We start from the raw sequence: 115,256 nt of genomic DNA, 5'->3' as shown, positions 1-115,256 counted from the left end.
TATATTTCCTTGTTCGTATTTACAAAATAAAAGAAGATTTTCTAATCAAACGGAACTAAAAGGAATTTAAAGAAATGGCAGCAATGTGAGTTTTGTTATTCGCTGAAATAATATTTTTAATTCTTGCCAAGTAATATTATGACAAACATGTTCGTAATAAATGGCTACGTTTGTGGTGGATTTTCAATTTCCACATCGGAAAACATTTATCGGCTAATACGTAGGGCTGTATAATTTTATTGGTTAATATTTTATGAAACAGATAACACAAATAATTTATTAGTATAGTATGTAGCATCTCTATTGAAATGAATTTATCAGATTTATCGAATATAAATAGGAAAGTAAATAAGCCTTTCGTCTCAATTTCCGACGTAGCGCAAGTGTCCTAAGAAACGCTGTAAATAGACTTGTGTTCTTTTTATTTTAAAAGTAACTAAAACAATACTTCTCTACTCATATCAGCACCTTTTACCATTGTTTCTCATTTCTTTCGCTTTAACTATTAGAGGTATTTAATTAATTTCTTATAGTAAATATTAAAAATTAAAGTAATATTTATATTAATTTTTACAAACATATTAACAATTAGATAATACAAATTATATTAAATGTAATTATCCTTACAAAACAATTTTCAATTAAGATTATCTAGGTGAGGCATCTCGCAGGCAGCATTCCCGTACAGATTGATTAATCACAGTACATAAATTACTAATATTTATATAATTCTAATACATATATTAGGTTTATTAAAAGTACTAATGTATTTTTAATAAACCTAAAGTTCTAAATATAATTTGTTTGTCACATGGGATTGAGAAATTGTTAGTGATAAATTAGGTAGGTCATAAAACATTTAAAGTTCTCTTGCAAATGCGTTAGAGACAGCCCTAGCTACAATTGGAGCCAGTGGCATGTGGGAAATTCGTTAATCAGAGCGAGCTGCCCAAATGCCAATCAGCTGGCGGCACCTTTCATTTGGACTAGGGGTATATTGTGTGCCCTGCCAATACCCTTTGTCCATATTGCCTAACACTAATTAAAATCAGACGAAACAATATATCCCTAATCACAAAATATATAACTAAGAATTTTTACAATTATTGATGTTAATTGTTTGTTTGTGCACACTATTGATGTTAAGCCATGGAATTTCAACCATTATGTACTTTTATAATAATTCTTGCAGCAGATTATTACGATAATTATAATTGACTAGCTTTTGCCCGCGGCTTCGAGCGCGTCAATTTCTCACGGGGACAGTTCAGAGATCAGATACCATTTCTTGCAATATTTCACGAATGTCGATTGAATAGAAGATTATCGACTTATGATATAACTGGATTTAACTCGAACACTTTTGCAATATTATGTAATAGGTCTGTCATAGACTAACAAGCTAGTGGCGGTTTCGGTGTCAATTTTAAATAGCAATTCTAGAACGAATCTGCTTCAGCCATCGATGACTGTTAATTCTTATTTAATTGTTTCATTGAGCAGGTAATAATCTGGACGAGTCTTTTGTTGTCTATTACTCGATCACATTCCAACGATTGAAATTGTATTTATTCTTTATTTCGATTTGTCAGCTTTTAGAATTAATAACGTTGATGATCAACCAATGGGTGAGGTTGGCAATGAGGAAGGTTTTGTTATAATCGCGGGCTAAAACTTGAATATTAATATATTGGTCGTAAACAGTAGATAACCGATAAAATGATTACAACTACAACTAAACCGGAGCACAACCACCAGCCATTAAAATTTGCGGAATATGGGTGGCAGCCGCAAACCGCACACGTCAGAAACAAAAGCAAAGCGCAAGCGTGAAAATAAGCGTCAAGTTTTTTTTTGCTTTTCTGACGACGACGCAACGACGACGTGACGACAAGACACGTTTTGTTTTGGATATTTGAAGCGTCCTATTTGTAACGTGGTGATATACATAGTAGATATTCTGAACTTTTTTTGCTTTTGGGCATACCTATATGAATACTTTTTATTCTGTTCAGTTTTTGTTTTTTGTTGGGAAATATATCATTTAAATATACATTTTCCCTATTACCTAGGTATAATATAGGTATTTATAAAACTAAAATTATGATGTAGAACCTTAACTTTTTTAATCTAATATGGTTACCTAAGATTTTTAATATATATATAAAGTAATAAGAAATTAGAACCTGACAACTCGAAATAAAAAATAATTTCATTCGTTGGAATGAGATCTATTAATTGACAAGCAAAGACTCAACCAGACTTTCATCTTTAACTTTTCACATTAATAGGATAAAACGAGAGAAGACTATAATAGAGATACATTATAAAGGAACGCATTCATAAACCCCAGATATTTTCAACCACAAGGACTTGTCCGACGATGCAAGAAGATCTATTGTGTTTCTTGCACGTCAACTAATAATAAATAGCACTCCGAGACTCCGTCTCCCATTAGTAGATTCCTTTTCAAGCACCACGCAAATTACATGCAATTTGCAAAACAGTTCCACCGGCATCAAAGTTCCGTACATTTGATATTTCTGTGTTCGCGTTTAAGGTATGTTACACATTAAAGCGCTATTACGATCGCGGATGCAGCGAACGAATGTGAAAAGAACTCTATTCATAGATAAGTTTTGTAATTCTTTCCATTTTACATAGGTTGGATGGATATATAGTGAGGAAAAGGAAAGCCAAGAAGGGCATTCCTAGATCAAATAAAAGATATGTAGTGTCGTGTAGGGAAAGTGAAATCGATGGCTGAGGACAGAATAAGATGGAAAATGCTCCACCGATTTAATAAACAGCACCATAATATGCCGTATTTATTTACTTGTAGCGTACAATAACTATTTTTTATCCGAACCAATACTTTTTATTTATAATATAGGATAATGTGTGATCATTTCCGCTATCGCGCCCGCTCCTAACATTAATCCTGCACTTTCGACATGCAAGAGCAGACGTACAAAGTTTTGTACGGTAATTTAAATTGTAGTGAAATGTCGCTCATTTGTCACTGGATGCTCTGTTTAGTCAGCATTGAAGACACATCGTGAGAACTTTGGAATTAATGTCTGTTTTGATTCGAGTAACAAAGGATACTTAAAAAGTTAGATAATCTTAAACTTAAGCAACTGAAATTATACGAGATGAAACATTATATTATTATCTTGTTTAGTTAGATCGAAACTATTCCCTTGATGGTAAATGATGGTATACAAAAATATGTTATTCAAGATAATGTAAAGAAGAACGTACTACGATTTTTCTGCGTTATTTTGTTAAAATAAAAGAAATGTACCAAAATTAGTGAGAATACGAACAAAGTCAGTAGTAAAATTGACAACAATAAAAATTGATCGAGCTTGTGTCGCAGACTAGACGCAAAAAATATCGCATTCCGGAAGGAACTCCATATCATGTTCCATACCATCAGACATATAGGTATATATATACCATCAGATATATAGATAGGTACATAACGAGATCGAATTGCAAAAAATCGAATATTTCTTTTTATATTCATGTTCCTGAATTTCAGATTCGATAATTTAATTTGTATTAAATTTTTATTAGGAAATCGAAGAACAAAGTTTTAAATTGGTATTAATTTTCAACGGTTCAATCTCGATTTGGTTTAGGTATAAGGAGCTTATATGTCGCGAATTCTGACAATAGACGAAGTCAGACGGAAAGCGTAGACTAAGTGTGCTTTTTGGTACTGAATTCTAAAACGGAACAATCATAACATAGCATGAAACGGAACGTACACAGTTAAGTTTTATGCAGCATTTTTACTCGGCAAATACAAAAGTTAGCGTTTCCATAGATAAGATCATCCAATCCATTATTCTCGTGCCATATCTCGGTAACAGACGTATTAACGCCGTCCATTAGACGACATTTACTGGTTTTGTTTTATCATGGCCCACAGATAATGTATTGAAAGTGGCTGCGAATGTGGGACGTCATTGCTCATTTTTGGTAATTCTAGTTATAGAGGGAATACATAAAGTTGGAATTGGATCGTAAATATTTTATTTCAGCTTCTTTAATACTCAATATTGGTTCCACATTTATAGACGTCGAATCGGCTTAAATAGGTCAGTAAATCATACGTCTGTGACATGAGGTTTTGGGAATTAGGGTTTTGTTTTTATTAAAAGTAGATGCGTCCCGGGGTCTCTAATCGGATTGGAGTAAAAAGTGCCACTCAGGAATGATGTGGATTTCTTCTCGTGAAAAAATGACTGTCTGTATGTATGAACGTGATAAACTCAAAAACTACCAGACATATTTTTGTACGAATTTTATTAATTTATTATGGTTTTACCCAAGTAGAATTAGCAGTGGATATAAAGTAGTAAAAATAATTGCAAGTTGTAGGTCTGTACAAGTTCTATAAAACCAAAATTACAATACTCTCGTCCCTTCAAAATGCGACAGAAATTCGTAATTAAAAAAAAAAAGCCGTTTTAACATTATAGAGCAACAACTCTGGAGTTGGAAACAATAAGGGGTATCATTGACTAGGCATCGTGACGGAATTCAAAGAGCTCATTAGTCCTAAAACAACATAAACTTCGTTGTTTAAACAAGCCCACGCGAAATCAGCGCCGAATTTGTATCAAACATTCCCGGAGTTCGGACGTGGGATTGAGTTTCGTGAAAGAGGTGACGTTTTAAAGTTTGCTTTGAGGATTTAAAGGATCGCTCATTTATTGATAATGCGGATCAGGGTCGGTGGGGCTGAATTAAAAATAAGCATCTTCACTCTCTTAGTATCGATGGTTCGTGGTTAAACTTGTGGTTGTACGCCCGATGTCCAGCCAGCAATTTGTATCAAAAGCTATGCCAGCGCATTTAAAGTACCTAAAAGGAAAGATAACAGAATCCTTGTACTTACTTTGAGATTGACTTGCAATTAAGTATTATGAATTAAGTAATTCATAATACCTCGGATCATAATCTCTCATCCGATCGTTTTCCCGGTTTCTTCTTCAGCCGTCGAGCGTCGGAGTCCAGGGATGGCTGTTCTACTTTTTCGTCTCCACTTTGCATATAATTGTGGGTATCCATAAGGGGGGTAAGAAGAAGTAATTTAATTGAAACGTTATATAAGTCTATGGTTGAAACTTTTCTAACTTAATCCACATGCCAAATATAATACCCACCTATATAAAACTAGGTAAGTAACAATTCTATTTCAACATTTCCGTAGTTTCCATTCGCCGTGTAAACGAAAACTCTAATAAAGATAGTCCAACGGCCAGGCATTTATTTCAAGAGATTTGTAAGTTGTTACGAGTACGTGCGAGACGTTGTGGCGTGCATTCTGGAAATGAACATTTTGTGGGCATTTGGTTCCGCGGTGAGAGGTGAAAAATAGTCTTACTTTTACCGACTTGACTCTAAGGTTGGTACTATGAAAAATTAGCACTTAGACACACCAATAGACTAGAGTGACCAGTATCGACACAATGATTCCGGTATTCGGCTGTTCAGAAAAAAAATGGTGAGGAGTTCCCTCGTCGGGAGTCGATTCTAGATACACCATCTAGTCATGCATTGTCATCCTTACTACAAGTGTATAAAAAAATTCAGATCAATCAGTTGAATATATCTGCTTCAAAATTATTGTAAGATTCCACCCCAACAAAAAAAAAACCTAAATATATAGTTTGCAACATTGCTAGCCTCGGCTTATGTCAAAAGGAAACAACACATTTATTCAATTTGTAAATCCATAGTTTTCAGTATCACAGTGATTAAATAGTACCTACTTACATTTACGATTATTGCATTCTAATAATATACAATTTATTAATTTTCCATATATAGATATAGAAAATTAATAAATGTTATATTATTAGAATGTCTAGTTGTTAGATAGATATATAAAAATATATTATTTTAGTTATTTATTTTTTTAAGTAAAAAAAATTTTTTTTTTATTAACCAATTTAATAACTTTATATTGGTTCGGCCGGGTCTTCATTACATTGATTGACACAAAGTTTTGGATGGGATTATAAAGGTCGAAACTGTCAATAAATTAGGGCAATGTTACATTCGGGTATTAGGGCTAGTTCATGTGTTTAAGTGACATAACTATGCAATATGCGCCCTTATACTTAAGTATTTTTATAACCTATATTTTGTGAGCAATCAATTGAAAATTATAAATTCAAATCAATTATGTGTACAATTTAATTAATTAATTAAATTGTATAATATGATTCTATAGAATATATTAAAAAAGTTCTAATTAAAGTTAAAAATAATTTTAATAAATTACAAAAACATAAAGGAGAGTTAATTAATTGTGTGATTGTTCTCTATTGACCTACATAAGCCTTCGCTTCTTGCCCCATTGTCCGATTTTTCAGTATTTTCTCTCTGAAAGAAAGAAATCACAGTTTAGGTTTTCGTAACAGAGCACCGACTTTCAGTGACTTCGATTAACTTTTTTTTATCGGACATTCGATACCTTACTTAATTGAAAAGTTCCAAAGAGACATTTAAAACTTCGGTCGGTGTTCTTTAGACACAGATAAAATTTCGGGTGAAATTTGTAGCAATATTTTTTAATAAATATTCGAATTTTCACGAACTTAATTAGATATTTATTAGATTAAGGGCCTGTTTTACCTCTTGCCGATAAATTTGAAGTCTATCTGTAACACCGACGGAAGGGTGGTGGTGTAATGGTTAAGACCCCCGCCTGAGGATCCAAAGGTCCCAGCTTCGAATCCTACTCGTGCCACATGAGTTTGTATACCAATCTGACTCATGTATAGTAGTTTTCATAGACCACCACTTGCTTCCGGTGAAGGAAAAACATCGTGAGGAAACCTGCACACTTGTTCATTATTAACTTGTGTGTGAAATGGAGATGGCAATGGCAAACCACTCCATTAATAATGCCAAGAAAGTTGTTACTTGTGTTTTATTTCATGTAATGACCACGACCCTCAGTCATGAGGAATACGACTATGAAGAAGAAGTAACACCGACTACTACACAGATAGCATGTCTAGTAACATGGCTGTGGGTCTTGTCATTTTCTAAACAGCCAGTGATAGTATAAAAATCTAGCAGGCGGCCTGCACTGATGTCTCGCTCAATACTTAAAATTTATGTGGAAAATAAAGAATCAGTTTGTATTTTAACCAATGCTAGCTCGTTTCACTTAGGTACACGGTTACCCAACAAATCAATGTTGTAAAACTTACGGATGCTTCTTCTCGTACACGCTGGGCACCAGAAAGCAATTGGACTCGCGATACATGATATCACGTTTCTTGTTACACGGCCAAGCCAGGCTCCAAGCGTCATTCTGGAAAAACAATTTATGATTTTTCTTTTCATCGAGGTGTTATTTACTAACACTTTTATCAAGATTCTATTCTAGTCAGCTTAAAGCACCTAACATGATTTTAACTAAGAATTAGTTGAAAAAAAAAATTGTTAACACACACACACACACGTGTACATTTCTAAAATGAAATCTCACAGTCTTGGCGCCCTTAAATTGACACTTTTTGGCAGCGGCCTCTAATTCTCTCAGTAGTCTTCGTTGCTCTTCTTCATCATCCTGCAATATGCAAACAATCACGCATCTATTTGTATTAAAAAGGACACTGACAGATTAATATATAAACAATGGGCTGAAATAGTTATACGTAAAATATTAAATTTTATCTTTATGTAAAATTTCATGTTTTTTCCTTTTAATGATTAATACTTATCAAATATTCTCTCTTGGTGTTTAAGCGTACATTGATAAAGAATAACAAAATTCCCGTACGTGGCAGTGTAGCAATATTTTAGTTCAGATTAAAAAGCAGCCATATATAAACTGCAGCTTGTTCACTTACAATTTCATCCTGGTATACATAATGTGTGGCTTCATCGACGTCCGGCCTGAAATGAAAATAATAATTAACACGATGAATTGTTGCTCCCACTAGCAAATAAATAACGTACAAACTTTATATTAGTTTTGCACATAAAAGTTGGGACAATGTATCATCCACCCAACACTTTTGTACGAAATTTTATCATGTTTTCAGCTTGTTTTTGAGATAGTACTACTTTATTTTTTATGAAGGTTGACTAGAATGCAAAAGATTTATATTCAGGTTTTGGTTCGTTTCCTATTTCAACTTCAGTCCTAATTTGGAACATCTGGTTCGTCGGAGTAAAAGCTCACTGACACTGTAAAAGTGACTGAACATAAATTTAATTCTATCGTAATAATATTATAAATGCGAATGTTTGTGAGTATGTATGTGTGTATGTTTGTTAAGCTTTCACGCAAAATCTACAGAATCGATTGTTATGAAATTTGGTTTACTGGTAAAATATAACCTGGAATAACACATAGCGTACTTTTTATCCCGAAATTCCCACGGGAACGAAGTCTCGGGGCGCAGCTAATATTAATACACTGGATATAATAGTATGAAGAATAAAGTATAAGTACTCTACCCACAAAACGAACTAAGCAGATTGTATGATACTTAAAGCGTAGTAAGCATGCAGTATTTATTTATTTTTAAACTTAATTAACGCAGAATCATTTGGAGATTCGACGTATATTGAAGCACGTCAATGTCAAAACCTATGGAAAACAACGTCGACGCAACGAAGCAACGGAGTCGGGTTCAAAGAGTTACGTAAAAAATAACTTACGCAGTAAATCCGAGCTTGATTTCGATGCCGGATTCCAGGATCATGTCGTGCGCCTCTTGTATCGTGAGGGTGGAAGTCTCTATGCCATTGATACTCTGCAGCGTGTCTCCTATCTGGATACCAGCTTTTTCCGCTCGGCTATCTGGCTTTATCTGTAAGAATGAAATCGTTAATTAAATATTATTAATAAAAAAAATATGAGACTACGTGTTCGTGTTTCGTTCATTCCAATAAAACGCCCTCAAAGTAGTACATGGGTGAATTAAAACGATTCGCTTGATTAAAATCGATGGCCAAGCACATCGTCTGAATGCATTATTTACGCTCATTCATTTAAAATGCAATAAGGGTCCACTTATTGAAATATCGATCGTTGGATGTCATCGGGACAATAGTGGTGTTCTAGTTTATGAAAGGAATGGGGTTGGCTCGATTGACTGCGGCTTTGGAATTTCAGCGAATGACGTTTATGAGTGCCGTATCCGCTTCCGTCCTAGTGATGTTGCGATTACGAGTATTCGATAGTATCGATTAGGAATTTTCGTTCCGATATTTGGGGTTTGAGTGTGTTTCGATTTGTAAAGTATGTTAATTTCATAATTTGGACGGATCCATGTTGATCCAAAACGATTGAACAATAAAGTTTCGATTCGGTTAATTTTACCCGTTTGGTTGGTTGCAGCAATCTGATAATTATAGCGAACGAGAAAATAGATAAATAGTGGAATAGATTAATCGAAGTTATTTAAGTATAATTTTATTTATCAATTAGTGTGCAGGCGGCAAACCAATACAGATAATTTTACATTGCAATTGGCGAGAGATATTGAATTTGATGGTATGTAAATTTTAAGACCTAATATCGATAGCGATTTATACATACCTAATTCCGAAGCACTACAACGTCGGTGTGATTTATAGCTTACGTCGGTTATTTACGTTTTCTAGTTTGTATTGTATATGGTAAATTCATATTTGTAATAAATGCATATATATATAATATATATTATAGCATATTTAATTGGAATCTAGATAATAAAGTAAACTTGGAAACGAGATTTAGAGAATAAATACAAAATATCTTATTTTTCTTTCATTAATACATAAGCGTTTCTATTGAATTAATATGTGTAAGTGATAAACTAATATTTTAATTTAAAAATCTACAAGGATGCAAAAGATGATGCCTTTGCCCAGTAGTGGTAAAAAGATAAAAATACAGTTTTTGTGAAACGACTGCATTTTTAATATATCTACCTATATGTTGATTGTACCACTTCATTCCAAAGTAAAATACGTGCAAAGCCGTTAAACTTGCTTAGTATTTGTTAAAAAGTGAAGTGTAAGTTGGAATAACTTTCTCTCACTATCATAAAGTTTACACACTATGTTACTCTACAGCTGATGCTCTCTCATGTAACTATAGGTCTATTCTTATTTTGCACATTATGAATCAGAACTATATAAAGTACCTATTTAAAAGCGAGATATACTGATTTTCTCTTGCGCTCTCATCAAATTTTTTTTTAATCACACAGATTGAGCAGCCAAAGTAAGTTCGAGACTTGTGTTATGAGATACTAACTCAACGATACTATATTTTTTAACAAATACATCCAAGACCCGGGCCAATCAGAAAAAGATCATTTTCCATCATGACCCGACCGGGGACCGAACCCGAGACCTCTCTGTTCAGTGGCTAGAACTTTACCACTGCGCCGAGGTCGTCATTCATAGTCATATTCTTCACATGTTATAAAATCTGAACAATGTTTTTTTAATTTTATTTCTCTATAAGGCTGTGTGTCATTATTTGGTAGGAGTAAGCTAACAGTAAAGTTAACTGTATTAACCGAAATGAGGCTGTAATAGAGGCGAGAATTTTAATTGAAATTGGGTAGTTTCGTATGTTTTTGTCTGTACGTAAAGCTCTAGTCACGAAGAAAAAAATAATATTATTCTCCTTTTAAATTTTTCTACGATTAATTTATCAAGTAACTTTTTACTGGCAGGATTTGTTTTTCATATATTTTGCTGGCATAAAAGAATATGAATATACAACTCACGTAAGTGATCCTCAAGGGTGTGTTATAGTAGGCTCCACCCGCCAAGTTGAAGCCCCAGATGGTGTCGTCAAAGTTGACGCGCTCGTGAATGCCCTCATTGTAAGATTTCCACGAAGGCTGTGAAGCGTTTCTATTCAACTCGTCTTCCAGCGATTTCGGAAGTCGCTTCTGAAAAAAAAAACATTTGAAAATCGTGTCATAAAAATATCGACTCATACAGTCGAAACCTTATTTTGTTGGAAATCGGTTCATGAAACCACATCATCCTTTTTGTTGGTCTTCGTCCTTCCATATCACGTTTTTTGTCAAAACTGGTAAATGTCAAGATCTTCGTCACAATTGTATAGTGGGGAAATGTCCAAGTCAGAACATGTCAAGTATTTTCTGTCGAGTTGCGGTATGGTCCTGCTAAGTACGCATATGATGTCGAGGGTCTAAATATGGCGAAATAATATAGAACACAATATTATTTGTAAATAATTTATATCTGTAAACTCTATTTGTTGATCCTGACAATGATATCCGTCTGTCGAAAATTTTTGAAACTTGTAAGTTTATAATTTTAATCGCCGGGCATTTAAATTTATTTTTATATGTATGCGTGTCTCTCGATTTCCACATTCTATACCCTGTCTGTGGTATTGTTCGTTTACAATTTGATTGTCAAAAATTAGTAGATATAATAATTTTCTACGGAAGAAAAAATAAGTTTTAGTTTATTTATCAAGTTAATTTTTTGCGTTTCCTTCAGAAATAGTAGTTTAAAATAAATATATGAAATGTTTAATTATAATTGGGTTACACGTGAACAAAAACCTTTGAACCGAGGTTTAATTTACTTTGAGTTAGAACCATATTAGAATCCTTTACTGTGGCCATCATTACATACTCGTAGGTAATTGGTTCAATTAACGTTATGTACATTCTGTGCTTTCGTACATTTGAAATTAGTTTTATTCTATGATCTATGAACATACAATATTTTATTACTTTCTATCATTATATAAATATTTTCATTATTTATGTACACAACATAACAATGTAAATATAAAACTTATAAATAGGAAACTAAGCACAAAGGTAATACTTGTTTTCTATAGAAATTTCTTATAGTAGATCCGCGAAAGAAAAAATAAATAGAGGCTTGGCGTGTACAAGAAAAAGAGATAAATATAATACGATAAACTTAAATATTAAACATAACGCATATTATTTAAAATATTGATATGAACTACAGAAATATAAATATATAAAACTATAACAAATAAACACAATAATATATAACATAAATGTAAATAAATATAGGATGAAATAGAGACTTCTTTAAGACCGACACTGTTCTTTGAATTGTTATAAATTTGTATTTATGTAAGATATTATTATTAACTAATTAAATGACCTCAAACAAATCCGTGCAAATAAACGCGAACTAAAGCCGCAAACTTACATTTTTAATTTTTTGGTCCATAATAGACTGAAGTTAGGAAAGTTGGCTTGACTTAGTTAGCGCCAAATTTCAGCGAACACACTTTTGCACAGTTGCTTGAGTAATGAGGACTGTCAGTTTTTTATTACCTTGATCACTGGCGAATAATCTCGGCCAAAACATTATATTAATAACGCAAAAAGAAGTGCAATTGTCATATTTAATCTTAATACTTAGTATCCTCCTAATACTAATATGATAAATGCGAAACTTTGGATGTCAGTGTGAGGTGTGAGAATGAGGATTTGTTATCTAATCACGATAATTTACTGGATGAATTTTGATGCAATTTAGTTAGCACATAGAGTACAATTTATCCTGAAATTCTTACTTACAGGATCGTAGCCACTACAAATATTTTTTAAAATTAAAATTAAAATATTATATTGAAATTGAAATTCTATGATTCAATGCAACTGATAGACGAACAAGAGAAATCTGAGAGCGACTTTAGTTAAATGGTCACCAAATAAAGCGCCTATAACACTTCTATTGTCTTTCAGAATTCTGTGCTGGCGCATAATTGCGGCCTTGTTAATTGGACATTATTAATAAACCCGCCGAATGAGAAGGTGCGAACAGATTGTCATTTGTTGTGAAATTGACGCTGCTTTCCCTTGGGATTTCGTGGGTGGATATCGGGTTGTTTTCCTAGGGATAAAACGGGTAAACGAATTTAGGAGTTTCATAAAAATATTTGCATATTTTATCCATTATTTTATGCACGCAATAAATGATTGAAGTGATTGTTGCTGAAAGCGACCACTTCTCTTTTCCTTTAAGGAAAATTGCAAATAGAGTACATATCTTTATGAGGTAGATAGGTCGAAGATAAAAAAAATAAAAATAAGTGTCGTGTATCTCGAAGACTACGCACCTAATAAGCTAGATAGAGCAAAGTGATTTATAGCCCTTCATCTATGAGAAGAATCTCTGACAATCTACGCTAGAAGAAACACATCTGGTACATTATAACTGGTACATTCTATGCTTTTCTTTCTGTCTCGGATCTTCCGCCCTGGGACTCTGTTTATGGGATATCGAGTTAGTCACTATATTCTCTTGGGATAACATTATAAATACGAAATATGGGGGTTTTTGAAAAGTTTTTGAGTTTTTTAACAAAATTTTATGTATGAAATTACTGATATAATTTCTATACTAGTCTTTATATTAGGTCCTTACATATGAAACTGGCGTTTTGTTGTACTGGCAACTTTAATCACAAATTTCTCCTCTTTGGTTAGGAATTCCAAATTCAAATTTATACAGCTATTTACACATGTACTTGTGTTTCATTAACCGTCATTAATTTGTTTTTTTTCGCGTAAAAATCGCGTTATTTACGAGTACGAGTTCCACCGTGGCACCAGTGCTGCCGAAACAGCTCGAAAGGTTAATGATGTGTATGGCGGTCATGTCGCAAAAGAAAACAGTGCGTTTTTGGTGCCAACGTTTTCGTTCTGGAATTTTAGACCTGCAGAACAAGCCCCGTGGACGGCCGAAGACCCTATTTGATAATGAAGAATTGAAGGCTATTGTGGAAGCGGATCCATCTGAAACCACGTCCAAATTAGCTTGGGGATTCGGTGTTAGTGATAAAACTATATTAATCCACTTGAAACAAATTGGGAAGATTAAGAAACTTGAAAGGTGGGTACCTCACGAATTGTGTGAAGCAAACCGGCAAACGCGTGTCGACTGCTGCATTACATTACTTAATCGGCACAAAAATGGAGGGTTTTTAAATCAAATTATTACCTGTGATGAAAAGTGGATTCTTTACGATAATAGGAAATGCTCATCGCAATGGCTGGACCCTGGCCAGTCAACCAGATCCTGCCCCAAGCGAAAATTGACCCAAAAAAGTTATTTGTTACAGTTTCTCAAATCTGGCCAGACGATTACGGCAGATGTCTGTTGTCAGCAATTGCAAACTATGACGGAAAAGCTAGCTGCTAAACAACCTAGGCTGGTCAATCGGTCCACGCCACTGCTGCTTCACGATAACGCTAGACCACACACTGCACAACTGCACAACTGTACAACTGCACAACAGACGGCTACCAAATGAGAGGAGCTTCAATTGGAATGTCTAAGACATCCACCGTACTCCCCGGACCTTGCTCCAACAGATTACCATTTTTTTCGAAATTTGGATAACTTCTTCCAAGGGAAAAAATTCAACTCCGATAGGGCAGTCCAAACCTTCAAAGATTTTATTGATTCCCGTCCGAATGGTTTTTTTAGTAAAGGGATCAATGAACTACCTATGAGATGGCAAAAATGCATAGATAATAATGGTTCTTACTTTGATTAAATAAATACATTATATTAAAAAATATTCGACTTTTTGTTCCTCCTATACCAAACGCCAATTTCATATGTAAGGACCTAATATTTGAAGCACATCACGCTAAATTTATCTAACACATATGGATGAAATTCTGCACAGAGATATACTATGTGACCTGGAATAGCATAAATGAGCTTCATGTCATCCTGAAATTCTGTCATGTGGGAAATTTACCCCAAGGGATAATGGGGTAAATTTCACACGAGATACGAAAATTTTTACAATTAAGTTTGTGATTAGACAAAATATTGCAAATAAGTAAAAATAATAAACATTTTTACTATTGATATCAATACAAATACAAGATTTCATTTCTAAGGACTTTAAATTAGGGGTGGAATTTCGAAAGGACTATATTGTGATTTTTGAAGTGAGATATAATTATTTTTCTTAGAAAAAAATTGAGGAAAGCGGCATTAGGACAAAAGAAGGGATATTCATGGAGCAAAGCCGCGGGCAAAAAATAGTTAAATGAATAAATATTTCAACATCATGATCTTGCCAAGTTATTGAAGAGCATTAGACATTTAAATGACCTCGTCTACGACTAGAATATAAGTGTCGACATAAATTATTTGTCAAGTTTGGTGATTGAGTTGTCGGTATGCGCACGCGGCGATCGGGAATTTGGGATGCGGCGGCGGCGCAGCGCGGCGGTCAGAATGCGTAGGGGCGGTCGGCGTGCGGAGGGGCGGTCGGCACGTCAGGAATTTGGCATCAGATCGGCAACAGTATATCGTGGTGCCACCTTTTTAGTCTTTTACAGTTCGACATGGGTTAATCGCAGACCGATTTATTTTAGTTTCGTACTGGAGTATACTGTAAGTGTGTAGTGTACTAAATTGATTTAAGTTATTTTACCATTGATTTATCGCTAGTTAGAGATAATTAATTAAAGCCAATTTATGTGTAACAACCATCAATGTTTCTTAGATTATATTACTAAGTTATTTTATTATAATTTTGAAATATACACATATGCATACAAAATAGTAGTACTTAAATATTAAGTGAATTAGTTATACTAAGAAAATATTTACAAGAACAACAAATTTATTAAAACCCTGGTAAGATATAAAAAAGGGAAATCAAATATATTATATTTGTAGTTTTCCTCCAGCAATCTTCAATTCTCAAAAAACATCAATGCCCGTACAAAAATAAGAATTGAATGTTATAGTTATTATGTTTCCATTCATTCTAACTAAAGCTTTATGCTTCCGAGTGATAAAAGGATTTTTATTTCCCACGTTATTTTGCATAAAACCAAAGTTATTGGAAAGCAACCTTTATTTCAATACGGTGAATCGGTACAAAAAATAAAATCGTTCGAATATGGTGGGACCATACAACATTTTAATGTTGTTTGAAATGTGTGTCTAAAGTATATAATATACAGAATAGTAAACTGAGCACACTGATTTTATCATTGTGCACAGGTTTCCTCATGATGATTTCTTTTATCGGAAGTAAGTGGTGATCTATGAAAACTGCATATACTTACAATACATGAGTAGAATTGTATCAAACTCATGTGGCACGCACGAGTAGGATTTGAACACGAGACCTTCCGATCACAGTGGAATCTAATTATAGAAATATCTAGGAAATCTAATTATTCAAATTTAAATCTTTAATTCAATCAAAATATAATTTTCCAACTAGTACTACTACAATTAACAACATACAACCGCAATTGCCATGAAATGGACATGCGGGCTTGTTAATGTGTCCGTCTGTGCAAATTCTTGTCAGACTTTAGGGATAATGACCGCAGCCCATTAGCAGTACATTATTGTGGCAATGTCAAGTCACAAATGTTGGAATAATGTGTTTCGGGGTGCCTTTGGGAGAGTGGGGTACTCTTACGAAATGAATTTATCTAAGTAAAGTCTGGCTGGAACACAATCAATGACGCCCTGTGCTATGCTAAGCGAATTTTGAATAACCAAAAGAAGTTATTCACACAGCACAGATGGCATTGGTGGTGGCCGAGTGTAGTTTATCAAGTTTGTATGCTGACTCGAACTAGGCACCGCTTGCTAAATGACATGGTCCTCGACTAGGTAATACTAGTCACGTCAGCTTATACAAACGATTGTATACGAGATCACAGCCGCGAATGAAACCGAGTTCCTACTCGTGAGGATGAAAGAGAGATATAGAGATTCATCTCGGCTACAATAAGACCAGTTATGGACAAGCCATATAACATAGATGTTCACATAATAGATATTATTAAAATCACCCTGTTTCTGTTATCTTTCAACAACCTGTTTGTGTAATATTATTACGTACTATCTCTCTGAATTCCTTCTGTCAATGGCCAATATCATAACGAAAGTTTGTGAGGACGTATGTGCAAAATCTACTGGGCGGATTGATATTGATAACCTGGAATAACACATTCCCATTCCCATAGGAGCGAAGCCCCGGGGCACTTCTAGTATATTATAGTGTTGCAAAAGTTTAGCCTAATTTATTTTCTTAAAAATATGAATGTATGTAACTAAATAGCCCATAGCTAGAGTACTGTATATTACGATTGATTGATTTTAAATCTAAAATGTGAGGCCATCGTAAAAAAGTTTTGATTGAAATGGAAAGTGAAAAACTGTTGACAATCTGTTTATATTGGGTTAAACAAAATATAGAAATTTTCAATTAAATTTTCAGCTTAGAAATAAAAATTAATACCTTATAATAAAATACCTTTGTTAAGACTCTTGATTTCCAAATAATAATAATATTCATAAAGACAAAATGAATAGTTGATCAGTTTTCAGGTCAGTCACGAGTACTTTTGTTCACAAGCTGATGGCAAATCTATATAGAATTTTATAAAATCCTTGAGGCCGCCCGTGACTTCATTCGCGGTAATCTATGTTACTTCTGTAAGTCTTGAAAATGTAATAAAAATCAGACAGTAAATAAATAAACAGACAAATCAAGTACAAATCCTTCCTCATCACAATATTAGTTTAAATATAGACTAGGAATGAAATTTTATTACACAGGTAACTGTGCTAGTAAATATGAGTTTGTGCATTTTATTACAAAGTAAGTCATAACTTATTAGTTTTAAAAGAAAACTATAAATCTAGAAATCTTCTACTCTTGCACTCAAGAAGCCATTTTTGGACATTTTTCTCTCCTGCCTTCAACGATGGCACGGTGGCAACGAATCTTGAATATTAAACGATAGGAAACCAGTTTGAGTCTCCGTAGTGCATTTTTATCTTCAATGCAGATGCGAGTGTATGTATGATTACACCAAAGAAAGAATTTCTATACTGTTTTTAAGACCACTAAATTCTTGCTTGACAAAAATCAATCTCGTTTCTGGAATTTAATTAAAGTCTATTCAATAGTCACGTGAAAAATGTACTAATAGAAATATTCATTCGACATTTACAGTTCTTCTTACAGGCACGACTGGGAAAAACATCCGAAACCAAACTTTAGAATGACTCAGGGTAATAAGCATTAGACATTCATCCCATCTGCTCATGTGGCATAAAAACAGGGAATTGTTCAGCTCCGGATCACCATGTCAATGTAAACAAGATCAGTGGAAATATTTTTCATGCGAGCGACGCAAATGGCAGTCGTTCCATCATCTCTCTCCATCTTCGTTTCCTTTGCTAACATTTATTTCATTTCATTGTTTTGTTATTTTACGGCACAAGAAATTCACGTTTGCGCTCACTTATTATTGCTATAAAAGGGAGCGTTTTTTCTTAACCGACTGACACAGTTCACCGTTGTAAATATAACGTTCAGACATATTCGTATACACGAATCTTATTATTATCTCACACGCGAAAATCTTTTTGTAATTTGAATTTTCGCTACTGTTTGTACACGTCCCAGTTATATCGAGCGTGAAAATGATGTTTTATGCCAAAATGTAGCCGGTTTAAAAGTCGACGGGAAACGCGAGGTTGTACCTGCAATTTTTTATAAATAATATTCAGGCTGCTATCAGATGGTGAGTTTTTTCCAAAAAGGCTGTCTAAAACTTAATAACATTTTTTCATGTCGGTACCTTTTTTTACTTACTGCGTTGTATTTTTACGAAGAAAGAGAGAAAAAGAACATTTTCAATAAAAACTTTTTTGTAAAAACGTACAAATCCAATTCTTTTTTTTTCTCATTTTGGGTTCTTAGTTATTAGAAATCAATTAAGACAGGAAAATACTGTTAAAGGAGTAAACCTTTTTATTAACAATAAATTAATTATAAATATCAAATAAGGAAATCTTCGTAACATCCATTTCAGATCTCAATTACGATTTTATTCGAACTTTATCAATTTATATTTCAGTAACAGTCTGTTACAGGCTGTAATTTTAATTACGTATCCAATTACAAAGCTAATTTCATCTGGGCCAATGAGCGTCTAATACCTATTTAATTGATTACAAAGCTTAATTAATGTGTCATCTACACGCCTTAATTGACTCGTTTTTAATTATGAAAGCGAATTTTTGACGCCTATTGGGGACGATAGTAATTCGGTGTTTACGTGTTCCCCCGCCAAGCCAAATTAGATCGACACTCGCCAACCCCAGGGGTGCGGAGTTCCACCAACCCTATTACGCTTATTTCCCTTTTTATTGACCATCGACGCACAATTCGGCAATTTTGCACATGAGTTTTCGCATTTGGATATCGGAAAACATGAAATAAACAGGAAAATTTCGTACCTACATCAATCGGTTAGGATTTTTGAACTACACTGTCATGGGCAAACTTTGAGATTAAAATGATATCATAATACAACAATATAATAATACATACAATGAAAATCAGGCAATTTATTGTAAGTTATTTGCAGTTATCTTTATAGTCACACAAGCTTGCCAAGCTTGTACAAGATTATTTTTTCAGAATATAACGTATTTGAGATTTTACATATAAAAAAAAAAACACTAGGAAATTGACAACAAGTTAGCCGCGTAACAAAATGGGAAGAATTTTACATGAACGAGATAAGAAGGAACGAACATTTAATTTACAGGCATAAAGATGCACGTTTTACAAGGTACTAAAAAGATAAACATGGTAAATATCCGGCCGTAAGCCGTTATTTGATGTATTTTGCGTGGGGTGTAAAGTATTATTAACTGTTTTTTGCGAAAGATGCATAACTATTAACCTCATTAATACGGCATCAATACATTTTTTATATTTTAAATAATTCTTTGGGGCTATAAAAAAATTCCCAATACTTATTTACTGGAGATAAATTCACCCTGTATTTTAATTTTACTATCACTGGTCGCCTCTCGAAGACTTTCCAAAACTAAAATATGTATATTTATAATTAAAAATAAAGTTAAAATTAAATTTCGTACAGCGAATCCTTAGTCGTAGCAAGCCTACTCCAGGAGGCAACATAAAGTACTAACATTATCACAACGTCGGCTCATTAACTCGCGAGGGAAAGCATCCAGCCAGTGGTTTTTTATGAGAACACCGCCTCGTTACGCGTTGATAACGATAAAAGTGCAGCGAGATCACCTACTATAAAATTTTTAGGTATTTCACAATATATAATTCGTCAATATTCCACCTTTCACCGCATCCACTGACTTCTTTTCGTTAAAGAGTTTTCGTTTTTGTTTTACATTCATAGACTACTTTGAAAATTTTCTATTTTTAATATCTGCAACTGCTGCAACTCCCGGTGATACCTACTTGATAAAAACTTACGTTTTTATGCGCCGTATGCGCCATTTAGTTTATAAAGCGCCATTGACTATAAAACATTTTGACCAAACCATGGCCATACCCTACGGTATTCGCGTAGTTTCTGAAAAAAGTACCCAATGTTTTAATCTAAGGTATCAGCTACCCGAATAATAAATTTCATAAAAATTGGCCCAACCGTTAGAGCGTGAAGAAGTAACAAACATACAAACTTTCGCTTTTTTATTATTAGTGGGATTTGTGTATAGTTGATCTTAGATTCACAATAATAATTAAATCGTCGTTTAGAATAACAAAAATCATGTTTGATCCCATAAATCTCTACTTTCATACGCAGACATTTCAGCAATTCGCTGTACAAATATGACATTTGGCCAACATCCAGCATTCCAACCAAGGCACTCTTTGTTACCCTGTATTACAGTTTTTACACGATTTGGTTTAAATTTATTGACGGGATAATTAATTCGCAAATAAATTTTGCATTTAACCAGATAAACATGCAAAATTGTAGGTACGTTATAAATATATTTTTAGCAGCTCCGACCGCTATATCTATTAACTATATCTATTCCAAATATCATTACAATCGGCCTAGCGGTTTAGCCGTGACAAACAAGCAGACAGAAACTTTGGCATTTACAATATTAGGTGGGAAACAAAAAAAATTATGTTTTCTAATATAGTTTATCTATATTAGAAAACAAACGCTACTTTGGGGCTAATTTGTATTCTTACCGTGAATGTACTTATGTACGTTGTATGTATTTATTTATCATTTTAGAAGTTGTACACATTATCGAATTACCTACGTTCCATTAATATTATTAATAATACATCAATCACTATAGATTCTTCACGAAATTGGTTCGGAAATTCCTTTGGTCGGGAATGTTGAGGAGTCACGATTTGTATTCATAATATGAGCCTTGCGAACTCAAAAAATATTACGTCTGCTTAAAATTCAAATGACACGAAACGAGTCTGGGGAAATTACGGCAAAGTCGCTCAATTTGACCTTAGACATATTCTTATTTGAGAAGCATATTAAAATTTTTAGATACTGCTTAGATTTAATAAATAATAATTTCTACATATTGGTAGCAAATTCGATTATTGGGAGGGTAAAAATTGATTATAAAAATTAAAAAAATAGACGATAGATATCGATGATTTATGTTCTTTGTTATGTGGTTTGTCATCAGATCTTTTACTATAGGTATCTATTGCAAATTTCATCACAATCGGCCCAGCAGTTTAGCTGTGGAAGTGTAAAACACAGACTTTTGCACTTGTGGCATATCACCACGTTCTCAAAAGTTCTGTCGACATGGCTAATGTAAACTGCCACATATTTTATGCTACCAAAATGCTACCTCTGATTGGTCTTTTGGTACTTCTGTTTGGTCTCATGTAGATAATGTCATATCGCGTTCAGTTTAATATTCGTAAGTACATATTTTCCTTGTAATCTTGTTCTATAAAGTTTTAAGTACATAAACCAGGCCCATGGCTAAAGCGTAGTGTTTCTAACAAAATAATATCAAATCAACGCAACATACCTATAGCACAAAAAACAAAAGTTATAGCTCGGGGCAAAGGTCGCGGCGATAAGGGCTCGGTTGAACCTGATGAATTCGCGTCTAGGATTAGCCCTTACAATATGAGGACATTTCACAGCGCAGGGGTCTTCGGTGACAAATGCTGGCGTGAATGTCGGGTCATTTGTCCGCGGTTCTCCGCTTCTTTGAGCGGGTTTTTGTCGCTTACAAAATTATAATGGAAATTAGCTGTTCGTACTTGCTTTTCAAATGTTTTATAAAATAACATTTATTTAATATATTGTTGTATTTGCTTGTGTTTTTTAAATTTTAATTGAACAATACTTGTACTGTATGAACAGTAAATGTAAAATAAGGCCCTTACCCACACAGCCCCTTACAGTCCTGTTGACTGTACTATGTGGGTAATGGCCTGAACATCAAGATACCCTGAACCTCTATAGCGTGGTAATAGCGGCGAGTTTGCAACGAATTTGGGTAGGATGATGTGCTGTTGACTGTACTACGAGAAGTTCAAAGGAATCTTGCACACGGCACGAGGCGATATTATGAGACAACGCGTCATCGAGTGCGTGTTCTTTTGTACATGAACGACTAATGTAAGTAGTACAACTACGCCTTCATTATTGACACAAATGAGTTCAGTTTCAGTTACTGCTTATTATTTTATACTGAGCATAACCAAAAAACAAGTAAAATACATGTTCATTTTGAATTACAGAACGTTGAAATTCGTATATCGTGAAGCCCTGGCTTCAGAAACACCGCAGCAAGCATATTTTCTAATAAAAATGCTAATGTTGGAATTCTTAATGAGGCGTTAGATACATCGAGTTAATAACTCATAAATGTGTATGTAATGTTCACGCTTATGCATTCGCTTGTCGCCCGGAGGCTTAATCAAATTAGGTTCGTTAACTCACTTCAAAGTGTTCTTTTTCTTAATGATATTGTACATAAAGTTACACAATATTTGCAATTTTATTGTAAATTAAAACATTTACTCGGTAAAATATACCAATCAAGTTTTTATCATGATTAAAATAAATTGAAATAAACAACTCGCAATATCAAATGTTTATTCTATTCCATAGCGTAAATGCGCTAGGTACGTGTAAATACTAATTAGGCTTTTCGTGACTGTCTTTCATCATAAATGAAATGGAATATCATTGACAGTCACCATTGAGATATTGAATAGTTTTGATTGATTGATGAATGGGATAAACATTGCGTCCATTACAATCGTTTAGAGTCTCGCCAAATATCAATTTTCCGACACATGATTAGGTCATTCGAATCATCGGATATCAATCAGCCGATCTTTAGTCAATATTGGTAGGACGAGTATATAAGGATTAATTTATGGATTCATTCGGAAGTATTATTGTATCTTTTTTTCTTACACGCCAATGCCTCTTCTTTATCCTTTTTTCTTTCGTGGGTCTACTTGAAGACTATAGAAATAAGTAGTACCTTTGTACTTAGTTTCCTATTTGTAAGTTTTATGTTTATATAGTTATGTTGTGTACATAAGTAAATAAATAAATAAATAAAACGTGTTGCACTCCGGGATTTCCGGCAGAAGTGAAAATTTGAATATTAACGTTGTGCACTTTTGACGTCTTACGAATTTTCGATCAGGGTCACGTGTCCTGACACGAGTTAAACATTTTTTACCCATCACAAAAAGGGCACAACGCCGCTAAAGAAGTTTTTACTTCTAAAATAAATAAAATAATTTCGAAATCATTAATAAAAAAAGCACGCACATTATTCTATAAATGCTTTCTCTTCAAAAATAAAACTTCGACTTTTGCTATTTCTGGATACTTGACTCCTGTCAACAAGTTAAAAACAACTCCTGAAACAGTTTACTGACATATAAATACTTAAGAGATATACCTATTACACTTTGAGAGATGGGTACGGATATTAATTCATAGTGTTGTACCTCACTGACCTACCAATACGCTGTCAGTTATACACATTTCTACTAACATATTTCGCTCGCAATACATTTCCAACGTGTCAATCTCATCTCTTATCTTCCCCTTAGCGTCCATGTTGCTGACGCGATCGAGAAACTTCCGAAAATAAGGGTGCATAGTAGGTATATTACTTTCACTATATAAGATATAAGTATATTTATATTTTTTCCACGTTATACTTATTTAAATCATATCATTTATTTCATGATCACAGGTACAACTTTACTAAATGTTATACATAAGGGTGAGCTTATGTACGTCCTGTCATAAGGCATATGAAAATATTTTTCAATCGACTTGTATAAGTTACGAAAGTATTATGTTATTAAATATATGTAGTAGGTACTACATTCATGTGGATGTTCCTTATATTATTCTGTTTGAATTCCTTTAAATGTATACAACGCAATTTTGTTCAGTGAGAACTAGTCAAAAACATTACTTTATATTATATATGTTTCAGAAACAAATATTAGTTAAGCAAACAAAAGTTTTACATGCAAATGAGCTGGCATGTTTTCATTATTTGCAATTGTAACTGACAAAGCGGGTTCAATTCAAAATGCTTTGTTATACAATGATATAGAGTTGAAAATTGTCTGACAACGTGCTAATTTATTTAATCGAAGAACAAGGAAATACATGTAACACAAACATTAAGGCCTTGTTGATATCAGAGTTTATTCTGCGTCAGTCAGTTTTCTAAAAATCATAATATCAACAGATATAAGCATCATCTTACCATGTTTTTGCATTAGTGTATAAAACAAGTATAAAACATTTTTGTTTGTTTGTTGTCTTTATTGCTAATTTTAAACACGTTTTGCGATGTTTTAACGTTCTGTGTTGAATTTTAAAAGCAGCGTATTGGACAGCAACTGGTCTGTCACGTCGAAAGCGTTTAAAAAACGCCAATCTCAAGAGATATTTTAACGCTTAACCGAACGATACCTTACAGTCGTACGAATGTTTCAGTCCAATGAAGTTACTCTGCCATTTATTCCGTGAGCGTACACTTTTATAGTACTTTAACAAATTATACGTGGCACTTAAAAACTTTTTCAGATGGATAATAAACTGGCCAGGATAAATTCTAGAGTTATTTCTTTGCAAAATGTCTTGAACAGTTAACAGTCTATTAAATGTTAATAGATTTAATTTTCGGAATTGAAAATTTTATTCTTGATTGCGAACATTTGATTTCATAGCATTTTTATGTCCGAAAATATACGTTTAACTTAACGAGGTATGAACCTAGGAAAAATAGAAAAAAAAAGAATTTTAGAAGATAAAATAACGGCATATTTTGCATCCCGGTTGGGCTTTGGGGCATCACAACCTAAACCGGAAATATGTGAGGATTAAGAGAGAAATACAAATAAAAGAAGATTTTTAAGAAAAAAAAAAATATTTAAATTGTAAAATTAACTAGTTTACATCATCACTTTTGATAAAAACTCATAAATGTTTACAGAGAACATGAAAACTGAAGGATAAATTTCGTCAAAAAGGAAAAATACGTGTACTTTCGTAACGAAGAGACTTTAAACGAATGGTAAGGTTCTAGAAAGCTCCTTCTGAGCTTACAGCCACCTAACTGGAACACGTACACATTTTGTTAAATTCTAGTTTACAACTAATGTCTTCTAACCATAAACGTTTAATTAAAAATATCAAGAACATCTAATGTTAAGGTCAACATCGTTTATGTTCATCAGTTATAACATCGTTCATTATAATTATGTATTAAATAATGCTTTTGTTTATGTAAATATTTTTAATAAATTTCTGAATCGTGTAACCGCTTATAAAAAAATGGGAAATACTTGTACCTATTTGTTATTTCTGGTTGTGGAACTTCCATCGTAATATTATAAGTTTTATACAACCGTAATTTATAGTTAAATTCCGTAAATCTCAATCTATCTTTGATCTCATTTTACCTTAATTTAGCTGAAGTCACCAGTCATTTGAGAAAATATAGTCTTGCAATGTAGGAATGTCAATCTACTAGTCATGCCGAGTCGCCATTTTTGGACATTCGTTCGCGAAGCCGGGTCAGCCTAAGGCAGTCAAAGTCCGAGGTACAAGGAAGGGGACGACCAGACCCGGCCATTAGCTGCCCACTAGCAACGCTGGGCAACGATCCGATAGCTGTCTCAGTGAGTCCTTTAGTGTAATATCTTTGGGGGAATTTACTTCGCCACTGGGAATATGTTGAGTTGCAACAAACTGAGGTTTTTCGTAAATGATTTAAGTAGCTTTCCTCAGGCTTCTCTGGCCAAAACTGCTTTAAAAATAAATTTTTAGTTACTTTTTTACCAGGAGATCTCAAACTAAAATTTTGATAATATATCAAGCAAAATTTTAACGCCGATCTCGTAGAGTAAATAACAATATTATTTGTTTAGGTACTTCCTTGTCTAACGTAAATCCTTCCAGGAAACATTTCGTTATTAAAATATATAGTATTGTTTGGACAGTTATTTTTGTAAAATGTCAATAAATATGATGAAAATAAACAGACGTTATTTAAGTCAGATTGGTGATGTTGATAGTTATAGTCAATTAGGGACCAACGTAAAGGATGTTACTAGACATCCTTGGTTTCCCATATTCAGTTTTACGAAATCCGCAAGACAAAATAAGTATACTATAATCAGAAACGGAAACTAGTGTGGATAAACCACATACATTCATTGATCGTATTATATCAGAATAAACTTGTCACGTCTCATAAGGAAGTACCAGGGAGTAAGAAAGACGAAGAGTGCAGCGCTCTGTCGGCCGACGACACGCGGCTTGTGGAGAGGACATTTATATCCATTTATTTGGAACATCTTTAAATGCGGCTGCTAGGAATATATTGTGCTGTCTGATTAGATTGCATTTGTTCATACGAATCAAACATGGAATGATTTCATGCGTTAATTTTCTTATTTCGATATCAAATTATATTAATATTTTCTTAGTTTGTAAATCAACGATAAAAAATGTCTTCTCAAGTGTTCAACTTATTGTTATACTGAACATTGTCATCTGAAATCTTATGTGACATGTAGAAATAGAAGTTTCTCTTTGATATATAATTACTATGATAACATGCCTCTGATGCTGCCCGGTCGACCCTTTCAGTGTTGCGGAACAAAATAAAAATGATACAGAACAATCAAAAGATCCGAATTTATGTCATTAAACACAAGCTTTTATTGTCGTCAAGGAGATTTTGTTTCATTCAATGCGTAAAAAAATCGTTGAGGAGTTCTTTCGTTGGGAGTACCAAGTCATGCGTATCATAATAGAGCAAAGTCATCAAACTAAACGGGTAAGTATACCCAAATATTGAAAAACTAACATAAATAATAACTACTAATAATATGCCATTAGATGTCGGGAGATATTCGTAAAAATCATGTCAGTTACCTTTAGGCGAATTTAATTTTTTGAATAAAATCTGTCGCCAGTGTTAGCAAAAACATATACACATAATAATAAAATAATTATAATGTATTATCTACTCCTCTGTACATTTTATTATTGGTTTTGCAGGACCCACTCCCGGAATCCGCCCACAAACCTTTGAGTTTGCTCCAGGTTTTAATGCCGTGCCCAAATCGACATTGAAAAACTTATCGAGATTCTGAGAGACGTGTTCGTAGAAGTTTCTGTTCAATACGATGCTGTGTCTAGCGAAGAAGGACTTCAGGTACTGATTAAGTAGATTTCAAGTAAATAAATAAATTTTTGCCTGCAACTCAACAAGAAGTATTTAGCATAACTATGAGCATAACATTAAATGAGTACCTAATTGAACAGTTCTGGTAATTATATAATCAAATGAAAATGTTGGCATGTTTAAATCATGTTCATTGTGTTTATTTAATATTTACTTAATAATACTCATGTTATAAGTTCTATATTAAACACCGCTTTATTTTTGCTTAGAAACAACATTGTGCAAGATACGCTTACAATTTCGTTCACTTTTCAGTCATTTCGTTTGCAATCGGCCAACCACTACCAATTCAGACTCCATACAATTATGAAATCTATTCTAAGAACCTTTTTCATCGTTTGATGGTTTGTTATCAATCATCCGCTCAATAATACATTTTTCTATTGCCTAATAGATATATGACAGATTACATAATATTCCCGAGAAAATGGAATGTTCGGGTAGTAGTCATAACTTATGATATACCTATGTACTTACGATGTATTTGCGCCACCCCAGATCTGTTTTTCCGTATGATTTTGGGATAAAAAGCACTCTACGTATTAAGGGTATTTTTATTTTGCTTCAGTAAAATTTGGCGTTAACTTTAATCTGCTTTTTTTTTGCTTAGGTTAAAGTTAATATCAAAGTTCACTGGTGCAAACCACTCTCAATATATTTAACTTACATTAGAAACAAAGGAGATTTTGTATGCTTGTAGAAGAAATAGTCACACTCGCGTAATTAATACTAATAAATTATGGAAATTTGTGTTTGCGATATTTGGGACTAGTATATTCTCTTTTCTGGCACCATCTATTACACCAACTACTTCTCCACCTTCTACTCTTGACAATGTTGGTAACAAAAAATCTAAGAAAGTCCAAGGAAAAATTATGTGCCCAACAAAGTAACATGTGGCTGAAAAGAAAAAAAAAACTTAGTTTCGTAAAACATATAAACTATCAGAAACTATCCACAAAGATCGCTCTTCTGCGATGCTTGTGTCTCGATATAACTTGTATTTTTCCTCATATTTCCCGACATGATACACGGTGGAAATTGAACGACTTTTAACCGCTTTCCAACTTTATCCCTCAGCTAACCGTCAAATTTAAGTCTCTGCACCTTCATCGGTTGGATCGTTAAAACTGCGGCTTACGAAATTCATACGAGTTTTAAAATTTTTGCTGGGGTATTAGGTTTAAAGATGTTTATTCTCATATGAAATTTATATTTCACATAAAATGTGATAACTATATACTAAATTACATGCAAATTAAATATTAAGCACAGGTTGCGATAAAGTAGGATCAAGGTGTCACAAGTTCTCAATTCATTTGGCAGTTTATTAACAGTAGTATTCCCAAAAAAATAATTGATTTTTTTTGCGTAATTATAGTCCGTGGTAAAATCAGGTCAAGTTTATTTTGAATTCGAAGATTTTTTGTATGTTTTTTTTGTACTGAAGTGAGATTTTGTAGTAATATTGATTGTAATCTTTTTGATCAGAATACATGTGTTGTACCGATATATTTGTGTTAGATGAAGTAATTTTGTTTTTTCTAATACTTGTTTTGTTGGTGTACGAAATTATAGTTTGACATCTTTACTACATCACTACATAGTTTAAAACAAAGTTACTTTCCGTTGTTTGTCTGTCCTTATGCATGCTTGATCTTTAAAACTATATTTTTTATACGGAATTTAATAGATAGAGTTATTCAGTAGTTTAGGTGGCTGATTTATTATTATTTTACCCAACCGAAGCCGGGGCGGGCGATAGTTAGAATATAAAGTAATTTTCAGATAAAAATCTCTCTCTTTCTAGCCTGTTTAAATTTTTGAGATTTGGCCCTCTTCATCATTCTTCTTCAGGTGGCTCTTATTTCTGTAGTTGTTATCTCATCAAGTAGGTTTATATTTGTCATCCATGTTTTGCCTCGCATGCCTTCATGAAGAAATATTATTTAAAATTATGTATTCTACTATCTAGCCTTGATTGATAGATTGAGCTCGCCCCAAAGTAAGTTCGAGACTTGTGTTATGGGATACTAACTCAACGATACTATATTTTATAACAAATACATATATAGATAAACAACCAAGACCCGGGGCAATCAGAAAAAGATTATTTTCCATCATGACCCGACCGGGAATCGAACCCGGGATCTCTCGGCTCAGTGCCAAGAACCTTACCACTGCGCCACCGAGGTCGTCATATTAAAATAATGAAACACACACAACAACTTTTTGGCACTATTAATGAAGTAGTTTGCCATTGCCTTCTCAATTTCACACACGTAATAATCAACCAGTATTTTTTCTTCACTTAAGGTGATGGTCTATTAAAACTATCTATACATGAGTCAGTTTGGTATTTAAGGTATTTAATGTGGCACGAGTAAGATTCGAACCTGGGATCTTGGGATCCACAGGCTATGACACTACCACCACTTCTTTTTCTTCTGCATATTATTACTAATGCTGCGCATAATTTTAATTGACCCAGAAAGGAACTTATTAACGAGATTTTCGAAAGTACAACTTTAATAACCGCATACAAATCCAAAATTTAAATTGTAAAATATTTACTTTTATAAATTTTGAAAACAACATTGAGGTTATAATATTTTAAATAAATGAGTATGTGTGCAAGGGTTGGTTATGTATTGTAAAATATAAAATTTTCGAATTCATTAAATTAATGGATCGGTTACAATAGAGTAGGTATATGAGTCTGATTATGGCTTCATTTTTAATTAACAAAATAGCTCGGGCTTCTAAGAAAATTGTCCGTAACTCGTTTGAAAGTAATTATACGGTTGAATTGAAAAAAAAAAATATATACCTACACAGTATACGGTTGTGTTTACACAGAAACAAACAGCAATGTATAAGACAGCCATAGTTTTGCTTCTAACATATCATTGTGTATATGTAAAGCAAATATCGGCTTTGTCTCCACAAATGCATTACGACTTACGGGAAGCGCCTCGTTATTACGACGAATACATTAAAGATTTCCACAAGACATTTAAAGATCAAAATGAGTATCGAAGGAGATATAAAAATTTTGTGGAAACCTTAAAGAAAATTAATACTTTGAACGCCCAACCTGGAGGTAATAAAGTAAAATTGAACAGTAACTCCGATCTTACTGATGCTGAGAGAAAACCTAGAAAAATCGATCCAGAATTAAAGAGCATTATGAGAATTGGCAGGCCAAGACTCAGTGATTTATTTGTCACAATATAAACTGGAGTACATAATATGTTAAAATATTCATTATAAGTAGTTTTATTTGATGATGTTTTGTGTACACTATCAGCTTCAGGCGATATCTTCCGTTGACTTTATGTATTCCTAGTAGTTTGTTTTCTGTATGACAAGCATGAGCAAGTAAGTATTCTATTATAATTAGTAATTGTACTTAGCGATTTATATTGTAATAGTTTTAATCTCGTCAAGATTCTAATTACTAAATTATTTATCAGCAAGTAAATCTGTATTTATGTATTTTTCGGGGAAACTACTGCAGCAAACATTCCGGACAAAAACTAAATGTCTTATTAGAATTTTGTTTTTATTTACACATTTAATATTGTATTGGATGAATGAATTTAATTGATTATATACTAATTAAAAAGTGCTTTTTGGAGTCGCAAGTTAATGAAATAACATATTAATCGAATAGGGTCATAATTTGGTTCAATATTCACCAAATAATTGAGATACTCTAGTGAAGAGATCCCCTGCGAACTTTATGTTCGCATTGAGAGGAAGTTGTCATAAATATCAGAACTGCTGTCGGCTTGTTTAGTACTGCTATTGGATCCGCATATTTTGACCTCATTGACTTCGGCCTTCGCCATCGAAACAAGTAGAGAAGAAGGAAAATATAACCTTTATTAAAAACCAGACCTCTCATCAATAATCTTCGCTTCGTTATCTTGACCCGTGTCAAAATAGCTAACCAAGCCGAGATAGGCTGAGTGCTATTATGTGGAATGTAACACATAACTATTACCTATTATCTGGCAATGTTAATGGATTGACTACCTTTTAAATGTTATGCACAATCTGATAAATTATCAATTAGGTTTCCTCACGATTTTTTCCTTCACCGGAAACAAGTGTAGAACTACATATAAGAGTCAGATTAGAGTAAATATTTTGGACGTTTCGGATCACGTCTCAACCACTGGCCTCACCACTGCTTCTATCTTCCATCTTACCTACTAGGGTCAAATCTTGAAGTTCCAAGCTAAATCGAAAAAAAGAGTTTTCATCATTGTAATAAGGTCGAATGGACCGTGTGAATAAAGTTCGAATAAGCATTTTTTTTTTACACTAGGGTCTTTATTTTCAGTTCAATGCGTACTAGACCCTCGGCCTGTCTAACTCAAATGAACTACATCAAACTGCTTTGTTGACGCCAGAGTTGGGAGTTCAATATCCTGTGCGGGAACAAACGATTATAAACTTTCAAATAATTGTTTACGACGTTATATCCGATAGACGTACAAATAAATAGAACTTTCATATTTATAATCGTATGAAGCCAAATATTAATAATGTGAAGGTGTGTTTGTTTGTCTCTCTTTCACTTCAAAAACAAACATCGGTTTTGGTAATTTTTAATATGAAGATACGTGTAGAGTGACCGGCTACTTTTTCTGAAAACGTAACTTCAGCAGCAATGAAATTAACGATTAAGAAAATTGATAAAATATTTTGTAATTGTACCAATTAGAGCCACAAGTTCCTAATTAACATACAGGATGCCTTTAATTTCGTCGTCCCCAATATCCTTGGGTATTAAAAGCTACCACCGCTATGACCTCATATCGCAAATGGATCATCGGTTATCGAATTTTCGTTCCCGGAAAGGCGTGACAACTTAGCTCCTCGTTGCAAAAATTTGCAATTTTTCCTCGAGAAAATCGTAAAATCTAGTCGCTTGAAAAATGCGTTGCGCGAGTTCGGGAAAAGTCACGTAGCTTGGACACCGTATCGACCGGTTATCTAGTGGATAGTTACAGCACAGGAGTAGAGAATCGCAACAAAGGCTAAGGTTCATACAACTACGTTTCCGTAGGTACACAACTACAAGCATGTAGCACATTTGTGCGTGTCTATTAGGTGCTTACTACTTAAAAGAATAAAATGTTTTATTTTACACATATCTCTTTTGCCAACCCTACTAAAATAGGTAACAATTTCGGACGCTCCTTGCATTACCTCTGTTCCGATTCCCTACTCATGTGGTTGCAGACTAGCCTGAGGTTGTTTAACGAAATCACAGGGTGGTAAATACATTCTTACTACCTTATATGCCACCTTATCGGAAATACTTTTTTGTATTTTCCTTCGGTGTAACTAATATTTTCCTACTGGCCAGAATGAAGTACTTGAGCCTTGATTTGTAGCAAATGTAATCTATTTATAAAAAAATATTTATTTATATCCAACTGATAATTTTATTGTACAGAAAGTAAGAGGCGAGCTGAGCCTAGAGCTTTTTTGAATCAACGTATTATTATAGGAAGATTAATTACTTACACCACGAATTAAAAAATGTTTCATAATCATAATCATAATATATATAAACGCTTTGCTGATTGCCGTACCGTGTAGTTACGTGATGAGAAATTCCGCTGCATGGCTGCAGGGACGCTGATAACCGATCGAGATTTCCAACATGACAGTATAACAAGGTCACAAGATATATATATATATATATATATATATATATATATATATATATATATATATATATCTATAATATAAAAGAAGGAGGTTCTTTCTATCGGTCGCGATTTTATTATTACCTAGTTATGCTTCACCAGAGGTTTCACTCAAGTAGGATTCGATCTCTCATCTGAGCGCATTCCCAGTTTCTTCCGCGGCCATAAAACGCCGGAGACAATTATCATTCGTCCGTTATCATAACCTTTCTTCTTGATATTTCATATAGTCTTTACTTTATGATATTTCTTTGTTATTGTATATTACTTGATATTTCTTTAGGACATGTCATGGATACAATAAAATATTATATGTAGGTAATATAATATTATATATTATGAATAGGTTCTGGTGCAATGCAAGATATCAACCAACTAGGTGGTCTGCTGATATCGTCAAAGTGTTTAATACACTTTGAATAGGTTCTGGTGCAGTGCAAGATATCAACCAACTAGGTGGTCTGCTGATATCGTCAAAGTGTTTAATACACTTTGAATAGGTTCTGGTGCAGTGCAAGATATCAACCAACTAGGTGGTCTGCTGATATCGTCAAAGTGTTTAATACACTTTGAATAGGTTCTGGTGCAGTGCAAGATATCAACCAACTAGGTGGTCTGCTGATATCGTCAAAGTGTTTAATACACTTTGAATAGGTTCTGGTGCAGTGCAAGATATCAACCAACTAGGTGGTCTGCTGATATCGTCAAAGTGTTTAATACACTTTGAATATGTTCTGGTGCAGTGCAAGATATCAACCAACTAGGTGGTCTGCTGATATCATCAAAGTGTTTAATACACTTTGAATAGGTTCTGGTGCAGTGCAAGATATCAACCAACTAGGTGGTCTGCTGATATCATCAAAGTGTTTAATACACTTTGAATAGGTTCTGGTGCAGTGCAAGATATCAACCAACTAGGTGGTCTGCTGATATCATCAAAGTGTTTAATACACTTTGAATAGGTTCTGGTGCAGTGCAAGATATCAACCAACTAGGTGGTCTGCTGATATCGTCAAAGTGTTTAATACACTTTGAATAGGTTCTGGTGCAATGCAAGATATCAACCAACTAGGTGGTCTGCTGATATCATCAAAGTGTTTAATACACTTTGAATAGGTTCTGGTGCAGTGCAAGATATCAACCAACTAGGTGGTCTGCTGATATCATCAAAGTGTTTAATACTCTTTGATGGCTATTCGAATCGGTCTATGCCAAAGTCTATGGAATAGTATGCGTTATATAATTAAAACGGGATAAATAAAATAATTTTGTTTCTCCTGAAAATTGTTTGTCGAATTAAAATAATAATAACTTTATTCACCAAAGAAAAAAGTACAATAATTGACGTAATCATTTTAGTAGTTACATTTACAATTTATAAGTTGGACTGTGGACTCTGTACTAAGCGATGCTTGTGTCGTAGCGTCCAGAACGTTTTACAATTTACATTACGATTTTTACATGTTCATCGTATCGAAATAAACACATTTTGAAGTAACAGAAGAAATACACTAGTCAGCGACGCGTTTAGCACTAAAAGCTATACTTAATACAATATTAATTACAATATTGCTTTAAAAATGATGTTGTAGTGGAGAAATATACAATGATACATTTTATTAGAAAACACGACCAGTTATACGTTTGAGAAAATACTAAACTAATTAGTGAAACAAGAGAAAAATATTATGACTTTTCTAGTCAATAATATAAGCGGTAATTAATATATATTTATTTATTTAACATTGATTGTACAAAACACAATAGGTGTGATTTGCATTGTGCAAATCAAATTCATTCCAGAAATCCGATAATGACTGTTGTTAAAGCTGTTTTAACTCTCAATTTATTTGGGTAAGTAAAGGTGAATATTGTATGAATGGGCTATATGAGTATATAAAGTGCTCTGAGAGAGAAATTCCTGCCGTTTCGCATTAGCAGCGGTTTCCTGCAGCGTCGAATAAATGTGGGCAATTTGCGAGAGCGTTTATCACCTAAAGAAAAGTTCAGGCGACGTTTGAACGGTTGTAATTTAGCCGAGTTCCCGTTACACCCACTGATTGGGACTTAGGAGTCCGCTGGATGAGAAATCATACGATCGATAACCAGCTAAATGGTTGCGATCGCGATGAAAATTCGTGATTATCAAAACTTACAATCGTAAAATTAAAATTGCGTACAAAGATTTTAATATAAGGTACTTCTCACTTCTGTGATATGTACCTAGCGAGTTATTTTTTAATAACTGCTACAATGTTCTAATATTGATCTTTAGCAAAACAAATGGCTGATTAGTTTAGTTTCTTTCAAAGTTTGGTTAACCTGGCCCTGACAGCTGAAATAACAACCCGAAGCTATCGATAAAAATCAAATTACAACGGACTGAACAACGGGGTTTTACTAAAATTCAAAATTAATTTTGTAATAAATTATTTCTTGTGATACTTAGCCTCTTTTAAAATAGAATATATTATAAGGTACCTATTAAAACGTTGTTATATTTTATACTAAGTAAATGGCAGTTTTAAATGAACTTATCTATTTTGATGAAAATTCTATATAAGGTCACAAGGCACCTACCTTTTCCCCAGTGAATATCCAGGGTTAATCAGGTCGACCATACATCAACGCTTAATTTAATACTGGCAATTTTGTTTGGGTTAGTTCACACCCTTGATTCGAAACTATTGTGAAAGATTCCTGCATTTGATTTTTAAAACCTTGGAACTTGGATCCGTAGAAAATTGGGAATAAAACGTCATATATGTGTTGTTACAAATTTTATCGAAATTCGTCTTATATCCCATATACATTTTGCATTGCAAAAAACATCCTCGTGTATTGTTCGCGTTTTAGGAGCTAAAGATTTGGTATAAAAATGGGTCTGAAGTTTGATGTTCGAATTTCACTACTTTAATTACAATGTATTGTACGTTAATAGGTATAAATTTAAAGAAATAGGCCTAGATTAATGTTCCTTATATGTACAATTTATCCATTTCAATTCGAATGACACAAAATTTGAACATATTCTTCCTTTGCCATAAAGCTCAGCATAATAGCCCATCAACGTCGACTGCATCAGATCTGACACAGTAAGTGCCTATTGGCCCAGTTATCCTACTATCCTCTGTAGATCAACGAAGTGCTCTTGCCGTGCTCTAAGGTTTACTGACACTTTCCTGACACAGCGCTCGTTGGGAAATTTACAATATTTCCCGCTCAAAATCAATTTACGCCGATAGAGTGTTAGCCGTGCGCTTATACATGAAAAAAGTCACGTAAGGTCGTGATGTTTTTAAAATAATAATGATGGTATAAGATTGGCGATACGATTTAGTATGCTGATGTTGATACTCCAATCATTAATAATTGGACTCGTTCTGTAAGTGCGATAGGTTGTTACATCTGACAGATGAGAAAACTCGTAATTGGAAAGCGAAAAGTCATCATCGAATGACGATACAATTAGGGTGTTTCACACAATGAAAAAGTATTTGAACGATGAAAAGTTTAATAAATTTTGTTTATGTGTGATTTAAGTACCTACATTTTTTTGTGTATTTGATTTTATTTTACGATCTTGCGATATAACTGTCGTTTAAGTTCCTTAATACATTATTTATTTACTGTTTTTATACTAGTTCAAAATAATATAGTTATCTGATTTAACTTACAGTGAAATTGGCAATCACGATAGTGATATATTAAGTATGTTTGAAAGATTACTTACCTACACCGGTATTTTATTCTCATGTCAAAAGTACCTATAACCGCTAACCCCATTCGATATCCTCGAAATAAATCATAAGGTTTCATGTTATTTGAATAGGGGTGAGGACCATGAATTTGTGATTTTTTTCCCAATATTTTCAAATAAATGTGAGCCAATTTTGAATAAAATTACGGCTTCTATCTTTTTGTGACAATATACTAGTAAAAACAAGCAAATGAATGGTAGAATTCTACTCGTGCCACATGAGTTTGTATACTAATCTTACTCATGTATCGTGAGGAAACCTGCATTCTAGTTGATTATAACCTTGTGTGTGAAATGAAACCACTCCATTAATAGTGTGTCATTCAATCCACGTAATGACTACGACGATCGCTATGACTAACGAATAACAAATACATATATACTATCAGTAGAAAGTAAGATGTAATAATAATAATATAATAATAGTTATTTATTTTAGGTAAAAACCTAAAAAATAAAATAATGATAACATTATTTTTGGCCAGTAACGTATTTTTATCGTCGATAAGTTCAAGAAACCGATCGTTCTTCGCCTGACAATACGACTAATAAGGCTTGATTGATCCCACACATTAACCCACCGCATTTGCAGGCAACAAATTGAGTATCATTAATGCCCACATTTCGGCTAGTACCTCTAATAAGAGGAATTTTAATCACTCGGCTTCAGGAGATTACCGCTAGCTGAAGGTCTAACACATTTAGAGCTCGCCCCAACCCCGGAATATTATATTAGATCAAAGGGTCAAAATTAAATCCGTGCGGTGATATCTAGAATTCATGATCACGAATATAGGATGTGGTATTTTCTTTATCAATATTTATCCTGTGTATTCAGGAATGTTGATTCGATCGTTATTTTTTAAGTAAAAAAAAATATTCTAACCATTGACTTAAAATGAAAAGAAAATTTCCAATAAAATCTAATTGAGGCAAGTTTTTCATTTTCTTTCGCGAGGTTCTTTCTCATTAAAATCTATTTGTGGCTTTTTAAATCTTTATTTGAGTCCAAAATATGAACAGTTGTTTTCCAAAGACACAGACAAATATCAAATTGATCTCAAAAAGAAAGTATTCATGTTGTAATCCTCAAAACAACAAGTGATCCCAAACTTTTAAAGCTGAAAATATTCTTTCACTAAATCTCTCCTGTCGACAACAATGATTTGTGTTGAAATGATTCTTTCTCCAACTGGAGTTACTTTCAGAAAGAACTCTCACACCCGCCACCCTTCACCCTCAAGTAGCAGCCCAAGAGTCGTATGTCAAAAATAAAATGAACGATGTTTCATTTTCGCCCATTTTTACACAACTGCACAATAAAAGAGTTTGATTATTTTAAACATTTACGGCGAGTGGCTCGGTCTACAACAACACCATTCCTAAAGAGAGTTGACGTCAGCTAAGCGGACGGTAGTAAAATTACGGTACAATCGTTACATATTACGTTTACTTTTTAAACTAACTTCAACTTCCAGGTGTCCTTGCAGTGAAAGCCGGGATACTCATATTAGAGAGAGAGTTTTAAAGTTTTATGTAACCAACATTATTAGGTAGCTGCACCCTTTAATTTCGTGATCAATAGTAACCTCTATGCTATAAATAACGCTGTAAACAGTAAATACCAATAATTAGAGAAGGTGTTATTCGAATTGGTACTCTGAAAGAGGAATATTTTGGTATTAATGTCTAATTGTAGTTAGATGTCGATTTCGTCTGAAGAAGTGGCTAAAATCAATACCTACTTATAATCATTTTTACATTTTTTCTTAGATAAATACTTATGTTTTTGAATACCGTATCAACCATTTGCTTCATCAGGTACAGAAGGGATCTAGTTTACGCATGAATATTAAAATTAATTATCCATATTTGAGATTCGTTTGCATAATCATAAAAACTTTGTAACAGCGTTGGTTCATGTTGATTTGGATTAAACTGTTTTATATTTTGACTTGCGTTTGACAGATATTCATACTGAAAATAGTTCCATAATGTATTATCGTAGTCATGTAAAAGTAATTAATAAAAAGATCTTATTACATAATCTTATTTTCTACGTCTGGTACTTAAAATATAATTGGCTATAAGTATCTAGGTACCTCTTAATCGGATTATTTACTGTAGAATTCCAATCTTTTCTCAGAATCTGAAATCAATTAATTATTATCGAGAATATTATAAGATCGAGAAGTACCTATACAAAAATAGAAACAAGTAATTAAAACATTATAAAACAAAGTAATCTGTCACGTCTGTCTGTCCGCGATAAACTCAAAAACTGCTACACGGATTTTCATGTGGTTTTCACTTATATATATATATATATATATATATATATTTCATTTTGGAGCCGTTCGTTATGACCACCGCCACGGCACTTAAACGACAAATCGATTATTGAAAATGTTAACATTAACTCATCCAAAAATTGTCGTTTAAATCGAGATAATATAGATATCTAAGATATCATGGGAAAAAATAAATGTTATTAAGAGCGGTCAACCTCAACGCGTTAAGAGGTAATATATAAACGTCAAGATGGCCGTCCATCGCAATATTCTGTATCTGTTTCACTCTACACCCGCTCCAATCCTTGTAATTTCACGTCTGTGAAGTTCCTTTTCTCTTTTTGTTTGTAATGTAAATTTTCCTCGTTCGGCCAGGAACTTTGTCGAAATCTCTCCTTTTGTCCCGATCCAATGTCGGATAACAGGAGATTTAATATAGAGGCCTGTAAATTCCTTCCCACTTATACCGCGTCGAGTTCGAATTCGGTTATTTCACGGAAGATTAGCTGATTACACGCTGGATATTTTCTTAGGATCACAGTCTGTATGACCAGAGGAAATGTACTCGGCAAATCTCAATGAATTATTTATAGATTCTACACATTTCTTGTCCGCTTAATGTGTTTCATAATTGTCACTTTGGTGATAATGTATGATGTTCTGATGTTGTTTTTTTACTTGAATACTGTAAAAGTGGACTCTATAAACATATACTTGCCTGACTCATCTGATGCGAAATATGTAAAATTATTTGACTTTTACAAGTCTAAATATGGTAAGACATATGTTACACCCGAAGACGAAAAAAACGCATTCCTAAATTTCATTGATAATGAGAAGAAAGTTGAAGATCTTAACGAACACACGAACGGTTCCACGTATTATGCCATAGGTAGATATGGGGATATTGATCCAGATTACATGGAAGAACATTACGGCGTTACAGTGAATCCAAGTGAGTACAATAATTATACCAAAATAATTCACAAAACAATGCAAATAAATGAAATAAATTCTAAATTTGGTATATACTCATTTATTACAAAATATTTGTTGTCGTCAATATAAGCTTTCTTCGCCCGTGTTAATGCTATCACTGGTATCAAATTTTCTCCTAAAGGTAACCGACATACCTTTTATGATTATCTATCGCCATCTAGTGATAAGTACTTGAATACACGTGTAGTACATGTATTGCGTTGTAATTCCCATGCTAATCCAGAAAAAAAAAATTGTAACAATAATAACATTGTTCTGATAATTTTAAAGAAAATATACAAAGAATATTTGTTCAGTTAATGTAACAGAAAATAAACGATAAATTAAATATTCGCTTTAAATTTAACAGTTGTCACTGAACCTTTACACAACATCAAAGCTGATATTGCAAAAGAAGTACAAAGAACAAAGAAAGAGAAGATACTAGAAGAAGCTGTTCTTTTTGATTTGGATAATGCTGAAGAACTATACGAAAGTTACATGAAAGAACATAGGAAGAAAATTCCTAAAAATAAAGTCCAGAGGCAAATACATTTTTTGAGATTCGTCAAGTCAATGGTGGCTGTGAACAAAAATCATGTTAACGGAGACGGAGATGCAGTTTTAGATGAATATGCTGATGAAGTAAAAGAACCAGACGAGTTCTCTTACTAATTAAAAACGATTATGTTTACCTGACGCATGTCATTATTTCATTTTACAGTGTTTAATATAGTCACAGATAGTCGCTTCTATCTGTATTTACACAAACATGTTCTAGGTATATATATTTTCGTACATCTGGTGGTTATGCTAAAAGATACAGTGAACAAATTTGTGATTACATCATGAAAAAACCTCACTAACAAGTTCATTGATGATGGTGAATCAAACGACATCAAATCAACATCAAATATGATGTCTCACATGAGACTAAGTCTTCAACTCATTAATTATATCCACTAGTATGCCAATTTAAAATTATTACTTTTTTTTGAATAGTCTGTTGTGTTTTTTAATAGCAAAGGCCTCCCCTCCACGTCGCCGCATCTATACCAGCCCATACATTATTAAAATTTTTGATATGCTTATGTGTATTGTCTTGAACTGGTATCATTTCATTATTCATTCACCTATTTAGTCTTTCGCACTGTTGGGGCACAGGCATTATGGATATCTATAAAACTGGCATACTTAAAGAAATTTTCCTGCTTATCTTTTGTACAAAGACTATTTGAAAACATCAAATAAATTAAGTTCATTTACTGTAAATGAGTATAGGTAGTGTTAGTTTAAATATATTTTCCTCAGCAATGTTCGATTCGAAGATATAAATTGTACACCAATTACTGTAGTTGGCTCGTCCTTGCCTTCTCACAAAAAGGTGTCAGGAAATTGGCGGTGAGATCTTGTTAGCGTTTTTGCGACTACACCCTCTACGTTTTGTTTGAACGTAAACTAAGTTTAAAGTCTATTAAACGAAAGTATGTATTGTTGTTCGTCAGACAAATCGGGAAAAACTGTATTTCGTCCATAACAGTCATTAAATATTCACAAAATTTATTTTTATCTGAACCAATAGAGGCAGAGTTTCCAAATCAATGAAAACAGCGTTAAAAATATTCAGGAAAAACAGGCTGGAACAGAAACGCTGAAAATCAACAATGCCTGGTTATTTTTTATTGGCGTCCATCGTCAGTATAGATAGCAGTCAAATAATTGGAAACGCTTTAGTCACACAAAGAGTTCCACATATGGATTCTGTATGGCAACAGTGCGGTTTCAGCCGTCCAAATTGTTTAATGATTGTGAATATTTTGCTTTTAGTATTCAACTGAACATTCAACATGAGGCAATCCTCGTGCTCGTTTGCCAAATACGCACCATACTATAAAAAAATATATAATTATAAGTCTTAATGACATTTATTTTATTGCAAATATAAAACAGAACTAACATAAATAACAGTAAATATTAAAAAAAAATATGTGTTGTTTTTTTACTATTATAAGATTTTACAATTATGGCATAGCTATTGTAATATATTTTGTATGCATTGTTTTTTTTTTAAGTATTTATTATTATTATTTTAGTTATTTAGATGAATGGTATAATATTTAATTGCTTTTCTTAGTACACGGCATATTTTCATTTTTCTTTCGCAGGTCTGCTGAGTAAATAAATTTCATAAAAATAACCTTTGTATTTAGTTTCCTATTTGTATAGTTTGTAATACAATATTATATTATGTGCATAAATAAATAAATAATCTGAGAATTTTCGCAAAGTTTGGAACAAAGTTCGCGAGGGTCGAGATTTATAAAGTAGCTCTTAGCACGTTCACAACACAATAGCCAAAGAAGAATGAACATAACGACATTTGTTTACCGATATAGCTATCTCCATTGACCAACTACAAAGCAGACTAACTACTGGAAAAGTAACGACACAGAACGATCAAACTACATTCCCGTTTGATCCATTCTGAATATTTTCTGTTTTCTCCAATTGTACATTAGTTTTTCTAAGTCTTTCAAAATTGAATGAACTATTGATGGATGCAGAATTATTGATGGATCTTATCAGAATATTTTTTTCTCAATGGCGCATTTTATAAGATATTCTTGCGAAAGTAAAATATAGGACGTACTTACCAGATTTTGCTCCCGCACAGATTGCAAAAGTCAATCAAAGAAAGGCTATAAACTGCAGATTTTTGTTCAGCTATATATTATTTTTTAAATTATTAATTAATATTTCAGTTAATTATTTGTATATGTACTGAAAAAAAAATGTTTATGACCTATCAAATTATTTACTACGCTTCGGTAGTTACCTATTTAACTTTGTCATAAACTTTATTACTTTTTACATCTATTTTTACATATGTCAATGAATGCGTCTGAAGACTCCCCAAGAGAAATTCTGTGGAATCAGGTTTGGCCAGGATTTCCGGGAAGCCTGCATGTAGCAACACAGGATATGTAGATAATACTTAAAGGAAAGTCAATTGTCTATAATAACAACGTAGGCTTTTTAGGCTTTTGCCCAGCGGTACTTAAATAGCTAAATAAATTGAGGTCGGTGCAGTTTTTATTATGGCATTCTGACATATGTATGCAAGCGTATAGTATGATATTTTATAGCGCGTAGGTACACGCACTATAAAATGTCATACTAAAAAAAAACGCAACGTCTGGCTTCGTAGCGCGCGAATCAAGGTTAAGAGCATATTGAAAATTCTAATAAACAAGGTTTGATCATTTTTGATAATAATCAATTCAGAAATATAATGTTTCACTTAATTTGAAAAAAAAAATGCTTTGTTTTCTTTTATTTCTACACTAATCACGAGTAAAATAGAGTGTAAATCCGAACCGACTTTCTGCCAACGTTGCTTACGTCCACCGAGCAGACGTTGTAGGTTGCAATGCACTGTAACTGATGCGAAACACAAGTTAACATGACTTGGACTACTTGCTATCGTAAAATTGTTATTTCATGAAATAAGAGCTATTTCGTATATTTGCTTAGCCATCCGAAATCAAAATGAGACATATAAAATGAAATATAACGTAAATGTAAAAATGTATTTAATAGAAATAACTTATTTATTAATTTAACGGAATATGCATCACATGGGTATAAACCCAAGTATCATCTAAACAGCAACATGTCTCGTCTTCCACGTAGTTCACAACTAAACACACATCGTGGCCACAAACTTCTCGTTGTATGACCTCTATTGCATATTCATAGTACATTAGACTAACATGGATCTCATGATAAACTTGTATCACAAAACAGATATATAAATTTGTAACAATTGCAGTCACCTTCATAATAGAAAAGTTTTACCGCTAGGTGCAGCGGGTGTGGATGTAGATGATGATAATTATGTAATTAATTTAGATTCAAATCCCAAAAAAGGCATTGTGGCAATTTCAGTATAGATAATATATAAGTACATTTATTACTTAGCGTTTCTTTATTTATTTTTTTGAGTACTTTGACGTTCGAATGTTGACAACTTCCATAATTTTTATTTTCTCCTTCTCCGTACACAATTTTTGTTTTTAAAACGACGAGAACCGCATAGCTGTCATATATAGAATAATCACTTCACGAAATAAACTAATCAACCCAATTATTGAGTAAATCAGAAAAATCTTAGATATATTATAACATTGGTATAATATTTTTACCACTGAAGTACTTTATTTTAGATCTGTATAACCTTAATATAGATTTCAATAAGACCGGAAAAAATGACATGGGTTTGACATTTGAGTCTGTAAGCGAAATGAAAAAAAGTGACATCTGCTGATTGCTATCTCTACTGCCCATCAGAAGTGATTCTTATTTGAATAGAATCTCAAAATTACTTGTGTGACAAAGGGCGCTGATATTTTTTTATTAATATAACCAGATTTAAAAATATCTGACATTTACCGACACCTGCGCCAAATGCGCCGTTAACTGAAACGTTCAAAACAAAGAAGTTTTCATTTCGAACTTTTCACTTAACGATTTCATCTTTAACAAACTCTATCTCATTTTATCAATTGTCAAAGTTTAAAAACTTAATCCACTTAAGGACCCTTAAGGGTGAGTTCACAGTGCGCATGACGTTACCCTAGCGGGAAAAACCAAGGACATTCGTTGGGCGGCCTCCATGCGCGGAGCACGCATCGCTCGCGATTCATTCAAATATGGAATACGTAACCGGTCGGTGACTTTGTAAACACTTGTCGACGGTTTGAAAATTTGAATTTCAAGTTTATTCTTTTTTTGTGAAAAATATGATGGACAGTGTTTAATATTCTTAGTACGATGGACGTAAATTGCGGAGTGTATTTAAACGTTAATTATGTGATTTCCCATAGAGCTGCAGTTACTGTGGTGCATGTGACATCGGACGTTGTAATTTAATGGACAAGATAGCAGAAAAAATCAATATGAAGATCATTTCATTAATTACTTTGTGTGGTGAGTATATAGTAGACAAGTAGTGACATGTCTGTCTATTTTTTGACACAATATTTGATTGCTACCGACTGAAGAATTTGTCTTGCAAATTTTGTCATAAATTATTTATCTACTTTATTAAATTAAAAGTTTAAGTATTTAATTCCTTTAATTGCGTGTCCATTTTTAATTTTACATATTATAAAAAAAAGAATTCCTAAGAAAATCTATTTAGATTACTAAGTTCGATGCGTATAAGTATTATTTATACTGGTAAATGAAACACATGACATATTCTCATTAAGCTTAACATTTTCATTTAACATTTGATGACATACGTTTCTTCATATTTAGCAGTTAAGATAAATAAAATATACTCATACCTAAGAACTTATTCAAAATTACATTTTAAAATATGAACATTCAAATGATTTCTAAGAAACGGAAATTACGCCACCATCCTTCCCTCTCCCTTTTTACAACAAAGTGAAATTATATTATTATCACATCTACTCCCAAAAACTCCTTAAATGTGAAAAATCTCAGAATAATAGATTCACGGCACAATTCGTTAAGCAGGAACGGAATTGTCTGGTTATTTTTGAGAAATAATCCACTGTGCGATAGAAAATTGTTATACCGTAGCGTGTCTATGGTGTAAAAAATAAATTACTTTTACATAACCAGTCGTTCCTATGGACATGATTTTTACGTCGCATTAGGATTCTATAAGCTTATATCGTCAGGGATGTTATGCATGCCAAGACAACTAATAGATACCTACCGACGGCCGTGCGAAGTGGAGATGAAAAATTAGGAAAACAGACCCTGGGCTTCGACACGTAAAAGATGGAAAGCTACTAGGAATATGCTCAGATGAGAGCTTTGAATTTTGATATTCACAAACACGGAATTCTAGAACGTCCTAAAATAGTAAACAACCACTGAATTTTAGCGATTTTGAAATAACGGTAACGCTATGATGAGTCTTAATTGATATGAGCTTTATTGTACTTATTTTAAATAATGTCAAGAATAGGCTGTGAGATATAGAGATTGTGAAATCTGAAAAGTGAAAGAACCAAATAAAGTTTTGAAAGATAAAGTTTAAACATAAATTATGGCTACCTTATTAAAATTCAACCAAGCGGGACCAGACTTTTAGGTCAGGTCAAGAACGACCTAACCTATTCAGTCTCATATAGGACGATGAAATATTTTCGTACAAATGTTAAGAGGTCAGAAGCTAAATCATCCCAGTTCCGCTCTAAATGTCAAAGTTCAGTGGTGTGATGCTGCAGATGAAATATTTGTTGCCAGCTGGAGCATTCTAGGTCATTCAGGATAAAAATAAGATGTGTTCATGGAACACATTGAGCAAATGAACGCTAACGAATGTATTTCTTTCTCTTTTTAGCACTGTCTCTCATCTGACCTTAAGCGTCGGACCTAGGGGTCTACTTTCCTACCTTTTCTTCTTCACTTCACACAGTCTTCTGGCTTCCTTTTTAAGACTATTGGCACGACTGTTCCTCTTTGATGACATCAATTTAGCACTTTGTTTTTTTTATGATGATAATGATAAAACGACAGCAACACATTCTGCTGCGTATTCGTCAGGTGAAAGTATACATATGTTGGTTGACATTTTATAAGAAAAACTTGCCGGTACAAAAAAAATAAACATCAAAAAGATACAAATTGGTACTAAAACCTTGTTTTTATTGATATAATATTTAACTCAATTATTTATTGCCCGATGAAAGTAAATTTTTCAATTTCACTCTCAACAACATAAATCTTCCTTTAATAAGGAAAAAAATTGACTTTGAATCCGTTATTTCCTGTTGTTGAAAAAAATATTTAGTCATTATAAGCAAAACACGTTTTTTTTTTTCGAAATTTACTAATCTTCTTCTTAGTCGTATTCCTCGTGACTGAGGGTCGTGGTCATTACGTGGAATGAAAAACACACAACAACTTTCTTGGCATTATCAATGGAGTGGTTTGCCATTGCCTTCTCCATTTCACATACAAGTAAATAATATAATCAACCGGTGTGCAGGTTTCCTCATGATATTTTCCTTCACCGGAATTTACTAATAATTTCAATTGTATTTCTCTACTGATTCCTAATAAATATAGCTATAGTATACAACTTCAGAGAATTTCAATTTTCTGAAGTTGTATACTAGAATTTCTCTGAAGTTCCATTCCATCATGGGTCAAAGCGGGCTAAAGATAAATATGAAGATTTGTTTAATCTATCCTTTAAGATTTGGTGATACCGGATCAGTGGTCAGATAAGTTTACTTTTGAAGTTATTATATAGTTAACAAGCTTTTAATTGCGACTGCAAATACATTAATTATTAGATAGCATGGAATAATAAAGTGGAATTGTGCATGACGGATGGATTAATAAAATTTAAATTACCATAAGTTAAATTAATTATAAATTCAAATTAAAGGATTTTCAAGTTATACGTAGCTAGTATAGAGTAACGTTTACTTAGAACCTACTCGTACTATGTAGTTTTAGCTTCAGCAATATGAAATATATTCCACTAAATAATTTTCCTTCGACCAAATCAACAGCCCATGACACTTCAGCATTTTCCTTATCTCCACAACTCCCAATAAATCGGTTATTATACGGTACCTATATATTGGAACCCAAAATTTCACATTCTATCGAATCGATATTTTTATCGAAACAGATTGTCGGACGATTGGTGTCGTGTTGAAACACCATATCTAATGTTTAAGGTGTTTTTATTGTCAGTTCTTTCATATTGCATAGGCAGGTACTTAATGATTGTAATAACGAATGACGTGAATAATGATTCATGCAAATCATAATTTTTTTTTGTTAAGTTTTAGGTAGACTAAAACACTCAGTAGTACATTGCCATGGATTTTTGGAGTATTGTCCAATATGATGTTATTGCAAAAAATAATAAACATAATACCTTCAAAAAGCTACCGATAGTCTAGCAAAACTAAAATAATGTTTACTGCATATGTAATGCATTTCAAATTATTCGATCGACAATTACCTATAACATAACATATCAATAAAAGTGAAATAATTCAAAATATCATACTTGAAAAGCTAACCGATAAAATAGTCGTAGCGACTCAATGTGAGCTAAGCCTTATTTCCCTGCGATTGGGCGTCAGATTTATGTTTATGTCCACGATAAATGAGCCAAAGTTTTGATAGACGACGTTGACCGACTGCTACCTGATGCTAACTTAAGAAAGTTTTATCCTTACGATTGAGCTAATGAAGTCTCGATTGATTGTTTTAATTTGAAGAAGTGAACTATCTCTGTGTTAATGTAACACATTTATTATTTATTGGTTCCAATAAAATAGTCATAGCGACTCAATGTAAGCTTGGTCTAGCGGTTGTTCCAGTTTTCAAAAAAATATATATTTCACCGGCTTCTTAGCTATAGGTACAACAAAAAAGTTTCATTCAAATCTGTCCAGTAGTTCCGTAGATTAGCGATACAAACAGACAGACAGATATTTAAAAAATATATACTCTATAAGTGCTATTTCTACATCGCTCATCTTTTTTTTGTATAGGTATAATGTATAAAATACAGACAAGTTTTATTTACTTATTATAATGTATTGATAACCTTGATTGTCTCCAGCCACATTTGTGGTATTTGTCAGTTCTAATTGAAAGCATAGAGTTTAATGAAGATGCCGCAATGTAGATAGAAACAAACCCATAATGCGACCCATGTCATTATAGTGTCATTTTCAGGTACGTACCTAACCATATGGTTAGGTATAATCATGACACAGTTGTCACGCAATTATTTCGTAATGTTTAGATACATAATTTTCTGGAAAATATGAATTTGGTAATTACGATGTGGGTGTCAATTTGAGATTTTGATAATGGTAACTTTCCACGTGGAAGTCATTCAATGAATCTTTTGTTGATTCGTTCTCAGAACTGCGAATGAATAATTTAGTTAATATTTTGTCTCAAGCATTTTTTGCTAAAAATATTTTAGATAAGTAAAAAATATTATGCAATCTTGTTACCAGCAGATTTAGGACCATTAAAATTGCGTTGATTATATTCATCTTCATCTACTTTTGATAAAATCGGACATAATGACACTTATGTCATCATGTCCAATTTTATCATAATCGCCTAAAGGGATCCAACATTCCTACTACTGATGAAAACGTGGCAAGTAGTTATTATACAAGTTAATGAACTTCAACTGTCAACAAGTTTCCTCGTGATGTTTTCTTATATACTTGAATCAGATTGGTAAACAATCTCTTGTAATAAGATTAGGTTTCGAACCTGGGAACATTCGATCACAGGCGGATGGTCTCAACCACAACTTATTATATTAATACAATATGGAACTGATGTTACGTGTTGAATTACAATAAAAGTCCAGCATAAATTCCTCTAGGTATAACTTTATACCAACATACAGTAGTTTAGTTCATTACATGTTATCGAGTAAAACTGAATGACCGAATGATGTCAACGTCAAACTTATAAATGTCAAATTGTGTTCAATGTCACCTTAGGATTTTTTTAACAGATTTCATGTAAATTCAACACTTTTAATGTATACAATCTAACGTATGTATTTGAACTCCATATGTTAAATAAAAGTACCTTATATAATGTTCGTTAAACAAACCTTTTTTATATCATACCGTTTTTCATTCTGAATCAAGCACGCATGACAAATGTGAAATTCTCACGTAGATTTTTGAATATCGTACTCCTGTTATTGTTTATTTTCCAAATTTATCCTTTATAATTATTTATTCATGTGAACCAACTAAATAGGCACATATGCACATTGATATCCTATTAAAATACAAAACACGGAATGAATATTACGAACTGAGAGTTATTTTTATTTATGAGTAGCTAATGTACCCGTAACGGTTTCAACAGAAACGGAAAATGTTCACAGCTCACTCGTATGGTCAACAGCACATCAAGCTTGTCGAATTCATTGCGTATTCGCCTTTAACACCAGCGCATAGAGTTGCAATTAGAACAACGTAGAAAAAGCGTTAGCTGTAGGCTGAAAACATTATAAATTATGTGTGATGTTAGGACAGAATATTTTAATAAAGTGAGTCCGGAGTGCCAAAATGCTTCTTCATTGTTTTGTTACAATAGCAAATACGCATGAAATATCTACATATATTTGGAAGAGTTATTATTCCGATTATAAATAGCAAGAAAATTTTAACATTTTTACTAAAAATACAATAGGATAAAGTCTTGATATTTACAAAGACGAGAGAGAGAGTTAATAATGTTTAAAATATTACTTAAGTTGTGGCGACTACTAATAATAGTTGTTGTGGTTCCACCCTGACATAGAACCACTTCATAACCTCTCGTAGTTGTCGTAGGAGGTGACTAAGTGGCACATAGCCTGGGCCTGATAGGCAACAACAGCATTTCCAAGAAGAATATTGTAAAATAACAGCCATTTGGCTGCGATTAAACGCGATTTGGCTGCGATTAAAAAACCTTAATTTGGTAATATTGTATAAATGTACAAAAATGTAATGTTTTTTACGCTGACTTAGGGCTTCACGGCTTCACAAACCCGAATTTACATGACATGCAGAGATAAGAGAGATAGAGAGGCTAAAACCAATTCATAGCAAATTGCAATGCAATTATCAAATCCAATATTTCCCTAGATACAGGGTAAATCCATTTTGGTGATTGATTTTAGATTAGTTGGCTTCCTTCTTGCTTCTATTAACCTAACTAGAAGTGCAGTTCATGTACTTTATTTACTTCGGAAGTTAACGTCGGCTAATATGTATCTATATCAAATAAATTAAGTTTATGCAATTAGTACATGGTTAGAAAGTAGCGTACGTATCCAAATTTATTGCAAATTCGCCATTATTACGATAGCATAGAGGTCCATACAGGGTAACTTGACATTTTGTTAGATGTATAGCGAATGGTTTAACTTAAAATTTGATATAGGTTTCAACGTGATATATTGCTTGAAGCAAACCCGAGGTAGGTATTGATAATAATCATTGGAATACGAAATTAAACGGGCGAAGCCACGGGAAATAGCTAGTATTAAATAAAGTTCAAAGTTTGAGTAGTATAACTCATTCATAGTAGACTTGAAAGTTAGAAAGATAGCATCCATGATAGAATCCATGGGCCGCAGCTCGTATTACATAATCTAAATAGGTATTTAGGCTTTGTAATATACATACAGTAATAGACAACAACAATACCTGTTTCACCGCAAATTACAACATTACCTTAACAAAACATCGACTGGTATAAGGTTTCACAAAGGTTTTCGTACACGCAATTACAGGCGGTATTTCAGTACCATCAAAGCCTGAAACTCTAAACAACATCCGTCGCCGGATTCGTCTTAAAATTAATTTTCCTCCAAAATTTTGTCAATTGTCGGCAAAATTAAACGAAGTTTGTCGTTTCTTCACAACGTGGCGCTGGCCTGACGCCAGCAATAGTTGAAAGTTTATGTGTACACAGGTATAAAAGCACTGATTTTAAACTTTTATTCCGAAATAGATCCACAATCAATTGATAGTGCTGCGTTTGGTAACGACCACTCGATGTCTTTTCATAAGGCAACAATAGCATTTCCAAAGAGGGTCGTCAGGTGGCCGGTTGTAAAATCACAGCTGAATATTGAAAATTGTTAGTTTATTTTTGATGGTGCCGCGAGTTTGAGACAGACATCCATGATACATTGATCGTGTTACCGTGACCCCAACGTACTACATATTGTTAACCCTGATTAATGATATAGGATAGTAACAGATAGGTATTAAGTACTAGTGCTGTATCTGGTTTTGATTTGTATTAATTAGTAAAACGGTACAAAACTGATTGACTGTAGGAAACATTAGTCAGTCGCTCGCTAACCACGGTTCGTTGTAACACGACCCGAAGCATCCGAAGTATAAAATGTAAGAGATGAGATTCTATTATATTGAAAAATATAAAATTTTGAACCGTGAATGTAAAACTATAAATGGACTTTCACCTGAATGATTTTCTGGTTTCTTATTTCACCATAATGAGTCAGACCCCAGGGACCGTTGAAGTGGATCAGATCCGTATATTCCCGATTGCCATATTCTAATCCCCTAAAGTTAGGGGATTTAGAAACTAGATCCAAGGGTGAACGGGCAAATTGACTAAAAGCTTGTCGATGTTTCAGAACCAATTGAAATGAAAATTCCTGCAAATAATTGACAAGCATGTCGTTTCATGAGAAGTTACAGCCGAATCGTACAGGATCCCTCGATTTGGCTTCCATCCAGCCACGATTGTGTTTTACTATGGCGATTATTTCCACTGCACCATTCGACTTCAGATCCGACGGCTGAATAGACATGAAAGAATTTTTATGTCCATAACCAAATTTAATGTTTCCATTTATTTTACAAAGTGTGAATGACTTTTTATTACTTTTGATATAAGGTTTTTCTTTATTTTAAGTTAGTTAATTATGTATGTAGTTAGTAATGATTTTCTCTCTCATATGAGTATTAGCTCGGTTTCTTCTTCAGCCGTTGAGCAACGAAGCCCAGCGTCCGCATTTCCACTTGATTACAGCGTAAAATTAACTTCTCCACGGGTATTTCCGTATTCATCCTATGATGTCTCATCCTCCATTTGGACTCCTAATTTAACCTGAAACATCACAACTTCATACAATTTGTGCATTGTTCTTCGTTGTCTATTGACAGACGACAAAAAGACAAAGCGCGTCTGAGCATTGAGACGTTACAAGATGGATAGGTACGTTATAACATTACGAAACTACTCGTATGAAGCGGCAAGGCAACCGACAAAAACAATTTTGATAAAGTTACTAAGTCTGTCTGTCGTCTGGTATAGACCTGATGATAGATCCACAGATCACTGGGATAGGCATACTTAAGTGAATCATGCTTTTAAATTAATTGATAAATTGAGATTGAAATATAACAAAAGCACTTACATTAAAAAAGAAAGGTGATTTTCGCTCAACTCCATTGCATTTCCTTGATGATAGTATTTGGTTTGATCAATTTTGTCTGCACTCCAGTGTTTTTAATCAAATATGCAAAATAAAAAAGAACGCGAGTTCATATTGTATATTTTTCTAGACTAAAACCTTTAGCGACATTGCAGTGAAAAGAGAAAATAGTCCCATATTCTATTTTCACTGCAATTTTGTACTTGAAATGTACGGTTGAACAGACCTGAAAGAATTCGTGTTCAGCGACCGACGTTAATGACGTCCATTTGTTTTTCAAAAAGATACCAACGTTTCATTTTGTGAAAGAAAACAAGTTTGGGAGGCTTGTCAAATTTGCGACTTTTAACTGCACATTCCCATTCAATATTTGTACAGAAATAAACGTTTGTTAAAAAGTGAGACACTTGTTTAGATTACTAAGGATTTAGAAAATATAGAGGTTAAAAGTACTCTAATATATTAAATCCAAAATATCAGCTACCTAAATAGCAAAATTTATAAAAATTGGCTCGGCCGTTTGAACGTGAAGAAGTAACAAACATACTCACAAACCTTTATAATACTTATTAATGGGATTAACTATATCAATATGATACTAAAAGATTTATTTAATTTTAACCATTTGACCACACATGTGGTCACTTCCGTATGGTCGTATAGTGACTTTCTCGAGCCGACGACTCTTTCAGCTGCGAAGTAAAATGATTCTTCCATTCCAGCCCAACTGGTCTAAATCCTCCACAGACTGACGCTGAGAAATAGCGCACCATCTTTGATACCGGGATGTTGTTTTTGTAAATAAAACTATACTATTTCCTTTAGTAATAATATCGGTTGTAAATTATAAAGTACCTACTCATTTATGTACTTATCGCTACAAAGTATAAAAAATCGCCCGTCGGAGTATTGGGATAAAATAGTAATAAATAAAAATATATACACAACTCGTTACGTCGAAAAGTCGAAAAAAAAAATTCGACATATTTGAAAAGATCCAAAATATTTGTTCCTACCATATATTCTCGTGGATGTCATACGGAGCGGCCAAGGGATAGAATGTCTTGACAGCTGCTAGCAACGACAACAATCCCGAAGAGGGTTGACGTCAGTTAGAAAAATCACAGACGAATATTCAAAATTACCTTTTTAAACCCGGGCATCGAGTGCGACAGCCGAGATTGAACCTCAAAGGATACTTCGATGGGATATAGAGAGAGAGTTTTAAAATAATTCCACTTCTTGACAATCTCTTCCTGATCCATGCCAGGTGGGGCCACCATTAAAGCTAAGAATATGCAGCTCTCGGTGAATAATGCAATGCTCCACGCAGCAGGCTAAGAGGAGAGATCTTGCAGAAATGCAAATTGATCTAATGGAGACTCGAGCACAGTTCTAAAGGTGTGATTTTAAGGTGCAAATCCACTATTTAATCAGAAAAGTAAATATGCTTTACGTAAGTTTAGCCGCTACTCTTTTAACGCGGAACTATAACAGGCTTTATGCGTTATTCTATCAATTTGATTTACGCATTGTACTTTAAAATTTAACAGAAATAAATTCTGCTCCTTGCTGTCCAGCAAAGCATTTCGCAGTTTAATAAAATTTAACAATAGAATAATAGTTAACAGTCAAAATTCAGGGTTGATTTTAACCGCGGCGTGTCGCTGACGTTTAGACAAAATGGCGTAATTTACGTTTGTGTGTGAACGTTTAAAGTTAACGTCAAAGTTGACGGTGCAACTCACAGTAAACAAAACTGTTTTTGAAAGCCTTTAAAAATACAAACATTAGCATGAAAAGAAAAGAGAAAAAAAAATTAGACATAATATATGCAAAGAGCGAACGCCCGGTCAGGGATCAGACGGTATTGCTAAAATGGTGGTAAAATGACTTATTATAGCCATTTGCCTTTCAAATCAAACCACTTATTTATGAATTTTACTTTGAATAATCTCTTAATTTATTATCTTCTTATATTTGTTTGAAAGTATAATAATTTAAACTGAAAATAGGTTAAACTAAAGAAAGCACTAGTAATAAATCTTGATTTGAGACAAGTTTTCGGCTCATTCGCAAAATATAGTCTGTAGAATCTCATGTTTCCAAAGAATTTATTTTTAATCTTATAATGAACATTGTTCTTGATTCGACGATGAATGCACCTTCGAAGAAGTGCTAACATGAGCAAATGTAGGTATGCTTACGGCACGTATAGTACTTATTTTTAATCTTGTTTGATCTAGATCCATATATCTATTTTTGCGATAAGTACTACAAGCAAAAGTGAGTATGTTAATCTACATTGGCTCTCCGTGATCTACTCTCGATATATAAGCCTTCTTCCATATACGCGAAGCTTCACCTACCTCTCAACCTATCTTAAAATTCCACATACGTATAGTTAAAAACACTATGGAGAAATTTACGGTTCTGTAGCAAATTAAGGTGGACGAAGCCGCGGAAGAGCTAATCTATTCTATTATTATGAAGAGGTCAGCGTTTGTGTCTTTGTGAGTTTGTGTGTTTGAGGCGGGTAATCTCCAAAACTACCGATTTCGAACATTCTTTACCATTAAAAATTATCAAAGATTGCTTGGACTAAATTTTATCTCAAAATTCCCACGGGAGCGAAGCCTCGGACAACATCTAGTTCTTTATAAATCCATGTCAACCATAATTTTTATTTACACAACATGTATAGAATGACCCATGTCCGTCGACCATGAGTTTTCTGACGTGTTATACAAAAAATAAATCATTTACAGCACACCTGAAGTGGCTCAGAACATTGTGGCGGGCAAAATGTGTTGTTACATTCTTTGTGTGGTGGGCCCAGGTTGATGGATTGGCGGAGTAATTCAATAATGCGGCATACAAGTGCACACAATGATTACCCATCTCTCACGTTCTGTAATTTTTACCTGGAAAAAGGTCTTTTCTATTTCCACTTGAGAGTTCAGTGGATTTTAAGTACGTTTACTTACTTTTAACGGTTTTTAAGGGCTTATGTTTGTAGCTCTAATTAATTAAGTGCTTGAATTTCTCTGGTAAATTTAACGTTTTTTTATATTAAATTTTGTGTCAATTATGTTATTACGGTGAATTTTTTTTTATTTGTGGCGTGTGGTTCCGCACTAGTATAGGACCATATCCTCCCGTGAATGTCGTACGAGCGACTAAGAGAAACCCCGTGCTTCGTGGCTTCACAACCCCTAAAGAAATCGGTAACATGAAGTAATGGGAGTAGAATTCATTTTAATTATCAAGGTTATGATTTATTAAGAGGAAAATAAGTACCTAGTGCAATAATAAGTAGTAATTTTACTATATAATAGTCAGTCTCCACAGATATTCCTCTATAGAGTGGTTTACATTTTATAGTATTGAATATTCTATTCGAAGTTTATTTGCACTGAAAATATAGCCTTTTTTGGGCCATGGTTTGCTTTGAACAAACTTGATAAAAAATTGCAAGTCTGCAAATAGATGTTTTCAAATTGCGCTTAGTGTATATTCCAATAAAATCTTTTAAAACTTACGACACAAATCAATCAAAATGGCCGCACAACACGGGTACAGGTACAGATAGATATTCTTAATAATGAAGTAGTAGACGAACGTGAAGTAGGGTTATTAATTAACGACCAGCTCCAAACCCAAATGATCGTCCATTTCTGGGTGTAATTACTATAGCCCTTTAGTGGTATTACATTGACGGCCTTCGATGCATAGAAATTGACTATTTTCCTTAATAGTCATACAGGTGAATTGGTTATTCATGAAAGCTTCATTTGATTAAGTACGACATCAAAATAATATGTTAGAGATATCTGTTTTTTTTTGTTTGTATATTGTCTTTATTGAGTTTTTTATTATACATCTGTAAGATATACCTATATGTTGATTTAATTAAAATAGATTTCTTAAATCTGATTTTTATTTTGAAATCTACAATTCTACTAATTCTAATAAAGGGCAAAGTGTGTGAGTGAGTATGTTAGTTACTACTTCACTTTTATGAAATTTGGTCTTGAGGTAGCTGATACATCGGATTAACACATAGATACTTGGCATACATGGAATGGCGCTTTAAAGTAGATAGCGCTACTGTGCATACAAACGTACTTAACTTTTTTAGATAATCACCATCACTTGCGTTTATTTGGTTGTGATATCTGTTTAAAATGGGTGCAAGTGCAAAAAGAGTAAAACGAGACCTAAATACGATACGTTATAAGACGAGAGAAAGATGCGACGATCATCCTAGATTTTTACAATTTACAACCCAATTTTTAGGCAATAATAGTTATAACGCACTTTTTGTCTTTATCTTTAAAATTTTCCTTGATCATCTTGTTATGAAATTACTATTTCAGCTAGCTATACTAATACTCTTATTAAACCCAATTGTAGTTTTAAGTACAGTTTGTTCGCATTGAGCAAATATTATCCTACTTTATATAGAAGTAGACTTTTCTCAAAGCTTTGCCTGGGAGAAGACACTGATATAACCAAAACCCTCATGAATCGTCTATTGTTGAAAATAGTATGAAAACCGCTTTTAGTATTTGAATATCGTGTTTAGAAATCGGCGATGCGGTTGGGGAATTTATACTACTACTCGTACATAGCCTGCAGCAAAAAGTTATCTATATTATATATGATATAATTATAAAAGCGCTGTCGATGCCTTTTGGGGAATTTAAAAAATATTTTTCTATCACATTTCATCAAAATTTGTTCAGCATTCATAATAAAGATGATTAAGGGTATATTAGACAATAATGTATACATAAGGCTAGTTATATCGATACTTTCATTAAACATAGATATAGTATAACCAGCTTCGATAACGGTCAGTATATAAGTAGGCATCTTTATTAGTATCAATATATAAGAAAAATCATAGTTCTATTTCACTATTCTGCTATATTCGCTCAATTTTTGAAACTTTAAATGCATTTGTTGTATTTTCAAGAAAAACTTGAAACTCGAGTCATACCAAACTTTAAAAATAACTCTTGAAAACTGGAAAGGAGTAAGTTTTAACATAAACATAGTTTTGCATGCCATTGTCCAGTTCCAGATGGTGGCAATACATTCACATTTTATGCTTCAATATTTGCATGTAATGCTACGAAAACTGTGTATGGGTTGTATTGTAGCGTATAGGTCGAGATTATGTTGCCAAAGGTGTTTAGTTTTGTACACGGTAGGAGAGCTGGGATGCTTTTGATTATGTACCGCTTGTGAAATCTTTTTCAATGTTATTCCAAAACGAGTCTTTCAAAATGTACTGAATATGTACTGAATATGTACTGAATATGTACTGAATATGTACTGAATATGTACTGAATATGTACTGAATATGTACTGAATATGTACTGAATATGTACGGAATATGTACTGAATATGTACTGAATATGTACTGAATATGTACTGAATATGTACTGAATATGTACTGAATATGTACTGAATATGTACTGAATATGTACTGAATATGTACTGAATATGTACTGAATATGTACTGAATATGTACTGAATATGTACTGAATATGTACTGAATATGTACTGAATATGTACTGAATATGTACTGAATATGTACTGAATATGTACTGAATATGTACTGAATATGTACTGAATATGTACTGAATATGTACTGAATATGTACTGAATATGTACTGAATATGTACTGAATATGTACTGAATATGTACTGAATATGTACTGAATATGTACTGAATATGTACTGAATATGTACTGAATATGTACTGAATATGTACTGAATATATACTGAATATGTACAAAGCTTTTGTCCGCATATAATTGACGAAGAATTACTATTTAATTAATATACTATTATACGACATGAATGCCTTAATTTTGTATATTTATTTAGTTTTTTATTATATTATACATGAAGGTGTATTAAACTAAATAAAAACGTACGTATATTTAGAAATAAAACTCAACAGACATAAAGAAATCTACTTGATTCTTGCGAAGCCGTGAAATAAGTTTATTTCAATACTAAATAATGAAATGATCGAGGTACATTTAGACTTAATGAGTGAAACATCTCGCCATCTCATCAACTCAAACCTTAAACCGTTAAATACTTGAAGCAGAATTAATCGGGATGTTAAAATCCCTTAAACCGGCTTTTTAGGAATTCCTCCGTAACGCTACAAATGATCACAATTCTAAACTTCTATCGGATGAGAAAATGTCGATATTTTAAGGGCAAATACTGCTTCCTGTTTCATTTAGTAATAGAAAAATAGGTATAATATTCATTTTTATAATTTAAATTGAATACGTGATGTTATGGACACGATACGGTTACAAAATTTATCCTAGGAAGCTATTATTGTACAGTTTGATACCACTTTCGAAAACATTAACACTAAAAAACCAAATGTCTTACATAAACAATTCTACATAAGTATGACATTTTGATCGGTACGAGTCTTGGATCACTTTATCAGATTATATTATCCTGATGATTGTTATTCATAAAACTATAATTTCTCATATATATTAACAAGATTGTAAACATAATGCTTAATTAAAACGAACCACTTAGGTAAGTTCCTAATACTGGCAAAAGCGATAAGCTATGGAACTTTTCCGTCGGTACGGCAAGATGGATGACCATGCACTAGTTAGGAACTGAAATCTCACATGGATGAACCCGAATTACGTATAAAGTACTATAGCACTGTTAGTATGTACCTGGACTAACGAGGAGTAGAGTTAAGGCACCGACAAATTTGACGCTGATTTTAACCGGCCCCGGCTAACATTTCAAATTTAAAAATAATATTAGGTTCTGTTTAGAAATATATTTAAAAATACATTAATAAGTAATTAGATATTCAAAATCAAAATCAAAATCAAATCATTTATTCAGAAATTAGGCCTTCACAGGCACTTTTTCACGTCATAATCTAAATTAAATGATGTTTACCAAAGCTACAAACTACTAGCATTTCGGAACGACCACTGCTGAGAAGAAATGCCGAAAGAAACTCATTCAAACAGTGTTGGTCCCTATTATGCCAGAAGGGTTACCATTTTTTAAATATAAATTTATGTATAATTTTTTATCAGTAATATAACATGTAAGTACATAATAAAGTACATGGTCAAAAGGTATACTGAAATGTATTCACAGATATTCCTACCACTACTCCACCAAGCCTCTCATACAGCTAATTGTGGTCTTCTAGTCTCATAACTCTTGGCTCTGTCTACCCCGTAAGCGATAAAGACGTAATAGTCTATCTGTATAATGATATTTTAAATGTTCGTTCACCGTAGATTTTCCTATAAAATAAAATAAAATAAAATATATCACAGACATAAAAATTTTCCTAGAATTAAGTCAACTTGATATAATCGGATTTGACTTCAAATATTTCAACAACATTTTATTCTAAGTGACTTTAACGGAAAATTGATACTAAATAAATTCGAGTATTTCAACAATTCTAATGAGATGGTAACTTCTAGTTACTAATTTGGCACAAAGCCAGGTCTGGACTTAGACAAGCTTAATAACATTTTCATTCAAGTACTATATAGTCTGTGTTTAAACAAAATAAAATTTTCAAGTCGTTGGTTTCCACTCTGAGTAGCAATAATTTTAAGTGGCATGCCGATTTTGTTGTTATTTGAAAACTGTTTTAAAACAAAAGTACTTACAACAAAATGTATACAATTAAATTGAAATCATATATTTTAACATAATTAATTAATTTAATTAATTTTTGTTGTAAAAGTATGTTCATTGTGAATGCTAAAAGCATTAACAAATATTTTAATTCATAACAAATATTATTTTTTAGCTATTTATACGAAATCGATATACGAGCACTATATTATTAACAATGTAAATTTATTCGAATTTGTTCTGTGAGATGTTAGCAGCTCATCATTTAAATTTGCGGTGAAATATGTAGGATTATTTCTTTTATCACCACGTTGTAAATAATGTAAACTCATGTTTTTGCAAATAAATAATATTTTGAAAGCAATCAAAACGTAGTTAATAGAAAAAAATTGTTCCTAACTTGGAGATCTGCCAAAACAATTAGTTTGATCGGCTTTATTACGCCAATCAGAAACCTGAATTGATTTCCTGCTTTGTGAATATAGGGCTTAAGCAAACAACTTCAAATTAATCTATAGTCAAGGGCAGGTAAACCTAACTTTCTACCACAAGAAAGTACAATTAATTTGAAAAAACATGACTACGCAAATTGGTATTAAATAAAAAAGCTTAAACCGACAGGGGTTCAGGTTAATCTGTCCCCCGACTGTACTTAGTTATAAAAATTAATCGGAAAATAATGACATGGACGTCACTAATCACCGTTTATAACCCTACAAGGATACAAGTCTTGAAATTTTAATTAATTGGTAAAGAGGATGGGCCATAGTTTACAAGAATGAAGATGTGAAAGTATGTAGCTAATGTGTATGTAGCCCAAATTTCATAGTTGTACAGAGCGCCAGATTCATTTTGTAGCAACTGTCTGTGTGCCTCGACGACCGTCGTATCATCTCGTAGTTTAGCTACGAATTCAACAGCACAATGCTGCTTCAAAAATTACAAATACAAATATATTAATCATGTTAAAAACTGTTACGGATTGATCAAATAGTCATTATCATTATTGGATGGGTGTTTTTATTATCAACAAACAAGGCCAGTGCCTCACCAGTGAAGATGTTAAAATGGCAGACCATTTTAACATCCACCGTGTTGTATATCATACGCGGAGCTAAAAATAATAAATTTTTGACTACCCATCCAATTACAGGCCAATATTTACAATGTGAAAATTTAATCAAAGTTAACGTTCAATTCATTGATGATGAATCATTTTATTTAAAATAAATTATAATTGGATATGTAGAAAAATTATTAATCCCGTTGAACGTATGAAATATACGGACGATTATTGATCGTCAATTCAATCCAATATTGTTAAAACTTAACTTGGTAATGAACAGATAAAATAATGTAACATAATAATTTTGACAATACTATTTAAACCCAGACTTTCAATTCATCTGTTTATTCCCTGACATATATTCCAGCACAATACTACAATATAGCTATTTGTCATAGCTACGCCTTAATTAAAAGCAGTCTGCCAAGGAAATATCGCTATCATCCCAGGGCAATTTATTTGCTAATGTCCTTGAGAGAAGCTGTGGTGAAAACATTCATGTCTGTGCTTGTTATGTACAGACCTATTTCATTAATATTAGTATTCGTACATTACATTTTGTGGTTACTTTATGTGTGTGACTTTATAAAGTTATTTGTTTAAATTTAGTTCTCATAAATGGCGGCACGTCATCAAAGAAAATAAAAGAATATCGCTACTCATATGCGCAAATGCAAGTAAAAACATAATACTATATTTAAGGTCATATACTCGTCTAACCCTTGTCAAAATTCAATGACACGCAAATCAACAGATTTGTAATACATTTTATGCACTAAAAAACTATGAATACGGTAAAATGTCATAGCTGTTGGCTTAAGTCCAATTTGAATAGCATTTTGAAATCCAAATATTTTTCGAATATACATAGCCCCATGATAATATGTAAATCATCATCTTATTTAGTAATTTTATGTAAATTAGTTAGATAATAGGTATATGATAATTTGAGTTTTTCTGTGCAATTATTAATAAATGAATAACAAATACATATACAGATAAACATCCATTAGTGAATTAATAAATGAATATTTGCATAAATTATATATTACACTAACATTCTATCAAAGTCAGGTTTCAATTTTAAAAATTACCCAAAAGCACCAATGATTAAACTCTTTTAACAAATTCTATTCGGACATATATCCAGAAATATCCGCTTTGAAGTTATGAGAATGATTATACGAATTGAGCATAATAATGTTACAAAAATTGCTTCAATTCTACTTGTGAAATATACAAAATTGTGTTTTTGGTAACCCGGCATTTTAATATAACATAAATCCTCTGAGCATTTCTTTACATCCCCGGGCGGCCGGAACCGGCTCCCTTGTGATCCTCACTGATATAAAAGGACAGAACAAATGGTTTACAAACAAAATACGGAATTAAATGGTTAACCCAATATGACAACTCAGCGGTGTAGCGTACGCCAACTAGGCCATAAATTCTACGGGAAAATTAAATATAACCCATTGCTCCGTTGCGCTCCGTCGTCCTCTGTCACTGTTGACGGATCAACGCAAAACAATGTAGGTATTATATGGAGTTTTGACGTACGACAACGTACGTCAGTGTCAAACCAAATAGAAAACGAAACGGAGCCGCAACGTACTGCGTCGTCGCAACGGAGCACAACTGAGCCATTGCTCAGTTGGAGCATGGCTCAGTGTAAATTCATTTTGTCATTAAAAAAAGTATGGTGCCGGTGTAGCGAATTAAGAAATTTAAAGAAGGATAACTAACATAAACAAATTTCTTTCATATTATTTATGTGAAATAATTAGTATTAATAAGAATTCCTGAATTTCAATTTTCTTAGTTATATGAAAATTATTTATCTAGGTAACACATAAATAAACAAATTTATTAAGATCGACAGATTTAATAAAGATCATCCGAAAGTAAGCCCTGACATTTGCATCGGATTACAAAGATTCCCTAAAATATCCAGAAACTCTAGACGAATTCAGTCGACATTCGACTTTATAAATTCATTTGATATCCAAACATAAATTTGTAGTAAAATTTCGAAATTAGTTTATTCTACAAATGCTAGACATCCCTACGGGACCAAGGTAGCCACACGCCAATGTTTACTTGGGAATTAGTGTCGTGCCCTCTTGAAAACCTATATTATGTTATTGAGGACAGCTGAGGTCAGTGTGTAGAGTAATTATATTATTTGATATAGAACTTTCCATTTAGGTGCTATTTTAAACACGATTCTTCACCTGAAATGCAGAAAGATATTTAGGTTAATTGTCACATAATTAGTTTCGTTTATTTTGGCTAGTTACAAATATCTATAAAAAATAATGTAAAATCTATCTTTCTTTCATGTTCCCCGTTGCATTTGGGGCTGTAATACCCAGAAGCCTGATGTCAGCGTGTTTGGTTTGGTTGTGATGTCATATTCACGTCCGATAGACTCTAAACAGTAACCCTCTTTGGGAATGAGACGACCTCGGTGGCGCAGTGGTAAGTTCTTGCCACTGAACCGAGAGGTCCCGGGTTCGATCCCCGGTCGGGTCATGATGGAAAATTATCTTTTTCTGATTGACCTGGGTCTTGGATGTTTATCTGTATATGTATTTGTTATAAAATATAGTATCGTTGAGTTAGTATCCCATAACAAGTCTCGCTCAATCTGTGTGATTTGTCCTAATATATTTATTTATTTATTATTATCAATGCAATTGTTGCAAATCAATTGTAAAGTTTTGATATGGAGTATACCACTGTCTACGCGCATGCGCTGTGACGACGAGCTCGCGCCTGCGCGATGTTTCTTTTCTTTAAAAAACAAATGCTGTCATGGACGATTCTTGGCTGTTGGATTTTGAAATGTATTGCTCGTAATTTACCAGCCCTTAAATAAAATAATCTTTGTCAAATACCGAGTATAATTATTTATAAATATATACTCAGACAAGATCCTACAGTTTGGTCCTTCGCGGAAAAGCGAGCAAGGCAATCGAATGGACGAACAATGAAAATTTATGGATATCTACGCGACGGCGTTTGATGGCAATGGCGGCAGATCAAAAAAGATTCTGAAAATAAAAGGCGTGATATTCCACCGGCTACGAGAGCACCTCCTGTGAGTTCGTTCCAATTCATCATTTCGATTTGCCCAAATAAATTCTTACATTTTCCATTAATTCCAACACATTTTTCTTTTCAATTTCTTGTTTCTCTCACATATTTCAAAACGTCTATTTCTTTGTTTGCGCTGTGTTACCTGGTACATAATCGCATGTTATCAGTTTTGCAGTTTGCTTTGTTTGCTCTGCTTCACAAAATTTAATTATTTTAAATATAAATTATTTTTTATTTAATGATGGCGCAAACAGCTAGTGAGAATATTGCCAAACTTATTAAAAAGAGAGGAAGCATAAAAGCTAAGCTAACTCATTTCGCAACATATTTTGATTCAGCTAAAGGCTATAAGGAGCTAAGCGAAGTCCATGCCAATGAGCTTCGATTACGCCTTACGCGTGTCGAAAGCATTATCCAGGAATTCGATGATTTGCAGACTGAGATCGAATCGCTCTCTGAATCCCCTGAGGACCAGTACGCAGCTCGAGAGAAGTTTGAGGCTCAGTACTACCAACTGACCGCGGCCGCCCGCACCTTGCTCGACACAGCCGACGCTGGAGTGCGTCGAGGCGGGTCAGGTTCCGTGTCGAGCTTCGGCGACGCCAAAACAGGTGGGACTTGCAACCATAACACGAGGTTTCAATTGCCGAAAATTAATATTCCTAAATTTGATGGTCCTTATCAGAATTGGCTCGAATTTAGAGATACGTTTAGTTCTTTAATACATACTAATAAAGATTTGGATGATATTAGTAAATTTCATTATTTGCGAGCTTCTTTAGTAGGAAGCGCCGCTATAATTATACGAAATATTGACTTCACAAGTGAGAATTATATAACCGCTTGGGAGTTATTGTGTGCGCGCTATGATAATTCTAGGCTATTGGTGAATAACCATGTACAAGCATTATTTAATATAGGGTCAATAACGAAAGAGTCGAGCAAGTCACTGCGTTATTTGATTGATGTTACTAATAAAAATATTAGGGCTCTCACTATTTTGAAGCAACCTACCCAGCACTGGGATACTCTTATAGTTCACATGATGGTTACGAAACTAGATTCCACTACTCTTAGGAAATGGGAGGAATACAGGAATACCTTGTCTGAACCGCCTACACTCGAAATATTTTGTATATTTGTACGAAACAGGGCAGACCTGCTAGAGTCCTTGGAGGAAAATAATAAAATGCACAAAGGTCAATGCCCTGACACGTCGAAAAACAAATCTTTCCTAAATGTATCCAGTGGTTCAGATAAAGTTAATACACGCAAAGAGAACTTATGTCCTATGTGTAAATCTGGTCATTTATTATATCATTGTGATAAGTTTAGGGAGTTGTCCATAGAAAACCGTATTTCAAAGGCAAGAGATTTGAAGGTTTGTTTAAATTGTTTACGCCCAGGCCATTCTCATGTAAAATGCAGACTTTCACACTGCCGTTATTGTAGGTACAAACATAGTACATTATTACATTTACACAAGCATGATGAAACTTCAACTTCATCTATGCCTATGCAAGAGACTGTCGCGTTGACGACGGACATTGCTCAGTCAGGTTCTGACAAATTGACAGACTCTATCGTTCTGTCGGCTAACACTACATATAATACTTCTCCGCATGTACTTTTATCAACAGCACTCGTGCGGGTGCGAAATAACAAGGGCGACGCACACACTGTTCGCCTCCTCTTAGATAACGGGAGTACAGCAAATTTTGTCACCAGCGAGTTATGCGGTAAGCTGGGATTGTCGAGGCGAGGTGTACGCTCCACGGTATCAGGTATCTGTAATCAAACGTGTAAAACTACATACTCGTGTCAGCTTACTATTGAGTCCTTACATAGTGATTATAAAACCGATATAAATTGTCTTATTTTGCCCGAAATTACAAAAGCACTGCCGTCCAAACTTGTAAACATAGATAGCATTCTCATACCTTCAGGTGTACAGTTGGCTGACCCTTCATTTAATATTCCCGCCGCTGTAGACATACTGGTAGGTGCAGAGGTATTCTGGAACGTCATGTGCAACAATTCTATTGATTTGGGTAAAAATATGCCAAAGTTATACGAAACAAAATTAGGTTGGTTAGTTTCAGGTTATGTAGCACGTGCCAAAACTAAATCATACCAGTGTAATTTCATAAATCAAGATGATAGTATAACTCAATTTTGGGAATTAGATTCGATTTCGCCTAAATATGCATTTACGACTGAAGAACGTGCCTGTGAAAATAAATTTAAGTTAGATACTTACCGTAATGAAGAAGGCCGTTTCGTTGTGACTATGCCCTTAAAAAAGGATCCTCACGAATTAGGAGATTCTTACGTGATGGCTAAGATCCGTTTCCTTTCTCTCGAAAGAAAGTTCAGTAGAGATCCTGGTTTTAAAAATAAATACTTGGAGTTCTTGCGTGAATACGAAGAACTCGGTCATATGACTGAAAATACATTGTCTTTACGTGATAGTAGTATTGTAAATTATTACCTACCGCATCACGGTGTAATTAGGGAATCAAGTACCACTACTAAACTACGTACGGTATTTGACGCTTCTGCAGTTACTACAACAGGGCTGTCTCTCAATGACATCCAAATGATAGGGCCTACTGTCCAAGACGACCTTGTGTCTATACTTATAAGGTTTCGTCAACATAAATATGTGATTTCGGGTGATATTGAGAAAATGTATAGGGCTATAGATGTTAACCCTTCTCAGCGCTCGTTACAACAAATAATATTTAGATCAGACCCGTCCCAACCTCTTAAGACATATACTTTAAATACTGTTACATACGGAGTTGCATCCTCCCCGTATTTAGCGACCAAGTGCCTTTCTTCTCTGTCTGAAACTGTTGATGATGTACTTGTAAAAAATTCTATAAAAAGGGATTTTTACGTTGACGATTATCTCAGTGGAGGGTTTACTGAAGAGGACGTCGTAAAACAGACGAAGGCAGTAATTAATGTATTATCGTCAGCAAAATTTAATTTAAGAAAATTTAAATCAAATAGTCAAGAAATATTAAACCAATTGTTGTCAGAGGAAACAAGTTCAAATAATTTTTTAGATATATCTGAATATTCTAATACTCCATCAAAAACCTTAGGTTTAATTTGGAGCCCTAAGTGTGATACGTTGTCGTTTTCAATAAATATTGAAAATAAATATAAAATCACTAAAAGAAATATTCTTTCAGTAATAAGTCAAATTTTTGATCCCCTAGGGCTCGTGGGCCTAGCAGTGGTAGAAGCAAAAATAATATTGCAACAAATATGGTCATTAAAGTTAGGTTGGGATGATGAAGTACCAGAAAATATAAAAGGACAATGGACTTCATTCTCAAGACAGTTAGCTTTTTTAAATAATATTAAAATTCCTAGATGGGTACTGCAAGATGATTTCTGTAAGGTAGAATTACACATTTTTTCTGACGCCTCTGAGCGTGCTTACGGGTCGTGTATTTACGCTCGTTCTATAACTAAAGATGGTGTTGTATATGTTAACTTGATTGCATCCAAAAATAAAGTAGCACCAATGAAACCAACAACGATGCCACGCCTTGAGCTTTGTGCAGCTCTCTTAGCATCAAGGTTATGCGCTAAAGTTAGGAATTCTATAACGTTAGAGGTTAGTTGCAGATACTGGTGTGATTCCACCATCGTATTAGGGTGGCTAAAAACCCCTGTACATCGTTTAAAACCTTTTGTTCGCAATCGCGTGAACGAAATTAATGAAAATAGTGTAAACTGCACCTGGAGCTACGTGCCTTCCCTCGATAATCCCGCGGATCTCGTTTCTCGCGGGGTGAAGGCTGATCTTGTCAGCAATTTGTCACTGTGGTGGTTTGGCCCCCAGTTTTTAACCTGTAATGAGGAGTTATGGCCAAGAATACCTAACTCAAGTGAGACACGAGATCTACCAGACGTAGTCTGTCATCTAAGTCAGGAGTCCAATTCTGATATAGAGAATACGAATATTGTGTCTTCACTTATACACAAACATTCAAATCTCACTCGTCTTATTCATACTCTCGCTTACATACAGCGGTTTATAAAAAATTGTAAAAATAAAAATAACAAATGCAAAGAGTGTTTAACTTCAGATGAAATACGTGAATCTTTATTTATTATTCTTAGGCAGGGTCAGGTTGAAATGTTTCCTGAAGAATATAAAATCTTAAAAAATAACGGCAAGTTACCATCTAAAAATAGACTATTGTCTTTGACCCCATTTATTCATTCAGACAATTTAATTAGAGTAGGAGGAAGGCTTGACAAATCTCCTTACTCATATGACCAAAAGCATCCGATTCTTGTATGCTGTAAACATTATTTAACTAAATTAATCTTTCGTAGACAACATTTAAAGCTCTTACATGCAGGTCCGCAACTTTTACTTTCGGACATAAGGCAGTCATACTGGGCTCTAGGTGGTAGGAATCTGGCTAGGTTTATCGTTAAAAAATGCGTCACATGTTTTAGGCACAAAAGTCAAACTTTACAGCCCATCATGGGCCAATTACCTGTGTCTAGAACCAAATTAGAATTTCCTTTTCTTCACTGTGCAGTTGACTATGCCGGGCCAATTTTGATAGCCGATCGAAAAGGTCGTGGTTGCAAGTTAATTAAATCATACCTGTGTATTTTTGTATGCTTAGCAGTGAAGGCAGTTCACTTGGAGCTCGTCACGGACCTGACTAAAGATTCTTATTTAGCTGCTTTGCGCCGTTTTATTAGTCGTCGCGGCAAACCCAAAACGATAACCTCAGATAATGGGACCAATTTCGTAGGCGCATGCAATGAACTAGAAAGTTTTCTTTCTCAACGTAACCTTACTGAGGATTTAGCCGATGAAGGTATTACTTTCTTTTTTACACCTGCATATTCCCCTCATTTCAATGGGATGGCTGAAGCTGCTGTCCGATCGACGAAGCATCATTTACGTCGAATACTGAATTTAACTCATTTAACCTATGAAGAAATGTCAACTTGTCTCACTCAAGTCGAAGCGATATTAAACTCGCGGCCTTTAATCCCTCTTTCCTCAGAAACTAATGACTTTTCTGTCCTGACTCCTTCACATTTTTTGATTGGACGAACTCTGACTTCCGTGCCATATCCACAAATCGCCGACAACGTGAATATCACATTGCTGCAGCGTCATAAGCGAGTCGAAGCTATAAAACAACATTTTTGGAATAGATTTACCAATGAATATATCTGCACTCTTCAACAGAAGACAAAATGGAAACAAACTAAGAATGATATCGAGATGAACTCGCTTGTTTTGATCAAAGACAAGTCAACGCCGCCTCTGCTCTGGTCTCTCGGTCGTGTCATTCAAGTCTATCCTGGAGCGGATGGTATTAACCGTGTCGCCGAAGTAAAAACCATGAAAGGGACTATAAGAAGAGGCTGGAATAACCTATGTGCTCTTCCTCTAGATGATGACCTGATGTAACTTTGAAGCTTCATATGCTTATCAGGTCCTTGAGACCTTCATTCAGATGATCTTCAACCCGGGGAGTGCTGTCTACGCGCATGCGCTGTGACGACGAGCTCGCGCCTGCGCGATGTTTCTTTTCTTTAAAAAACAAATGCTGTCATGGACGATTCTTGGCTGTTGGATTTTGAAATGTATTGCTCGTAATTTACCAGCCCTTAAATAAAATAATCTTTGTCAAATACCGAGTATAATTATTTATAAATATATACTCAGACAAGATCCTACACCACTCCACATCAAAACTTGGTAATTGGTACAATTATGTGTCCATAATCACTCATGTTATTGATCTTAGATCAATAACATTATTATTTAGTTAGTAAGCTTGAAGGAGTATGAGTAAAACCGACGTCACGACGTTATTTCTTTTAAAGAAACAAAACTTAACATAAATGGCTTGGTTATTCACTGCGATGACTTTTTAAAGTATGTTTTGCCTTTTTTCCGATTTTAAAAAAGTTATTTTAGTAGAAAAAATATATCCTTTTAATCTTTGATTAAATTAACAAGAGTTAATCTTTGATTACATTACATAAAGAGTAAAAACAAATCTAGTGAAAATAATGAATAAAAACGTAAACCAGCGGGGGCTACAGTATTAAAATAATGAATATTCATCAGACGAAGTTTATACTTGTATCGAAGTTTGATGTTTTAAATAGCTAGAGCTTGGGCGCTTGCTCTTGATGTTCATGGCACAGCAACTTAAGCAAATTACTCACTCGAACCCTCCATAGTAATTATTATTCAACCTTTATCCGAAGCGAATCGAGTAAATTTGTTCCGAAATTACTTTTATTAAAAGCATTTCTTTCCCTCCGCCGAACCAAAGTGCTAAAGTAGACTAAATGGACTGGAATTTCCGTTTCGCGAATAAATTACATAAGAATATTACAGTAAATAACTCTTTTAAAGACGACCCGAAGTGATTGCAGGATAAAGCGGAAAGTTTCGCAATTTCTTGACACAAATTTAATAAACTCACAAGAATTCACTAACTGCAAATGAGAAATATTTAATTTTACAACCGTCTTTATGTACTGCACATTACGAGTTAAATTAAAATTGTTTATATTATTCTAGGGAGCGCTACGCTATAAGATGAGGAAGGTAAAGGTTTATAATTTCTTATGATTTTATCCGAGCGAAGCCGGGACGGGCCGCTAGTAAAATATAATTTAAATTAGGCACGTACAAACATCAATATTGTTGGATTAATTAAGATATAATCACTTTATTTGACCGAGTAAACTTGTCACTCAACTCCCGAACTCCGAGGACAGTCCATTCAAAAGTTTCCGTATTTTATACTTATTTACTTAATACTTAAGGCTCTGCTTAACTTCCTTTCACTGCTCAGGGGTTATTAATTATAACCTCATTCAATGTTGATGTTAATTAAATATTAATTCGTTAACCCTTTTTGCTTGACACGGAATGGATCACAATGTAAATTGAGGAATTTTATACAAGATACCTCATTCGTCGTAAATTAAAATAATTTCATTTAGGAAAAAATATTACATATTTTTCTGAAATTTATTGATGTACTTAGATACGAAATGTTTAATTTTATTTTTTAATCTATATCAAGTTTGATATCGATTAAAAAATAAAATTATTTAAGTGAGTTACTCACTTATTTACAAAGACATACATACATATAATACCCCAATATTAAAAAAATAATAATTGTGTGAATTCATATGTTCGGATACAAGTCAATGAAGGAAAAAATACAATCCTTAAAACCATATATGGATAACCATATTTTGCAAATTTTAAAATAAAAATAAAACGAAACAATTCTCAAGCGATTCAGGTTAAGCGCAAAACTGAACGTTAAAGCGTGAGTTGCACCATTAACTTTGACCTTATATAACCTGCGCGTCGCTAACTCTATTCTATCCTATACGTAATTTCGCAATTGGCTTAGTAGACACTGCTTGATGAAGTGAATAAACATCACACACACGTCTTCACTCACGTAAATTTTCGCGTTTTATTTATTTACTAGCTGATGCGCGCGACTTCGTTCGCGTGGCCGAACAATTTTTGGTAAGGAGTAAATCCATTTCATTCAAAAATACTAAAAGTACAGACAAAATATTTTTACTGTTTTATTATATATAGATTAGTAGGATGAAATAACATGATTGTGACGTACATGACGAAACTATAAGGGTTCCGTTTTTGTCATTTGGCTGCGGATCTCTAAAAAACGGGCACGCAAAATATATTTTTTAATCCTCCAATAAAAGTTCTCATGCCAAAACAATAAAAGAATAAGGCGTCGCTCTGTTTTCAGAAGCAACGCGTCGTTTCACGTTTGCTTTTATGTACTTTTTCGTTTCGTTTGAAAATTCACAGAAAAATTATATTTTGGTCACGTACCGAACGTTAAATTGCATTGCGCCGTACAAACGCATGAACAATTTAAATACGTTATGCCGGAACTTCCCACTGGAGCCATTTGAATATGTTTATTTATTTGCACTCTCAGCATAAACTACTTTTTGGACATTTAAGTAGGGTTCCGTAAATTGTTCTGTTATTCATCTGATTTTCGTTACTTGTTTTACTATTTACAATTTACAAACTTTTGGGCTTTTATATTGTTTCACCGGTCTCAAATCACGTCTGTTTCAAATCTTGCAAGTTCAATTTCACTTGCTTCCGATTATCCTGCAGAATTATAATATTCTACATCGCTTCGGTTTCTGTGACAATGCATTTATTTTTATAAGCATGATGGTGCAGCAGGATCGGCTCCCAACGAGGAAACTCCTGAACGGTTAGTTGCACGGACATATTTTTTTTTCAAGCGTTGATTTTTATTGTTTTGTTGGATTTGATGAAGTTATCAATGTCACGCATATAATTTATCAACGAAGTTTCATACATACAAAACAGCCTAGTAGCCTGTGCGTCTGTAAGTCTGGGCCTGCTCGCTAGTAAACAACAAACTATAACAGCAACTACATCTAAACTACTCATATAAGATTCTCCAAAGTTAATAAAAACCATTTAAACAATATAGTTTTGAAACTTAGCCTCGTTCAGGATTCAGAAACTGAAATCGAATTGAACAGCTAAGTTGGACCAGTCTAATACAATATCAACCAAGTTTAACTATTCAAGAACTCCTAACTACCATGTCTACAGAGACGGTATTGCAGTCGTGACGTACTTTGGCTACTTCCAAGTGAGCACAAGTACCTACTTTGTCGGCCAATAAATAGTTGGTTGAAGTATTCAAATATAGTTACTACTAGTCTTAGACAAGTGGCAGTGGCTACTTAATATGATTTACCAATATAATCTAGTATTGATGTTTCGAGTGCACTAACTGTACGGCGAATTTTGTCACTATAATTCATTCGCTCAATAATTTTAAACTTCAAATATAGAATGTGTAAAAAGTTGATATTCGTTAACTTGGAATGCTACGTTAAATTTTCGCCCGTGCGAGCTAATATGTACCATTAATCAATTTTTAGAGGTTCATGTGTCTATCCGTATCAGATTACTTTCATTAATCTATATGCAATATATGCCATAGTAGGTGATATAGTATATCATGGGTGATAAAATTAATGTCAAATATCTTTAGGGGATTTGGATTAAAATTAGTATTAGCAATAAATAACACACTCGATGAGACAAAACCCTTATACTGAATATCCGTCTAGATGTGACAAGATTCGGTATCTCTAACACATCTTATTATTTGCAAAATAGACAAAAATTATTAGAATATAATATGGTATTCCATATTATCCATATACTTATATATAATATAATTTGGTTTCCGTAACAAGGATAGTAATCAGTTGATAACGAGAACGGATAGATGAGATTAGTAAACGAAAAATAGTACAGGGTGATAATAAGAGATAGCAGTTAAGCTCTTTAATGGGGCGTGTGGTTCCGCCCTATAATAGAACCACCCGTGGATGTCGAACAAAGCAACTGTAGTTAATAACATTGAGTGTTCAAGAAGTGGTGACGTCAGGCAGATGGCCGGTATAAAATCACAGCAAATGTTGTAAAATTTATTGTTTGTTTTTATACTTGCCTCCGGAATTTGTCACAGCCCGTATTGCAACCTCACACGCGACCGCGTATCGCGTGCAGAAGATAATAGATTCCTGTTTGTTCCAGCCCTAACATCAGCACACGAGATCACACAGCTGCAGGTCCCACTTTACGCGGATCCTCGTAGACCAGCTCTCCTCAGCTGCCACTTCCGCATGGACGACCAGAAACTACACTCTGTAAAGTTCTACAGAGAGATGAATGAGATATTCAGATATAACCCCTCACAAAAGGTGAGTAATCAGAACGAAATATGCATTAGGCATATAACACATTATATCGCGGCCTTATTAATATCGTCCTGTCCATTTCGGACCTAAGGCACCTCGGAAGGGGTGCCATGGGGACTTGGATTCGGGAGTATATATATCACGAGGGTATGGATCCCATTAGCACTTGACGTGGGTATTAAATACCTACCTAAATGTCATAAGGGTTATAAACAATGAGTTTTAATAGGACATGATAGAGTTTACCCTTGTTCCGATAGAAATATCTGCCGAAATACAACTTGTATGTAATTTATTCAGGAACATGGAGAAGTCTGTTACGTAATATTTATCCAGCGCACAGCTCAATAGCTCCATTCTTTCTTCGAATCAGCATTGTGAGTTTATGGATCATTTATTTCCGAAATGTAATTTAAACGTATTTATTCGAGTTGTTTGTCAATCTCCGATGCAAAAACGGTGCTATATTATTGATTTTACATTGAGTAACTATGTATAATTCCATGAATACTCTGCATTTACTTTCCGTAGGTGTCATATATGTTTTATTATATGTGTATATCAAATTTCATCGTAATTTTACTTATTACTAGACTCTATATACCTGATTACTAAACACAGAATCTAATATCCAACTTGTGTATTTACAATATTAGTAAGAAAAATTTCTCCAATCCAACTAAAACTTGCCCATTCCTCTGAAACTTTTCAACAAACAAAATACTGCTCAGTTTTGTTATAGTAGATTTGTTCATTTGAGTATTTTATTTTTTCTGTATTGTGCGTATAGAGAGAGTGTAGGAAATAAAAGCCTGGCCATGAAGAGGCAAACCCAAAAACTGGATTGATGTTGTAAAGGCAACAATGGAGGATATATGTGTCGAAGACCATGGGTAGTGGAAAAAAATAGGAATGGTGGACAAAGGGCTCAGACGCTTTACAGCTGTGGAAGAAACCCTAAAAACGGTCTGATGACCATTCATTTGTCAGGGGAATCCTGAGTATAGCTTTTACGTTCATACTAGCTTTTGGTGTCATTATCTTTTTCTTCATGTTTTCCTAATGTACCTTTATCTTCCAGCCTCCCATACGTCTGTTCAACCTGACAGACATCATGGTGCAGGATGGTGAATGCACTGCAGACTCGTGCATGGTCAAGGTGATGCCGCCGCCAGTCGCCACCATGGCGGTCTACACTTGCGAGGTGTCGACAGAGGGACCCAAGTTCCAAATAGCTAGGCAGACGAAGCATATGAATGTTGTTGGTGAGTTCCACTTCATGTTTTTATTCGTCATACTTCTCGAGTATTGCAAATATTGAAGTCAGTTTTACAGAATACAACACACTATGTACTATTTGTAATGATTGACTTAGCAATATTAAGTGTAGTAGTTATGATGATAGTAAAAGGTTGAGGGTAATATATCTCATATCTACTCATTGCCAACTCATTAAAATTGTGAGGTGAAGTAGGACGGATTGCCAACTACACAAATTATCAGTTTTTGCGTTGATCATTATTGAAAGACGATATATATGAGCTGTTGAAATTTTCTTGAAAATATGTATTTCAACCTAAATTTCATGTAGCACCAAGTTAGTGGCTTCACCACGTCGTAAAATACTGTAACGTGGCTTAGGTGTATGCAGGAAAAGATGAAAGGATATACAATTTGTTGTTCTAAACGTATATTTTAAAAAATATAAAAGGAACACAGAAAAAGAGATAGGTATTCATAATTATGATCGACTAATTCAGCCACACACATGATTTTCAAAACTCGACGGCACAGCGACGTTGGCCGCCGATAGTTGATATTATCATTTAAAAAAATAACTATCTATTCTACCTATCACGTGTGCTATTTGGAGTACTTTCTTGTAGTTGATAAATTTCTGACTTTTATTTCATTATTTCTTTTATTTCAATTTTCCATTCCAAATAAAATGACTTGGGACGTCGACACAAAATCAAATTACCCAACGGATAAAAGAGTTAGATGCTTAATTCTCTGCTGATTTAAAGTAGTTAGCTGAATGTAAATTTCCTCGAAACCGTTTCGCAGTGAAATTACTTGAATACTGTAAGTTCCTGATGTATTCAAATTTGTTTTGGTTGCAGCCATGCCGCAGTCGGACCCCGTGATATCTGGGGCTCCGAAGGTGCTCAAACCAGGGGAGCCCATCTTCCTCAATTGTTCCTCAGATTACTCGTTGCCGCCGTCAAATATCAATTGGTATATTGACGATGAATTGCAAAAGGTAATAAATTAAGGAGATTTACAGAATAAGGCACTGATATTAAATTATTGAAATGTGTCATCTATAATTATTCGTATTATATTTATATTCACTTAGTGATTTTTATTCTCTTATATGAAATATCTAAATGTATTGTTAAAAAATATTTTAAAAAGGAGAATACACCGGTCAGAGGGTGGGGCCAAAACCCATAGCCAATACCTATTTATGTTGTATTTGGATATTGCCCGGGGCTCCACTCCCGTGGTTATTTTAAGATAAAATATAGCATTATCTTGGATAATGTATTTTTCTAATAGTGAAATAATTTTTGAAATCCCATAGAAGCGAAATGATGCGTCCTGCACTTTTAATGGGTACTTTATGTAGTCATTGTTTCACCAAATACTTCAATTACGATTCCATCAAAGGTGTTATATTAATGCTTCATTTCACAGTATAATAATAGTTACAAATCCAGCTTAGAGTTTCTACTTTTGGGGCATTGGCGAACATGGCGTTTGCTTTGTTCGGACTTCCGGTTCTCGGATGAGTAAGAGGTGTTATCGGTGTTCCTAAGATTAAATTGAGTTTCGTGTCGACTTACCAAATATTTACGTACGGAAGGATTGTGTATTGTAACCTCAACATCACTGGATCAAGGTACGACATTGTATACTATCTCACAACGTTAATATCTCATTATAAACACTTCAACAATTTCGGCAAAGGCAATCAACGGAATTATTTAAAAATTGAATCACTTGTTTATATGGAAATAAACCAATTAGAGCAGATAAAACGGAGAAACCACAACCCACAACGCCCACAACCCTTTCGTCACAACCGGCTTTTCTTTTCTGTCTGTCAAATAAATGAAGTGACTTTGACATATGAATGAAATTGACATAAGAAGTAACATATTGACATGGTATTATAAATATAGATGAATTAAAGAATAAAATTATACAGCCAAGTGGCAATTTAATTGACATTAGAATATTTTCATAAGTATAATTACAGTTTTTGTCTTTGAAAATGGATAACATAACCATTAGAAAAAAATTACACAGATCTATATCAGAAACGGACGTAACAAAAATGACGATGGAATGTAATAGCAATATTTTAAATTCTACTATTATGGACACTACTATGTACAGCCTGCAAAATGTAACTACAAATGATACATCTTATGTTGAAGATTTAAAAACAGAATTAGAAACTGTAAGAGAGAAATTATTAATTGCAGACTTGGAAATAGAAAATTTAAATATAGAAAACATTAAAATGAAGCAAAAAATACATGAGCAGGATAAAAAAATGGAATTACTAAAAAAACTTACGACTAATAATTTAACTGAAAACAAAATTATGTCCACACCAATTAGAAGGAAGATTTTACATATAAAGATGCGTACGCCAAGAATATCACCATTACATCTGGACAGAAGCGTTTTGGCCAATACGCATAACCCAGGAATAAAAAGTAAGGACGTAACATTCCGTCTTGAAAGAAATACCCCAAGCAAAATTAACTCGTGTTTACAGCAACTATCTACTGACACTAGTGATAATACTTTTTCTCCAGAAAATTTTAACAAAAATATCTACAAGAAAGAGATTCACAAACAAGTTCCCACCAAAAAGGTTATTATACTATCTGATGAACAAGGACGTGGGCTCAGAAATCAACTTCAAGAATTATTGGGCTCTGACTACACTGTTATCTGTTTTTCTAAGCCAGGTGCATCAAGTAGCAATATATTAAATAATTATTTATATGACGAGTTGAACAAGCTAACTAAAAATGATACTGTTGTTTTTTTGGGTGGAATAAATGACAAAAATCCTTACAATTTACAAACAGAAATTATGAAATGGCTTCATTCTCTAAAACATACAAATGTTATTGTAAGTGAAATTCCATATAATAACAATTTAAATGAAAAGAAAATAAATTATACACTTCAATTTTTATGTAGACAAAATAATGATGTTATATTTATGGATATGAATTATAGTAGGATTCTGCCTCGAAAGAAACACTTTGTAACTAACTTAGCTAGATGCCTATTAAAGGAAATATTATACATTGGCTACCAAGTTCAATTACAGTCCTATAAACAATTTGTACAGAATAATATAAATCAAAATAATAATTGCGATTGTAAAAATAAAGATTTTAAAGATAATTCAACCCAAACATATTTTGATTGTAATTTAGTAATACCTAATGATTCAAATGATATTCCTTCAAATGACATGAATAAAATTAATGAAGCTTGTGACATTATAAATTCTAATAAAAATAATAATAATATGGACTCGAATACTGAAAATTATAATAACGACAGTAATAATTTATTTCGTTCATAATAATATAAATATAATGCATCAGAATATAAACGGACTTATAAAAAAATCAGATATGTTACTAATTAGCTTAGACGAATTAGAAGATGAAGGAATACCTATTGATATTTTATGTGTTACTGAACATAACATGTGTAAAGGTGATGAGCATAGGTTAAAGTTATGTAATTTTAAATTAGCATCGTATTTTATGAGACATGATAGGGACGGGGGCTCTTGTATTTTAATAAGAAACTATTACAAGTTTAATGAACTCACAGAATTTACCAGTATGTCTGTTCCAAATATATTTGAATGCTCTGCAATTGAACTTCCAGTGCAAAAAGTAGTGGTTATATGTATTTACAGAAGTCCCAAAAATAGTAATTCTAATGTAGAAAGGTTCTTCAACAAACTTGATGTGATTTTAATGAAACAAAAACCTAACTATAAAGTTGTTATTTGTGGAGACTTCAATATAGATATTCTGGTGAAAACTAAACAATCTGGTGATTTCCGCAATTTATTATACATACACAATCTTAAGTTCCAGTTTGAACAAGTTACTCGCGTATCAAGCAAGACTTGTTTGGACAATATCATTCACAATTCTAATAAATGTAAGGGTGAGGTACGTGAATTTTCATTGTCAGATCATACTGCGCAAATAATAACATTTCCTGTCAAAAAATATTGCCGTCTAAAATACTGGTTCAAAATGAAACGAAACTACTCGAAGTATAATAGACAAATTTTTATCAAATACTTAAGCCAAATAAGGTTTGAAAATGTTTGCCAAGAAATGGACCCAAATGCAGCATACAATGAGTTTCATGATATATTTAAGTTACTATATGATCTATGTTTTCCAATAGTAAAAATAAAAATTAACACACTTAAAAAACCCAGTTGGATATCGAAAGGTATTAAAATATGTAGTAAACGTAAGAGAGCTTTACTATGGAAATATAGAACGGACCCTACGAAAGACAACGAATTGTCGATGCGCTTGTATAACAAAAGATATAAACGAATAATAACACTTACCCAAAAGTCTAGGAATAACTATCTTATCAATAACTCGAAAAATAAAAGCAAAGCCACTTGGAATATAATTAACCAAAATAAATATATTGTACCTAAAGAAAATATTGATAAAATTAATGTTGATAATAAAATTATTACTAATCCCATAGATATAGCGAATTCATTTAATGATTATTTTATTGACGAAACAAAATCTGACAAATTTACTAATAATTATTCAAATACAATAAATAACAATAATTTAAATTCAATATTTTTGACTCCGATTATTCCATCTGACATTTATGAATTAATTAAATCATTAAAAAATACAAAAAGCACTGGTTATGATGACATAGCCACTATGATCGTAAAAGATGTTGCGCATATTATCAGTCCCGTACTATGTAACATTATAAACAATATTATGGAAAAAGGTGTTTTTCCTGACAAACTTAAAATTTCTATAATAAAACCACTGCATAAGAAAAATGATAAGACAAAAATGAATAACTTTAGACCCCTTGCTATGGGATCAATTTTCTCTAAAATAATAGAAAAGGTCATACACAGAAAACTATATAATTTTTTGGAATCACATAATATACTTTCACCCCAACAGTATGGTTTCAGAGAAAAAAAGTCAATTAACATGGCCATTTATGACTTTTTATATAGAGTTATGGCACAGGTTGATAATAGAAAACCGAGTGTTGGTCTATTTATGGATATGTCGAAGGCATTTGATCGTGTTGTGCATGAAATTCTATTGCACAAACTGTGCACTTACGGTATCCGTGGCAACGCGCTCAAACTGATGGAGTCATATCTAAAGGACCGACAGCAGATAACTCAAATTGATAAGATTTGTGACAAATCCAAAACAGAACTTAGTTACTACTCACAAGCTAGAAAAGTTACATGTGGCATACCGCAGGGGAGTGTATTAGGTCCACTATTATTTTTAGTATATATTAATGATTTACCTTCAGTAACAGAACATCATGTTACACTTTTTGCTGACGATAGTACCATTTTATTAACAGGGACTGAATCCCATAACATGGAGACTGAAATTATAAAAACATTGACATTAATAACAGAATGGCTAAATAATAATAAATTGAAAATTAACATTGAAAAGACGAAACTAATAAATTTTAAACAAAGACATAATGAAAATTCCAAACTTGACATTACATTCTTGGACCAAACTATTACCGAAACAGAGGTCAATAAATTTTTAGGTTTATATATTGACAATAAACTAAAATGGAAGACGCATCTAGATTACTTACGCAAACGGTTAAATCAATACTCATATGCACTCTCAAGACTACAAAAAATTGTAAATATAAATACTGTTCTAACAGCATATCATGCGTATGTAGTGTCATCATTAAAATATGGAGTCATATTTTGGGGGAACTCAACTGACAAAGAAATGATATTAAAAGCCCAGAAACGTTGCATTAGATCTATTTTCTATTTAAAACCAACTGACTCATGTGTACCATATTTTAAAAAGCATAAGTTGCTTACCCTGCCCTGCATATATATTTTCGAATGTGCTCTTTTTGTACACACAAACAAACATTTGTTTTCACATCACACCAGCGCGCGTCATTGTACCAAAGTTATTCAATATGCATGTAAAACAAAACTAATGAGCAATAGTGTATTTGGCAAAGCCCCTTTAATATATAATAAATTGCCGAAATCGCTACAATTGACCATAGATGTGGGTAGTTTCAAAAGAAGCCTCCACGATTTGTTAGTTCAGAAATGTTATTATAATCTTAATCATTTTATGAGTGACAAATTGTAATCTTTATTAATTTAATTAGCTATTATATATTTAATTATTCTGACTGACATTTCTATGATTTAATTTTGATTTAATTTTATTTTAAATAATGTTTTCTAAATTTAATAGGTACTAATATTGACAAGATTATGTACGCCTGCCAGGCAGAAAACAGAGTTCTGTTATATTAACATTTTTATCGAGCCATTGTACCTGTTTTCACGAATAAATGAATTTTGATTTGATTTGATTTGATTTGATTTGTTCTGTCTTCTGTGTAGGTAAAAATTAACTTTAAAGTTAACAGGACGTAATACACTCTAATAAAAATTTATTTGACGTGATTAGGAAACTAGGCAAATATGACTAGTGTATTGAGTATAAATATCTACATTCTACACAGATCGCTGTGGTGCGCAAGTAAATTGAATTTGGTCCGTCTGTAGAGAAAAGGTTTATTCGATTCGAGATAAATGAGACAGGGAATTGTATGTAAAGTAGACAATGCGTTGTAGTCGGCTCGTCGGTTGTGTTGTTATTTCGATTTAGTTTGTTATTTAAAATTGTAAAATAAGAGATGGCTAAGAATATAATTCTTAGCAAGCGACGGAGAGCGAAGAAAGATTTGAAAAGGATTTATAAATCTGTTAAAATGTTTTTTGATATTATATCTACCATGGTAGGCAATACTACTCGTAAAGCGCCACTAAGACAATGTTTAATGACACATGATTATAATAACTTCACTTTGTACTTTTTCTCTCTTTCTCACCTGAGTCACCATGTCCAGTTGCTTTCTCATTCAACTTCATTTTATACTAATACTATATTTTTGTAACCCATGTTTCTCATTGAAGTAATTGGGCGAAGAAAATATAAATTTGACAATGAACGTAGATACACTCTCATCACTTTTATCTAACTAGAATGTTCCTGAAACTTCCTTAAACCACCTAGCTTGTCTAATTATGAAATCTTTGCTGTATTTAGTTAGCAACTTCAGCTTTTGTAACATGTTTACTCTTTAACTTTCATGCCAAGAACTATGAAGAACCAAGCCAAGTTTTCCTGTATAATTAGATAATACTTTGTATAGTTAATCCAACAGATTAACTTGAACTAAGTCTTCGAATGTTCTCGTCATACACTCATTAGTATTAGACAACTTAATTTTTATTATATACTCCATTATATGATAGGAAAAATTATCCGGCTAGCCAATCAGTCTCAAGACTATATGTAGACCAAACAGAATAATGTCTTTTTACTCTTCGCCGAGCCCTTCTCTTCAGATAAAGTATTTGAGGTCAGGTTTCCTTGCACATTTGCATAGAGAATTGTCTGGGGTCAAACACACTAAGAGCTATGCCCCAATGCTCAGTCGTGCTCCGTTGCGACGACGTACTACGTTGCTGATCTGTCTGGCTCCGTTGTTTTCTATTTGTTTTGACACTGGCGTGCATTGATATACGTCAGTGTCAACGGATGTCAACATGACAGACGACGACTAAGTAATGGGTCATGGCTCTAATGTATGGTTTTTCGTGCAAACAGTAGGTATACTCTCTGTAACATACCTACTAATTCCATGGGTTGTTCCTCGATATTTCCTTACTTTCTATGTAGACAAAAATCATGACGAAACTTGCAATAGTACCTGCACACTGGTAATCTATTTATTGACGCTTATTAAATTAAATTAAATCACATGATTTTGGCTTAAACAATTCGAAACCAGTATCGCACTAGAATCTAACGTCACTGTTATATATACTCACACTTCAATAGAAGAAGAATAAACAATAAACCCTCTATATTTATATTGTCAATGTCAACAATCCAATGGTTGTCAGACATACAAGTGGAACTGGAAATGTACTTAGTTTGTTTTCACAACGCTACAGAAGTAATAGAATTTGCGTTATAAAGTAAACTAGTAAATCTAAATTGAGAGCGAAAGCGTTGTGCTATTGTACCGTCGATAATATAGAAACCATACAATGCACCGGAGACTCACGCGGCTCATGTTGATGTAATTGAATACAGAATCCAATTTGCATGGCTTACTAATAATACTGATTGGATTCTATGATATCGCGGTACACTAAAAATCTTTTTAAATTTATAATAAACTAGTGACCCGGCTTCGCTAAGGTAAAACCATAATAAATAATGCCTACACCTAAACCTTCATCTGGAATCACACTAGGTATTTATTAAAAAAAGCGGGATCAAAATCCGTTGCGTAGTTTTAATCAAAGGGTTTGGTTGCATTGACAACTTATTTAAACTTCAACGGCGCGCCAGTTAAAATCAACGTCAAATTTGACGTTGTAACTCTCCCTAAGCCCGTTTAGTACATACTAGTTTGCGCGATTGATATTTGTAATTATGATTCCAAATTCGACAGGTAGTTTGCGTGCTTAGATTCATCGTAAACAATGTTCAAATTTCAACTGACATGAACTGTCAATGAACGAGGTGAGCGAGGCGAAAGAAGAGTGATTTCATATTCGAATTTAGTCAATCGATAGACAAAGATCGATTTTTATAATTCGAAGTTAAGAACAAAAAAAAATAGGAAAACCTTTTTTTATTTATAAATACTGAGTAATGTACTTAAAGGAATTATTTACAAAGGAAAACACAAAGCAACCAATTGGGAATGTATTCATCGGCCTTTATTCACAGCGTAGCACGTAGTTTTCTCAATTTGCAAGATACTTAATAATCTTCACTACCTAACACTACCTAATACGAATAGTTTAATATTCCCGAGAATCTTTAGAAGCTTTTGCGAGAGTACGTTTACTTTGTTTGCCATTAGGAAGCTCATTGTAACGCGACTCAAAGCTCGAGGTACTCTTTAAATCTTCACTAATGGCCTTTTAAAACAGGCTGTATATTTCACCAAAATGTTCCCCTTTATTCTCAGTAGCATTCCTTAAAATATTTATGCCTAATTAGCTGCTTGAATCTTTGGTATAATTATCTGGTGTTAGCTCGGCTTAATTTTTAGGTTAAACATTGATTACAGCTAACTTCTTTATAGAATTGCTTTAAACACGTCATATTTACAATCCTTGATTGAAGGAAAAGTCGAAGCTCTGAGAGAGAAAGGAGAGCTAAAAAGAGCATTCATGGATAAGTTGAAAGAAATGGCAAGGATTGTGTCGTATGGGGAGATAAATCGACGGCAGAGTTTAAATGTAAATGTTGGCTACTCTATCGGCAAGAACAACGGTCTTAATTAAATGCTTGATGATAAAATATATTGACACGATACTTAGAGACAGACAGCAGGAAGCGACGTTATTTTATACTATGCAGTGTCGCCATCTTGTGTGGTCATAGAAATTTGAACAATTTATTTTTTATAAATTATGTTCACATAATATACTTATATAGTTACAATACTTTGCAAGAAAAAGAATTTATGAAATAAAACTTTTGAATAATTTTCGTTGTGTTGTTGGAAATACGTGCAATTTTATTAATTGTGCTAAATGCTGTCTGCAAAGTTTAGATTTAAACTTTTCTAAATGTTGTAAAACTTAATTAATGATGAATATATTACTAATTAAGACCATTTCTCAGTTTTAAAGTAGTTTTAAAGTTAATAATAGGCACCTACGTGTCCTTCTTTCAAACTTTTTACTTCAATGTTTTGTAAATCAATCACCACGATAGATCTTTCGATTACGTTATAAAAAAAGAAAGAGTTTGGTAACATCTCTAATTTGATTTCTATCTCACACATCATTATTATTTTAAACTTCATGACTTCTACATCAATCAGACTCATGTTTGCTTTTCTAAACAATTTGATTAAAACTAACATGAGAATCAGCTTAGACTACGGTTCCATAATCCTTTAGTCGACTTTAATAAAATGTAACACCAATATTATCATTAACACACTCAAAAAGAAGAAGTATTAATAACGGTTTTCTAAATGTGTATTTATCCAGACTTATTATTATTCCAATATTGTAAATAAATTCAAAACATCTGACACCATCTCAGTTTGACTTGGCAGCTTTGTGTCCCGTATCAACGTCATGTTAATGTTTTTTTTATTTCCCATTTTATAATGATTACATTATTTAATAATAACTGACGTCTTTATCTAGCAGTGGTATATTTGCCTAAATCACCATTAACTTCACCTCTCTTCTCCACTTTCTTTAAGTTTTACGTGTTTTCCCTACGTTTTTTGTCTATGTTGATATTGACATCCTTTGTTTAAGTCCAGCTTAAGAATGTATTCATTCGTTGGTAGAATAATCTTGTATCTGGTATGGGCATTACTTATCCATGATCAAAAAACAGCAACACTATAGTTTCTTTTCCATATGCCTTATTATTCTGTTTTTGTTACTGTTTATGATGAAAGAAACAGAGGTAAGGGATGTACCTCTCTATCTTTCATCACGTTTCTTCGTCTAATTACAAAATCTTGTTCCCAGCCTGACGTGTGGCAGCGAACCGAGCTGAGTCCAATGCAACCGGGAGGTTTACAAAAATCCTGGCGCGTGTTGCGCGTGCGCATCCCGCAGACGGTCAGTGGTGCGCTGCGCGTTCGATGCGAAGCTATTGTCAAGAGCGAGCCGCCTGTGGTCAAGGACACCACCTCCATCATCACTGTGCACTCGAGGACGCAACTCTCCAAATATGTGTCAAATAGTAGAGGTGTTATTATTATGAATATTCCCTTTTTTTTATTACAAAATTATCCTGTTTTTAATAACTATTTCTGTTGTTTCAGGTGTAAAATTAGCCACGAATGCAATATTTCTAGTTACTGTGTTATGGACATTTAACGAAATATCAAGATTCATGAGCTTATGAGAGTCGACTAGAATCAAAACTGGTGATATTAGGGTGTAAGTGTAGATATCGGATGGCCTGCGTCAAGTATACAGAGTGTTACAAAATTCGTATGTATAACGAATTAGTAAGATACGGTACCTTATGTAGACCTTTTATGCTAAAGACTTGTCAGTCGCGTCTGCTGTTACAAATACGAAAACCTTCTTACGAGTACCCTTTTTAGAAGTGTTATTATTAAACTTCGCATGCGATCTACCCAAGGTACCATATCTTCGTGTGTATATAGGAATTTTCTAACAGCCTGTACTTGACAACAAATATAAAGTTATAAAAATAATCTATATAGAACAAAAAGGGACAAAGAAATAGAAATGCACTTGATACTTAAAGAGATTTAGTGATGCATCTAGCAGCATAATTCGTATGTTATTATTTAAATCATCAAATACAATAAAGTCCATATTGCTGCCATCAGACGGGAAAATGCATATCTGTTTTTTTATTATGAGTTTTATACATATTCGGAACTATGGTTACGAAAAAAAGAAAAAATGATCTGAGTATGTAGATAAAATTTTTGGCCGTGGCTTCACCTGCTTGCATTTCCCATTGGAGTAAACTTTCCAGTATAAAAGGTACTCTATGATGTATGCAAAATTTCATTAAGATTGATTGAGTCGTTAAACAAACTCAATTTGATTTTTAAAATATACAACGAAATTATTGAAAAATATCATACACTTCTTTTTTCCATATGACGGCAGATTAGTTCCAGTCATAAAATCCTTATTTCTATGATTCCAATTTATAGCCACTGGTTCGGAAAGATTTGTGACATTGTACGAGAGATTGTACTCGTATGTATCTAATCGATTGTAGTCAGTTGTCTAAATTCGTTCATTCGTTAAAGTTTTGTCTAGTTAATAAAAAAATAAACGACTGACCACAAATAGTCATCAAACTGTATAGATCATTATTGATTCTATATGCATCTAAACTTTACCTACCAGAAAAATGAGAGTTGTGGGTGGCAATTTTTTAAAATTATGAATTGTAAGTATATCAGTAACGAATTTTGTTGATATGTGTACCTACTCCTATATATTGTGAATATTTAGCTAATTTCAAAAAAATCTCCCATTTATGGAAGTATTCATTCTACAACGTGCCATCAACGAGTGGAAAATTTGAAACAAAATGCGATGGGCCCAAATTCCTCCATTGCTCCGTCGTGTTTCTTTGGCGATGACGCCGCGTGTGTTGTGCTCCGTGGTTTTAATGTTGATGTCGACAATGTCGGAGCAATGTGGCCTGGCCCTAAATATTATTTTGTTTTTAAAAAATAAGGCGTGCTTCACATGACAGCTAAATTGAATTTTAACTGCACATCGCTGTAGTAGTATCGTGCCGTTGTAGGCTCAGAGTAACGTATCTAAATACCTATAGAACCTCATTATGTATCACGGAGTTATTTTTTGTACATTCTAAATTATATTATTAGAACATGTGTAATGTAAATAAACCTTTTGTTAGTATAAAAAGATTATATAGAGCTGTATCGATCTAGTCGGTGTGAATATGGGTTATTGAGAAATAAATTTTTTATGTATAAAATATAAAAGTCCAAGGTTTTCTTGTTATAATATTGGAAATATCGTTTTGTCATCAATATAATGGATATTGTATTTTTTATGAATTGTTGAGTGAACTTTAATATAAAGGCAAACGATTTTGACAAACCCACGTAATTATGAGCTTTCATCCCACATAATTTGTCATTATTCATTATTAGCCGTTTGGTGAATCCTCGTACTTGTGTCAATTATAGATTTTTTTATTATGACGTAATGTATAAGTGATCGTACGCCTCTTTGTTACGCCTACTCTCTCGTTAAGATGTCACTTTATAACTTCCTATTGTAAATAGGCTGTCAATGTACTTTATTAATAAATTCAAGCTATTATAATAATATAAATTTATTTACTCACAAATTTATTTTCCGGGAATTATTTAACGAATTGAAAAAGAAGTTTCCTAAAAAATATTGTAAAAAATGTTAATATTCCAACAGGGTGCTAAAATAAAATAAATAACTCATATTTACGCCGATATTATAAATATTAAAATTACAGATAACTCACATTTATGTTCTCTTTAATATGTCACGTTTTGTAGTTTCTCTGAACGTATTATATATAGATATAATATTATTAGGCATTAATCTATGGCTGTGTTTTCACATAAGATATGTCAATTCTTTGCACGACATTATCTTGTAACTATAATGTACAGTGACACGAAAATTGTTGTGTTTTGATTTCATTTTATTGTATTTATTGTAAAATTTAAATGGAATACGTAAATAAAGTTATCAAGAAACACGTTTTTTTATTTTAATTATTTCAAACTTATGCCAGTCAACTTTAACCTGCGCAGAAAAACCCAAAAACGCTATTTTCTGTAAAAGTCAGCAGCGCGTAGGCTAAAGTTAAGTGAAAGTTAACCAAAAAGTTGACGGGTGCAACTTACCCTTAATTTTAGTCATCATCATTAAGTTATTTTACATGATCCTTGATAACAAAATAACATTTTGAGCAGTCGTTCAATAAAGACCAGGGATGAACACGGCGCGCGGCATGAACACATGAAGGAATCTAGTCTAGTCAAACAGCAGACAAAATAAATAAATAATAATTATAGGGACCAAAGAAGAAGCATTGAAACAAGATTTTCCTAATCTTTTTATGACTATCCAATGTCATTAAACCAATGAGGCGGCGAGCCCCCGAGTTCAAGGCATTATGGTCGCGAATGATGAATCTTTTTCTCTTTAATTTTCTCATTCTCACGTGGAAAGGTTCATGTGAGAATGAGAAACAAAGAGATGTCATTAGAGCAATCCATCGTGGGTATAATTTCCACTTTATTTTCAAAACACCAATAAGTAATACATTGGATCGAAATCTGTCGGTATCTTGATATCCATTTATAATACAATCAACCGAATACATAAATCCCACGTCCAAAACCTGCCTAGATATGTGACACTGAAATATTATAGGCCATATATTCCTACAGCCAGATTCAACTGTGGACTCGTAGAAAATTAATTGCGCATTAGCCAATCTCGACTTTAATGAGGCTGCATGCTGAATTATTGAGCTATGCAATTCGGAAAGCACCTGAATGTTCCGATTCGAGCACCGATTAATATTTTTCAAAAGTTTTTCGAGAAACAACTAAAGACTTTACTTTCCTTCTAGAGCAAGGAACCAAGTAATTACTCGTGATCGCTTTTATATTTTGAAGAATTGGATTTTTATTTTTTTAATTCCTATTCATTTCAAATCCGTGGTTTTCGATGGTGGGTGAGCAGAATGCACTGCTTCGAATAATCGTAAAACTCGATTTCTCATTAATAAGACAGTATCCTTACATATTATAAAACAAAGTCCTCTACCACGCCTGAATGTCTGTTCGCGATAAACTAAAAAAAATATTGTAGGGATTTTCATGCGGTTTTCACCAATACATAGAGTGATTCCTGAGGAAGATTTAGGGATATAATTTATTATGTTTTTACCCGAGCGAAGCTGGGATGGCCCACTAGTATATTATACATATATACGTCTGTCAAGCATATACCTTACCTTGTGCCATCATCTCATGATGATGAACAAAATTTCTGATGGCAAAAATATCTTTAATCAAAGTTCTTCCATCCATATTTAAGCCTTCTAAGCCTAATCCTTTACTTATTAATGTATTTTACCTTTTTAAAGCAAAAAGAAGCCATAATCTAGTTCGAGGGAATTAACGAAATCATTAGTCAGTAATTTCTCGTCCTAGCTCCGGCTCGAGTTAAGCCAAGTTACACCGGTATTCTAATAACTAGACATTTGCATGAGAACAGGCGACTCATAATTTTATTAAGCGTGCAATTCGGGCTGCCAGCCACAAATGCTCCTCCTGGATAGAGTAATCAGTTGATTAGCATTTAGATTCCATTAGTTGTATATTTACATTCCTTATCAATAATATGAAGAAAGATGTGTTTCAGAGTGGTTTAAGAATTCTTCAAAGTTTGGACTTTTTAGTGCCATATCGGATTTAGTCTTCAAGATTTGTTAACAAATTCTGTCAAATTCTATTTTTGTGTCATTTTATTTTGTGACTGTGTATGAACGACCCACGGCACATATTCTTTTTACCTGAGTTCTCTGTTTACTACGGCGCGTAACAACCGAAAGACTCATAAGGCACAAAACATGGAGAAAATAAATAAAAAGCCTTATAACTCCGTTTATGATGGCAACGACCTGAAAATAAATTTAAATCTTCTTGCGCTTACGCGTCATCAAATACTCATTGTTATTTGATTGTAATTTTTGTTTATTCAGTTAATCATTTTTTATTAAAAAGGAATCTTAGTTGACGCTCAGCATGGTGGGTCCGATGGACATATAAACGAAAACGAAAGTACAAACATTTCCATTAAACCCAAGACCAGATTAAAGATGGTAAGCGAATCTTTTATTTAGTTTGTACTATCTACAGCTAATTATTTATTTTTTATTATTTATAATTATTATGATTATCTCGCCCCTGTATTTCCAAAATTGTTGTCACCAAGTTGGTCGATCGCTCACCCAAAGCTTGGCGAGCTTTGGGTGAGCGATCGACTAACTTTTATTCAGTGATTGTTGATTTATGCGTAGCCCATCTCAGAATACCGCTTATAAAAAACTTTTCAATTTTGATGATACAACTGTTAAATCCTCTTTGGGAATGAATCTGTCAAGGTTCCTTAACCCATATTTTTTTCGTATGGGAGGATATGATATTGTAAGGAAAAGAGAGTGATAATTAGTAAGGAATCGCACGCCGCGTGGAAACCTTATTTCCGTACCTTCAACATTACATCACATACCACAAACGGTTGCTCGGCAGGGAGTCGAGTAATTTCGCCGTCGCTGGGTTCATATTACCCGTATTTCTAATACAAATGATCTGCAGTTCCGTCGGGACGTGCCAAAATGGCTAAATTAAAACGTAGTACTTCGGAAATTTGTTGCGTACATAAAAAGCCACAACGCAACATTGGCGGATCTCCAGATAGGCCCGGGGTTAAAATGAAGTTTTAATAAGGGTTTTTTTATCTTTATGTTTCGTAAACTAGCGCAGTACAAGACATCACATTTACATGTCGTAGTTTTTTGGCTTTCGGTAGTTACTTAGAGTGGGCTGCACCGTCTATAACGTGTGTAGAAAAACGCAAAGTGCGCCATATTGTCTAAACGTCAGCGGCGCGCACGTTAAAATCAACGTAAAAGTTGTCGGTGCAACTCACCCTTTTTAACGTTTTTATATGTTGATAAATCAGCAGTTATTCTTTGTAGACAGTATTTTTTGTTTTAGTTCCAAAAGTTAGGAAAGCAAGAAATATTATATGCATACCACTTACTCTTAAATGCATATGAAGCTTATTTTCAAATATTATGAAATAAATTTAGGTTACGTATAGAAGATTCTATATTTACATAGAATTCGGAAAGCCATAGCTTTACGCTCTGCCAAGAAGCACAAAAAGAATTGGACTTTTATGTTCGTCGAGACGGACGACTTTTCCGAACGTCGCTACTAAAACTACCTCAAATAAATGGGTATTTTTTAAACTAGACCAACAAGAATTACAGACCACGGGGTATTAACTTTAGCACTGTAGGTAAATATGGCAATAAATTATTATAAAGGAGAATATTTCCCATGATCAGGTTTACACAAAGAACGATTTTCGAACAATTATGGCTGAAGGTTACGCAAACAAAATTTATACGTAATAGATGCGTTAGTGGTAAATTGGGAAAACTTAGTGTAAATCTAGTGGTAACACTTTTGGTTAATTTACTAACTTGTATTTATTTATAAGAACATTTGTAATATTTTAAGCCTATTTTTATTTTTTTTAATAATTAAAAAGAAAACAATCGGCGTAGATTAATCTCTGGGTTTATCGGAAAAAAAAATATAGCCGATTTATTATTTACCGACCCAAAAAATGCAATGAGAGTTATTACTGGTTATCAGTATATAAATAATATGATGCGAGTAAAAAATGATATGCTCCAACATTTTGATATGAGATTGAATCCGAATAATTCATTGAAGTCCTCGAAATTGGACAGTTGGATTCTCGGCAGCCACTCGGGAGAAAACAGCTGCGAGAAAATTAAAAACCATTTAATAAAATAAAAAACGCAAAAATGGAAATTTACTGGAAATTGAGTTAAGCTTTATGTAAACACATTCTTATTCTCCGTGGTAATTCAAATAGTAATTTTCTCAAGAATACCCATGATATTCCCATATGAAATTCCCATTTTTATGGTTTTATGATTGAAATAAAATATAGCACATTTCTTATCTCAACATGTAGTTTGAAGTACGGAGAAGGACATAGGGTACCTTTCATCCCGGGAAAACAATTGTTCACGTGGAAAATTTACGCGGACGAAGCCGCGGGCAACAGCTAGTATTCAATAAACCGTCTCAGAATCAAACAAACGTGCAAACGCATACCTCATCGGATAACAAATTAAAACTTGTATACAGCGACGGAAAAAAACGTACTATTATGGCATTTTTCCACACATTGGAAGCGGTCGGAATCTATTATGCATGCAAATGTACCTTGGCGTTGTAATATGAGGGAACTGACACAATATCCAACATTTAAAGTTATGCTTGACATAGTAATAAACGTACGAGGCGTACATACTACGGGTTATGAGCCCCTTATCTTCTCAAGTATGTACTGGGGTTACGAACGAGTGTTTTTTTGCTTTACCGGAGACGCTTTAGAGAGTTAATTTGAAGCGAGAAACGGGCAACGATAGTATCGGGAAATGGGGAATGTTAATACAGAAAATGCTTTAGAATCTTTTTAGTACTTATTTAAATAATTCTAAAATGTATAAGACAGGCATGGAAAAATCTACATAATCAACAAACGACAAATACAGCGAACTGTAACATAATTAAATCTTGTTTAAGATTCTCCCTCTCACCTTGCCTTTTCTTAGTTACTTCCTCAGCCGATGAGCGTCTGAGCCCACGGAGTGGCTAGAAAATAATTCAATAAAGCTAAAACATAAGCCTGTTAAAATTTTAGTTTGCGAAATATTCTAAAACTGAGAAGCTGACTGACTAGTACGATATGCTCCAGAAAATGTTTGCTAGGAACGAGTAGGAGTATATAAGCGACGTAAGTGGGAAAGTGGACCGAGGCGCTAAGGCTTGAAGTATGTGTACGATAGAGCCTAGAACATTTCCCAACGCTGAAATAATCTATAAAGTTAGGAACATGGGTACATTTGTTTGTTCTTTTTGCTATAAAGATTACAAAACTAATAGACAATAAACTTAGAAATGATAAATAAAGTCATATTCGTACCTAAAAAAACTTTACGGTAGCATTTGTTGATTTGTTAAGCGTACTTCTAAATGACATGATCCCTTTCTTCTCTGAGTCAGACCTGTAGTCGGAGGATGTTTAGTCGAGAAAGAGAAATATAATTTTCAGATTGTTTACTTGAAAAATAAAATCTACCTCCAATTTAATTTCAACCACATCATCAAAGCCATGTAAATGTGAACAACTATCTATTAAAGTACATATTAAATAACTATATACCACAATGAAGAAAAAGGAACAAGAGCTAAATTAAATCAATCAGAAACATTAGTAAAGTAAACAATATTTTACTCGGAACGCTTATTGCCTCAAAAACATAAAAATCCTCAATAACTGTCCTCGCAGCGAACAATAACTGCAGAGGAAATGCGGCGTGCTCTCCAGATTCCATGCAGGTTTCATTTAAAATCTGAATAAGCGAGACGAGAAAAAAATGCGAAAGCAAATTACAGGAAGCGAAAGAAACTAAAATGCGGGACGGCTTGCTCGGGCTTGAACTATAAAATATTTGCATCCAAACGAGACGCAACAATAAGATGGAATTGCAAAATCCTACCACGGAGTAATGCATACTGCTCTCCCTACCTAATGGCCAAGCGTATATTTCGCTAGAACGTAGCTTTGCAGGAAAATTAGTCAAATAATAAGACGTTTACATTCAGTCGGATTATATTTGTTAACGCTGAAATGTGCTGCGTAAAATAGAACGACTTGTATTATTTTTAGAATTGCTCAGCATGGGTGGATAGATACCATTGTTATTCATGTAAAAATTTGAATTGCATGACGGATATTGTTTTACTTAAATATGATTTAGATATACTGCTTTCACGAATTTATACTTATTTTATTGGGAAATTAGATGATTTCATGTTGATAAACCTTGCTTTAGTCTGTGCGTAATTTTCGCCAGACTCGCTTCCTACTGCGCCAAACTTACTTGATGATTATATAACGTTCAAGTCAAATCAATTTATTAAGATGTCGTTAGTTACCTATATTGTGTTTACTTTTACTCTACTACTTCTCCCCTACCCCGGTCACATCTGTTATCTGTTCCCTTTTTCCTAGATAACCAATAGAATATTCTAAACAATCCCATATTCAATTCGCATAACAAGAAGTCCATATTCCATAAAACACTTCGTGTAGTGTCTTGCGAAGTGGCAACCGTAGATGGAGCCAAATTTAATACGGCGAGGGTCCCGACGGGGGCGGTGCAGGAGTCAGACTGATATTGTGAAACTTTTCTTCGACGCAATCTACATAAAAAATGAGCTGAGGGTTTGTGGTGACCCGCTGGTAAATGAGAGCCTTTGAGCTGTTAATTTTGTTTGCATACAAAATGAAATCTGACATGAAAGTTATTTGTTATACGCTTGATCTCAATGCCGCTTCGGAAAACTAGGACTTTGATTTTAATTATTTTCGTCTTATTTTGTTTTAAAGTTTTTTGTGTCGTTATTTTTTTATATAATAATAATTTCTTCTTCACTTCCTTTTATGCTGATTACGTTTGGTCACAAGCCCGCGTAAACGGTAAAATTCCCCAAGATTGTGCTTGGGAGACTTAGAAACAAGATAAATATATAATAATAGTAAATAGCTACTTCAAATAATATACACTTAATTTCGTTTGTAACCTATGTACATAGGAATTTTGCTGTACAACCACTAAGCTAGTACAGATGAAATCATGTTCTGAATTTCGGGGAAATAAATGAGATCGTGTAGTAGAAAAAAGAGCAAGTGTTTGGTTTTCCACTTAAATCGTCAACTGAGATCTACTTAATTACGATAGTTAAACTCCATTAAAAGTTACATCTTGTAACAATAGTTTGTTTGAACAACAACGTTTATGTTTTGTGAAACAAACATGCATGATCTACGTAACTACAAGTTTAAATTATTCCTTTGGCCTCTTAAGTGGAAAGTTTCTATGCTATTAAAAGCGAACAGGTACAGTTAAATCAAATAAAGTAACTTGCTTATACACAGGTTTCATATTGTTTCTAGATATCTTTTTTTCATAAATACAATCCATGGACATCATAAATTCCACTATTACGCCCAGATAAACATTATCTTGTATGTTTCGAATTTATTTACCCCGTAAAAGGAAAAGATTAGACAATGCGCAGACAGGGGGCTGAGACAATCAGGTCCCCATTTAATCAATATCGAGATATTTGTTCATGGGCAATCAAGGAAGGAGAAGGCATGCTAGAACATTAATATTACCCAGGAATTCTTTGCATTTGTTATATTCCATGTAGGGACCACAATCCTCAGTCACTATTATACATCTAGTCACTATCATATATATCATAGTCGCCTATGATCCTCAAGAAGGAAGTGGAATCTAACAAATACAAAGGCTTCCTCATCTTCATCGTAAGAATGATAATAAGAATAATACCTTTTTTTTCTTCTTATTTAACAGCTATCTTGTCAAAACGAAGTGGTTTATTTCCTATAGAATCAGCTTGGGAGCCTAAATTGGGAAAAGATGCCTGGCGATACCGACATCGCCCGAAACTGGAGGCATAACGAAAAAGTGATATGATGACTGGACTTCATCATAGAGTGCAGAGTTTATGTGTGCTAATGGCCTGATTATTCAGAATGCCAAAGTCTGTAATAAGTGGAAAATAAAAAGTGAATGCGAACTCTAAGCTTCTGCGCCAGCCGAAAGAAGAATCTGGGAAAATACTAGGAGAAGATGAGGGAGAATACTAGGAGAAAATACTAAGAGAATATAAATAGATTAGAATTAGCTTGATAAAGGAATTATAGAAGATAGGAAATATGAAGATATTTTTTATCTTCCATAAACTAGAGGCTGAACTACATAAGTAGGATAGTTCAGTGTAAACTGATTGTCAAAATATAGATTACTTTTATAAGATCACTTGGGCGACTGTACTTTATAGTTCACTTGAACTCCACAAAGAACATGAGCATTGCTCACAACCTCGCAAGCGAGTTACATATTTCTAGCTAATTAACTATCATGAACATACGACTCGGCTTGTTCCCAAATCCGAAAACTTTTAGCCTGTATTCCAATTAAAGACATAATCGGATTATTCTCCCTAGACTATTGGGACGTATGATTTTATAAGCGTTCCTTCTGTAGGTCCCAAAATAGCCTACCTTTTTTCCCAACCACTTCTATTCCTCTCCAGTTGTTACCATCCCTTATCAAAGGCCGACAGTTCATCGGACCATCGCATCTTCAGGCTTCAGTCTTGGGATCTTTTTCCATCAACATGACTACTTGAGTCCCGGTCAAGTAGTCAATTTTTTGGCCCGCCCAATCTCACCTCAATTTCTCAGACTTCCTACCAATGAAAAAATATAATCTGAAATATATCCGAAGATCATTTTTGATTCCATTCCAGCTCCAAATAATTCAACATAAACTGAATAAGGGTCCTATAAGCATTCCGAATTTAGTTTCATTGTGACCACTATCAGCCTTGTAAATTTGCCAGGAATAATGACTGAATACACTATGTAAATGGTTTAATACCGCCATTGTATCAGCTTCCAGACAATTTCGGGCCGTGGTTCAGTTTTGTTTGTTATACCTTTATTAAAGGCTCCGGCGCGCTATTGGACTAATGAAATAAATTGCTAGAATTGACATTTATATGCAAACATCTGATGGAAGATTCAGATCATTTTCTAGCAAATATAAGCAAGTTGTTACGATTCATAAGATACAAAAGCAATCCATCCACTTAAATACTAAAATTATAAATGTGAAAGTCCGTCTGTCTGTCAGGCTGTCAGAACTAAACCGCTAAGCAAATTTAGATAAAATTTAAAATATATATATAGTTCATGACCCGAGGTCTAATATAGGATACCGCGAATAGAGCTGCAGATAACAACACAATAAATAAGAAAGGGGCGTAGTGCATTTAATCAAATAATAAAAACCACGTATCGTGTCGTCGGCAACTTTATTTATTTATTACATAGGTAAGTCAAAATTATGATTTCCACCGGCACGCCAGCTTCTTTCGTCATTTTTTAATTAACTTGAGTGCGTTTGAACTCCATCTTTCAAGCAAAGCAAAGATCATGTCACTTCATCTAAATAAATTTGTAGATTTGGAAGACTGAACTCATTTCTGGGACAGTGCATTTAGATTATCAACTCTATGTTGATAGTACGTCTTTGCAGCGAACATGAAGTTTATTTGACGTCATAGTCGTAAACTAGGTACTCTTGTCTACTCTAGTGAACTCTCATAACTTGTGAAACGGTCCCCACGAATACCGAACTTTGGCAACTTTGAAAAGGTACTATATGAAACATAAGAGTGAAGAAAAATAGAGAAAACTTCGCGTACGTATGTCTTTCTGAACTTTTGGACATGCATGTAAGGATTTTTTGTATTCTTGTAGAAATCGATTGCCTTTTATTAAAAATATTTATTAAAAATTATTCCTTCCTAAATATTCTTTCTTTCTTTGAGTGAACTAGCTCATGTGGCGAGAATGTTGCAAACGTAGGATCTGACTATCACTACTTGGAAACTTAATATTCCATTATGGTACATAATGAAATAGTGATATGATCTATATAAAATTGATTTCTTCCAAATTATATACGTATCAAAATTAATCAGATGAAAAAAATCTCTATCTTGAAAAAATATGAGAAGTAACTCATATTTTTTCATTCGTAAAACAACGACAAAGTACAGTGTACTGTACATGTGGGCGATAAAAATCGAGTTAACTGGTGTGTCAAGTCTATATCCACAAAGATGTGTGTAATGAAAATACTTATAACACGTCTGACGCCTCGATAGCAAATTAGATTTCACTAAGGAGATGTTCCCTTTCAAAACAAAAGGCTTTTACGGTGTGCTCACTTTAAGGTAACAAGCGGACGCAAATATGCTTTTTTTTCGATAAATTTTATTATTGGTAAGTTATGTTCTAACTTATTATATATATTAATCTTTATGAGTGTGGTGGTATTAACATTAACATCTCATCCGAAAATTTAATAAAATTGAGCATTTTGAGGTGCTGTTTGCTGTACAGACCTTAGGTACCTACTGTTCTCTCCAACTTAACGATCTAAACTAATCTGCCTCGCAAATTCGTACTATCAAGTTAATTTTCAATAACTAGTGGCTTTGTGAAATGTAGATTTAATAATATTGCGATTCATTTCTAAATTGTACTGCGCTGTGTTTGAACCGTTCCAATGAATTGATGTAGGTATGTTTCAAAATGACAAATTCAGCACTTCTATTTTTATTACAATAATCCAATATTATTGAAAAGGTAAGGTCCTCTGCTGTTCCAGCTAGGTAGATTAAATAAATCCACATAATTTTTTTGTTGTTGCGAGCATTTCAGTCTTTGGTTTCATCGTTGTCGATGTCATCATACTGCTTTGTCTCTTTGAACGGTGTTGTACCAGTGTCTGTTCATCTGAAATCATATCTTATAAATTAAATTTTGTTTACTCATTTCTAATTGTAGTCGTGGAAATTTTACACGTGGAATTAGATGACATGGTTTATATTATATTATATAATACCTATACGAATAACCATATTTTTTTATTTAACTAAGTATGAATGAAAACATAATAACATCAACGTAAGGACGGTTAACTCACGAACATATTTTAAATCACACATTTACACAAATACTGTAAAAATCATGGGCCAAACAGGCATGCGACCTGAAAGTGATCATGGAATCCTATGGAGTGGACGCCTACTTTATGATCTATAAATTTTCATTACAAAAATAATAATCTATGTGTTTTCATGAAATGCTCAAGAATCGCCAGTCAAAGTACCGCAGTCTCCCGCGATATACGATCAAATAAACATTGCTTTAGCTACTTGCGCTAGCACCAACTCAATGGGAACGTATGAAATGTTAATATTGGGAAAACGAACGTGTGAGGAATAATATAAGCACACCTACATAATTCAATAGTTGTCTTAATATATCTTGTGAGATGAATTATGGAATGATTTCTTATAAAACGCCTATATAATCAAATGTCTTTGGACTTATGGTACTATTATATATATAACTTTGTAATGAGACGACAATGAATATTCATTGTCGTCTTATTACAAACTGTAGTTTTTTTATCCAATTGTGTTTTCAAATTTCGAAGATCTTTTGAAATTTACTAAACTAGGTATAGAATAAGGGTGGGTGCACTGTTAACTTTATGAAATGACATACTTTCGCAAAGTCAGCGGCGCGCCGGTTAAAATCAATGTCAGGTTTGACTGTGCAACTCACCCTAAAAATATCAAAGTCAAAATAAAGTACATATTCCATTTTCATGAATAACCAAGTACTACATAAGTAACCAAATTTCAACCCAACTCAACAATAACAATAGGTTTTATTAATGTGTATAAATAATTCTTTTCTCGAAAATAAAACTTGAAGACCACTTAAACACAAACTCAGTAAAGTAACTTAGTAAAAGAAGGATCCGATCCCTTGGGTATTTCCCAATGTTCCCGAAATATACAAACAAACTAAATTTATATCCCACATGAGTAATAAAACGTCTGTATATTTTCAGATTCAATCGAGAAGTAGCAAAAATTGTTGAGAGAATTCTCAGAAAAAATATATATTTCATATACGAGTATGTTTTGGACATCGATAAAAATAGTAAAATTTGTCATAATAATGAATTGCTGGTGTAATTAAACACGCAGCTTCGAATTTGAGCTATTACGTAAATCTCCATGTGGACGAAGTCAAAGGCAGAAGTAAAATTATTTTAAAGATTTAGACACCAAGACAAAATGAAAGTTTGAAGTTAATTTTTCGCTCTCACATATAATGGCGTAATTGTCATGTCGAAAGGAAACACCTAAAAAGCATGACTGACTTGTTAGCATAGATGCCACGGCTGAATAAGTATACCCGGACATTAACCCATTTCTGCTTGTAAAAGATGGCTTCAGTCGTGGAGTACCTAATAGCCAATCATGTTACAAGATGGCTATTGTCAAGCAAATGTTTTGGTAAGTATTTCCCTTATAATAGAATCCTATTGTGCAAAAAGAATCATAAAAAATAATAAAAGTTTATACAGCATAAAAATACGGTTTAATCTATGAAGTTACTCGTAATAAGGTTGACAATCGTATTCAATGGCACTCATATTTAGATGCTATTATTATTCATGTCAGGCCTAAAAAATGACTACTCGAATTAACCTAATCTTAAATCTACATTTCATCCATCTATGACCAATTGCATCTAGATGTAGCAGGAGATAAACCCGATACCACCAAGTCTAGCCGAAGTGATAAAGGCTAAACTTAAGCTAAAGCTAAGCTAAGCAAGGCTAAGCCAAACGTAAGCAAGCTAAATATAGGTGTTGCCAACTAAAACCGGCTACACTTAGGTCTAGCAATGCTTACATGCATACATTGTAATTGAAACGTACATGTAACAGAACGGCGGTCAAAGTTGCTATACAAATAAAGAAAATAAAGACACTTACTTTCAGGGAAAATTACACCATGGATCAATGGATATTTTTGTTCTTCGGTCATATCGGAAAGTGGATTTAAATCAGCTACAAAATCATCATTTTTAGAATTAATTTCGTTGATTTCTTTTAACGATTTAACAAATTGTAAGTAATGTATATATTCTTCGTTTGCGTTCTTGTAATTCTTCTGAAATTTTTCTTTATAAGATTGATATAATTCTTTAGCTTGTGTCAAGTCATACAACGGTCCATATCCAATGGACGTACAAGAAAACACTATTAATACAAAAATATTGATAATATACATTTCTCAATAAATTAAACGTTTATTAATTGTGCGAAGAAAATTTGTTATACAACGAGTGGCAAGTTTTCATCATTTTATACCATCTATTAAAAACGAATGTGCATGTAGCTTATTAGTTACGATTCTAATCGATTAAGTACTAGTTATAATTACAGTATCATTTCATTTTTACCTTTTTGCAATGATATAAAGTAATAAACAAGAAGATATGATGATCTAATTCTACGAAGTATCTTCCTTAAAATTTTACTATGTATTTATTAGTAATAAAATATCACCTTTTTGCGTATTTAAAAATGTGGAATTTTTATAGGAAACATATCAACTTAGGTTCGATTGTTCCAGTCAACTTTGATTTTAACTTTAAACTGCACTCCGCTGCCGACTAAATAAAATGGCGTACCTACTTTGCTTGCACAGATTGAAGTTAACGTCAAAGTTGACTGGTACAACCCACCCTTCGTATTAGTCACTTATAGACACTGAGTGCTGAAAACTTATATTCAACAAATAAAATTAGCTTCAATAAAAACAAACTAAAGAAAAATTAGTACAAGTAAATTTATATATTTATTATAATTATGTACATACTGAATCTTTAAACTCTGTGAGGTTGTTATTTTAATAAAAGTAAAAAGAATCTGTAAAATGTTGAACGTAATGCGTATGAAATCTCAAATGGTAGAAATTACGCTTTATCAGCAATAAATTGATAAAAATATATAGGCGCGACATTTCAATGTAGGAGTTAATTGGAAGAACAAAAAGGAACATTTTCATGGAGACCGCGACATTGATTGATACAAAACTGAAACAAAAAATTACTTTCAATTTGACTTATTAATAAAAGATCAAAAAATTATAAAAACTATTTTTATTGTTCAGGCATTATTTTTTTTACAATAAATATCATTTTCGTGTCAATGCAAAACTTTTTCTGTGAAATAACAAGATAGATTTAGTACCCATGCAGTTGAATCGATTGACCCATCATGGATCTAAACTGTAAAGAAATTAGCTTTAAAGTTTAAATTTTCAGAGTAAAATGATCAAATAATGGTGACGTGAATGACGTGAATGATGAAATGATAAATGAATAATTATGCCACATTATATAATATTAAACATTGTTGTATTTTTTACTGCTCCCTAATTAGTTTTATCTGAGTTGCAAAGAAATTAAGAATAATGAGCAAGAAAAGAATAAGTAAATAAATAGACTGCATATAAATAAATATCTCATATATAAAAGACTTCTTCGATCAAAAGACAACTTCTTGGGCTGTAAATAGCTACACATTAATGTTTATAAAATACTTGCTGATGCCCGCGACTTCGTTCGCATGGCCGTACAATTTTTGATAAGAAATTCTATAAACTATCGACTACGTCAATATTGTTAAGTGCCAAATTCATCCCACATCTAAGGAAACATGGGCTGAGTTGGGTATTAATAAAAATTGCAATATACAATGCGTCAACTGAACAAGATTCAAATGAGGCGAGGCGAGACGAGACAAAGATTCCTGACTTAGAAAGAAACCACCAACACAAGGAAAGTTTAAAATAAACTTTTCACTTATGACGTGATTGTGAAGTCGAAAACTGAAACCTAAAATTGATTGACTTGTATAAGGTTCGTAAAGCTTTTAGGGTACAGATCAAAGACAAAGAAAATTATAGACGCGGTGTCAACGTTTACTTATACATGAGATTGACTATTCAAAAGATGCCAAGCGATGACCGTTTCTGGCATCATAAAAGATGCACGCATTGATAAAGAGAAAAAATATTCCTTTTCACCAGATGATGCCTATTAGATTGTGATCAATATTACATCAAAGGATATTAAAAATGCGATTAATTTATTAAATTTAGATTATGATTGATACATTTCTGTTGAATTTTAAATGAATCATGGTAAATTTAAACAACGTTGTAAATTAATTAAACTTTTGTAAATAAGTTGACGAAGTGTGTTGCTGATGGTAAAATGTTTTTTATTGTTCACAGAATACAACATTCATTCGATAAATTCTAATAATTTAGTGTTTGAATGATGTTTGTAGCTGATTCCGTAGGGTCGGAGGTGGTACACGAAGTACTCCAACGCATACATCAAATTTTTGTCTATGTAGTGAAAGGAAATCGTATACTCCGAACAGCAATCGCGGCCCTGAAATTTATAAATTACATATGTAATAATTAGTTGTCATATCTATATCTTATCCGTTGTATAATATGCTACTAGCAGGGTTTTGTTTCGTAATAGGTTCGTAATTCTTTAGTACCTAAATAAACTATTTTAAAAGTTTATTTAGGCACTAAAGAATACTTTTTCTATATATACTACTTTGAAATATTTAGCTATAAAATTAATAGACTGTAATTCAATTGACTTAAATTTAAAATTAATGATTGTACTTTATTTTCATATTTTAATGTGCTTTTATTTAGTCTCTGTCTCTCATCTTCGCGTGTTCCCGATTCTTTTACACCATGAAACCCGTGATCAGCTTAAAAATAAACCCAAAAATTGTAAATTTACAATCGGTTACATAAAATCAGGCAGTTCTTCTTGGAATATTATTGCTGACTATCTTCTACCAAGTACTATGTGTCCCTTAGTCGGCTCATACGACATCCATGGCAGGATGTGGCTGGTCCTATTTTAGGCCGGAACCTTCTGCCTGACTAGAATTTTTGGGTCGCAAAGGACCCAAATAGTACGCGCCACTTTGCCCACGCTATCTTCGCAAAATTTAATTTCAGACCTCTATTCTCAAGCGAGTCCTCCATACGCGTATTGCACCAGTCTCCCTCTATCTACATCCAACAGAGTGATATCAATAGTATCCCTAACGCTATTTGACAATTCGTCCAATATCACACTGAAAAGGTAAGGACTGACAACCGAGCCTCAATAAACGCCGACGGTGACGGGGAAAAGTTTGATGTCGCCAACAGCAGTCCTAACAATAGAATCAGAGTTACGGTACATGTCGCCGATATTGTCAATATATACCTCGGGCACCCCTTTAGACCTCAGGGTACACCACATCATGTTTCAATGAACACAATCCGACAGACAACGCTCGAAGAGTTTCATGGTGTGAGACTAAAAATAATCTATTCATTGTATTACAATATGGGGCAGAACACATTAAACAGGTTTTTTAACTATTATGAGCTACAAAAGTAGGTGCTAGACACGAATTCATACAAAATCGCCTGCATCTTAGTCTGCAGACAATCGCACCTACCCCTATGGGGTTAATTCTACGTGCGTAGGCGCGGAGGGGCAAGGGCTCACAGACCTGCCGGTCGAAACTATGTTGAAGAGCGAAAACCATCTGCGACGATTAGCTATCGTGGAACCGCCAGAACTGCGCAGCGCCGGAGTCCTGGCAGTAGTTTTGCCTGTTACATAATACTTCTTTATTATTTTGAAGCTATTTATATTTACAGTGGAAACATATAATTTTTTTAATGTCAGTTTAATTTTTAGTATAGTTAAATATAGTTTAGTACACTATTAGTATAATCTAGTTTAGTAAAAATAGTAGTACATAACAGTGTTTACTTGTAGCTGTTTCATTACTTTAACATGCGGAAGTACAATTTTGTGTTAGTCATTATTACAAGCATTTTGTTAACTTGCAATATATGTATTTGTATTCAGGTGGAATCTTGTAACTAAATTTTGAAGCAGATATCTTCATAATGATAAATGCTGAAATTTTGTACATATATTTAGTTTGAATGACAATATATATGCATAATGCATATGATAAGCATAACCAGATGTTGCACCCAGGAACGGCTCCCGATGAGAGAACTCTTCAATGATGAGTTTTTCACGCACGGACATGACTTTTTTGTCACGCTTGATGCAATACTCATAGTATATCTCTGACAACAATAAAAGCTTGTGTCAAGAATTAAAAAAATCGCTAAAGAGAAATTGCTTTCTTTCATTTACCAAATAAAAAATTCTAAAATTTTAAACATTGGATTTACCTTTCTTGATGATTTTCTTTCTATATGGAGTTTGTTTGTTTTAACATAGCACCTAAGATGGGATCATTTTCTATCGTCACGTATATGTCGTCCAAGTCGAATAAGGGATATAAAACTTTGAATTCTGATTAATAACAACAATATTCCCAAATGGAAAGTTAAATCAGGAATACAATCAGAGCTGAATCTACAAAAAGGTTTTATTTTATTTTTCACGCGGACCCCGTGTTTTTAGCGTCGCAGCCGTAAAAGAAAACGGGAAACGCGCTGATGGGAGAGATAAATTGCATTACATACTAATGAAATTTCATAATATATGTCTTTCCAAAACCAAAACTCATCATTTCGAGTAGCATCAATATGATGTTCTGGAATGAATGGGTGGAATCGGCCTCTCTGGTACTGGTCCCTCGAGTCCATGGGTATTATTCCAAGTTTATCTAGACATATTGCTGAAATGTTCAAATAATTTTAATTAATTATTCACACAACATTTCTTATTTTATATTGATTATCATAATAATTGTAATGTCACAAAAAACTACACAAGCACAAAAAAGTCACGTCAGATGCCTTAACGCGACTAGAATAAGACCTGACACCAGTGTTAGCTATAACACATTCGGTCTTATAGCTATAGCTACATTTAGGTGGGATTTACTATTTTATTTTTTGTTTGACTCTGCACACATTAATGTATCGCAGTGTGTACACATTTCCTATTATTCTACATAGTGTTTTTGCTTTTTTTTTTGGATCAAAATCACATAGTCATAATTATTATATTACATAAAGTTTCTTTGGTAAATATTAATTGAATATGTACTGGATGATCATCTGACATATGAACTCGTTATTATTCAGCGAATATGCCTTCACTGAAAGCAGATGGTCGATGAAAACGTCCGTTAATGAGTCAGATCAGTTTAAAAACTGTGCGTTGTGACACTATAACCCTGGGAGGTTTTGATTTATAGATGTCAAAAAGAAGAACCTACTCAAATCTAGGTCGTCCGCTGCTCCTGAAGGTGATGTATTGCAAACCCTATTGTGTAAACCCTTGACTACAAATTGGGTTATAGCTTCTCTGCTCAAAACGATACCAGCCCCACCACTGAAGAAACCCTGATGACACAGAACATTCAAGATTTGATATAAAAACTGTAAATAATTTACCTATCGAATATGCAATCTAAAACGCGAGGATATAGTGATCGTACATTGTTTGCAAGTATGAGTGCATTCTCGATTCAAAGTGATTTCATTTGATCTTATTTCTGTATTGACATAACTAACGTTAACCGGGTCAACACAAAACTAACTGATGCAACGCAACTAACGTAACTCCGATAGGAAGAAGAAACGAGTTTATTTGTTAGACAAATTAAAAACCCCCGACTTTCAATATTTATTTCGCTACAACTTTTGAACGGCTAAACCGATTTTCATGAAACATAGCTAAGAACACTCGGGATAAAATTATCTATGACACAAAAAAAACTAAACGAAAATCGGTTCATCCGTTTGGGAGCTACGATGCCACAGACAGATACACAGACAGACACGTTTAACTTATAACACCCCTCTTTTTGCGTCGGGCGTTAATAAGAAATAAACCACAGCCAAAGCATTATGTGTGTGATCTAACATTAAAAAAAAATCGTTTTTGTTGGTGGGGTGTTTTCTATATATTTATCTTCAGTCATCGTTTTGACCACGACCATCAATCACTACTAAATCTTGCTTCCACTCTTCTTTGGTTTCCTCTACTAGCTTCTACTACTCTACTAGCTTCAACTCCCTTTGCTTTTATTAAATTCTTCATAAAATTACTTACTTCATTTATTTAATTTATTGATTTAATTAATAGATAAATACACATAGCGAGCAGAATGTTAAAATCGTATAATTTATTTTCCTGTTTGTACTTAAAGTTGGCAGTCGGAACAAGCTAAAATTTAAAATCAATAAGTACTTACATTTTGAGCCTGGATAGCCTTCATACGGAATCCGAAATAAATGGGATTATAGGTATTATACCCGATCAAAAAGTGCTTCAGATTTTCAACTATAACGTACCTGAAAGATAATAAAGGTAACATAAATGTAGGTACAATGGCGTTGATATTGACGTGGCTAAGCCAGGCAGCGTATATACTGACTAAATGACGTATAAACTATCCTCAACGTTTTATAGAAATTTTAAAATTAATTGTAATATTAGGGAAGGTGCACAAGTCAAATTTAACGTTAAATTTAGTAAGTAGGCAATTTTTATCTAAAAATCAGCGTTGCACAAGTTGAAGTCTAAAATGTGTCAAAAGTCACGAAATTCTACTGGTTAAGATCGGGAAGCCTGTAGTTGTGTCCCTCTGCTGGAAAAAGGCCGGCCATGATGCAAAGCCATTTTTACTCATCCAAAAATATCCAGTACTTACGTGTTATCATCAGCTCTCAAGAACCAGTCTGCTGAGTGCAAATAATGATCATATATGTAACGGGCGGCCGCTTGATGCTTTCCCCACAAATAATTAGTTCCTTCTGGGACGTTTAGTTTCACCGTTGGTAAACGCGGATCTGGTCAAGATTAAAAAAAAAACATAATTGATCTCACAACTCAAGGGAATCAGGAGTCGAATATTTTTTCGGGAGTACACATGTGTTAAAGCAGCCCATGATTGCCAGCCCATGATTGATGATGTTCATTTATCGAGCCCGAAAGATCGTAGTCTTTTGTTATAGAGTGTATTATTGCTTACACTGGTGTCATCATCACTGGCCAGTAGTTTGTAGCTTGTGAGAAATATAAAGATTGACGAGAAAAAGTGCCTGTGAAGGTCTAATTTCTGAATAAATTATTTGAATTTGAATTTGACTGGTAAATGAAGTCGTATAAAGATGTCTTTAAATAAGTTTGTAGTAGGGCTCTAGCGAGCACTAGCGCGGCGCGTGCGCGAACATGAATCCCTACAACATAATTTAAATCTACACCGTTGTTGAGTACTTCAGGTTCTATTATCCAGCATTGTATCGCTTTCTATGAAATTTCATATGAGGGAAAAGAAGCTCTATGGTATAAGCAGATCTATGGTGAAAATGGTACAAGGGTATAAAATAACTGGCAAATTTGACCCTATTTTTATTTGGATTTCAACTTGCTTGATTGAAACTAGACCCAAAATATTTTGTTTAAAAACTCACCATCCTCAGTACTCATAAAGAGCAATATGTCACATCTCTTCCCCCATGTCTCCTTGATATGTATCGCTCTATCCATGTGGAATTTAGGGCAAGTGACTATCCAACATAATAACTTGACTTTGTTCGCTATAATGTTAGCTACATACGTGTCTAACGGAGGTATGTTTACATCAGTTGTGCTGAAATGTCTACTCCTGTCTGTGATGCCTTCACTGCGAGGGGTTTCTTTTGCATCTTTCTGGTCGTAATCATTATAAGAATCATTGTCGTGCTCGAAGAAGTTATCTATGTCGCTCCACCAATTTATTGTCCAGACACTGAAAAATTACGATACCTTCTTATTGTTTTATATGTCCTGCTGCATTATCTGTATGATTCAAGTTATTTAATCATAAGGTTCACGGGAAAGTTTTTGTTGCATCAAAAATTATTCACAGATATAACAAATAGTCTAGGAAGTGTAAAACTCGAGAAATCCTGAAGAGGAATTCATTGCGCCGTGCCCTTTTTTCTCTACTTACATTTTACAGGCGGTAAGTGAATAAATTATCGCGATTAAAAACTGCTATTTTTATGTATCCTTAAACCCAAGGAATAAAAATAGAAGGGCGTAGTCGTACTCCAAGGTACGAGGTACTAATTAGCGCGCCAATCGGAATCGCACAAATTCGAATACCATTTAACGCACTCGTAAATATTTTTCCGTTGCGATTTGAGAAATAAATAAAAATAATACTTCTAAGAGATAGTTACAAGTGACAGATCTAGTTCTAATGGTATCTATTTAATTTGTAATATTTAAATAAAATTAAAATTTTGTAAAGATTTAAATCTTGTAAAGATTTAAATTTATCGAAAAAAATAAAAAGACGCTTTGTCCCGAATGGAAGTTAGAAGTTTTTATGAAATAAGAAAATTATATGAAATCGCATGTTAAGTACTTAATAATGTTTGCTGATATTATCCCCACCGTGAATATTACTACATTTGAATACATGATTTTTATTGAATACTTCTTCTAAATGTTCCACTTTATATTGTATGATTGAAAGATTTGCTGACTGAATACTGACGATGATACCACAGACTGTGAAACTAACATGAGATTATGCCTATTGTTATCTCTATTATTATATCTACATGTGAATGTATATGTATAATTTAAAAAAACTTAGACGTTGTTTAACTTGGTAGTTAAAACAATCCTTGGTTTGTTTATGATGTTTTTACTATCAACACAGTTTTGACACTGTGAATGTGTCAACGGTTTATCGACTTTTATGTCACCTATCAATACTGTGTTACTGGATCGTACCACGCTGAAAATTTCATTCTGTTTTTCTATAATTTTTATAGCACAGTACAAACACGGGCGTACGAGCATACTGTTTACTTGATGGTAATCAAACACTGCAGCACATAGATGCTAGCGACGAGCCACTGATGCGTTAACAACTTTTAAGATAGCGTCGATATTTGTATTAGGTAATTACTGTAGTCTCAGTCTCATACGTAAATACGTAAATGTTAGGTTCGGCTTCTCCTAATACATTACTTGGTCTTTTTCTTTCTATTCCTTTTTCAAGCTCGTCGACTATCTCGTTGCCCACGACTTTATAATGTTCTGGCATAGACCAACCTCTACTGCCAAAATTAATTGCAAATTATTTTTGAAAATATGTAATAATGAAATGAAAAAATTCTAGAATCGAGCGGGAATTGTACCCGCGCCCCTGTCTATCCGGGACAGTGCGAATAGAAAGGTGGCGCGGGTTTAATTCCCGCTCGATTTCAGAATTTTTCATCTCATTATTATTTTCAAAAATAAGTCAAAATTCCACAAAGTTCATTATTGAAATATGCTTAATATGCAATTATATTCTCAATAACATTGATGGTGCTTACTACCAACACATTTTTACTGTTCTAGTTCCATGCATAATATACTACTTTTTTTCAATTAATGGCTCTATTGAGAAATTGTTTGTTACCAAAGATTAATATTAAGGTTATGAGTTTGCTTTAATTACGTGCAAGTAAATAAGGGTCGAGTTTAATTAATCGTGAGCAGTGTTTATCACAAATTGGGATTTTGTTTGCGAGCGATGCTCCGTCGTTGTTGGTTTTGTTGAAGGAGTAATTGCCAAAGATACCTCTCCAATCATAATGTTTACTGCCCAAAATAATTGTAGCTGCTCAATTTTCTACAGCTTTGAATAGCGAGTTAGAGCATATCCAATAGTCCAATTTTAAGTAGAAAAAAAAACATGTCTGTTTTTTAGGCAATATTGCATTTAGCCTCGTCTTGACCAAGCGAGATAAGTACTTGAGGTAGACCTGTTGGTACTAAGGTCAATGCATTAAGCACTCTCATTTATTCCAGCAGTGCATGTGACAACAAGCGTCCATAGATGGCGGTGACGACTTCCCACCAAATGGGCCGTTTGTCTGTTTGCATACTTGCTAACTGGTTGAATTACTGGCCTGAGATTGTGATGTGCTTTGCGTGTTTTGCCATTTGGTCAAATTCCCTTAATCCTAAATTAATAAATATTAACAACAAAATCTGTACTTACTTACCTACTTTATAAATCAACTATATACTTATAAATCAACTACGTGACTACTCTTCTACTTAAAAGTTGACCAATTCTAGAATGATTTGTAGAAAAAGCCAACGATTTTATAAAAAACTGTGGTGTTGTCTGTCTCAGGAATCTAGCTTTTTTAATTAGGTACAGTAGACATTTAATACCTGTCACGTCAGCTTTATATCTAGGTTTTAACAGCGAAGAACACTCTAAATTACATTTTCTGGGTGATGCACGACTTTTAGCTTTAGCGGAATTTTTGTGTCTTCTGGGGTGATCACAAGAACACTTGAAATGAGCTCTTTAAATCTAATTACAATTCGTTTTCTTCATCACCCCAATTATATTGATTTTCTTTTGAAAAAATATACATGTATGTACCCTATGAGCTTGTGCACAGTCCTAGCCTGTGCATAAGCACATAGGGTATACATAGAAGTATAATCTAATAGCTCCTTATAGAAATGTGTATACCAAGCACCCAAGACGTGGTGGTGGTGTAGGTACAACAAAATGAAACTGTAACACTCAAATGTTAGTTCTGATTTCTGGCGTGATCACACCGAAATAATATTCCTTCCTTACATTCGTATTCTTCAAAGCTGAGAGCCATGGTCATTATTTGAAACACACACAACGACTCTCTTGAGAACAATAATGGAGCATTGCCTTCTCCTTTTCACACACTAGGTGAAAAATTCATGTGGCACGAATAGAGTTCGAACCTGGGATCATAGGCGGAAGGTGTTAATCGCTGGTCCACTACCACCGCTTGAATAATATTCCATATTGGAAAAAACTTGGCTACTTTTAAAATGTCGCCGTATAACTCATTTCCAAGTGTCGAGCAAAACCTAACAGTGAATTCAGTTTAATATACCTAAAATAAAAGACATCCAACAAACTTAAACACTATATAAAATACCTAAATATAATGCAAAGGTGGTATGCAACGGTACAGTATAAGTATATCAATTAATATTAAACCTTCTCTAAAAAGTAGTCGACAGTATATTTATTAGAATACAAAATCCTCATTACGAAAACCTTTTTAAAAAGTATTAATAAACATGAAATTTCGCTTGAACTACACAAGCTGCTGTATCTATATTTTGTAACATCCTGTATATTCAGATTATACATTCATTTTTGCCTCTTAATGAAAATAAAAAAACCTCATTACACGAGTGGCCTTAAAAGTATATCGAGGCCGCATAATAAGGAATATTTCCATAAAATCAACGAGCCGTGACGTCTTCTACGCTATATATATATATATATATATATATATATATATATATATATATATATATATATAATATATAATATATATATCACAGTTACTCTACTCGATAAAATTTCATCCATTTGGCTAGTGCCAAGGTAAGTAGTAAGTGAGTTAGGTTGCTATTTAAAAAGCGTTAGCCACATTGTATCCGATCATCAAAAATCAACGGAAACCAGTCTTTATTTTAGTATCTATAGAACTCATTTTAAGCTTTTCTCTAATACCTGGCACATTTTCAAGAGAATCTGTCCAATATCTGATCTTTTTTAATCAATGTCAAAGGATACATTGTACAAAGGCTTTAATATCCATTAGGTCGTTAATATAATAATAAGTCTAATAAATAAAAATAAAGAAATTATGCATTTATTTAGTAATCAAAGCGTCATGCGTCGAAAAATGTTTGTCTATTTGATGATTATTCAATGCCAAAACTAGGTACTTATTTTTTTTATTTACCCTGATTTAACAAAAAGTGGTTACCTATTTGGATTTGGATTTTTTATTTAAATGTTTGATTAGGATGTACTTATATGCTATTTTAAGCAAGTGAATTTTCCCTGATAAACTAAAGTGACTTTCATTACCTCAATTTCAATTAATCAATGAGGTGTTAGTATTCGTGTACGAATTAGAAACGAAGTGGCAAATCGAATGCCAAAATTTTATCATTTTTGATTTTGCAAAGTATTTATAAACTTGAATTATTGTTATCCTTTCCATATTTTAAGCGAGCATTGCTAATACGTTAAGTAGGTGAAACACGATCCATCGCAATCGCAAAAATTGACATTTAACAATTTTGCAGAAAATTCCAATTCAATTATACTCCTCTGAGCGTGTTAACTGTTAAGCTTAACAATGCTTTAAAGATGCCCAAAGAAAAACACGTTTGAAATAAGTTTCAGCGCGTGTAAAATGCAATGAAATGTTGCAATGAACAAAAACAAAACAATTGCGCGCGACTGTACGTGCTCAAACACAAAAGATTCATTCGAGCATATTTGTTAAAATGTTTTAGAATAGCGGATTACCTTAAAATTTATTGAAAAATTCTTAATTTATGGTTCTAGTTTTATTATTATTAGTAGGTAACTGCTTAGTGAGTTGGCAATTAAAGGGGACACTTATGATATGTAACAAAAAATAAGTTATCATTGAGACAAAGCGATACTACAATTAAAATATTGAATATATATACAGATATATGTACATTAAAGTGCCCTATATCCCACTTCCCACTTCTTCCCAATATTATAAAGGTGAAAGTTTGTAAGTATGTTTGTTACTTCTTCATGCCCAAATGACGAGGGCAATTTTTATGAAGTTTGGCATTGAGTTAGCTGGTACCTCGGATTAACGCATAAGGTAGGCATAGGATTTGGTTGATAAGTAAAAAAAGTAAGAACCAATCTTTGGAACCTACAATTTAATTTCCGTTTTACATGTATTCCCAATACTTCTAGTATTCGCAAAATGATTATTGGTTCGTCAGAACATCCCGATTTTTGCCT

The 115,256-nt window shown here is 33.5% G+C and overlaps 4 protein-coding genes across 10 annotated transcripts; 2 read left to right on the top strand and 2 right to left on the bottom strand.

The window, feature by feature from the left end:
* Positions 1-6,274: 6,274 nt before the first annotated feature.
* LOC128673592 (uncharacterized) lies at positions 6,275-12,358 on the bottom strand. Its single transcript, XM_053751545.1, has 7 exons — positions 12,217-12,358; positions 10,770-10,937; positions 8,704-8,855; positions 7,887-7,932; positions 7,523-7,603; positions 7,242-7,345; positions 6,275-6,405 (listed from the first exon to the last, which is right to left on the bottom strand). The coding sequence occupies exons 1-7, from the start codon at positions 12,235-12,237 to the stop codon at positions 6,345-6,347; spliced, it is 633 nt and encodes a 210-aa protein (XP_053607520.1). The 5' UTR covers positions 12,238-12,358; the 3' UTR covers positions 6,275-6,344.
* Positions 12,359-15,376: 3,018 nt separating this feature from the next.
* On the top strand, positions 15,377-89,725 carry LOC128673548 (uncharacterized). Of its 4 annotated transcripts, XR_008405094.1 has the most exons (7): positions 45,044-45,362; positions 74,915-75,081; positions 76,160-76,343; positions 77,202-77,341; positions 86,978-87,200; positions 87,277-88,394; positions 88,492-89,725. XR_008405094.1 is itself a non-coding variant. In XM_053751473.1 (6 exons), exons 2-6 carry the CDS (start codon positions 75,004-75,006, stop codon positions 87,357-87,359), a joined length of 708 nt encoding a protein of 235 aa, XP_053607448.1. In that variant the 5' UTR covers positions 15,377-15,432; positions 74,915-75,003; the 3' UTR covers positions 87,360-89,725. The 4 variants fall into 4 exon arrangements, 3 of the variants coding, with proteins under 3 accessions (XP_053607448.1, XP_053607447.1, XP_053607445.1); XM_053751473.1 differs by lacking the exon at positions 45,044-45,362 and adding an exon at positions 15,377-15,432 and having other exon boundaries at positions 87,277-89,725; XM_053751472.2 differs by lacking the exon at positions 45,044-45,362 and adding an exon at positions 27,438-27,585 and having other exon boundaries at positions 87,277-89,725.
* LOC128673549 (uncharacterized) lies at positions 39,939-41,072 on the top strand. Its single transcript, XM_053751474.1, has 2 exons — positions 39,939-40,350; positions 40,744-41,072. The coding sequence occupies exons 1-2, from the start codon at positions 40,014-40,016 to the stop codon at positions 41,046-41,048; spliced, it is 642 nt and encodes a 213-aa protein (XP_053607449.1). The 5' UTR covers positions 39,939-40,013; the 3' UTR covers positions 41,049-41,072.
* A 10,358-nt stretch (positions 89,726-100,083) lies between the features above and the next one.
* Positions 100,084-110,966, bottom strand: LOC128673857 (glycoprotein-N-acetylgalactosamine 3-beta-galactosyltransferase 1-like). Of its 4 annotated transcripts, none has more exons than XM_053752007.1 (8): positions 110,805-110,966; positions 109,864-110,180; positions 109,101-109,239; positions 108,642-108,741; positions 107,661-107,787; positions 106,960-107,114; positions 102,345-104,818; positions 100,084-100,279 (listed from the first exon to the last, which is right to left on the bottom strand). In XM_053752007.1, the coding sequence occupies exons 1-7, from the start codon at positions 110,858-110,860 to the stop codon at positions 104,666-104,668; spliced, it is 1,047 nt and encodes a 348-aa protein (XP_053607982.1). In that variant the 5' UTR covers positions 110,861-110,966; the 3' UTR covers positions 100,084-100,279; positions 102,345-104,665. The 4 variants fall into 4 exon arrangements, with proteins under 4 accessions (XP_053607982.1, XP_053607984.1, XP_053607985.1 ...); XM_053752009.1 differs by lacking the exon at positions 106,960-107,114 and adding an exon at positions 105,960-106,062; XM_053752010.1 differs by having other exon boundaries at positions 110,834-110,947.
* Positions 110,967-115,256: the final 4,290 nt, after the last annotated feature.

This window comes from Plodia interpunctella, chromosome 11 (genome assembly GCF_027563975.2).
Source record: "Plodia interpunctella isolate USDA-ARS_2022_Savannah chromosome 11, ilPloInte3.2, whole genome shotgun sequence".
In the NCBI taxonomy this organism is placed as follows: domain Eukaryota; kingdom Metazoa; phylum Arthropoda; class Insecta; order Lepidoptera; family Pyralidae; genus Plodia; species Plodia interpunctella.
Note: the sequence above shows the minus strand (reverse complement) of the source record. Positions and strands in the feature narration are given on the sequence as shown.

What these genes read in the sequence shown, in the direction of transcription:
- LOC128673549 (XM_053751474.1), top strand. Translation starts at nt 40,014, where the DNA reads ATGTGTTTCATAATTGTCACTTTGGTGATAATGTATGATGTTCTGATG. An exon ending in CGGCGTTACAGTGAATCCAA is followed by an intron (nt 40,351 to 40,743) that starts GTGAGTACAATA and finishes TAAATTTAACAG; the next exon opens with TTGTCACTGAACCTTTACAC.
- LOC128673857 (XM_053752007.1), bottom strand. Translation starts at nt 110,860, where the DNA reads ATGTATTCAAATGTAGTAATATTCACGGTGGGGATAATATCAGCAAAC. An exon ending in ATATCAGCAAACATTATTAA is followed by an intron (nt 110,181 to 110,804) that starts GTACTTAACATG and finishes GTAATTTTTCAG; the next exon opens with TGTCTGGACAATAAATTGGT. An exon ending in TTGAGAGCTGATGATAACAC is followed by an intron (nt 108,742 to 109,100) that starts GTAAGTACTGGA and finishes ATTATCTTTCAG; the next exon opens with GTACGTTATAGTTGAAAATC.
- LOC128673548 (XM_053751470.1), top strand. Translation starts at nt 45,305, where the DNA reads ATGGACAAGATAGCAGAAAAAATCAATATGAAGATCATTTCATTAATT. An exon ending in TTCATTAATTACTTTGTGTG is followed by an intron (nt 45,363 to 74,914) that starts GTGAGTATATAG and finishes TGTTTGTTCCAG; the next exon opens with CCCTAACATCAGCACACGAG. An exon ending in ATATGTGTCAAATAGTAGAG is followed by an intron (nt 87,201 to 87,276) that starts GTGTTATTATTA and finishes CTGTTGTTTCAG; the next exon opens with GTGTAAAATTAGCCACGAAT.
- LOC128673592 (XM_053751545.1), bottom strand. Translation starts at nt 12,237, where the DNA reads ATGGACCAAAAAATTAAAAAT. An exon ending in TGGACCAAAAAATTAAAAAT is followed by an intron (nt 10,938 to 12,216) that starts GTAAGTTTGCGG and finishes TTTTTTTTTCAG; the next exon opens with AAGCGACTTCCGAAATCGCT. An exon ending in ATGTATACCAGGATGAAATT is followed by an intron (nt 7,604 to 7,886) that starts GTAAGTGAACAA and finishes TGCATATTGCAG; the next exon opens with GATGATGAAGAAGAGCAACG.